Genomic DNA, 144,179 nt, shown 5'->3' on the forward strand with positions numbered 1-144,179 from the left:
GGAGGTAGGGATCAGGAGGAGGTTACATTAAAGTAACTGAAAATGATTGATGTTAATATAAAGTCCACAGTTTTCTGTGTTCCTTGCTCAAAAGAATTTACATGCTTACAGTTGAAAACTTACACTTACTGTATATAAGTATCTTGTGTTTTAAATTAATATTACAATAAATTGTAAAGATTTAAATTTATATTTTGGAAACTACATTCTTTTTAAAAAAATTTAAAAATCTATGCAGCACAGTTTGTCTTTGTACTACAGACAATTTCACGTTTGTCCTACCTGACATAAGATTAGAATATAAATACAACAGTGTAAAAAGCTCATCCTGTATAAAGCTTCTGACTGGAATAGACATTCAATGCCACAGCCTCTGAATCACGCAGAAATATAGCCTCCTTAGCACATTATTTGTGCTAAATTTCTCACTAGACGACACAATTAAGGAAGTTAACAGTAGATTTGTCTAAGTCTCAGTGTAAATATTGTTGCCTCGTGAAATGATTTGTTCCAACTGTGACAGCAACAAATTATAATCACACCACATGTTTTCATTACAAGACGTTGCTTACTTTAAGCAATGTTACATTATGGTTAAATAAAAAATGGACAGAGTGACAATACAGAAAAGGTTTTCAGAAGGAGATTTAAACAAAACAAACTACCGCATGTGAAAAAATAAAATTTATTTATATACTAAAATTCACCTAATTTTTAAACATGGTATTCTTATACATTGTACAAAATTGGGGACAATATCAGTGGAATGCTCTCAAGGTTGAGCAAATATTTTGTAAAGATAACTTTTTTTCTGCTGAATACTTGGTACTAATGATATATGCTGTCTGGATAGTTAATGTTACTACCGTCACCACCAATATCACTTCCACCATACAATATTTCCAGATAGATGGCACGTGTATATATAAATGCACAGAGGCTGTTCCTTTTCACGACAATTTTCACTAATCTTATTACCTTACCAGTAGTGTTACAATAGTCACAGTAAAAGATCAGTTTAGAATACTGTATACAAACTGTAAACAGGCCTAATAACGACCAATGCCACTAAAGCAATCAGCTCAATATATACACACAACACAATACATGCATTTTATAGTCTTTCACAACTTCAATAAGTCTTTATTTTTAGGAATATTTTTGTTTTATTTCAAAGTATTGCCACTGAGCACTGTGGACAACCCGAGTGGAAAAGAAACACACAAGACTATTTTCATACCACTAGCACACGTGTAAGTACGACAAACTCTCTTTCGTCTTGCTGGCGTTAACAAGACTGGATGGAACACAGAGCAGCAGAACATGGAATAATGGTAATAAGTAAACTTGATGTTTCTGAATATTGGTAAGGATGTCAACAGAATATCACATACAGGTATTGCACATTTAGATTTAGCAGCTGTTACTCTATCTGATACCGATGTCAGAAAGTTGGCTTAATTTGCATATTTCCATTCATTTGTCATGCAGAAAAATATTAAGAGACAATTCTACAATTAGAAATAAGATCAAATTTGTGGCAAAAGAAATAATTAGTTTGGCCCATTTGAAGACTTATTGCAGTTGCAAAGGTGTCACAACCATAAACTGTAAAAACAATACACAAAAAATAATTCTAGAAATACTTCAAATTTTTGGACTAATTCATCAACAAATATTTAAAATATGGCAAGATTAAGCAACCAAGTACATACAGCAACTTTGTGTAAAGTCAAGTTCTAGGCTTGGAAGACCATAAATACATTATCTGAAGATTCAGTACACACAAACACATGCATGCACACACACAAACATACAAAATTATTTTCTTGCTATTCCCCCACCCACCATTTCTTTACAAAAACTGTTTTTGCAGGGGGAAAACTGAGTTAATTGAGTACATGTTCCACTGTACCGTAAAGGGTGTGGTAGTAAATTGTGTTACTGATAATGTCTGACATATTCAAATTTGATAAACTACAACTTTTCTGAATATTTATTCACCGTAATTTTCCCTCATTTCTGAAACAGAGTCTGGGTAGTCCAGTTCCTGGAAAGTACATTATCATATGATTACTTTATTGTAATGTCAATGTAATAGGAAAAAATGAAACAGTAATGTATTTCCGGCATGTTAGTGTGAAAATAATAATCATTGCCTTCAGTCTGCTTTCAGTCAACTTAGTGAAAAAAGTAATGGTAGTAGTGGGTGTCAGCTAAGTGACCACAGTTCTCATGTTTGACATTTAATTTTTATATTTCTACGACATTCAATTGGAACAAATGTAACAGGAAGAGATGTAGTTAATACAGAAATTGGAGAGACAACTGATAAGACCTATAAAACGAAAGTGGTCCAGATGTTATGTGCAACATGGAACATGCTTGTCAGATTGATTGAAAATACAGTTATCTTTGACAAATTAGAATCTAAAAAGTATGTCAAATATATAAAAACAGGAAAGAGTACAATCACAAACATAAAATCAAAGCAATCAGTCTTCCATTAACATTGGTAACTTTTCCTGTTGCTAAAATTTGGCACACGCATTAGTTAACAAAGATGAAGTAACTGGAACCCACACGCAAGGATGAAAGGTGATTCCATAATTCATTAGAACAGTTGCGTACAATAGGTTCCAAGGACATATGACATTTCCATCATTTACATTCCCATTGTTCTTTTGTATTGGATTTGTACATTTACATATTACTTTTCAACTTTATTCACAACACTCTGCAAAGTACAACCTTAACCTTAGCTTGGTACTGGAAGGCCTTGGGTGGAGTACAAATTATGGAAGGTGTAAAACTCACCACTCACAATACAGTTATCTTACATTTGTTTGACACTTAACATGAGTGTTTCAAATAGCTCCGAGCACTATGGGACTTAACATCTGAGGTCATCAGCCCCCTAACATGAGGGTTTCACAATGCCTTCACTATATTATGAAAAGGATAGAGTGTTACTCAACATATATTGTAGCTGCGTTTGAGTTGTGCTTGTGTGTGTGAGTTTGTGTGTGTTGTCAATATTAGAAGAGGGCCTTATGGCCGAAACTCTTGTGTCTAGCAGTCCTTTTGTTGTGCCTGTCCACAACTTAACATCTCTCTATATGACGAGTGACAATATATCCTTTTCACAATACTATCATTATTCCATACTGGATTTTCCACTGTTTCATTTGGCAATGCCTTCACTAGTTGTCAACACAACAGACTCTGCTTTCAGCATGTGCCTCTGGCTAGTCGAAAAAATATAAAAATTAAAGACAGCAAAAGTTCCTGAGATTTTGGACAATGTCCTCCTTTTGAGTTAAAGTCATGTGTATCACAGGATATACTGGGTTTGGTGGTGGAGAGGCAGCTAGATAGGACAACTGTGTGGGCCCAGCCCAAGACTGCTTTGTTTCTTAGGTCAGCAACTTTTTCGATCTACTTTATGTTTGTCTACAGCTCAATTTTGCGGTCAATGATTACCTTCTATCACTTGCATTATCAGTCTGTAATAGCTTCACTCATTCTTGTAATACACAATGACAAGAGAAAATATATTAAGCACATCCTACAGTGACAACTGGATTTTAAAAAAGCAACAAGCTTACAACATACCTCTAACAGCAAATATGCTAACTTGTAATGATGAGCTGTGTTTCTGATTTACATCTATATGTAAATATTGCTTTTGAACTTTAAAAATCCAAAGCTGGTCACGGTGTGTATTTAAAGATTTAGAATGTATTTACAGCTGTGCAATACTTTTTAACTTAAAATTGCCAACCTAAATTGCCAATAGTATCTTGTGCATATTGATTTGAAAATTGCCATCATCTTTTTCCTTCTATTATTTACTTTAGACCATACCACTTGCCAACATTCCTTGTCTGCGTTTGAGAACTAAAACTGGAAGACAAGCTCAAAAAATGTTACATTTGTTGTAGACATATATAGACATTTTTGTACTATTCATATTTCTATAATATAGGAGATCTGTTGAGGATCAAAGGTTGGCTTATACAACATTCTACAAACAATACAGATTTAAGTTCTGGTATGCTGTCAACCCGCTTCTTCCATTTTTTACTAGTGTGGGGAAAGGGTTTGGTTTAAAGATCTACCTGCATGGTGTCTCTGGTGAGGCACATAGTTTGGAGGTATTGAGAATGCAAATATAACACCTAACAGTTGGACATTTGAGCCCAATTAAGCAACCTCAAAACCTCCAAATGACATGCCTACACCAGAGACACTGCACGGACAGGTCTTTAAACCAAACCCTTTGCTCACAACTAGGAAGAGCTGGATTGACAATTTACCAGAATTTGAGAGAGAATTGAATACACCATTACCCAAGATGAAGTAATACATATTTGAGAAATCTGGAGGCATAGAAATTCAAAGGAAGTTTAGAGAAGCAAAGAGCAAGAAGAAGTTAATACACTAGTTTCCAACAATACAGCAGCATGTCCTCTTCGCTTCAAATCTGTAGCTCGTGCCTCAAGGGGCAATTTGCTGCATCAAGGTAGTTCACAGACTGAAGATTGCTACAAATGTGCAGAGCTAGCACATGTTAATGTTTATCATCAACCTGTGTCATTTGCCCACAAGCTCCAAACCATTTAAACACAAAATTACCTTACACCAAGAACAGGTAGATGCATCTTTTAAAGGTATTTTAGCGCTATTTACATTCGTATAATACTAGGCAACCGCCAGTTATCGAGAGCAGGCGGCGCATCCAACACTTTTACTAAGACTAAAGATTTACGCTATGTATAACAGGCTGACGTTGTAGAGATCTGCAACAGTTGTTCTGTTTGCAGACGCTGCCCTATAGGAAACATCGGTTGAATGTGCTCAAGCCCTGTTGGCTCGGAATGATGTAACAGCCATGTAAAGACCGAGCAGAGATGACAGTGTTCCCACAGTGCCAACCTGAGGAAAGAAGAACATCAATATCACAAACACTCCACATGTTATACGATTTACAATTAATGAATATCATACATGCAGGGTTTGACTGAAAAGTTATGAGATTGGGTGTGGTACAAGTCATTTTCAGAAAGTTTATTAGATTTTTATATTTTTTTTAGAAAAAGTGTATTTGAAAAAAAAAAAATTATGGAATACAGTTGATATAAGACTCATGTTTTTTTTAAAGTAAGGTTCCATTTGAACATAAGTACACAACGAAAGGTTATTTCAAAAAAGTAAATTTATTTTCAGAAAGTACATACTTCACTCTATTTTTTGACATAGTTGCCAAGTTTCTTCAAACACTTATCACGCCTCTCAACCAATTTTAATATACCCTCTTCATAAAAACTTGCCACCTGCTCCAATAACCAAGAGTTCACTGCCATTTTAACATTGTCGTCGTCATTGTAACAGTTAACACTGAGGTGGTGTTTGAGGTGGAGGAACAGATGGTAATTGCTTGGCACAAGATCAGGACTGTAGGGTGGGTGGTCTAACACTTCCCAGCCAAAACTGTCCAATAAATCGCGGATGATTTTTAATTTTTAATCTATTTCAACTTTGAAACCTTGCTTATTGCCAAATTTCATGATTCTAGGTCAAGAGGGTGCATCCCACTGGCTTTAATGAGTGTGTTTGCGAGTATCGACATACATTATGTAAACGCCTGTATGTTTTGATTGAATTGACGTAGAAGCTCCAATCTTTTATACTGCAAGGGGACTGTAGACCTTAGTATACTGATTGAGGTACGACATACAGAGTCTTAAAAATAGTCAACAAGTACGAGGCGTGTTTTTTTTAAAGTAAGATGCGTCTTGTTGTAGACACTAGTAGTTCACGCGCAATGGCAACAAGCGCATGCGTTGTGTACTGGCATGCCTTGGGAAAAACTCTGCTCAGTTTCAGCTCTGTAGCTAACCTGTACGGTTCTGTTCTGTGCTTTCAAAATTTTGAAGACTATCAACTCGCCCGCCGCATGTGAGGTTCACTCAGTGATACGGTTTTTGTCAGCAAGGAACCCGTCTGCTGCAGAAATTCGACAGATTTGCGAAGTGTACAGTGATACTGTTATGAGTGAAAGCAAAGTGCGTAAGTGGGTACGAGAATTCAGAGATGGCTGTGACAACTCCATGATGAGGACCGCTCCGGTCACCCTTCTTTGATTACAGATGATTTGGTGGCTTCAGTTGAAGCGAGGATTCGTGAGAACAGGTGCGTCACAATAACAGGTCTCTCAAATTAATTTCCTGACGTGTCGAGATCAGTGTTTTACAACATTGTTTCTGAACACTTAAAGTTTAGGAAACGGTGCTCCCGTTGGGTCCCGAAACTCCTAACAGAGGACCACAAAAACCAAAGATTTGAGCGTACGATGAAGTTCTTGACTTGTTATCACGAAGGTAATGGCTTCTTGAATCAGATCGTAACTGGAGACCAAATATGGGTTTCGCATATCGTGCCCAAATCAAAGCAACAAAGCATGGAATAGAGACACACACACTTGCCTGAAAAGGTGAAGGCCAAAGAGACTCTGTCCCAGCGCAAAATCGTGGTGTCAGTGTTTTGGGATAAGCACGGTGTTTTGTTGGTCGACTTCATGCAATGAGGAACCACTATCAATGCAGAAGCATACTGCCAAACCCTGAGAAAGCTACGCAGAGCGATTCAAAACAAAAGATGCGGCATGCTGACAAAGGGAATTGTCCTTCTCCCTGACAATGCAAGACTTCACACATATTTTGATACTTGCAAACTCACTTATCAAAACTTACAGGGTATCTCCCATTGGCCTAGAATCATGAAATTTGGTATGAAGCGAGGATTGGCATTGCAAGTGAAGGAAAAAAAATCAAAAAATTGTGATGGTTGCTTGGTTGGATGCTTAAAGGGACCACAGTACTACGTCATCAGTCCCTTCATCCTCTTAACAGACACGACTATTTATGAATGTAGATCAGAGAAAGCCTACTACGCAAAACCCAGAGGTAGAAAACCCCTCGGTTCTGCCTATGTCAGTGAAGCTCAGGTAAGGGTCAAAAAGAAGAAAGGGAGACAGACGAAGAAAACCAAGCAAGTTGCCCCATCTAGGGAGCAGCTGGAAGACCCCAAAACAGTGTAATGAGGGGACATACATCCCACAGCCCCCACCACTTACCAGAGGTACTCTACTCCGCGAGTGCCTAGGAATCACTAGCAACACACACAAGCCAAGAAAAGCACAGAGAGACAAAAGACGAACAACTCTAACAGACCAAATGAGGTGGGGAGCGGGGGAGGGGGGGGGGAGGAGAAGAGCAAAGAGAAGGTAGGATGGTCCTGTGCTGGACCACCAACCCCAGACAGCTGCAGCATGGCCTGGGCAGAGGAGGCAATGAAGTCTTCTGCCAACCTCTCAATGAGCTGATAAAGTTAAGCAGCCCTCCCTTAAAAAGCCTGCTTCACAAATAAAATGTAAAACTAAGTTAGCCACTGAGGCATCATCTCCTAACATCAGGGGTAGCAAGTCAGGAAGACGACGAGTCTGCCGCAGGGTGACTAGGTTGGGACAGGCCAACAAAATCGTAACTATCATCAAACAGGCACCACATCGATAGTGAGGTGGGTACTCGCTACGAAGGAGATGACCACGAGTCAGCTATGTACGATCGATGCAGAGCTGGCAAAGGACAGTAGAGTCCTTGCGGGAGGCCTGCATGGAGGACCTCCACAAATTAATAGTCTCCTTTATCACTTGTAGTTAGTTTGGTGAAGATAGAGTGAGCCAATCCATATTCCAGGCACCTAAAACATGACAGTGTAATACAGATCGGAGGTTTGTTTCCGGAATACCGATCTCAAGAGTCAGTTTTCTGGTAGCCTGTCTAGCCAGGCTATCAGTAAGTTCACGCCTCAGGATTCTTATGTGGCCTGGGGAACAGATGAAGGTCACTGAGCATCCACACTGTTCAAGGGCATGCAGGGAATCCTGGATAGCAATGACCATGGGGTGGTGAAGGTAACAGAGTTAAGAGCTTGAAAACTGCTCAAGTTGTCACTCCAGATGACAAAGGACCCACCAGCTACCAACTCCGCAGTGAAAACACTGCAGTCATCCAACAAGAAGAGCAGTTCAGTATGAATACAAGCAAAGCCTACATGAACAGCAACCACTGAGCCATCAGAGTAGAGAACTACTGAACCCTGAGGATGAGCTAAGGATGGAGAAAAATTGGCATCGGAGGGCCTCGGGATGAACCGAGTTTATTGGGCCTAGTCGTAGGTGAAGACGAAGCTGTGGCCGAGGGATGCACCGTGCAGGCGTATGGAAGTTGGTCCACAGGAGAGGTGGAAGAGGAAACAAATGAAGTGCAGAGAGGATAGATTGGATGCAGATTGTGATGGTAATTCCTGATCAGGGCCGCCATTGTGGGAGATGGATAACAGGGTTTGGAAAGAGGAGATGGTAGTTCAGATGCTTAGGGGAGCTATGAATGTGGGTAGCATAATTGACAAGCTGTTGCTGGCACCTTACCAGCAATGGAGGGACCCCAGCCTCCACAAGTAAGCTGTTGTTCACAGGGCTAGTTCGAATGGCTCCTGTTGCAAGTTGAGCCCCACAGTGGTGTATCGGATCCAATATCCGCACTGCTGAGGGGGTGATGCTGAACCATATTCCAGATTCTCACAATCAAGGTGGAATTGTATCAGGGCTTTGTAAAGCTAGAGAAGGATCACTTTCGCTTAAGCTGGTGAAGATGGGGAACCCATGTGAACCGAGAATCTAAGACTAATCCTCAAAAGCGATACAAGACCAGCGCATTGAGTAACTGGTCACTGAGGTAAAGCTCAGGTAGTGGGTGAATGGTACGACATTGACAGAAGTGTATGAAACGAGTCTCGGATGTAGAAAATCGGAAGTCATGGGCGAGGGCCCATGCCTGCACCTTTTATATGGCACCTTGCAGTCAATGTTCAGCAACACCCACACTAGAAGAGAAATAGTAGGGACAAAAGTCATCAGCATACAAGAAGGGTGATACTGAGGACCCACAGCTGCTGCTAGACAATTGATGGCTACAAGGAATAGAGGGACACTCAGAACAGAGCCCTAAAGGACCCTATTCTCTTGAAAATTGGGGTACTGTGGACAGCACCATCTCAAACCTGGAAAATATGGTGCAACAGGAAGTTTTGGATGAAAACTGGGCCCAACTCTGGAGACCTCACTCACGTACAGTAGCAAGGATGGGGTGTCGCCATGCAGTGTCACAAGCCTTTTGCTGGTCGAACAAGACAGCTATAAGGTGCTAACGTCGGGCGAAAGCTGTTCAGATGGCAGACTCCAGGTACACCAGACTATCAGTTGTGGAGTGGCCTTGGCAAAAACCACTTTGGGACAGAGCAGGAAGACCCCTGGGACTCAAGGAGCCAACACAGCTGCCAGCTCCCTATGCATTTAAGCAACTTACAGAGAACACTGGTGAGACTTATTTGGGCAATAGCTGTTCATCTCTAGAGGGTACTTACCCACTTTCAGTATTGGAACAATGATGGTTTCTTGCCATTGCGATGGGAACTCCCCTCGCTCCAGATGCTGTAAAAGATGGCAAGGATATGACATTGACAATCCACTGGTACATGCTCATCCAATTGTTTGTGCGGTCTGGTCCTGGGGCAGTATCAGGAAGGTGGACTAGGACACTGACGCATTCCCACTCGCTGAACAGAGCATTATATGGTACCAGGCAGCAGGCAGTAAAAGATAACTGCTTTCACTCCACTGCTTTAGGACACGAAAGGCAGGTTGGTAATTTTCAAATGCTGATGCTTGAGAATAGTGCAGAGCAAAACATTTCGCTATGGTGCCTGCATCAATGCAGACAATGCCATTTAAGGTAATACCGGATACACCTGTAGATGTCTGGTATCCATACAGACATCTGAACTTAGCCCACACCTGTGAAGGGCAGGCACGTGGTCGGCTTGTTGAAACATACTGTTCCCATCATTCTCGCTTCCATTAGGTTGTGCACCTGGGCATGGAGCTGCTTAAAGGCAATGAGGTGCTCCATACATGGGTGCTGCTTATGGCATTGGAGAGCCCATCTGCGATCTCTAATGGCCTCTGCAATTTCCGAGGACCACCAAGGTGCTGTCCTCCAATGGGGCAGGCCAGCAGAACAGGGGATTGTTGAATCGGCTGCCGAAACGATGGCTGTAGTTTTATTCTAGACCACTCATTGGTATATGTTGAGAGCTAATCTGGGCATGCATCCAGGGGAGTTACACTAAAGGAGGAACAGGAAGATTGGGAAGTGGTCAGAACCACACAGGTCATCGTGGACCCTCCAGTGGATGGATGGGAGAAGACAAGGACTGCAAACAGAAAGATCTACAGCTGAGAAGGTTTCGTGCGCCGCACTGAATTGTGTAGGTGTAAGGGTACCCGCATTCAAGAGGCAAAGGTCAAGTTATGCCAGCAAATTTTCAAGGTCTTTACCACAACCAGTGACCATGGTTCTATTTTACAAAGCGTTATGGGTGTTGAAATCACTCAAGATTAGGAAAGGTGGGGGGAGCTGAGAAATCAATGCAAACACCAAGTTCTGAGACATTCACCCCAGCAGAAGAGGGCTAAACATTGCAGATGGTAAAATCCTAAAATGTCCTTGGCCAAACAGTCACAGCCTCTAAAGGTGTATTAAGAGGCCCAAGTTCACTATATGGTATCTAGAATATATGTGCAAACTCCATCTGACACCCTACAATAGAAAGCACAATTCAAATAACATCCGCACTATCCACAAAGCACTGGGGTCTGAGCTGCTGGAAACCAAGTCTCTGAAGGGCAAATCAAAAGGCAGGTGATGTGCTTGAAAGATGTAGGTTCCCAGGTGGTGGAAAAACTGCTACAATTCCACTGGAAAATAATGATGTTGATGTACTGTGATGCCATGAAGGGACCAAGGGGACACGTTATGCCTTAGAGTCACCTGCTGCCACTGGTTCAGGGGTTATGGCATCAATATACATAGGTTCTGGGTTCCATTGTGTTGTGCGAAACGAGACCTGAGGGGACACCGTAATCTCCACCTCAGTAACAGGAATGGAACAGGCAGGCTCTGGTGATGTGGAGGACACAGGGATGTTCTTCTTGGAGGACTTTTTCTCGTCTTTCCTCTCCTTAGAGGATTTCGATGATTGCGAGGGCTTCTCTGAATCAGTTTCAGGTAAGGATGATGATTACAAAGCCCTGCAGTGAGCAGCCTATGGCTCCTGCAGCCACTAGCTGGTGTACCATTGCAGCCTCGAAAGAACTTGTCCCGAGGGACCCCTTCCTGGCGAGAGTGCCTGGCTGAAGGTGATCTGTCTCTGGATGACAGATGGAGATTAATGTCCTTAGTGGGTGGGATGCCATCAATCCCAAAGTACATGTGGGGAAAGCAGCAAGCAAGGTGCCCCAGACCATCATGGGGCAGGCATGGTTGAGCAGGTCTCAGGGCCCACTGTAGGAAGTGTAATGGAACGAAGTATCATTGTCAAAGAGGGCGACGTTGTCATAGCTGTAGTGTATGACATTATTTGACACGCTGGGTGCAATTGCTTGTGCTTCTTCCTGACCTCTTGGTAACCGAGTTTGTCCAGTCTTGTATTTCTGTATTCTTGCATTTTCTTTTCTCTCTAGAAGATTGTGCAATCTGGTGGGCAGGGAGAATAGAGCTTTCCATGGTCGACACAGATGAGGGAGGTGTTTGTTTTGTGGTGTTTTAGGGCACAAAAACAACTAAAATCATATGCACCCACATCAGAACCTTAGAACACTAATAGGAAAAAGGAGTTCAAAGCGACTACACGTTAAGCCCAATCGCTGGAAGAAAAGAGGGTTAAGAACAAGACTTCCTTTTTGAAGAAGGTCCATAAAATATGCCACAGAGACAATGGAGGTACCGAACTTAAGATGAAATGTCCTTCGCCATATTGCCACAACAGATAAAAAGTAAAATACGGTCGACAGCCCGTATGTCACTCGCTAAAATGGCCGATAACTCAGATGGCAAACATAGATTGGAATGTAAGTGGTTTAAAAAAGGGCATTCAGTCAGCAAATGGCGAACAGTCGAAGGTTGATGACAATGAGCACAAAGTGGTGGGGATCAACACTTAACAAATGTTGATGGCTAAAACGACAGTGCCCAATATGCAACACAGCATGATCTCTCCTCACTGCGAGAGGGTTTAGAGGAGGTCAGCCAAGCAGCCGGGAGAGGTTTAATTCCCTGGAGTTTGTTCCCACAAAGGAAAGACCAGCGATGATGCCTGCTGACAGACGGTAACACAGAGATCATCAGGAGGAATGAGAGGAGGAGATGATGATGATGATGGATGATGATTAGTTTGTGGGGCAGTCAACTGTGCGGTCATCAGCACCCATACAAAGTCCCAATTTTTACACAGTCCAATTTTTTTTCACAGTCCAATCTAGCCACTGTCATGAATGATGATGATGATGAAATGATGAGGACAACACAAACACCCAGTGCCCGGGCAGAGAAAATCCCCAACCCAGCCAGGAATCGAACCTGGGACCCTGTGATGCAGAGGCAGCAATGCTAGCCACTAGACCACATCAGAAGGAATGGAAGAACTAGCGGGCTGAGGTAGGAGGACTGCAGCCTCGGCAGCCCTCATTTCCCATCAGACTGAGGTGACCAGGGACCCACATAAACATCACATTTCTTGGAGGCTCTGCGGTTGGCAGATGAAAACTCTGATGTCTGTCGGCCGGAGGGACGTACCGAGTCTTCGTGAGAGTATTCCTTCTGATCTGCCTGTTGTGTAGCAGGTGATTTTGACACTCTTGGTAAAAATTTGGGGGCTCGTTGCACAGCTGGAGGAGAATGAGATGAGAATGCAGCTGTGACAATGGGTGATTTTACAACCACGGTGCCAGTTTTGAGGTTGCAAGTCTGCGTGACAGGGTTCTTCGTGCAGCGAGGTTTATTGAGAACGGTACTGTGAGTGCCAGATGGTAAAATGCAGGGCTTTTGACTGGCCAACAACTTATGCAACTTGTGAGTGACAACAGGGTAAGACACTTTTTCCTTCACTCTGATCTCCTGGACAACCCACTCATCGTGATACACAGGAAATTCTTGCGATGTTGCTGCACGGTCACCATTGCAATTAATACAGTGGGGAGGAGGAGGCGGGCAATCGCCCTCACAAGCATCCCTAACACAATTGGCCAGGTTTCAACAGGACAGTCAAATGTGGTTATAACATTGGTAGCGGCATCGGGTTCAGAATGTACAGTTGGACTGTGATAATTTCACAGCCTGCTTCGATCTCTGATGGAAGCACTGCTCTATCAAATGTGAGAAAAACAGTGCGTGTACACACTAAGGATGCATCAACCTATTTCACGACCTGATGGACTACAGCGACACCCTGATCAGAGAGGTAAGTTTTGATTTCTCCCTCGGTCAGACCATCATGCAGTCTACTGTAAACAACACCAAGTGAAGAATTCAGCATTTGATGCACCTTGACACAAACAGGATAACCATGGGGGAGTGAAGTGCAAGCAGTTGTTGTGCTTGAGAATCACAATTAGTCTACAAATGCAAAGATTCACCCCACTCATTGTTGCCAACCCTCAAAAACCAAAAACTGCAGCCTGTTATGGTCACAGTACACTTACTTTTTAGCGTGCCTCTAAAATGAATTAATGATTTGATCAGTAAGTGTTGTTAAAACAGTTCAAAACAGTCTGCTCGGGCACTGATACACTGCTGCCAATGTGATTCCCATGCTGCAAAGGCTCCGTGGAAGTCAGCTGCTGTAACCTCTTTCAGAGACACCGTGGCAGCCCATCGGTTGGTGGGAAAAATCATAAAAAATGTGACTTTTCAGGCTTCTCTTAAGCTTTGGGAACAGATACGTTTGGTAGGTTCCTATCGGGGATGTGCGGTGGCTGTTGCAAGGTTGAAACCCCTATCCAGGCCGGGCAGGTGGTCACAACGAAGGTGGTGTACGCTGGAATGTTATGGTAGAGCACCTGCCAAAACAAAAGCTCAAGAACAGCTTTTGCACCATGCATGATCCTCACTGCTCAGAGCTCGGATGCGACTGCTCCCCAGGGCATTGCTTAGTTTAGATCCCCAGCACAAATCCCCTGCTGGGGAGTATCCTGCTATCAACTGGAGTGCTGCTTGGTGGTCAGACTCATTACTTTACGAACAAATCCTGTACACAGCTCTTTAAATAATCTGTCATACTGACAACAGACCAGTAGCACATTTACTCCCTCTTATGGACTTTCTAGTCAGTAATCAATCACAGTTTGAAAATATCCATAAATATAGGGTGTTTCAAAATGAATATATAGATTTTGAGGCTTTGTAGCATTTTTTTACATTCAACTCACAATTATAAATACATCAAATGAAAGAGCAAGTCAGACAGTTTTGTTTGTATAACTGTGCACAAATGGAAGAGTATGGAATGACAAAGAGTGAGGAACGTGTTAAACAAATGAGAGTCTTTCATGCACACTCCCAAGAAATCAATTTGGAAGGCAAGTCATGACTGAGCAATTCCGGTGATGTCTGTGTGGAGACTTAAGGAGACACTTACAACTGTTTCGTTATTGCCAACAGTTTTTACAAGCTCTAAAGCCCACATTTACATGCCAACTTTGCAAACAAAATGTTGCTGCATGACAATTTTATGGACTGTGCCGTCGTCGGTATCAACATTTCACATAAGTGGAAATGCAAACACACAAAATGTGTGCATCTGGGGTCATCAAATCCCCACAAGATGGTACTGATACCACGAAGCTTCCCTAAATTGAATGCTTTTAGTGATATTTTGGCAGAAAGTTTATGGGCCTTTCTTTTTCATTGAAACAACTGTAACTGTTGTTTCTTATGTTATGCACTAGAAATGTGGCTCTTCCCTGAATTTAAAGAAGCTGAAGCACAGAACTTTATTTGGCATCAAAATAGTGCACCACATCACTGGCATACCTCAGCACATCATTGGTTAAACAACATCGTACCTGACTGGAGATTGGCTGCAAGGAGCCAGATGACACGAGCGTGGTTTGCCTGACCTCCACATTCACACACGATCTGATGACATGTGAATTGTACCTTTGGCGGTTCATAAAGGATCATCTGTATGTGCCTCCACTACCAGCCAATCTACCCCAACTTAAGAAACAGCATTGTTGCAATGATTATTCCAGCTATACTGATCAAGGTTTGGGAAGAGCTCACCTATCAACTGGGTGTGACGAATGGTACCCACATTGAACATGTGTAGGGAAACTGTTTGATTTTCTCTTTCATTTGAGGTATTATCTATAATTGTAAGTTGACTGTAATACATGCTACACAGTCTTAATATCTTCATTTTGAAAGAACTTGTATAATACTAGAAGCAGCAACAATTTCCACTATTCATTACTCAGCCATAATATGGTACAGAAAGGAATGAGATACTTAGCCATAAAAATCTTAGACCAAATCAGCAGTGAGGAAATATTAATAGGTAATAAACTCCTAATACTCTATAGAAGAATTTCTGAACGGAACATACAAATATCAAACTAGCTAGATACACTGTTGAGCACAAGCAAAACACAGGTCAACTAGTAAAAGAAATGTCCCATCAAAATTCTTAAGAGCTGCAATTTGCCTCTCAACAGCAGAGAAAAAAAAGTAGAATATTTCTACCTCTACACCTGAACTCTGAAAGCTACCATAGTGTGTGGCAGAGGTTACATATTGCTCCAGTATCCTCTGTCACTAGTTTCAGTCACAAATGATGGCGGCCAAGTTCAGGCTTGTTCTGCACACCTACACCATGCATTCTTCGACAGCCTATGAACTTTTGGTAGTGTTTTGAGCACTCTGCTATCAATGTTGTATGCAGTGTTGTCGTTTAATGTAATTGTAGTGTGTTATTTAGTGAAATTTTATTCTACTTGTTGCAAGTTGTCATCACTGATGGCTGTGGTAAGCAACAAATTCTACTTATAAGCAAGTGTGAAATAATTTGCAGGACACACGCTTCTTCCAAGCGCAAAGCTTGTGAATGCACTTACAAAAACTGTCGCTTGAAACTGACAACAACACAGTCCCTGCCCGCGACTCGACCCGCGCGAACTGCCATCGTTCGTGGATTTATAAACTACGACAGGCCATTTGTGCCCTAACCTCAATAGTATGTCAGTAACACCTGTTGTGAGCTGTTGTGGCAAGTTATGATGACAGACCACCTAATTTTACAGCCCATGACCCAAAAATGTTTTCATTTTGATCGCAGGAGGACTATTAAGCATATGACACAATAGCCACCTTAATATACTAGGTACAAATATGTCATGAAACTGAATTATTGGAGAGAAAACAAGTTAGTTTGCAGGAGAAAATACAGACACGTAGAATAAATAAATGGACACTGAGTCCTCGTTTTCTGTTTTTCCATTGTTTTGGCACTTCTGTTGCCATGGGTGAACCCATCACTATAACCTGTATTTAATATTCACTTTCATTAGCTTTGCCAACTCATCCTAACTGTCTCCTTCCCAGCTAACCTAGATCTCAGGCTACAATACAGAAGTGAATATTCTGCCTTCGAGACAAAATAATTAATTCAAAAGTGCTGTTTAAATTAATAAAAGAATCACCTGCAACCAGTAAAAGCAGAAAATGAAGAAAGGGCTGCCGAAACAATGTGAATATTTGTATCTTTTGTCACCAAAACCTAGATTCTGAATTTAGATAAAATCATTATATTGTCAATAAGGGGCAAAAGCAGAATGTGAAGGAAAGGCTGTCCACAAAATGTTATTAATTCATATGTTAATGGCATAAAGGTGTATATCTATAGGCTGCCTCGCACTTGATATGGAGACACTGCCAACAATTGCATTTGCTCTGTACTGTGAACAAAAGTAAGCACGAACTTAAATAACGGCCAACAACACGTGGGCAGATGGTAACACCCTCCATGGTGACGAAAGGGAGTTACAGTGCTTAAGCAAGAAATCGTAAATTTTAAAGTTTGTTCCAGTTGTAATATAAAACAAAACAAATAATAATTATAACTAATTAAATCTCGAGAAATTTACAATTATTTAAAATTCAGGTAACTGTTGTCCCATTCATTTATTTAAGCTCATGCAGAGAACCAACCATGCGTAGTTACCAACCGTGCACAGGCATGGTGACGACTCCAGCGAGTGACCAAATGGGTATAAAAATCTGTTTATTTATGTAACTTTGACTAATTGTTTGTAGATTACGTACATTATTACTTACTAATATTATAGCTTTACAGTGTAAATTGATCTGAAGATGACCCCATCGCACGTTGAAACCGGTCGGCGGCAAAATAAAAAATGCGACTGTGGCTGTCATTTTGAATAACTGATTATAAGTAAATTAATTGCTGTTATCTCCACACAACTATGCTGTCTAAAAACTCGGACACAACTCAGGGACATGTACTCAGCTGTGTCTATGGTCTCTCCAAACAGACCACTCCTTACACCTCCCTGCCTCTCATTGGCAGCTGCTAGGCTAGCTGCAAGAAGTGACGGCAGCACTAATTACAAGCCGATGGGAGTGGTACGGAGGGCAGAAGCAGTAGGAATGAGGGAGTAGAGAAGCTGCAACCAGCCAGCAACAATGCATGACACCTCAGTAAACAAAGCATTTAATCTATTAAGACAAAAAATGAGATTTTTCCAATGTTTTTTTCAAACTTCCCTGATGTGTTTGAAATTCCCTGATTCCCAGAACCTGTGGCAACACTGAATGTGGTAAACTGTCTAATATCCTTCTGGAGTCTAGGAAGATGGAATCTATCTGTTCTATTGCTTCCATGTCATGTATAGGAAAACAAGCTGTGTTTTAGAATTTTTTTTTCACCCCTCCAGTTGATTCTTTGAGAAGCCTGCTTCCCTCTAGTTTCGTTGAAAGTGCATTGGAAATGGAAGCAGCAGAATAGTGCAGGGTCCTTCCAATGAGAGTGTCTCTGACACATCTACAAATAGATTTATGCAGTGATTTCATATTAAATTAGGTGTGGTGTGTATTCCTAATTGTTAGCCAAATGTGTCGGATTATACTTATAGCTCAGAAACAATATAATAAAAAACAATCAAATATTTATGCCTGCTGACATATTAAATTAAATTGTGGTATAGATTAGCTGCCACTATTTTCACCAAATTTTAAACAACACTTCCTGCATTTGAGAACAATCTTCTTCTTATATGTGTGCATCAAATATAAACAACAAGTGATACCTCTCATCTCATGTGCTATAATCACACATTTCGTTTTCTGATAGCACTGTGACACTTTATCGAAGGCTTCCCATAACTTAATAAATAACAAGTCTGGCATCACTAGGTACTCTCTTCTTAACCTGAAGAATTTTTTGTGCGTGACAAGTAACAAACTAAATAAAAAGTAGTAGTTAATCATACAAACTACAAAGTGATAACTAAAAGTGTTATGATAATGGAAATTCCAGGTTGGAAAAAAGCACACAAAAATGAGGAAAGCAAGTTACCAATGGCAACCCTGTTTATTAAAGCCCTTTTCTGTGAAGTATATAGTGGCTGACAGGGGAAAAAACACTAATATTTGCTGCTTTGTGTTCTCTTACCGCTTTGTGATGTATGTGTAAGTTTAATGGGGTCAACTGAAGCCACTAATACCAGACGTCAGTTTCAGCCTATTCTATAATGGTGTTGTGGCATGTGACAGCATACATGGGTAAAACTTTACAAAGGGCTGTTGGGGAAGTCTAAGATGGCGAAACAGATGAATTGTGAGTCAATGTTTCATTTTTTTCTTTTTCATGGGGCTAGGGAGGTGGGTGGCCGAAGATAAGTGATTAGTTTGTATTGTCAAAAGTAATAACACATTTGCTCTTAATCATACATGCATAGGTGTTGCCAACAACTGTGCATGGACAGCCCATTGTAAACTTTAGCCCACCATGTAAAAGAAAAGAAGAGTAGAACAATGACAATATTATTATGCATCTATATTATTTTTCTGAATCTGAGCTGTAGTGACAAATACATCTGTGACAAAGCCCAAAGTATTGGATAGGTTAAAAGCTGACAATCATCAGTTGACAAAGCCAAAAAATGTGAATAAGTAACCTTCGCTGTAGCGACATACTGGTCTGTAGCATTGGCCAAGTTTAGGTTAGGTTGAAAGGTGACAATGTGGTTTGGAATTTGCAAGCTGCATTGCAGATTTCAGTTAATCTGCTTCAAGTTCTTGGTATCCCAATTTTCTTAGACATTAAAATAAAGAACTAGCCCACCAAAAATAAGATAATGAGTTTATGAGTACAACTGTGATGACCAGGGTGGGATGGCATACTAACCTGCAACCTACTTAGGCGACTCGACCATAGGAAGCCAGGAGGAAGACAATGTATAGCATGGATCAGGTCTATCACATTCCGGACAGCACTCAGAACTTCACGTCGTCTCTTTGCTGCCATAACAACTGCATCCCTGTTGATTACATCATAGGCTGACATTTACTAGCAGTTGTGATGGAACAAAAGTGTTTCAATGTCAATGTCTTGTGCATACAGCACACATGCACAGCAACCAAAACAGTCTTCAAAAATAAAAGAAACCATGTTTCATGTTTCAAAGTCTTTCTGCATGTATGGATTCTCTATGAAGAAGAGAGATAATTAACTAGGTTTTCTAATTTGCTGAATACTTACTTGTGCTCGGAGTCTACTTCCTTCAGAGACTTTTTTCGCTTATTCATATTTTTGATGGTTCTAAGTGACCTGCATTGTTTAAAGAAAGGACAGGGTTAGTACAATTTTCTTCACAGGTAGAAGTACACTAACAGATGGAATGCATAGAGAAGACACTCTTCCACAAGACAAAACGTGCAACAGCTTGTACAAGTAAATAGTTTGATTTACACTACTACTGGCACAGGACTTCTCTTCTTGATTAAAACTTTTATTCGTGTTCCTTTTAGTACTTACTTCATCAGTGACAAGGCCAGTGAGATAACCCAGCACCAAGTGCTACATACAGCCCATGGTTCACTCCGAACATTAATGTAATTGTTATCTGCCAGCCACTCTATGTGTTCAATTGGAAAGAACGCTTGGTCTACCAAATTCCTGAGCACATTGAAAAATCTGAGATAGACATCACGTTCCTAAAATGCAGTGGTTATAGTTTCAGTCAGCATGTTTCCAAATAAATTTCATGAGAGTGGAATTAAATAATATATATACTAACCTGCGCACCAAGACCATACTCCAGTGTACAACTTAGTTGTGGGAAGTCATCGAACAGCCGTAATATAACACGACAGTTACTCAGTTGACTGCCGAAAGAATTTAATTTTTCCGATGCAGATTCCGATTTAACTAACGCAGATGTAAGTTTAGCGGCGTAACATAGCGTCCTTATCATTTTGTCTTTTCCAGTGGGAGTCTCCAAAAACTCTGCTATTTCGGACACGCTCATTGTAGCCTTTCGTCGCAGCACCGAATTCCTAAGCTGTAGACAGTTAACGGTACTCTTGAACACCTTGTGATATCGTTCACATTATTGGAATGCCTACGTAGGTAAGCACCAAGGTTAAATTCCGTAAAGACTTGGAAAAGCAAGGACGTATCATTGACAACAAAGACATCTTTGGAACACGCGTACTTCGCGTTACTATGGTAACGATGCGCAGATATCAGAGATATTACTGTGAAATCATGTGTCGAAAGGTGGGCGAATGGAAGATCTTCAGGTGCAAGATCGTTTATGTTATTTAATTTTGTGTTAGTAAATGTTCATTACTTTAGCACATAAACACGGTGGAAAATAAGACGTCATGCCATCTACTTACGACGTTTGGACATATAATTAAAGAAATCTCGTTCAGCGTGTGGAACGGAGGCAGTCGTCTTGATCCCATGAGAGTTAAATTATAAAAGGCTAGGATTCTGATTGAATCCTGAAAAAATAGTGAAGAAAATAATGTCATGGCACGCTAAATGTTGTGTGTAGAAGAAAATACTACGGGCTCTTCCTGCGTTTAGCAGTTGTGTATTTTGCGTTTAAGGTTATGTGGGATTTGAACTTTGAAGACGGAACATCTAGTTAAGTGATATGATTTTTCGCAGCATTATGCTGCGTTCAGTTTCTATGTCTAGTTGGCGCGGATTGCTAAGAGCAACTGCTCTGCCTTTGACGAGGCTTTCTAGTTCCTCGGCAACGGCAGCAACGGGCCCCGTTGCAGTCCCTTGCGAAGCCGAAGACACATCAGATAAGGTACGTTTCGTAAGACCGTAAAACATTTATTAGCTATCAAGAAATCAATCTCTCTTGTGTAATATTAATATAATAATATCAGTCCATGTTCACCACTACCTGTGCTGTATGTAGCAACCAGAACACCATTAGCTGTGTGTGTTAGTTTTATTTAATTGCAACCGGTTTCGGTGATGGGATCCACTATCTTCAGGCCGTTGTGAGATACACCTCTTGTTGAAGTTGATTGCCACCGTCACAAGATAAAGCTGATGAAGGTAGCAGTAGCAATCTACTTCAACAAGAGATGCATCCCCGAAGGGGCTTGAAGATGGTGGATTGCACCACTGAAACTTGATGCTAATACACTTGGTTGATGGTGTTGTTGTTGCTATGCTGAATGAAACAAGTGTTGTCCCATTTCTTATTACAAGATGGATGTACATAAATACCAATTCTAGTATACTGTTTTTCTACACATGTACTACATCAGATAACGTCCCATCTGTGAACACCATTCTTAGGTCTCTAGTGCCTTGTGTACCCTTTTTGAACACGTTCGTGTAAAAATCCTACAGACATTTAGCTGTAATTCCTTTTAAACCAACATATTCCTCTTCTGTGCCTATTTCCCATGTCTATTGGGATCAATTCTCCTAGTATTGTTACACTATTCTGAATTCACCATATATAAATGTTTTTACAGTTGTGTAATTTATTTCTGCAGTTAGTGTTTTATGTTTGCAACTATTGCATTCAGGATAGTCTAATAACAGGTATATTAGGGGATTCTGTGTAGTCTGGACATGTTATCAATATACCTAGTTTCGTACATTGTCCCAAGAATATTTTATGATGTACTGTACACCAGAGATTCTGAATGTAGAGTGTAGGTCTGTTTCTCTGTAGCGATTGGGCCTACTCATCAACTGCTCCCTGCCTGTTCATGCCATTTATATGCTCAAATAATTCACATAGTTAACTAGGTTATTTTCAAAACAAAACGAAAATCTGAGCTTGCAATTAATAATATCTGCCAAGTTAAAATGTTCGTATTTTGCCATCCAAACTCTGAAATTTCCTTTGTATCTGTATTTACTCTGTTCAGGATAACATGTTATGGTCTGCCTGCCAAAAACATTCTCAACCCAAACAAATTCTTTAGCTAGCTCATATCATTAATTGTCTTTTGTAGATGTTAGTGCCATTCATTACTCAACTGAGAAACTTGCAGAATACAAACAACATTGTGCATTTAGTGAAGTGGCCATGGTAATCCTCTGTTAGGACATTATGTGTGAAGTTCATGAGAGAAGTGTCACAGAACAAGAGGTAGTTATCACATTACACGTAATGTTTCAATCACAGGTCTAATGAACCACATGAGTCATTGGTATATTGTATGATATGTGACATCATATGTTATGTAGTGGTTTACACTGTTTGCATTTGTATGTTTCAGTTGTGGATATCATACACGCGTGTTGTTCACAATATGTCATTTAGTCCTTGTGGTTTAGATCATGTTATTTTCCAAACAGGTCTAGTGGAGACAGCGAGTGTATTGATATTTGTGATACTTCAAGAGGAACATTCAATAAATGTTAATGGCTACTGTGATGTCACATTTTGCTATGTATTTTCACAGTTTGGTTGCTAATTGGTGAAGCCAACGTATGTGAAAGCAAAAAATCCTGTTTTTGGTGGCAGACTGATCTGTAGCTTAGCCCAGTTGAAAAATCGCACTTATTAATGTTATAGTTACAGTGTTCTTTACGAGGTTCATTGCGCGTTTCGTATGTTACTGCTCAAGGCTGATGGGTGGCATCAAACATTTCTCTTTATCTTTCTATCTGCTTGGACCATTGACCATTTGCATTTTTGGTTTAAATGGAGGTTGTGGTGAAAGATGTGTATCCCAAAGTCTGGATTAGGTTTGGAAGGTGGTTTTTTACTTGTGAGTTGGCAAAGGCAACTAATGTGATAGGAGAATCGGAAATACGGAAGCATCCGATCCCGCCTGTCTGCTTTGACCCATGATGTCACAAATATGGCGGAAACGGCCATAAGCCACGATTCCAATATGGTGCATATAAAGTCGTTATGTACACATTATGAGGACGAAAATACATGGAAAAACAAGCACACACACGTTCCACAAAAAGCCTAATGACACTAACGGGACAAGTGCGGGAAATAGGGGGTTTTTGGGTGGGGACAAACTAAATATAAACAAATTTAGACACCCATTCCCATACAAAACCACACAAAAGACATAAAAAACCAACATCACAAAGCTCCCCAAATACCACTAAACACAATATCATCTGGAATCGGACACTTCTCTTGGTCTATATAGCTCTACAGCAGCTCCTGATCCCAAAAATTGGGACCGAACACTTCCTTTGACCTATATAGCTCAACAGCAGCTCCCGATCCCATCTCCCAATACAAATACCGCCACACATTGGGATCGAACACTTCCCATGACCTATATAGCTCTACAGCAGCTCCCGATCCCATAAACTGGGACCGAACACTTCCCTTTACCTATATGGCACTACAGCAGCTCCCCATAAATTGGGATCGACTACCCCTTGACCTATATAGCTCAACAGCAGCTCCCGATCCCATTTCCCAATACAAATACATTGGGATCGAACACTTCCCTTGACCTATATAGCTCAACAGCAGCTCCCGATCCCATCTCCCAATTCAAATACCAACATGCACCGCCACACATTGCGATTGAACACTTCCCTTGAGCTATATAGCTCAACAGCAGCTCCTGATCCCGTCTCCCAATACTCATACACCGCCACACATTGGAATCGAACACTTCCCTTGACCTATATAGCTCAACAGCAGCTCCCGATCCCATAAGTTGGGATTGAACACTTCCCTTGACCTATGTAACTCAAAAACATCTCCCAATACCAATACCAACCTTCACAGCCACACATTTCAATGAAACACTTCAATGAAACACTTCCCTAGACCTCAACACACAACACATACACTGAAAACAAAACACGAAAAACTTACCACAAAAAAGTTCCAGCGCCACAAACTAGGTTGGCCACCACAATCTCTCTCACACACACACACACACACACACACACACACACACACACACACACACACACACACACACACAAACCAATGAAAAAATACTCAACCAAAAGAAATACCCGACCCACTCACACTTCAAACAACCCCCCCCCCCCCCCCCCCAAACCAGCCCAACCTCCCCCCTCACCCCAAAATAAAAAACCCACAAACAAAACCCAAATGCAACATAAAAAAATCCCAATCACACACTACAACTCAACAAAAACTTCAACAAAATAGGTCCTCCACAACTAAAACACAAACCAACACCCCACCCCACCCCCCCCCACCCCCCCCCAGCTCACAAACACTTTAACACGAAGTGAACCACCCACCCCACCCTGAGCCGCAGCCACCCACCCACCTACCCAGACCACCCTAACCATACATTTTCGGCCTATACATTTTACTGACAGCCCTTAAGAAAACCTGAAAAACACAATAGCCCTCAGGGACACTCTTCCACCAACAGTACTCATCTAAATGAGACTGAAAGTTGGAAGGACGCCTCTTCCCCCTCCCAAGAACTGACTTAACAGCCCCCCACATCCCCTCTATTGTATTGGTGCAAGCCCCCGTCTCATAATTTTTGAACTCTAAGCTATGGTTAACTACTAAATGATGGAATCCCCTCTCACCCAACCCCCTATACGAAGAAAATGCATCTGAAACTACTGTGGACCCCGGTTCTATGTACTCCTCAATGAACCCCACTAATTCGGCCTTAGCCCTCCCTTCCACAACCCTAAAAACACATTCAGAACACCCACCCCCTGGAACAACAGTCCTCCACACCTAGGGACCAACCACAGACTTACCCCTCCCATACTTCCTTTTCCCAAATTGCGACTTGTCCACCTCCACAACAACCCCATGACCCCCCCCCCCCCCCCCCCCCAGCTTACCCCTGTACTTAATTAACTCGGAACACACTTCACGGCAAAAAGAAAACCAATCAAGCACACTCCTCTCACTCACACCAGTCTCATGCGCGAAAAAACTGTGTGAGGATCTATAACAAAAGTAATAAGTCGCCAGTACAATCTCGTGCATGCCCAAGCTAGACTTCCCGAACCAGGTACCGCGCCGTGTGGAACGCCAAATGTTGTCTTTCCGACAGCACCACATATAACCGTTCCTGCCCCGAGAGGCCAGAACTTTAGCCAACTTCATTTCTTTGCCGCAAACACAGCATTTGACAACCTCGGCAATTAAGCCGAAAAGCTGCAAAAACTTAATGACCTCTAAAGGGGTGTTCCCCATTATAGCCCTCAGACGCGCACTGTTAATTTTGTCTGTCATATCCATTCCTGAACAAAAAACAACAACCAGTTAAATTTAATAAAAATACCACACGACGTACAGCGAACAACACTAAATTAACCTTCGCACAAAATCGTTAACTCACTGAAACGAATTCCACTTCAAACACACTCGAACAATACTCGATAATGAGCAACAGCAAACTGAGCCCATTGCACCACACAAACGAAAACCCTGAACGTACCACCAGAGGGCACAACAAACCACAACACGACGACATCTACAAACACGCCACACTCACAAACCAAACTCTGCGCCGTCATGACGTCACACACCACAACACCCTTACATCACGGGTCAAAGCCGACGCGTGGGATTGGACACTTCTGCCAACCTGGAGAATCATTGTCTTTCATACATTAAGCACTCTATTACTTTATTTATGTCTCTGACAAATATTGCTATTTTCACACAGTAGTCTGATGTTTTCGAATTTTTAATATTTTTGAAGCGTTTGATACCAGAATATCACTACCCAAATTCCTGTGGGGGTTTTGTTAGTTTGTCAGTTTTTGGTTAGCCAATTTCTCGGGTTATTAGAGATGTCATCCATTGGTCATCTATTTCTGTTTGTATCTCTGCCTTGTTAATGACATCATTGATTTATTGGCACAGTGCTACTTTGTTTACCATCTCGTATTCACTACTTGCTGTCATTTTGTTTTAAAATTTAGTTGTTCAAAATGTAGAATTGCATTCATTGAAGAATCTAGGAGATCACAAATGTTCCTACATACCTCTCTTATGAGACCTCAATAATAGAATTATTGTAAATACTGAAGTTTTGAAGATAGATAAGGCAAAGTTTATTCCATCTTCTGCCCACATTATGGCTGTTATTTTCTGGTAGGCGAAAGGGATTATCCTTGTAGGCTGTTTCAAAGTTTGAAACATAACTCCTGAAAGCTATCCTAGTCTTGTGGTCCAAGTGGACAGAGAAATACAGGAGAAGGGCATCTTTAAATGTCAGTTATCTATCAGTTCTCAGTTGTTAGTAGTTACATGGTAACATTTTTGAAATCATGTTTCTGGGCCTCTGAATAAATGTGACATGTTTTGCCATAAGCACTTCACCTCAGTTTATTAGCAGTAGCTTCAGTGGCCTGAAATGTATACACATTTTCACTTACTGTATACCTCCGAATCTTGGACAACTCCGAATGTAAGATGGTCCCCTATTGTTCAATAAGGAATTACAGACAAACATGTATACACATACCAGGTTTATTCTGACTACTTACAAATGGTTACCTTATTACAGGGAACTCAAGGAGACAATAAGAGTATTGGTATACAGAAAATAAAATCAGATAAAGACCTCCATTAGTCAGATACCGATGCCACTTAGCCCCTCTCAGTGTAATGGTCCACAGAATCTGCAGTGTCACTGTTGTGGTTGTCTTGCATTTCTTTCCATGCTAGATTATCTTCACACCCATGCATTTGTTACACAGCACTTCTTAAAGACATTCACATTTGATGTACTAGATATTTGTGTGTCCAAGCTGTCTGGATCCATTACACAACTTCTGGTAGGGTTTGGACTTGACTATCATGAAGTAACCAGTTGCTATACAGCTGTGTCAGCTGGTCTTTAAATTGCTTATTCACCATGATGTCTAACACTTATAGTTGTGAAGTCGTACCTCCTGGAATGATGACAAGATCTGTGTTTAATTTCAAGATTTCTGTCTTCACTGCTGGTGTCAGATGCCCCATGAAAGCATCAAGGATCAACACCCCACAATTCTCTATAAGAGCACCTGGTCTCCTGTACAGAGGTTGTATGGAGCTAATCTATATCAAACTTATCAGTCATCCATCCTTTTCCGTTGCAACAAAATATACCAAGTGGCAGCTCTTTCTTTTGTCATAGTTTTACGATTGAGGATGACATAAGGTTGGATTTTATTCTGTCAGCAAGCGCACATATCATCACGGTGATTCGTGATTTCTCATTGCCTGTAGTGTCAACCAATACACTTTTGTCACTTTTCTTTTCAACTGTTGTACAGGATGCAATCACAAAGCAAACAGGTGCCTTGTCAGCATTTTCAGTTCGTGCTGAGAGGTAAGCACGTTCCTTTCTCTGTCTTATAATGTGTCACGAATACATGACAAACTTCTCACACATAGCAACAAGTCCAGTGTGTCGCATCATCCTTATACCCCACCCAAATCTAGCTTTAAATTGGACACCACATTCCTGTGCCAGTTCACATGCTTTATTTGATATGATATCGTACGAAACGGCTATTCCTTTTTTATGTTTCTCGCGCTCAAATGCCACTAGTTCAGTTTCAGTTTTTTCAAAATATCCACACTGTGGGCCACTGAGAGCTTTCCTAGTCAACTTCGCATTTTTCAAATGTACTTTGTCCTTTTGCCATCTTGAAATATGCATCATAGTAGCACCTGCATCCTGTTGAAAATTTCAATGTTTGATCGCATTGCTCCATGATATGATCCATTACATGCTTCACTATGCAGTTTGGAAGCGGGATCTCGAAAGTCAAACAACAACCAATTAAAAAAAATTGCCAGAATAAACACATCCTTCTATCATACAACAATGCTCAAAGCGCATGTGTACATTTGAGGTTGAAGCGGTAGGTGTGGCAGGAAGCAGAGGTACAGTTTAAGTTTGAGGTTCCATACAGTAAAGAAAAGAAAAGTTCTATATCATATGCCACAAATGTGAGACAACCCTCTTCTTCAGGGCATTAAATTTTGGGCAAAAACTTTGTCTTGGATCAGAGATATACAGTACATGCAGCTCTTAATTTACATATCCTGTTGTTTTTGCTTGGTTTGTTGCAGTCCTGCACACTACTCTACCCTGTGTGAACCTTCTATATTCGAGTAACTATTGCAACTTCCAGCCATTTGAAGGTACTTACCGTACTCTATTTGTCCCCAACATTCCCTATCATTATCATACTGTTTCTCCCTTTATGCCTCAGGGTGTGTCCTATCAACTGATTCTTTTCATTAGTCAAGTTATGCCACAGGTTTCTTTTCTCCCCAATGCTATTCAGTACCTCCTCATTGGTTACATGATCTGTCCATCTAATACCAAGCATTTATCTGTATCACCACGTTTCAAAAGCTTCTATTCTCTTCATGTCTGAATGGATGTTCCATGTTTCACTTTGGTACCAGGCGACAATCCATACAAGTACCTTCGTAAAAGACTTCCTAACACTTAAATTTGTATTAGTCATTAACAAATTCTTCTCTTTCAGAAATTATCTTCATGATACAGTCAGTATGCATTTTATGTCTTTTCTACTTTGGACCTCATCAATTATTTTACTGCCCAAAAAATGGAACTCATTTCCTAATATAATTCCCTCAGCATCGCCTGATTCTGTTTGACTACATTCCATTCCCTTGTTTTACTTTTGTTAATATTCATCTTATATCCTCCACTCCAGACACTGTTCATTTCATTCACGTGCTCTTCCAAGTCGTCCTCTATCTCTGACTGAATTACAGTGTTGTCAACAAACCTCAGCATTCTTATTTCTAGTCCCTGAACTTTAATTCCCTTTCCAAATTTCTCCTTGATTTTTTTTACTCCTTGCTTAGTGTGCAGACTGAATAACATTAAATATAGGCTACAACATAATCTCACTTCCTTCTCACTGCTTTCGTTTTATGTCCATCAGCTCTTTATAGCTGCACTCTAGTTTCTGCACAAGTCGTAAATAACCTTTCACTCCTTTTATTTATCCCTGTTACCTTTAGAATTTCAAAAAAGATAGTCTGCTCAATAACTGTCAAAAAGCTTTCTCTAAATCTGTAAATGCTATGGCCTTTCTTTAACCTGCCTTGTAAAATAACTCAGAGGGTCAGTGTTTCTTCATTCTGTCAGAACTTTCCTTACTATCTTCTCACAGTATCATATATTCCAATTCATCTTCATCTACTGTCCACCTCGATAGCTGAGTGGTCATTGCTACAGAATGCCACGCTAAGGGCAGGGTTGGAGATTTTCTCCACTCAGGGACTGGATATTGTGTTGTCTTCATCATCATCATCTCATCTCATCGCGTGCTCTATCATCTACAATGTGAGAACAACTGACACTAAATTATTGTTTCTGGAGGGCAACTTGAATTCGCATGCATAATGACCTGAGTGCCCATCTTCAGTGTTAATAAGCTCCAAAATGGTGAATCATATGGAATCTTTTTCTTAACAATTATCTCTCAGCACAACTTACACTGCAACATACTTAGAAACTTATCAGACTGTTTCTGGCCACCCTGTACATTGCTGTCACCTTTCAGCATCCCCTTCATTGCTTGCCACCTGAGCTCTTGATATTCATACAGTTCCTTTTTTGTTTTCCCTCCCTCCCTTCCTCCCTCCCTCCCTCCCTCCCTCCCTCCCTCCCTCCCTCCCTCCCTCCCTCCCTCCCCACTCACTCACTCACTCACTCACTCACTCATTCATTCACTCACTCACTCACTCACTCACTCACTCACTCCATCCTGCTGGTCCATTTTAGGCATTCTGTAAATTTCATTTTTTAGATGAACAAGAATGTGTCAGAGTCAGAACTTTTTATGGCAATGGAAAAACTGAGAGATTGTTGGATCATGTAGCTTTTCACCAGATTTGGCACCCTTTGACTTCTGCAACTGCAAATATACTTCACAGTTGACTGCATGGTATGTGACAAAGGGTACTTTGTACAACTATTTGTCATTTTCTGTCCTGTTCCAGTCATGTATTGAGGGGGGAGAAATGACTTTCTGTTTATGCTCTTTCCTCTTTTATCTTATGGCTGTGATCCCAATGCAAGATATACAAAAGCCACAGCAAAATTGTCTCAGTCCTTCGAATACCAATCCATTAAATTGGGTAACAGTGTTTCATAAGAACAATGTCACCTTCATTTCAGTGACTGCCATTTAAGATCTCTGAGCATCTATGTTAGACGTTCATGTAGGCTACACTGAACTGTGATCTTACCAGTTCTTCTTGAGATTAGTTTGTTGTCTGCTATCATACCTGGTTGATAAGTACCCCAAACATTGGAGCAGTACTCTAGAATTTGTCATACTAAAGTCTTGACTGCTTTTTCTATTTGCAGAACTCTGCCCACAAACCAAAGTTCGTTTTTCACCTTCCCTAATACTGATCTTGTGTGTTCATCCCACTTACTATTGCTTTTCAGTATTACTTGTAAGTATTTCAATGACGTGACATGCTCCTCCAGATGATTACTGCTAAACTACTAAGAAGAAAAACAAAGTACAGTGTCAAAAGGACGGTTCACCCCCCACCCCCCTCAGTTTCCCATGTTGCCCAGAATGTTTCTCCATGGTCTCATTTTATATAGACGCTTGAAATTTGCTCTGGCTATAGTGGATTTAAAACTGAAATGAATCCTCGGAGTCTTTGTGGTAGCACAACAAAATAAAATACTCTCAGCTATAAAGCTGCAACAATTGAGTGTTTAGGGGCTGATGACTGTGACAGCTGATGAAAGAGAGAACTATAACATGAGTGTTATGGGTTGGGTGGACAGAGGATTAAAAGAGAAATGCTTGTCTTTGTTCCAAGATTCTTTCTCAGGTAAATAGATTTGTAGAGAAGAGGGAAATATGTATTTATTTTCTGTGTCTGATTAAGTAAGTTGTCTTCAGAAAATTGTGGGCCAAACAGCTTTGCTATTAATTTTAAATTCATGCCTAAAACAGTCCCTTAGGCTGTGGCTAAGCTATTTCTTTGCAGTTTTTCCCTTCTTTCCTTCCTTATTCCCTTCCTCCCTTCCAAGAATGGTAGTCCACCAAACTTTTCAGGAGAGCTTCAGCTCTCCTCAATATTTTGAAAGCAGAAGAGAGGTACTGGCGGAAGTAAAGCTTCGAGTGTGGGTCGTAAGTCATATGCCATAATAGATAGCTCAGTTGATAAGAGAATCCTCTGTCAAAGTCAAGATTCTGGGCTTGACTCCCAGTTTGGAACATTGCTTTGATTTATCAGAAAGTATCATCTGTAAGCTTGTAGATTTCTCAGGTTTCTGCCCGGGTCTCGTCGTAAGTTCTTAATATTTCGTCAAACAAACTTGTTGCCATCTTCAAGTGGTTCCTGAGGGCTGCATCTCGGCTTGTGTCAGCTTCCCATATTCAGTGGCAGTTACCCCCCATCACTCTGCTCCTGTCAGTATCCATGCAGCTGCCATGGTTGTTAGGGTAGTGACACCCGTATGCAAACTGTGGTCTTCAGTGTCCACGTTATTACCATTGGATGCTAAACTTAGTGTGCGATAATGCGTTGCTTTTTCTGGACTCGGTGCACGGTTCCATACCTGACTTAGTTGTTGACCAATGTCTCTGTTAATTAGACCATCTTGGACTCTAATTTCAATGATAGTGTTAATCGTGCAATCCCGGAAGGAGGAAGATTGACGAACTATCTTGGTTTGTCATAATCTTACAGTATGGCTGTGGTCTGCCACGGCTAATTTGGTGGTCTGGCAAAATTCAGTGTGATATCTATGTTCACAGCACCTTTCTTTTTCTGAGTGTACATTTTGTTCAACCCTAGCCAAGTAGGCAGTCCTCTTCATTCTCCGGGTGTGTGGTAAAAGAGGCTATTGAAGTTAGGGTCCAAGATGATGTAAGTAACAAAGATTTTGGCCTACAACTAAGTCAGTTGTGCAGTGCTGCACTGATTCCAGAAAAATCAAAGCGTTCCTGTGCCCTGAGGTTTGGACCTGGCAGTGATAGCATGGACACAGAAGACAACAGTTTGTTGCTGGGTGAGTTTATTGATGCAGCAAGACGTTGGTTCCGACATAGACAGGTAGAATGGTACAGGCTCTCCCAGTAAGGTGATGTAAGACTATCACATTGAATGGAGATTATGTTAAAAATAGGGGTCTGTAGCCAAAAGAATGGAGAATAATATGGTGTATTGAATTCTTGATTAAAATCAGCCTGCTTTCAGAAAAATATTGTTGCATTACTTATTGACCACCCCTTCTATTTACAGTTAAAGTATGTGTTCCGTTGAGAGTTCTCATTTCTGTAATTCAGATAAACCGATATTGTGGGTGTAGGGATTACAGTACAGTTTAGACGAGACAGAGTGGCACCAACACAGCTGCCGCTTTTGTTTTGCAGACGTCAGAGGAGGCGTCGCAAGCAGTTGGTTCAGCGACCGCACCAGGTGGCTCGCAGCCTGCCCTCGGGACTGCCAGGAGGAAGGCTCTGGTTGCAGCCGCCATGGAGCTGAGCTCACCGGGGGCACCGCTGGCAGAGGAGGGTCCTGGTGGCACGGCACCGAAGGAGAAGAAAACAGCTGAGGTGGGTCCGGTGCACTCTTCCTCATTGTGTTTCCTCTGTGATATCTGAATACTGCGCAGTTAATTAAAACTTGTGAGCAAAACTTGCACAAATGAAAATTCAGTCGAGAAAAGTAATAAATGAGACTAAATTGCTGGTCGAAAGGTGAAATGTGTAGTACTGACAACACATTCATATAAAAATAAAAGGGACGCACTGCTAGTAGTTCCATCACCACAGAAGCTTTCTCAAGTCAAATCCTGAGATGAGATCCCCTCTCCTTAATTCAAAGGGGTAGCAAAAGTTTTGAGATTAGCATGAGGCTGCACGCTTGGGAAAAAGTATCACTGTCCTTCACAGGTCAGTGTGCTGATAGACGGCATCCTGCGTACAATGGAAGCTGTGCAGCTAGTGCTGTTCCGAGCACATTTCTTACCACATCTGTGATTTCAGTGCACACGACAAGATAGAACAATGAGCCAATGTGAAACTTTTGTGTGAAACTGTGGAAATCTGCCACGAGGGTGTTCAACACGATGTAGTGAGTGTGCGGTGATGCTACAATTAGTTGTGTGACATATTTTGAGTGGCATGTGCACTTCAAGACTGAAGGAATATCACTGGAAGACAGTGAGAGGAAAACACCCTGAAATGTCGAAACTGTGCAGCAACTTGCGCGCAAGCATCATTGAAGAACAATTCATAGCATTGCAGCCATTGTCAGTGTGTTGTACAGAACAGTGTAGAAATTGCCAGGTGTGACTGCAACTTATGTGTTGCTGCTGAATTCGTCCCTAGACTGCCAATCTGGGAGCAACAGGAACACCATCTCGCAATCTACCGAGAGCTGTGGGTGACCCATCCTCCGTGTCGAGGATCATTATGGGTGCCAAAGTTGGCTCTGAGACAAATTAACAGTCTTCTCAGTGGAAAAGACTGTCATCTCCACGACCAAAAACAATGAGTCAGGTCCACAGTCCTCCCGAGTGCATGTTTGTTGTCATTTTTGACATTTGCGGCGTTCTGCATCACAAATTTGTCCCCAAGTGCCAGACTGTCAGTAATGAGTTCTGCTGACAGGTTTTAAGGCACCTGAGGGAGAGGGCAATCAGTGAAAGCAAAGATGTATGTGGTGCAAGAAAGACTGGCTGCCCGTGTTGACAGTGCCTGCGGTCACCAGTCTCTTCAGATGTGAGTTTGTCACCAGTAACAAGATTATTGCGCTTTTGCATCCAACATAAGTGCCAGATATGGCTCCCGTACACTTTGCCATCTTTCTAAATCTGAATGTCCACCTCAAAAAGTTGCCATTTTGCCACAGTTGCAGAAATCCAGCCTGACGGTGCTCAACATACTTACAAACAAAACTTCTAGGACACATTTCAGCAGTGGCAGAAATGGTGGGAGCACTGTGCAGTTGTGTTTGAGGTGACTGTTTTGAAGGTGATCTTGTGTAAATGTAGATATACAAATAATCTACCACCTCATATCTCCTCCCCACTTCACCCATTGTCTCCTCCCTAACCTCCGCAACATCCTTATGACATTCACAAATCATCCTCTCTGTCGCAGAGTTGCTAGCAGTGTAGTTGTCCCCACCGTATAATCTGCCCTGTTCCTCCACAAGTATCACCCACCACAATCCTACAATATCAGAAGTGGAGCAACTTAACAAAACGATGCATCTTACTAATGAACTAACTTATGTCAGCCTCACTGTGTTTTAAGATTCGACTCCCACACTATTACCACATCTCCCCCTCTTTTTATTTGTCTTGTCCTAATGCTTAATTGCACTATTCACCTCTCTTCCCCCTACCCTGTCTTCACTTTTTACTCATCTTCAACATCTCTGGAATGAACATGGTGCATTTCCTACTTACCTATGTACCATCTTTCACTTACTGTCTGTGTCCCACTTCATCTTTGTTTACCCTATTCGTCGCAACATACGGGTCTCTCTCAGCCCGGTTCTGAGTGACCTGGCTTTCCTTTTTAACCTTCCCTGACCTATCCCCCTTTCCTCCCTGACAATGGAATATACCGAATGAGATGGCGCAGTGGGTAGCACAGTGGACTATTATTTGGGAGGATGGTGGTTCAAACCCGCGTCCGGCCATCCTGATTTAGCTTTCCACGATTTCACCTAAATCATTTCAGGTAAATGCTGGCATGGTGCCTTTGAAATGACATGGCCGACTTCCTTCTCCACCCTTCCCTAAACTGATGGGACTGATAACATTGCTGTTTCGTCTGCTTCCCCCAAATCAACCAACCAACCAAAGGAACTATTAGTTCCAAAAGCTACATAGGTAGTGTGTCACTTTTACATTCCTGTTTCATACACATTTCGGTTAACAGTTTAGTTTCATAATTTATTAATAAACTGTTAGAGTCGCCCAGAAAGTAAAGCACCACTTTTTTTTTTTTCCTTGGCCAACAATAGTGTTATAAATGTGAAATATTGGGCATGAGTTTTTTTAAGTTTTCCAAATGCGCATGCAAAATTTCTGTTTCCTCCAGCAGATAGTGTAGATGCAGCAGTGATAAAAAATTATGTCTGTAAGTTATGTATGTTACAAGCAGTGCATCATCACTGAATCCCTCACTGCAGAGAAAGAAGCTGTGGAAAATATTCACAGAAGTTAGTAAGTTGTCTATGGAACATTTGTAGTTGACAGGAATATATTTGGTTGCTGGGCACAGAGGGTGAGGCCATCAGAAGGTAATTCGGTGGAGCTCCACGATATGTTGCAAGCAGGGAGACAGTCCACAGTTATTAGATGTGACACTTTCCAGCGTGATGATTATCTAATTTCTGGCGATCGACACATTACAACTTGGCAGTGGGTGCTGCTTCTGTCACTTGGCAAACAAAATATGTGATGACTTCCTGTAAAAGGGCTTAAGTCCCTTGACTAAACTTTTGAGGGGGAGAAGACTGTTTGCCATCTAGTTCAGTTGTGTTAGTTCAATTCCAACGACTGTAACTGCTCCTGCTGTTATTCTTGGACATGTTTGTTACAACAGTTTTCATTTGAGAAGCAAAGTTAGACATTTTTTGAGGTGTTTATAGTGCACAGATGTAAGTCCATTTAACAATTAACTAGTAAAAAAATTTCAGAAATAGTATTTCATATTGTTTTGATATTGTTATTCTCAGCTAAAATCATACTTTTTAATCTGAAACACCTTTTTTTAAGTCAATAGTGGTATAACATATTTTCCTGGATGAGTGTTATCTTCTTGTTTAACAGTTTATTTCTTACATTTTTGCAGATATCTTACAGTATACTAGGAGTAATATTATTTTATACTTTTAGAACATCCAGACACAAAATAAATAAAACATAAACTGTGGTTTTTAAGCATTGCATAAAGTTAGTGATTTACCAATGCTCTTTCAATCTTCTTCACTATCATTACCTGCTCCAGCCGTGTTGTTCCAGTTAACACACACTTTGTAGAAAATCTCTTTGTCTCCTCCATGGGGAATGTATGACGGTGCTTGCTGAATGCCCGCTACCTTCTCGGTTTTGATGAGGACACTGCCTTCTGGGTATGCTATGATGCTGGGTAAAGCTATACCGTTTGTGTCTGTAGGGTGTGCAAGCTTAAATGTATGACCTATAGGGCTGTGTATGTAAGGTGAAGTCCTTACACATTGTTTCAGATCTGAAGAGTACATAAATTCCATATAGTCACAAGACTTAAATGTAACTTGCTTAGATGGCTCACAGACTGTTTCACGTTTTCCATTGATAGTGTTGCTTACTAATGCAGTTGTGGACGTCAGGTACTAACATTCAGTATGTCACACGATTCAATCATTTTCATAGTTGTGACACTTTTTGAACTCTGAAAAATTATTGATGTGTGTGTAAGATAGAGGTATACACTCTGTCCTCTTTGCTACATTTCTTCACTGTTCCAAATACCCTATCATAGGGTAAAAAGGAATGTCCCCAAATAGGAAATCTGTGAATAATGGTATTGAAACACTCTTTCTCTGTGAGTGATAGAAACATACATATAACTGTACAATTCTTGTTTTGACCCATGCATCTGTTAAAGTATACAAATCCACACAGAGTTCAGTGTTAAGTGGCCCTATGTCCTGCTGATACTACATGAAGAAATTGAAGCGTTGATGTTTGTTCAAGGATTGGTTGGAGTAAAGTTCTTTTAACACTAATTTATGTATTTTTGACCTAGCAAGGTGGTACAGTGGTTAGCACTCTGGACTCACATTCTGGAGGATGACAGTTCAAATGTGCATCCGACCAGCTCGATTTAGGTTTTCTGTGATTTCCCTAAATCGCTTCACCCAAATGCTGTGATGGTTCCTTTGAAAGGGCACGGCCAACTTCCTTCCTTATCCTTCCCTAATCCGATGAAACCGATGATCTTGCCGTTTGGTTTCCTCCCCCCAACCGACCAACCACCGACCAACCGACCTTACGTATTTTTGTGTCAAGATCCTGACAACATACTTTACTTAAAAAAAGTAAAACTAACCTAAGTCCTTTTAACAACACATGTTTCAAATTTGGATGCAATTATCTCGTGTATTCAAAAGTGCACACAAGATAGGTCCTGTGCTGTTTTACAGCGGAATACAAATCTCACAGAAAAACATTTGTTCTGAGTTGTTGCAAAGTTATGAAGTTGATGGGGAGGCCTTCTCGGTATGAAACTTGGGTTCATCATTTTGAGCCTGAAACGAAAAGACAGTTGATGGAATGGCTTCATCCTTACTTTCCACAGAAGAAAAAATTCAAATCAGTTGCTTCTGCTAAAGAACTTGCCCCCTTTCTATCAGCAATTTATCGTAGATCGCTGGAAGAACGTAAAGTACCTAGCGACTGGAAGAAAGCGCAGGTCGTTCCCATTTTCAAGAAGGGTCATAAATCAGATGCGAATAATTATAGGCCTATTTCGCTTACGTCAATCTGTTGTAGAATAATGGAACATGTTTTGTGTTCTCGTATTATGACGTTCTTAGATAATACAAATCTCCTTCATCATAACCAACATGGATTCCGCAAACAGAGATCATGTGAAACTCAGCTCGCCCTATTTGCCCAAGAAATTCACAGTGCCGTAGACACTGGCAAGCAGATTGATGCCGTATTCCTGGACTTCAGGAAGGCATTTGATACGGTTCCGCACTTACGTTTAGTGAAAAAAATACGAGCTTACGGAATATCGGACCAGGTTTGTGATTGGATTCAGGATTTCCTAGAAGAAAGAACACAACATGTCATTCTTAACGGTTCAAAATCTGCAGATGTAGAGGTAATTTCGGGAGTACTGCAAGGAAGCGTGATAGGACTTTTATTGTTTACAATATACATAAATGACTTAGTTGACAACATCGGTAGCTCCGTGAGGCTATTTGCAGATGACACGGTTGTCTACAAAAAAGTAGCAACATCAGAAGACTCGTACGTACTCCAGGAAGACCTGCAGAGGATTAAAGCATGGTGCGACAGCTGGCAGCTTTCCCTAAACGTAGATAAATGTAATATAATGCGCATACATAGGGGCAGAAATCCATTCCAGTACGATTATGCCATAGGTGGTAAATCATTGGAAGCGGTAACGACCATAAAATACTTAGGAGTTACTATCCGGAGCGATCTGAAGTGGAATGATCACATAAAACAAATAGTGGGAAAAGCAGGCGCCAGGTTGAGATTCATAGGAAGAATTCTAAGAAAATGTGACTCATCGACAAAAGAAGTAGCTTACAAAACGCTTGTTCGTCCGATTCTTGAGTATTGCTCATCAGTATGGGACCTTTACCAGGTTGGATTAATAGAAGAGATAGACATGATCCAGCGAAAAGCAGCGCGATTCGTCATGGGGACATTTAGTCAGCGCGAGAGCGTTACGGAGATGCTGAACAAGCTCCAGTGGCGGACACTTCAAGAAAGGCGTTACGCAATACGGAGAGGTTTATTATCGAAATTACGAGAGAGCACATTCCGGGAAGAGATGGGCAACATATTACTACCGCCCACATATATCTCGCGTAATGATCACAATGAAAAGATCCGAGAAATTAGAGCAAATACGGAGACTTACAAGCAGTTGTTCTTCCCACGCACAATTCGTGAATGGAACAGGGAAGGGGGGATCAGATAGTGGTACAATAAGTACCCTCCGCCACACACCGTAAGGTGGCTCGCGGAGTATAGATGTAGATGTAGATGTAGATCATGATGGCTGTGTAATGCCAGGATAGTATTCATGGAAGACATTTTAGGGATGTTGAGGAAGTAATTTGTGCAGTGAAGAAATGGTTTTGTGGCCAAAGGACAGTGGATGATGGGAAACGAGTGATTTGGGGTGACGAATTGTGCTTTACCTTGTGGAAATCCGATGAAAGGGTTTAGGTTTGGCAAATGTCTGCAGAATGTTACATGCTATCATCAGTAGTTCCAACGATGAAGTACAGAAGTAGTAGAGTTACAGTACGGAGTAGTTTTTCTTGGTTAGGGTACGCTCTCCTTATCATGCTTATGAAAATGCTAACTGTGGAAGAATATGAACACATTTTACAGCATTGTGTACTGCATACAGTAGAGTAACAGTCCAGAAATTGTGATTGATTGTATCACCATGACACAGCATATGGTCATAAATTAGCAATATGAGACAATTGTTTGTGGACAGTAACATTCCTGAAATTGAAATTGACTGACCTGCCTGAAGTTCTGAACTGAACAGTGGCACGTAAAGTGTCACCGCCACACCGCCACACACCGTTGGGTGGCTTGCGGAGTATAAATGTAGATGTAGATGTAGATCCCAATGGGGAACAGCTCTGGGATGAGTTAGAACATCACCTTCATTCCCAGACCCCAGTGTCTGACATCTCTATCTTCTCTGGTGTCTCCTTCTCAGGAAGAATAGGCTGCAGTTCCTATACAGACTTTCAGACACCTCATTGATAGTGTCCTCAGCAGAGTTCAAGCCATCGTATTGGTGAAGGGTGCACACACCTTATATTAATTCCCACTAATAGGTGTCCAAATACTTTTGATCAAATAGAGTATATGCTTTGTTCTACAGTTGGTGTACACAAATAATGAATGTATTCCAGTTGCGACAGCACTGATGTATTTAGTTGTGGTGTTGATGTAAGTGTCTTATATTCTGGTAACTGTGGTTGTGAAAAAATCACATATTCAGACTACCTGTGCCTCATTAGTTGTCATAAATTCACTTGATGGTGGAGGTATATGCGTAATGGAAAGGGTAATTATAAATGTGACTGACTACAGTAATTTGTCACTTGAACTGACTTTGTTAATGGTAACAGTCACAGTTGAACCCAATCTAAAATGTTCACATTCAAAGTATAAGGGGTGTTCAAAAAGAAATGAGCTGGAGACATAATTACAGAAACCCGTACCTGTATGTTAGAAGTATTGACCCTCGCTGTTGAGACACTTTTCCCACTGTGACACAAGGTGGTGAATGGTTGTCTTGTAAAATTCCTGGGGCTGCGATGTTAACCAGTTCGGCACGTGTAGCTGGATGTCGTACCTGTATGTTAGACGCTGTTGAGACACTTTTCCCACTGTGACACAAGGTGGTGAATGGCTGTCTTGTAAAATTCCCGGGGCTGCGATGTTAACCAGTTCGGCACGTGTAGCTGGATGTTCTCGTCTGAGGTGAATTGTTTTCCCCTCAGAACCTATTTAAGGGGACCAAAAATGGTGTAATCACAGGGAGAGATGTCCGGACTGTATGGAGGGTGGCCAAGAACCTCCACTTGAATTTCTGCACACGTGCCATGACTGTGTTGGCCGTATGAGGCTTTGCATTGTCATGGAGCAGAATGACCCCATAAGTGAGGTTGCCTGGTCATTTTTATTTGATCGCTTGGCGAAGGGTGGTCGAGGTTTGCGAGTAACGCTGGGCATTCACTGTTGTCCCGTTCTGCAGGAAGTGAATCAGAACGGGGCCATCTTGGTCAAAGAAGAACGTCAGCATAACCTTTCCTGCACTCGTGCGGACGACGACGTCCAGCTGTACATGCAGAACTGGTTAACATCGCAGCCCCAGGAATTTTATGAGACAGCCATTCACTGCCATGTATCACAGTGGGACAAGTGTCTCAACAGCCAGGGTTAATACTTCTAAATTACCGGTGTTGGTTTCTGTAATTATGCCTCCGGCTCGTTTCTTTTTGAACGCCCCTTATACCTTATTTGTTGTTCTGTACATACCATTTTCTGCTCATTGTAAAACTTGTAAAACAATGTGCTACATTTGTGTGTTGTATTAATTAGCAAGAAAACACCTTTTTACATGCTGCACATGAATTTTATATATACATCCGGACAGGTTTTGCTTTTTTAACAAGACATTGTCAGTAGGTGTAACATAACATTGTTACATTACTAAAGTACAGCAAGTACACGAAAAGTAGGACTTTTGACCTGTTTTCCACATGGCTGGAAAGTGAATGATCTTCAGTAGGAAATTAGAAATGTTACTAACATCCACTGAGGGAGGACCCCTTGTTAAGAAGGTAAAAGGCATGTGGGTGTATAAATAAAATTTGTGTGCAGCACGCAAAAACAAATTTTCTTTCTAACCACAATTTATGTATAGCTGCTGCAAAAATGTCCTCCATAAGAAACTTCGTGAGTATGTGTTTTGAGATACTATAATATACCAAAAGAAAAGTTGTGTACATGCATCATTTTTGTTTCCGTTGCAGCCGTCAAGTGCACCGACAAAACAACCTGCTACACCTGTCGACAAACGAGAAATTAAACGACCACGAAAAGGCCCCGCAATGGCTACGTTATCTGCGACTGGGGATTTGAGTGTCATTTTGGGCATCACCGGTGACGACGAAGCGGCACGAATGGTGCCCAGTCTTTCGACAGACCAGAAAATAAGGGTGAGTACTGCTTACAGCGTGTAGCGGTCGGGAATTAATTGGCAGCTTTGAACTACACTGGGGATCAGGGCTCAAATCCTTATCGAGCCTTTTATGAGCCTTTACCAAATAGGCTACCCTGATGTATCACGTAGCCCACGTCACATATCTTTATAGCCAATATTCCATCCACAGCTGCATCTACATATATACTCTGCAAGCCATCATACTGTGCATGGCAGAGGATACTTCGTACCCCTACTAGTCATTCCATTTTCTGATCCATGTGTTGATAGAGTGAGGGAAGAAACAATTGTCTATATGTCTTCTTACAAGTCCTAATTTCTCTTCTCTTGTCATTATGAGATAAGAGATACCTGTGACTTGATTGGAGTAGGTGATGTTGGTCGGAGGATAGTCTTACTTCTAGATCTATTTTAGAGATATGAATAATGAGGAAAGGTGTTGGGTGCAGGGGTGGAGTAGGAATGAACAAGGATATTGTGTGGGTTGATGGGAATATTGGGGTTGTGTGAGGATGTGGCTCAGAAAATCTGTCTGAGGACAAGGTTTTGGGGTGGTGCCTGTCTGTGAAGGCGTTTGTGAGATCTTCAGCGTACTGGGAAAGGGAGGCCTCGTCGCTGCAGAAACGTCGTCCATGGATGGCTAGACTGTATGAGAGGGATTTTTTGGTGTGGGAGGGGAGGCAGCTAGTGAAATGCAGGTACTGATGGTGGTTAGTGGGTTTATTTTGGACAAATGTGTGAATGGAGCCATCAGAGAGGTGGAGGTGGTATGTTGGGTTGAGGAGGTCTAGGTAAAGCAGATGGGAGAGAAGGTGTTAAGATTGTGACAGAATGAGGCTAGGGTGTCTGGGCAACACCTCTGTCCACAATAAACCCTCTAACCACCAACAGTACCTGCATTTAAACAGGCTCCATCCCTTCCACAGCAAAAAATCTCACCCGTACAGCCTAGCCATCTGTGGAGAATGCGACTGCAGTGATGAGGACTCCTTTACACAATATGCTGGAGGTATGATGAACGCCTTCACAAACAGGGACTATCCCCCAAACCTTGTCCACAAACAGATTCCCTGTGCCAAACCCTCATACACCCAGAATCAACTACAAATCAGCTCCCCCATCATCACCCAGTATCACACTGCAACGGAGCAACTGAACCATATACTTTGTCAGGGCTCTGATTATCTCTCATTGTGCCCTGAAATGAGGGACATACCCTGTGGAATCAAGTGAGGTGGCACAGTGGTTAGCACGCTGTACTCGGACTCAGGAGGATGGTGGTTTCAAATCCACATCCGGTCATTCTGATTTAGGTTTTCTGTGATATCTGTAAATCACTCCAGGTTCATGCTGGGTTGGTTCCTTTGAAAGTGCATGGCCAATTTCCTTCCCCGGCCTTGGATCAATCCAAGCTTTTGCTCCACCTCTAATGATGCTGATGCCGATGGGATGTTAAACCCTAATCTGCCTTCTTGTAACCAGCTGAAGATTAAGGTCCAAAACCTATCCAATTCACCCAACCAACACTACTCCTCCAGTCCTGTCATAGGGTTATCCTGCCTCGAGGCCGAGTCACCTGTGAAAGCAGCCGTGTTACACGCCTGCTCTCCTGCGGACAATGCACAGCTTTTTATGTTAGTATCGCTACCAACTGGCTGTTCACCAGGATGAATGGCCAGTGCCAAACTGTTTACAAGAACAGAGTTGATCACTCGATGGCACGACAGGCGGCTGAGCACAACATGCTCAATTTCAATGGCTGCTTCACAACCCGTGCCATTTGTATCCTTCCTTCCTTTGCCAGCTTTCCTGAACTACTCAGGTGAGAGTTATCCTCGCAACACATTCTTAGCTCCCGTAATCTCCCTGGCTTCTATCTCCAGTAACTCACTGTCATCACACCCTCCACCCAACAGTTTCCTCTTCCTCCTTCCTTTCACTCTCTCCCAAATTACATCACTGTCAGTGTGTGGCGCTCCCCACGAGCTCCGACAATTGTGCGTCACACGCCCAGCCTGTGCACCAGTCACCTCTCCCTCCCACATCCCAGCTGACAAACCAGCTGCCTCCTCCAAGCCGCTAGCTGGCACCCCTAACACCTCTCTCTGCTTCCCACTTCTCTCCCCCTCTACCTGACAGAAGCCCTAACACAACTTAGGCCACTCGCCAAATGCAGTACTGGCTCTATGCATCCAACTGGCACCATATAGGGATATAGGTGAGTGTGTTTTCTCTACCTCTGATGACAGACTTCGTGTGACAACTGATATCTAACAGTACTTTTTTCAGTCTGCCTGCCTACTACTTGGCACTTCCTCAGAATGGTATCAATCCATCCAGTTCACATTGCTGAAAAGTAGTAGTGGGATGGACTTGGATACAGGCTAGAAGAAATGCCTGAATGGGTGTAAGGCCCTTGTATTTGTTTGGTAGGAAAAAAGTGTGCAGCTGAGTAGAAATTTGCTCTGATTTGTTTTATTTCAGATGTGGCTAGCAAATTAGCTCAATTTTAAAGATTTTTTTTTTCCTCCAGCACCACGAATGTTTAGACTTTTCATAATAAATAACATGTTGTTCCATTATTATCGTGTGGTTGATTTGACTTACATTAGAAAAAGTAAATTTAATAATTAATATTAATTAATTGCTGGAAATCAGAGTGTGATTGTCGTATGTTGAGTCAGCTAACACTTATTAATAAATAAATCATGTTACACTAAAAAATAAGTAATACAGTTCTCTTTTAATTTTTCTACAATACTGCTGAGGCGAAGGTAATACAAGATCTCTTTGCACCTGGCATTTACTATAAATGATTAAATATAAGAACAAATTTAAAATTTCAAAATACACTCAGTGATTATCACTCATTTTTGAGGTTGATAATTCTGAAACATAAAATAAACCACAACTCATACTGACTACACACATTTTTGATCCTCTTAGCGTATCATATACCACATTTTAACATATGTAGTACAAAACATTATAAAAAGTGAATATTACATACACGATACACAGCTGCGAAAAAATTAGTACAACCTTTCAGAGATTTCCATTTCATTCAACATTTATTTTTGCAACAATATGTTTGTAGTACACGAAATGATTACATTTACATATCAGTAGTGCAGGCAGTTCTGAAATAACAGGTACTGACCCATGCTGAAACATCTGTGTTAGTACATGGTGTCGCTTCTGTGGCAGCAACGCAACTGCTGACTCCGGCATCCAGATCATTCTATAGATGGCGAATACTGTGTGGGGATAGGCTATGCCACTCCTGCTCAGCCTGTTCACATACTTCTGTAAGAGTTATCGGTTGACATGTCGCGTGAGTCATTCTCGTCCCGTGATATTCAACATTTGCTCCACTGGGGACAAATCTGGAGATCATGCTGGCCTGGGAAGTTGCTAAGTGTCTTGCTCAGCATGTTGAGTTTTCTGGGCAATGTGTGGGCAAACGCTATCCTGTTGGAACATCACCTTCCTGTTGCAAGAACAGCAAAAGAATGGGTATAACAACATTCTGCATGTATAGAGTGCTGGTTAGTATCCGCTCCGGAAACACCAAAGGTGAAAAAGAGTTGCAGCTTATCGCACCCCAGACAATAAGGCCTGGCGTTGCGTCACTGTGTCTCAGATGAATGCACTCACCAGGTCTACATCGTCTGTGCAAACGATTATCACTTGCGTGCACGAGAAACTACTTGCGTTACTGAAGACCACAACGTGCCAATTCATCTTCCGTGTGATCCTCTGATGGCATCAGTCAAGCCGTGTGTGTCGATGCTATGCCGTGACTGGAAGATGGGTTGGAGGTGTGCGTGCCCGTAGTCTCACTGTTAATAACTGGTTTTCAGCCATTTGAGTTGACACATCTGGACTTCCAAGCCCTATTATTTGTGCTGTGGTAGCTGCACAATCTGCCATTGTTGCCCTTACAATATTACGATCCCGGTGGGCATCTGTGGTGTGTGGACGTCGAGAACCTCATCTGTGAGTGTGAGAATGTTCACACGACCACTGATACCAGCACCATTGCGCAGCTGATGCGTCACGTCCAACTTGTGTGGCAGTTCTCTGAAAGGACCGTCCTGCCACTCGGAAGCCCACAATATGATCGCTTTGAAACGTGTTCAGTTGGTTGTAGGAAGCACAAGTGTACCCCTGTGGTATGGTTGCCTGCTTGCTTCACTGTTTGCATCTCACTGACCCATCTGGCTGTGAGCATTCCCTATTAAAGGGTAGCCACAGATGATGCTCTGGTAGCCGTGCCAGTACGCTATATGTTGGCAGACAATGTTGAAACCATTATCAGTATATCTACTACCCACAGGTGGCATATCAGGTAAGGGTGGTAGGACGTCAAACGGGCTGACTTGGAGCAGGAGAGGCACCATAGGACATTTTAATTTCCACTGTCTATACTTTTACAAGTAAATTCATAAAACTTTGTCAGCATGACCAGGAAGGATTCAGGATTCACATTCGTAACAGCTGAAGTTCAAAAACATAACAAAATAAATTTTCTTTGCATGTGAAATTTCCTCATTTTTTCACTTACTAATGGCTGCATTTGTTGCTATAGGTGCACTTTTCTTCATAAGTAAGAGAGACTCTAGAATGTATTTAATTTATGAAAAAATGAATGAGCTGTTATGTTTTGAACTTTATGTTTAGAAAAAAATAAAATTTTATATTAAATTATCTCAATTTTTACCACAGTTTTTAATAGATTTTGAAAATTCTAGAGTTTCATACACCTGTAAGTATGGTTTGTATGCTGTGCAAAATTCATCAAAGAATCTCTCTTACTTGTGAAGAAAAATGTACCTATAGCAACAAATGCAGCCAACAGTAAGTGAAAAAATGATGAAATTTCATATCTAAAAAAAATTTATTTTGTTATGTTTTTTGCACTTCCACTGCTATGGGTGTGAATCCTGAACCCTTCCTGGTCATGCTGACAAAGTTTTATGAATTGATTTGTAAAAGTATAGACAGTAGAAAATAAAATGTCCTGTGGTGCCTCTCGTGATCCAAGTCGGCCCGTTTGACGTCCTACCCCCCTTAAGTATGAAAGCATACCAGTATCCAATAGCAACCAATAGTCACCAAACCAGCACGCACATTATGTTACATTAAAATAGCTCAGCATTTCTCTTGTAATAAAAACATTGTTCAGCTCTGGTAATTTAGACTTGCATGTGGGTTGCACTTTTTGTTCTACTTGTAGAAGATATTGGCCCATTTGACACTGTTACATTGTGATGTAGGAGGGCTGTCCACAAAGTACATTATGTTTTGGAATTAAAAATAAAGAAAGTATTGGAAATTTTTTTTTATTGTATACAGATGAAAGCTACACTTAAACCTACTTTTCTACATAGTTGCCATTTAAATTAAGGCACTTATCGTAGCGATGAACGAGCTTGGAAATTCCTTCGTCGTAAAATTCGGCCGCCTGCGCCTTCAACCACGTAATGACTGTCTTTTGGGACAGAAAAGGTGTGATTTTTGTGGATTTCCTGGAAAGAGGCACTACAATAAACTCTCAAAGGTATTGCCAAACTCTGCACAACCTCAGAAGAGCAATACAAAACAAGCACAGGGGAAAGTTGGGCTCAAAAATCTTGCTGATTCACGACAACGCCCGGGCCCACACAGCAAATGCCGCTCGTGAAGTTCTCGAATCTTTTAAGTGGGAGTTGTTTCCTCATCCGCCGTACAATCCCGACCTGGCACCGAGAGACTTCCACTTATTCCCAGCAATGAAGAAATGGTTGGCTATGCAGCATTTTGATGATGACGCACAGCTTCAAGAAGAGGTAACCACGTGGTTGAAGGCGCAGGCGGCCGAATTTTATGACAAAGGAATTTCCAAGCTCGTCCATCGCTACGATAAATGCCTTAATTTAAATGGCAACTATGTAGAAAAGTAGTATTTAAGTGTGGCTTTCATCTGTATATAATAAAATAAATTTCCAATACTTTATTTATTTTTAATTCCAAAATGTAATGTACTTTGTGGATAGCCCTTGTATTTGTTGTACATTGGTATGCGGATTATTACTTGCTGGCAAATAAAAACATCCAATGTATATTTTATGTGATGTTGCTTGATAATACCAAACAGGACAGCATTAGCTAATCACAAATGAAATAAACTGTTTATTTCAAATAAAAAGGACACAATGCTGCAGCAAAATGACTTCTTTCCAGAAATTTATTTTTACCGTTATCTGTGAGAGTTCTCTCATTTTGAATTATAAAGAAAGGCTTCTTTTAACCTTCAAAATTCACACATGAAGGCTTCTCATTCTTAGTAAAATAACAGCTGTGGGTGAGTGAAAGCTAACAGCTTATTAACATCTACATCTACATCCATACTCCGCAAGCCACCTGACGGTGTATGGCAGAGGGTACCTTGAGTACCTCTATCAGTTCTCCCTTCTATTTCAGTCTTGTATTTTTCATGGGAAGAAGGATTGTCGGTATGCCTCCTTTGTGTGGGCTCTAATCTCTCTGATTTTATCGTCATGGTCTCTTCGCAAGATATACGTAGGAGGGAGCAATATACTGCTTGACTCCTTGGTGAAGGTATGTTCTCGAAACTTTAACAAAAGCCCCTACCGAGCTACTGAGCGTCTCTCCTGCAGAGTCTTCCATTGGAGTTTATGTATAATCTTCGTAACGCTTTCGTGATTACTGAATGATCCTTTAACGAAGGGTGCTGCTCTCCATTGGATCTTCTCTATCTCTTCTATCAACCCTATCTGGTACGGATCCCACACTGGTGAGCAGTATTCAAGCAGTGGACGAACAAGTGTACTGTAACCTATTTCCTTTGTTTTCGGATTCCATTTCCGTAGGATGAATCTCAGTCTGGCATCTGCTTTACCGACGATTAATTTTATATGGTCATTCCATTCTAAATCACTCCTAATGCGTACTCCCAGATAATTTATGGAATTAACTGCTTCCAGTTGCTGACCTGCTATATTGTAGCTGAATGATAAGGGATCTTTCTTTCTATGTATCGCAGCACATTACACTTGTCTACATTGAGATTCAATTACCATTCCCTGCACCGTCAATTCGCTGCAGATCCTCCTGCATTTCAGTATAATTTTCCATTGTTACAACCTCTCGATATACCACAGCATCATCCGCAAGAAGCCTCACTGAACTTCCGATGTTATCCACAAGGTCATGTATGTATATTGTGAATAGCAACGGTCCTAAGACACTCCACTATGGCACACCTGAAATCACTCTTACTGTTATCTAGGAACTCTTCAGTCCAATCACACAATTGATCTGATAGTCCATATGCTCTTACTTTGTTCATTAAACGACTGTGGGGAACTGCCTTGCGGAAGTCAAGGAACATGGCATCTACCTGGGAACCCTCGTCTATGGCCCTCTGAGTCTCGTGGACGAATAGCGCGAGCTGGGTTTCACACGATCGTCTTTTTCGAAACCCATGCTGATTCCTACAGAGTAGATTTCTAGTCTCCAGAAAAGTCATTATACTCGAACATAATACGTGTTCCAAAATTCTACAACTGATCGACGTTAGAGATATAGCTCTATAGTTCTGCACATCTGTTTGACGTCCCTTCTTGAAAACGGGGATGACCTGTGCCCTTTTCCAATCCTTTGGAAAGCTACACTCTTCTAGAGACCTACGGTACACTGCTACAAGAAGGGGGGCAAGTTCCTTCACATACTCTGTGTAAAATAGAACTGGTATCCCATCAGGTCCAGCGGCCTTTCCTCTTTTGAGCGATTTTAACTGTTTCTATATCCCTCTGTTGTCTATTTCGATATCTACCATTTTGTCATCTGTGCGACAATCTAGAGAAGTAACTATAGTGCAGTCTTCCTCTGTGAAACAGCGTTGGAAAAAGACATTTAGTATTTCGGCCTTTAGTCTGTCATCCTCTGTTTCAGTACCATTTTGGTCACAGAGTGTCTGGACATTTTGTTTTGATCCACCTACCGCTTTGACATAAGACCAAAATTTCTCAGGATTTTCTGCCAAGTCAGTACACAGAACTTTACTTTTGAATTCATTGCATGCCTGTCACATAGTCCTCCTCACACTACGTTTCGCTTCGTGTAATTTTTGTTTGTATGCAAGGCCTTGGCTATATTTATGTTTGCTGTGAAGTTCCCTTTGCTTCCACAGCAGTTTTCTAACTCAGTTGTTGTACCACGGTGGCTCTTTTCCATCTCTTACGATCTTGCTTGGCACATACTCATCTAATGCATATTGTAAGATGGTTTTGAACTTTGTCCACTGATCCTCAACACCATCTGTACTTGAGACAAAACTTTTGTGTTGGGCCATCAAGTACTCTGAAATCTGCTTTTTGTCACTTTTGCTAAACAGAAAAATCTTCCTACCTTTTTTAATATTTCTATTTATGGCTGAAATCATCGATGCAGTAACCGCTTTATGATCGCTGATACCCTGTTCTGCTTTAACTGTTTCAAATAGTTCGGGTCTGTTTGTCACCAGAAGGTCTAATATGTTATCGCCACAAGTTGGTTCTCTGTTTAACTGCTCAAGGTAGTTTTCGGATAAAGCACTTAAAAAAGTTTCACTGGATTCTTTGTCCCTGCCACCCGTTATAAACGTTTGAGTCTCCCAGTCTATATCCAGCAAATTAAAATCTCCACTCAGAACTATAACATAGTGGGGAAATCTACTCGAAATATTTTCCAAATTTTCCTTCAGGTGATCTGCCACAACAGCTGCTGAGCCAGGGGGCCTATAGAGACATCCAATTACCATGTTTGAGCCTGCTTTAACTGTGACCTTCACCCAAATTATTTCACATTTCGGATCTCCACATTTTTGTATGATTTTTGTACTTTAACAGACTTACTCATAGTACTTTAGTTTGCGTGTGGGTTACTACACTGCTTATTGCTTCCAAGTAACCAAAATTGTGTCATTTCCATTGATAAACACAACTTATGTCAAACTCTGCGTCTCACAGGTGTTGTCGAAGCTCTCCTCGCAGCGCCGTAGGTCGGTGACCCTACTGAGGTCACTGGCTGCGTCCATAACGGCTCAGAGCGAGCCACTTGGCCTCAAGCGGGCCGCCGACGTTCTCTACGCTGCTGCTACCCTTAATTTCCCAGACGGTCCGCTGCTGGAGAGAGCGGTCAGCGACGCCGGAACCGCTCTGTCGTCCGGTAGTGCTGGGGCAGAAGGCAAGGCTGCGGCAGTGAGGTCTGTCGCCACCAGTGTCGGCTTGCTGAGGTACAGGGACATAGGTGAGGGCTTAACTCATTTGATTCTCAGGTTTATAAAGAAATAAACACGATAAAACTGCCCTGCATATTGGTTTCCACATTACAGGCTTATTGGAGGTTCTGTGCCCTTGCTTTCATTTGACATTTGAACAGTCACTTTTTTCAAAGAAAATACGCTCCTATGTGATATCTTTCTGGGTTCATGAATGGACTGACAGTTTCCTAGCATTTGATAAGGAAAGAAGCTGAAGTAATGAATTAAAATTTGTGTCAAGGCCAGGAATGTAAGCCGGGTCTCCTGCTTGCTAGGCAGACGTGCTACCCACTATTGGAGAGTCTCAGAAATACTGATGACTGTGTGATAGCAACAGTGCGAGGATGGTGTTGTGTATAGCGCATCTGCCTAGGAAGCAGGAGACCCTTGTTCAAGTCCTGGGCTGGGCACAAATTTTAATTCGTTACTTCAGCTTCCATCCTTATCAAAGATAAAGTTGAGACTCAGTGTGTCCCCAGGAAAATGAGTTACATCAGATTAGTTTCCTGGCAATTTCACGGCCATCCATTATCCTGAATGGAGAGGCATCTACAGACATTGCGGTAGTATCTGACGAGCCTCAGGGGAGTGCGACAGGACCGTTGCTGACAGTGTTGCACATTTATGAGTTAGTGAATAATGTTAATTGTGATCTCTTCTTTTCTTTCTTTGCAGTTACAATGACTTCTAATTAGATATGGATGAAGGTAGCAGCAGTAAAATACAGGGAGTGGAACATTATATAGAACTTGTACAGAAACCAGACAGCTGAAGTTACAGGGCACGAAAGGGGGGCAATGGTTCAGAACATAGTGAGACATATTTGTAGCCTATCCCCGATGTTATTCAATCTGTATATTGAGAAAGCAGTAAAGGAAACTGAAGAAAAATATGAAAAAGAAATTAAAGAGCAGAGAAAGAAGTTAAAACTTTCAGGTTTGCTGATGACACTGTAACTCTGTCAGAGGAGGCAAATGATCTGGAAGAGCATTTGAACGGAATAGACAGTGTCTTGAAATGAGGATATAAGTTGAATACCGATCAAAGGAAAAAAAGGGTAGTGGAATGTAGTTTAATTAAATCAGGTGATGCTGAGGGAACTATAGTTGAATGAACTCAAGTGATGCTGAGGGAATTAGATCAGGAAATCGGACTCTAAAAGTAGTAGATGCATTTTACTATTTGGGTGGTGAAATGACTGATGATTGCCCAAGTAGAGAGGATATATAACAATATTATGAAAAGGAAAATTGCTGCTCACCATATACGGAGATGCTGAGTCGCAGAGCAACATGCACAATGTCACCTCAAAAAGGTCTCCACCCTGCTCACTTCCTACTCCTGACCCGGAGTGCCACTTTCCACCACCTCTACAACAACCTCCAAACCTCCTCTATGTCTCCTCCTAGCTGACAAACCCTGTCTCGCAGACCTACTACATTTACCCTACCGTTCAAAACTCCCTCCCACCACGACACAGAATCTAGAACTTGAACAGCCCCAATACACTGTCATGAACCGTTCCTCCAGAAGCTTTAGCTCCACAGAAATATCAGTTCTTTCCTAAGGCCTTTACTTCGGCCCCTTTCCCTTTGTCACTCAGTACGACCCAGGCCTGGAGCAACTAAATTACATTCTACACCAGGGTTTTGACTACCTCTCATTGTGCCCTGAAGTGAGAAATGTCCTGCCCACTATCCTTCCCACCCCTCCCACAGTGGTATTCCGCCGTCCACCGAACCTACAAAATATACTTGTCCATCCCTACACAGCCCCTGCTCCCAACTCCTTACCTCATGGCTCATACCCCTGCAATAGACCTAGATGCAAGACTTGTGCCATACATCCTCCCCCCACCACCTACTCCAGTGCAGTCACAGACATAATCTATCCCACCAAAGGCAGGCATGCCTGTGAAACCAGTCATGTGATCTACAAGCTAAGCTGCAACCACTGTGCTGCATTCTTTGTGGGCACGACAACCAACAAGGTGTCTGTCCACTGACAAACTGTGGCCAAGAAACAAGTGGACCGCCTGGTTGCTGAGTACACTGCCAAACAGAACATTCTCGATTTCAGTGGTTACTTCACAGCTTCATCAGTACATGTACAACTTGTGACAGGGAGTATCCTCCATGGTATGGGTCATTTGCCTATGTAGCTTCAAAATATATAGGATGTACAACTAATACTAATAAATGCTGTTGAGATAAAGGAAAAGAAAACACCTTTTATCTGTATGAGGCAGTTTAATGATTTCAAGGAGGTCCGAAATAAGGGTTGAACCATTAAAAATAATTATTGGCATCAGGAAGGCAGATCGTAACAGTGTGAAAGTGAGTAACAAGCCCTAAATGACATCTGTTACCTACATTTGTTAGCTTCAGTTTGTAGATGCTAAGCAGAAGTAAAACATCTTTTGATGTATTGTAGCAATCCTCATCAAAAACTCAATTAACTTGTACACGTAATGCATAGCTGTTACTAACTGTGTTTCAGTTATACACACTCCATTCCCAACACAAAAAATATTGATACTTACTCCTAGTTCCAACAGCCAAGAATTGTTGTCATTTGACAGGTAATGAGCTGCACAGCTCCCCCAAACAATACACAAATTGGAGCGTGGCTCTGTCGCCTTCCACTGTGTTGCCGTTTCCACTGTGTCGTGCTCCCTAAAGCACTGTGCCAGTCAATCCTCAACAAGTTGTTGTACTGAGTGATTTGGGGCGACTTCCAGCGACGCGTGCCTTTCGGTGTGTAATGAAAGTAGTCTAGAGAAGATCAGACTTGGGCTGCACTTTCCTAGGAAACTAACTATCAAAAAGTGTTGGACATGGCGAGATTATATGCAGTCAGTCGTGTGCTCCACGAGGGAGTATTTTGAGAGAGAGAGAGAGAGAGAGAGAGAGAGAGAGAGAGAGAGAGAGAGAGAGAGAGGGATGCAGGAGTGCCTCTACTTCCTTTGGATAAAGGGGTGGAGCGAACTGCAGCTGCTGTACAAATCAGCAAATCATCAGTGATAATCTGCCCTGAGAAATTTGTGAAAGGAGAGTCAGGGGAGTCATATATTGCAGCCTGGTGATGCTGCTTTCTTTGAGAATTAGTAGGGACAAATTTTGATGATATCGCTTGGCTTTATAAAACGTGGGTGAATGCAGGGGACAGTTTTAAAAAAAATCTGAACAGACAATTCCACTAGTGGTAGTATGGCAGCTCCGATTGGCAGAAGAGTAAGAATAATGTTAGCATTTGCAGGAAATTCAAAAGGTTTCATTTCTAATTAACTGCTGTTATTCATTTCAAACAAAACCTCAACTACCATGAAGAGATAAACCACAATACTTTTGTGAAACAGTTTGAAGACAGTGTGCTTCTGAACATAACGAAAACCTCTATAGCTGTCATGAATAATATTCCATATTATTCAGTTACACAAGTAAGCCGCCCACTAGGGCAACAAAGAGAAACGACATTGTTTGCTGGCTAGAGAAATGTAGGATATCGTTTGACAGTAACTTGACAAGGGCAGAATTATTAGAACTTGTCACAGCACTAGCCAAAGAAGCCAGTTCACATTCTGTATGAGGCAGCAAAAAAAGTACCAGCATAAAGCCCCTAGGTTGCCTCCCTGCCATTGCCACTTCAACACAGTGGAACTGATTTGGACTTAGGTTGAGCATCATATTGCTGCAGAAAATAAGATTTATGTCGACCAAAGTGAAACAGCTTTTGAAAGAGACAGTTGAAAAAGTGACACTATAAGACTGGCAAAAGTTAGTGAATCATGTGAAAGAAGTGATACAGGAAGCATGGGATAGCGAAGGTGTGTTACAGCAGTGCATTGAAGACTTGATAATATCTGTTGCTACAAGCAGTGACACTCACTCTGACTGTGACTCAAGCGGTGTCTTCCTGCTGTCTGGGTAGTATGTAGTGTATAGTGTACTTTAATGAATGTCTTACTTTTGTGGCTTTGTTTCGATTAATTACTCTTTCCTTTTGTGAGACTAAGGAATACTATTCAGCCAGCACCCATCATCTCCATATGGTAAATTAGGCTGCATTTTAAATATATGTCATTTTGTATAGACACCAAGATGGTTATTTCATGTGTGTAATAGTTTTTGACATATGCAATGATAAGAAGGAAACTTTTACAGATGCGAAAATTTCTCCTGTTTCACTAACCAGCATAACACTGACCCTAATTAAAATTCAGAAAAGATTTTTAATGTGCTTAGAGATCCCATGAGAGTGATAATATACATAAATTTCAGAATATCTATATTATTTTTGTAGCAGATAGAAACTAAACTTCATATTCGTTATGAGTTAAATACAGACACAATTGCATAAAAACGCAATGCCGAGTGAGATATTTTAGTAATAAAAGAGAGAAGAGTATTGCTCTGTTTGAGACTTGGCACGATAAGTTTGAAGCTGTTTATAAACAGAATAATTTAATCCATTTCAAAAAAAATTAACATAACTCTTTTGCTAATCAAAATTAAGAACATATTCTTGACATGCTGAGAAACACTGTAGAGGTCTACATCATGTTGTTGTGGTCTTCAGTCCTGAGATTGGTTTGATGCAGCTCTCCATGCTACTCTATCCTGTGCAAGCTGCTTCATCTCCTAACTACTGCAACCTAAATCCTTCTGAATCTGCTTAGTGTATTCATCTCTTGGTCTCCCTCTACGATTTTTACCCTCCACGCTGCCCTCCAATACTAAATTGGTGATCCCTTGATGCCTCAGAACATGTCCTACCAACCGATCCCTTCTACTAGTCAAGTTGTGCCACAAATTTATCTTCTCCCCAATTCTATTCAATACCTCCTCATTAGTTATGTGATCTACCCATCTAATCTTCAGCATTCTTCTATAGCACCAATTTCAAAAGCTTCTATTCTCTTCTTGTCCAAACTATTTATCGTCCATGTTTCACTTCCATACATGGCTACACTCCATACAAATACTTTCAGAAACGACTTCCTGATATTTAAATCTATACTCGATGTTAACAAATTACTCTTCTTCAGAAACGCTTTCCTTCCCATGCCAGTCTACATTTTATATCGTCTCTACTTCGAACATCATCAGTTATTTTGCTCCCCAAATAGCAAAACTCCTTTACTACTTTAAGTGTCTCATTTCCTAATCTAATTCCCTCAGCATCATCCGACTTAATTCGACTACATTCCATTATCCTCATTTTACTTTTGTTGATGTTCATCTTATATCCTCCTTTCAAGACACTATCCATTCCGTTCAACTGCTCTTCCAAGTCCTTTGCTGTCTCTGACAGAATTACAATGTCATCGGCAAACCTCAAAGTTTTTATTTCTTCTCCGTGGATTTTAATACCTACTCCGAATTATTCTTTGTTTCGTTCACTGCTTGCTCAATATACAGATTGAATAACATCGGGGAGAGGCTACAACCCTGTCTCACTCCCTTCCCAACCACTGCTTCCCTTTCATGTCCCTCGACTCTTATAACTGCCATCTGGTTTCTGTACAAGTTGTAAATAGCCTTTCGCACCCTGTATTTTACCCCTGCCACCTTCAGAATTTGCAAGAGAATATTCCAGTCAACATTGTCAAAATCTTTCTCTAAGTCTACAAATGCTAGAAACGTAGGTTTGCCTTTCCTTAATCTAGCTTCTAAGATAAGTCGTAAGGTCAGTATTGCCTCACGTGTTCCAATATTTGTACGGAATCCAAACTGATCTTCCCCGAGGTCGGCTTCTACTAGTTTTTCCATTCGTCTGTAAAGAATTCGTGTTAGTATTTTGCAGCCGTGACTTATTAAACCGATAGTTCGGTAATTTTCACATCTGTCAACACCTGCTTTCTTTGGGATTGGAATTATTATATTCTTCTTGAAGTCTGAGGGTATTTCACCTGTCTCATATATCTTGCTCACCAGATGGTAGAGTTTTGTCAGGACTGGCTCTCCCAAGGCTGTCAGTAGTTCTAGTGGAATGTTGTCTACTCCCGGGGCCTTGTTTCGACTCAGGTCTCTCAGTGCTCTGTCAAACTCATCAAGCAGTATCATATCTCCCATTTCATCTTCATCTACATCCTCTTCCATTTCCATAATATTGTCCTCAAGTACATCGCCCTTGTATAGAACCTCTATATACTCCTTCCACCTTTCTGCCTTACCTTCTTTGCTTAGAACTGGGTTTCCATCTGAGCTCTTGATATTCATACAAGTGGTTCTCTTTTCTCCAAAGGTCTCTTTAATTTTCCTGTAGGCAATATCTATCTTACCCCTGGTGAGACAAGCCTCTACATCCTTACATTTGTCCTCTAGCCATCCCTGCTTACCCATTTTGCACTTCCTGTCAATCTCATTTTTGAGACGTTTGTATTCCTTTTTGCCTGCTTCATTTACCGCATTTTTATATTTTCTCCTCTGATCAATTAAGTTCAATATTTCTTCTGTTACCCAAGGAGTTCTACTAGCCCTCATCTTTTTACCTACTTGATCCTCTGCTGCCTTCACTACTTCATCCCTCAAAGCTACCCATTCTTCTTCTACTGTACTTCTTTCCCCCATCATATAAAGTGATTTTCTATTGCTGCAGAGAGCAATGTGCTATGGTGGCTGTCCGCGGATTGTAGTTGATGCAACAATGCCGTAACTTTATAGCTTAAACATCAAGCGATATTTAGTTTAGATCAGACCATAGAAGCCTGTTTTTATCCGTTCCACAGAACTGATGGAGCACATGTCGGATTGGGTGCTGTCTCACCTGCACAGTTGTCGCCCACAAGACCTGACTGCCGTACTGTTGACCTTCGCTGCCGTCAACTATGTGCCATCAAATGCAGACGAGTTCTTTCAGGTGAGGCAGTTATTGTGGTATAACTGACTTTTTAAGAATAACAATGACAACACTCAACACTCAATAACTGTTCAAATTATCATAAAAATTACAACATTCAAAAAGTCAAGAGTGATGAGCTGTTTCATTCTTGACTTTTTAATTATTGTAAGCAGAATCGTACATCGAGTATAGATTTAAGTGTCAGGAAGTCGTTTCTGAAAGTATTTGTATGGAGTGTAGCCATGTATGGAAGTGAAACACGGACGATAAATAGTTTGGACAAGAAGAGAATAGAAGCTTTTGAAATGTGGTGCTACAGAAGTATGCTGAAGATTAGATGGGTGGATCACGTAACTAATGAGGAGGTATTGAATAGAATTGGGGAGAAGAGGAGTTTGTGGCACAACTTGACTAGAAGAAGCGACCGGTTGGTAGGACATGTTCTGAGGCATCAAGGGATCACAAATTTAGCATTGGAGGGCACCGTGGAGGGTAAAAATCGTAGAGGGAGACCAAGAGATGAATACACTAAGCAGATTCAGAAGGATGTAGGTTGCAGTAAGTACTGGGAGATGAAGAAGCTTGCACAGGATAGAGTAGCATGGAGAGCTGCATCAAACCAGTCTCAGGACTGAAGACGACAACAACAACGTGATTATTTGAATGGTTAATGAGTTTTGAATATTGCAGTTGTTATTCATAATGTCTCCGAGCTGTGATTGCTCTCCCCAGAAAGTTGACTTTTTAAGGTATTGCTGGATTTCTAGCTTTATGCTGTCTCCTGGCTGCAGCCAGTGTGTCTAGTATTTTCCCTGGAATTTATTGTTTGATGTATTCCCTACAATTTTGGCATTCTATGGCTCTCTGTATTACAATGGAAGCTATTCTCTGATCCTCGTCTTTTTCAACTATGTGAACATAGCGCAGTGGTTAAAGTTCATAGACAATATGCAGGCAGTATGGGTTCAGACCTTGCCCATATATATCCCCCTGCCCCCCCCTCTCTCCCTCTCCCTCCCTCCCCCCTCATCCCTCTCCTCCCTCCCCCTCTCTCTCCCTCTCCCTTCTTCATTGGACAGAATATCATTAAATAGTACATGGGGCACAAAAGTCTTCAAAAATAATATTAATTTTTGCCATAGAAAGCTAATTAATAAATCAGTCATTACAGGAAACTTTCTTCAAATGTGTACTCTGCTTGTTACAGAATAGAGTACAGAATCTTCTTACTATTGCTTGCTCTGCTGGAAGAGAATCCCAGATGATATTTGTTATAAAAGCAACTGACACACAGATATGTAGAGCACCACGCATATTTAATGGAAGCTTCTGCATTGCAGGCACATGGAGTTTTCAAAAGTGATATCGAAAAACACAGATCATTTAAATTCAAAAAGATTGTTCTTTCTTCAGTCAACTTTGATATGAACCACGTGAAGTAATGCAACACATTTTTTCCTCAATAATTCTTTATTGAACATAATGAGAATTACACATGCAAAAGAATAGTGTTTTATCCACGCACCCTATTTTTCCACATAATCTCTATCCTGTTCTGTGGGCTCCCTCCAGCGCAAAACAAGGGCTTGTATGGCCTGTCGGTATGAGTCCTTGTCCTGGTGTGGGAGCCAGAGCTTCACTGCATGAATCATCTCCTCATCGTCCTCAAAATGTCTTCCACGAATGGCATCCTTCAATGGCCCAAACAAGTGGAAGTCCAAGGGGGCTAGGTTTGGGTTGTAGGATGATAGCTGTGGATGGTCTCCTTGAACGCTGCAAATAGTGGAGCTCTGCAAAAGTGCCTTCTGATGACCTCACTTTCCAGGCCTAGTGACTAACTGTGCTTCTGTCGACAGCAGATGCTCCATAGATTCTGCACAAGTGTTTGTGAATATTCCCCACAGTTTCTGTCTCTACAGTTAGAAATTCGATGACGGCACATTGCTTGTAACATACATCACCTACAGACGTCATTTTCAAACTGTCCTGCAGCTACGCTGTCAGAAGTGACGGAAACTTGGTGCACTCACTCAGGAGACTTCAAATAATACATACATAACTTTTTCAGCTGAGAAAAAAAGTGCAGTGCATTACTTTCTGGGCAGGCCTCATAGAAAGATTTGATTGTAAAGTGTCTGATCAGTATGCCTTCCCCATGAATCAGTAATGTATAGAAATTTTTCTTTTCCCACATTTGGAAGAATGACAGATTTTAAAAACTCTTTGTACACACTTTTGTGAAGCTTTCTGATTTAGTGTAGGTCACAACATTTTTTAAATTCATGGTCAGCTCAAGAGCAGCTCGAATATATTTCCTGGATGGTTCTTGCACACATAAGAAAACATATGGCAATAACTTTCCTGAGAGTTTTATAGTGTATTGTGCTGTGAAGGAATGACTGATCTTTTTTAAATCAGTTTTTCCCCATCTCCGCAAGGGATCTGTTGTACATTGATTGGTGCTAGCAGCCGGTTTGATAAGTATTAAGTACATAATCGAGGTGGAGTACCGTCATCTGTACTGGGGATCTTCTTGTAGCTGCTTATACTTTGTCCTATAATTGTGAACTCTTTGGAGCTGTCCAGATATTTTGGAATTTTAACTATAAACCGCAAACAGACTATACTTTTGAAGAAAGTTTGCTGTAGTGATTGATTTATTAATGAAATTACTACAGAAAAAAATGACAATTTATGAAGAATTTTACTTGACATATTACTATTTAATGATGTTCTGTATGATGACACTGAAGAAAAAAAGTACATCTGCGGGATTTGAACCCATACCACTAGCATATATGAGCTATTCATAAAACTCTGACATTGATTTTCTCCAAAACTAGGGCTGTTGCATGAAAAGCTGCTACACGGGTACTTGAGACAGGTGCAACATAGTCAAGACTCACCAAAATCCATGATTGATGGGTCCTCTCGTAAGTATCTTTGACAGCCACCAGACACCATCCCTGTTTGGTTTCAGCTGTTCTCTGGCAGTAACATCTTGACTGTGATTGTAGCTTGAGCGATCTCTAGAATTTAAAATGGCAGAAGGTTGAAAGCATTGTTATGCAATCATGTTTTGCATTCTACTGAAAGAAGACTCCTTCAGAAATGCTTCAGTTTCTACGAAGTTGAAAGCATTGTTATGCAATCAAGTTTTGCATTCTACTGAAAGAAGATGCCATCAGAAATGCTTCAGTTGCTAAGTAGAGCTTATGGTGAGCCTACAGTGTCTAATGCTTCATGTGTCTGATGACATAAAGCTTTCAAAGATGGAAGAGTGAAGTGTGAGCTGAAAGGAGGGGAGGGAGCCCTCACCACTGTCCTTACTGACATGACAATGAATTCAGCGGCAGCTGTCATGTACGAGGGCTCTTGTCTGACTGTTAGACAACTAGCAGATATGCTGGAAATTTCAGTGGGAAATGCTCACACCATGTTAGAGGATAGTTTGACATACCAGACAACTGATTTCTGCTCAAAAACAGAATACAGTTGATGTGTGCATTTTATGGAAAGAACGTGTCCATCATGAAGGTGATGATTGCTGGAAAACCATCATCACTGCCAGTGAATTGTGAACCTCTCGTCATGACTGCGAAATGGAAAGTCAAAGTACAATGTGGGTTCAAAGGGAGAGCCTCACTTGAAGAACGTGTGTAGCCTGAAGTCAGCCAATAAGGCATTAGCGATCACATTTTTTTATTATCGTATCGTGGTGTACTTACATCATGTTTCCATAGGTCAGACAGTAAGTCCAGAATACTACAGGAATGCGCATCAGCAACTGATAAAAATTGTATGCCAAAGAAATGGAGGGGACTTTGTGGAAAGTGTAAACTGCTCCATGACAGTGCGCTCTCTTGTGTTGCAGAACCTGTTATGAAGGACGTTTGTATAGTCGTGATACCAGTAGATGACTGGCTTAGATAGTGAGTAAAAAAGAAAGTGAAGATAAAAATTAATGTAAACCATTCTCTATTGTTAATTTAATTTCTCATTAAGTCATCAAATTGTACACAATAAATTGCTTAAGTTTAGAATAGTTGTAATGTTAAATTTTTTTGCCAGATACTTCATATTAATAAAATAGTTTGTAATTTCCATGAGACGGAATATATTAAAAACAAAATTCTCTCAAGGAGCCTCTCAAAATAAAGGGAGGGGGGGTTCTTATATTCATGGTCATCTTATACTTGGATAAATGCAATATTTGTTTTGGAAATATTCATTCCAGAGCTGCACTCTGTTTTTATTTAATTGATTTGTATTGTTTGCATGTGACCAGTTGGGATTTTGGATTCCAGCCCAATGGCAGGAACAATTGTTTAAGAATGGGGCTTGTACCCAGAAATTAGTCACAGAGAACAAAAGAGAAATACATTAGGTAAAAACAGTCTATTTCAAAAGCAAACCTTTTTAAAGTTTTACCTTATTCTTGTTCATGTGGCTTAATCAGTAGCCCATAACGCACAAGAAAGATGCAGATTTGAAACTGGCACTGCACACAGGTTATAAATTGCTGCGTGTAATAAACTCACCATAATATTGTCTCCTATTATGACTTGTGTTATCTTTGTGCAGAAACTAATAATCATCATGCATCACATTTCTAAATCTTCGATGTGTTGACATGTCAGTCCTCAGTTACTACTTTTATGTAAAAGATTTTTAGTTTATGACTAGTGTTCAACTAAGTAAGTGCAATTTATGGATGTAATATGTAAATTGCATTTTGGGAAAATTACTCATTTGGCCATGAATAGGCTTTAGGCTTCTTAGTGTACTGTCAGGTGGAAACTGAATGTGGCAACCCCATGTGCAACTTACACAATATTACCGACACAGATGCAGAAGTTGCATACAATAATGAGGTAAAGAGGCTTACTAAGGAAAGTATTATCCTTTTTATGTTGTTTCAAAATCGTTACATTTAACAGAAGTTGAAAAGCAAAATGTTTTTGATCATTTAAAAGAGAGCTTGCAATCTGCATCATATGTTTATTGATTCCAACTATTTGCAGCATTGTCATCTTTCTGATTTTTTTACAGTATGTAACGTATCACATCCTGCATTTTACAGGTTGTTTTCTGTTGAAAGATGCCCTAAAAAGATCAAAAGCTGGTTTTTGGTCAAATAAATAATAACTTCTGTGTATCGAGAAAGTGTTTCCTTTGCAATATTATTCTCATGTTCTATCAGGCACCAATACTGAGTTTAGTCAGTGTTATAAATTGCATCAATTGTGCTACACACAGACATAACATCAAAAGTGCTAAGACAATGTTTCTAAATGTTTATATTGCAGACAAGCGCAATTAAAAGACCCTCACATGTAGCTTTCAGCCACAGGCTTCGTCAGTAACACACACACACACACACACACACACACACACACACACACACACACACACACGCGTGCAAAAGCAAGCACACCTCGTGCACGCATGGCCACCAACTCCAGAATCTCGGGCCGCACTTGTGTGTGTGTGTGTGTGTGTGTGTGTGTGTGTGTCTTTTAATTGTGCCTGTCTGTAACTTGATGCGTCTTCTTTACAATAAGTAGCAATCTTTCTTTTCCTACATTGTTGATATTCCTACCTGGAGTTCCCATTGTTTGATTCCTAAATATTTTGTTCCAAATGCTCTCCCTCACCGCAATTCTTGGCTTGCTGACAAGGCACAAATTATTATATGATGGTGAAAGTATCTTAGTCAGTTGGCAGATGCACACTGTGAACACGATTGCAGGCTGTGCTTCCCCTACTGAGAGAGGTGGACTTCCCCGGGCCATCCATGTGGTTGGACGCCGTGTGGTCACTGTGCGTCCTCGGAAGAGCTACCCCGGAGCAGACTGCGTCCGTCCTCTCCCCGGAATTCCTGCTGCGATTAGCGAGAACCTCAGGACGTGCAGGTATTTCCCGTATTACATCTCGTATTCTGCTGCAGTGTGTGGGGAAACCCAAATTTAACTATAAGTGCTCAAGTTTACATTTTGCCTTTCATGTCATTACCTTCAAAATAATTTCTATCAATGTAAACACCACTACTCGTTTTAAAGTAGACCTTACAGTAAACTGTTCCAGTGCCTCCCTGCGGGGCCTCAGCATCCATGACTTACCCACTGGGCAGGGATGCACCTCACTGGAAGGACCTACTGATTATCATGCATTCAAGAACAACTTCTATCTGTTGGAAACATGCTTTGGTAGAGAACACACAATTTTTTTAGGTTTCCATACCTCAGTCAGTAAAAATAGAACCCCTATAGGATCACTTTGTTGTCCATCTGTCTGTTGGTGCGACATATCAGGTTGAAATCTGTGTGACATACTAAGGTCTGTGGTGTCTCGGTGATGTAGAAAATTTGAGCTTTTATGTCAGTGGAATTAAAAGATACAGGCACTTTTGAGTTTTGAAACTTGCAAACTCACGCATCAAAACCTTCGGAGTACTTCCCATTCACCTGGAATGATGAAATTTGGCTGGAAGAAAAAACAAAAATTGTTAATTTGTAATGATACCACAGGCGGAAAGTACAGTTTTTGTCATGTTATTCAGCTGTCTGTCTGTCAATCTGTTAACCCTATCGCTGTTGTGGACGTATGTGCATGTCCTGTTACACCATTCCACAGGTGGTGCCGATGTATATATGCACACCACTTGGGTTTGTGGACGTCTATATGCGTCGCGACTCACCGATCTCTCAGTGGTGCAGACAAGCTACTTCCATATCTCGGTGAATAAAAATATTTCGAGTATTTATCATACAACATATGTGCCTTATTTGCAAAAAACCTCGTTTCAGTATCTAGAATTGTTTACGAGCAATGATGATTGTCATGACCACTTGATTCACGATGTTCAAGGATGTAAATGAGTGCATGACAAACAACAATCCATTGGATATGAAACTCAATAACTCGAGGATGAAATGAGATATGGTTCTACTCTCATTCCTACATAAAATTTCTATAACTGATGAACATTTCATTCACTGTAAGGTATGAGCTAAATTAGATCGTACACAAAGTTTACACATTATGTGTTTACCTCCGCAAAATCTTTAAACTCAGTAAGTATGATGGATATGAAAAGAAATTCAGTTCTTTATCGAGTGAAGGTATCAGACTAAAATGTGCAAAAATCAAATTGTTTCACCTAATAGTGTTTGAAAAATCAGATGATAAGTATTTCATATCGGCCAGAATGTCGTCTCTCAGCACAGATGCCACCATTTAGCAAGCAGTACAGCCATAATGAAAGCTGCCCCCAGTCTGGAATGCAAAGAACATGTCTGAGGCAGTGAAAGGGTTGAGATCCCTTTCTCTCAGGAATGGGTAGATATATCAATTTCAAATTTCTGTCACATACTAACGTCTACAGTCCTTTGGCAGTGCAAAAAATGTAAGCTCCAGTCAACAGTGCAGTAAGGTCATTTACGTCATATATTTTGATATCTTGCCAGTATTGATATCAATAACAAGGAAAAATTGTGGATATTCTCAATTCCTGATAATTATCTGTATTGGTAATTAAGTTAGTACAGAACTCACACCTACCTGGATCTTTCAAAATGGTCTTTCGTGTCTACAAAAAGATTGTTCAGCTTTGTCTGACAAGGTTTCAGAATACGTGTGCATTAGAAAGTGAATTGAAATTATTTACCACTTCAGTATGAGTTGCACTGATACTGTACCTTGCGAAATGCAATTAGAAGTCAATAGTTTTTTTTATGTACGGGTCAACACCTGCCATAAGGAAGTAATTTCCTGCAAAGGCTATTCTTTTATTTTGAAATAAGCACCATATTTTATTGAATGAAATGTTTTTGAGCTTCCAGTTGCATGAAATGGTTAAAATACCATGAACAGTTGACCAAGTACTCCTCGATGGTGGTCTTGGCCTGATTTTTCTGTGTAGCATAGGCAGAGGTTTCATAACCTACTTTACCCTGAAAAGTAGACTCTAGACAATGGTCAACAGATCAAATTTGACAAAGCCTCTGTCATGACTCACTCTAATGGCTTCTGTGACTGTGTAATTAAAAAAGTCTTCAAAATAAAAGTCACAGACAACACCTGTAATATGGACGGCAGCCTGCAGCACAGCACAGTGTGAGGTGCACCGATCACAAGGTCGAACTGGGTGCATAAATTCGGAGTCAACAGATGCCCATATATGTTGATGCTGTGAGGTCCAGTGACATCAGCTGGCAGCTGGAATATATAAGGGCATATCAGTAATCCATCAGCAATCACCCCACTTGACAACAGTGAAGGAGTAAAAGATGTAAGCTCCTTCCACAGGCCCATCGATACCGACCAGCTACCACGTAATCTTCTGCCGATACCATCGACAGATGCAGGACGGAGGAGTACGTGTTCAGCATGCTGCTATCTCAGCTGTTATCAGTTTTCGTGGCCTGGAGCTGCTGCTGCTACCTGGACGAGTAGCTCCTCAGTTGGCATCACAAGGGTGACTGCACCTCATTCCAGCCCTCCCACCAAGGAAAAATCCCCGGTGACTGTACCTCGTTCTAGTCCCCACCAGTACCGGGAATCGAACCCGTGCCATCTGCACGGCAGTCAGCAACACTGGCTAAGCAACAGAGACAGACGAGGAGTACGTGGTCAAAAGCTCACGGCATTTTAATCATTTGAACAGTTGAAACTTCATGAACATTACAGTCAGTGTTAATGCTGTGGGACTTTGCATCCTTGCGTTACTTTATTTTATTATTTAGCAGTTATCTAGTTTGGCCCCCTTGGCACCTGCCATGCTTGCAGCATGTTATGTACCACACGTGTGTGAGGAAAAAGCAACATGTCATGATGTCCCTAATATGGGCTTTACATCTGTAGTAGTTGTGCCCATACCTACTACAGTTGTGCGGAACTCTTATAAGGGGCACTATCACATGTTGTTTCTCCCCACACCGCTATGTAGTTCATAACATGCTGCAAGCACAGTGATTTTTATTGTGATAATTTCCAAGAGGGCAAAAATTATATAAGTGCTAAATAATGAAATAAACTGTTTCAGAATAAAATAACAGTCTACACTGGAAAATGACTTTAAGGCAATCAGAAGTAATTGTTTTACCAGACTGCTCTGTGCTCAAGGACAGGTATTACAGCAGCATGAACTTTTACAATACCACCATGACATAAAAAAGGGGGGAGGCAGCACTGAATGGTGCCAACTTTACAGTCAGACAATGAGGAGCGTTCTGCATCTTGTGGTAACAAGGGATCTGATGCCAAATATTTCATCACTTGTGCATAAATATAAGTCTCATGTTCCACAAATACAGTAAAGGTTGGTATTTTCAGAGCTCTGTTCCTCAGTCGGTAAAAGTGAAACCCTTAGAGAATCATTTTGTTGTCCATCTATCTGTCTGTCCGACTGATATGACCCATTTTCTCGGGAACGAGTAGACATATCAAGTTAACATTTATGTCACATACTATGGTCTATACTCTGTTGGTGATGTGAGAAAATTTAAGCTTCTAAGTGAATGCAATCAGAAGAAACAATCATTTATGCCACACATTTTTATAGTGACAAACTCACTCATCAAAATCTATAAGGTACTTCCCATTGACCTAGAATCATGAAATTTGACAACAAACAACATTTCACAGTACAAGTAAAGGAAAAAATCCAAAAATTGTTAATTAGGTATTATATCTGCCTGTCTGCCCATCTGTTACGATCCCCTTTTTCATGGAGACGGGTATAAGTATTAAGTTGAAATTTATGTCAGGTACTAAGGTCTATGGTCGCCTGGCAGTGTAATACATTTCAGGTTCTAAATCAATGCAATCAGAAGATATGGCCATTTAAGTCCCATATTTTTATAGTCAAGTCACTCATCAAAACCTGTAGGGTACTTCCACTGACACAGAATCACAAACTTTGCAAGAAGCAAGGTTTCGTAGAACAAGTAAAGGAAGAAGTTTGAAAATTGTTAATTTAGAATTATATCACATGAGGAAAAAATAGTTTTTGTTGTTGTCATTTTTTATCCATCTGACCCACTGTTAAGACCCCTTTCTCTGAGGAAATTTATATCAGGTACTAAGGTCTATGGTCTTTTGGTGATGTAAAATATTTAAGGTTCTAAATTAGTGTAATTAAAAGTTACAGCCGTTTATGTCTTAATATTTTGAAAAGGATAGTGCTACTCACCATAGGTGGAGACGCTGAGTTGCAGATAGGCACAACAAAAAGACTGTCACAAAATTAGCTTTCGGCCAGCAGGGCCTTTCTCAAAAATATTTGTGCATCTCTGCTGTATGGTGAGTAGCTACTATCGTTTTCATAATATTGTGACATTCCAACCAGGATTTTCCATTGATTTAGCCATTTATGTCACATATTTTGATACTTGCAAACTCGCTCCTCAAAAACAGTAGGATACTTCCCATTAATGTAGCATCATGAAATTTTGCAAGAAGCTGGGATTCACAGAACAAGTAAAGAGAAAAAACCTGAAAATTGTTAAACTGTAATTATATCACATAAAAATATCTTTTTACCATTAGAACTTACATTGCATTCATCATCCATCAAAATCATAGTAAAAATATCGCTTCATGCAAACATAAAATGTAAGTTGTAGCCATGTTTTAATAAGTAAATAAGAAATATTTTATTAAATCTTCTATCTCTACACATATAAACTGAAGTCAGCTGCTTGCTTTCTTTTGTATGTCTGGGCTAGTCACAGGAATTACTGTGAAGATTTTGATATACGATCTTGGAATTCCCAGGGCCAGTATCTTGCCATTATTGATATCAATCAAAAATTGTCGAGAGTCTCAATTCCTGTTTTGGGTGAGCTACAGTAGCTATAAATGTAATTAAGTTTGTACAGAATCCTCGGTGTATGAGTCCTGTTCGTACTTCGCCAGTTTTTTCCTTTTTCTATTTTTGTTGAACTTTTTGCAAAACTTGTACTTGTACCATTGTATCTGCTAAGTCATTGTTAACTAAGCAACCAGTATTGTTGTGGGCAAAATGTCAGCTGCCTATAAGCGAACCCTTTGTCTGTCCCTACCTGTGGGTAGCTCAAAAAGCAATTGTTTTAATACAAATTTTCCAAAAGCAACCACAGTGGACATTTATGTTTGTGTTGTATTGTACATCCTTGGTATGCTTTGTGGAATGTTATTGTGCACACTGTTTATCCACATCTCTTGACACTTTACTTTTACCTCGTAGCACAAGTTTTCAATAACAAAATAAATTTCAGAGTACTTACTGTGCTGTGCCCATCAAAATTAGCACAACACTGATAGCATTGTGAGCAGCAGCAGAAGCATAACTGTGGCATATTAAGTTTTTCTAAATTGAAAACTCGTGGTACCATGTAACAAGGAAGTAACGAAAGGTGTAGGTGTGAATGGACAGTATGTATAATTACACCCAACAGAACACAGAAAGGATGCACAATATGACTAAAAACTAAAGTACAGAATGTTTGCTACTGGTGCTCTTACAACATTTTAGATGAAAACAATTACGTTTTGAGTAAAGAAATATACTATTTCTGACCACTTCAGTGTGTAAATAAAAAAGTGAAACATTGTGTTTAGCAGAATCTGGATTTTTTTAAAACCTAGTCTTTCTTCTCATTTCTGCTAAGTGTTTATTAATTTCCCTCGTAATTTTTATTTTTATTTATTTATTTTTTTCACAACTATTTCTCCTATATTTCCAGATTCGCTTGGTGAAATTCCTCCAGGCAGCAAGCTCAAGCTGCTGAATGTGAATGCAGTTTCACAGTACTTACTCCCTAACTACAAAGGTGAGCCATACAGCACAAATATACATCCACAAAGCAAAAAGTTCCTGGTCCTGGAAAATTTTATTTCAAGTATTGGCACAAAATTTGGCACCTCTCCTATTCTAGAGCAGCCCATAAGCTAGGCAATGATCACGTGCTTATGCTCCCAGGATACTCTGCAAAAAGGCCAACTTATGTTGTGCGTATAGTACATGTGACGTAATTGTAGTGGAAGTAGAGTGAGTGTGATTAGCATAGTATACTAAAAGAGCCTGAAAAAAAATTAAGTAACTGTCACCATTGTAAGATACTAGAGTACTTGTGTATAAAGTTCTAGAGGAGAAGCAACTGGGGCAGGTGCCACACAAACAAATCCAAACTTATCTCCAACCTACAGCTTTTTAAACTCATAATTTGTTTCTTTGGAAAATAAACCATCTGGAGAGAAAGGTGACATAACAAGAGAGAAAAAAAAGTAATTTAGCACATAATCTTGCTCACATCCTATTCATTGCTGTTGCTATTGCATGCCATTATGATTACATGGAAACTATGAAATTATTGCGACCTCCTTTCTATGTTGGTCATGTTGTTTGTCGCATTCAACTCTACATGAATAAACATGCACATGTTCCCTCCCACCTCTTCTGCTGCCCCCCCCCCCCCCCCCCACACACACACACACAGAGAGAGAGAGAGAGAGAGAGAGAGAGAGAGAGAGAGAGAGAGAGAGAGAGAGAGAGAGAGATTGGGGGGGGGGGGGGGATATGACTTGCTGTAGCAGGATAGAGAAGAAAATGGTATCAAAATACTATAAGGCAACACAGCAAAAGTTCAGGGATTCATACATTTCTGCACCCTATCACTCATGGTCTACTAACACCCTGGACTGATAATTAAGAAAGAACAGGATTTGTAATACATAAGGATATGAAATTGTTTTGTGTTAAATGAAAATCACTTGACTTATATAACTCTACTCACTGTGATGATGTTGTATGCTACTTCCTGACAATGTTTCGAAAGACTCGTACGCAATTTAAGCAACTAGCATGCCATTTTCTTTGTGATAGCACAGTGCTCATATTATGTTACAATATTTATGTGGGCCAAACAGTGTAACAGTGTTCAGTAATATCTACGACTACAAACCAAAAAAATTCACATTTGTGATCAATACAAACATAGGAGCAAATTCTGCCTCATACACAAAAACGTGAAATTACCTTATAGATCTGTTTCAGAGTATATATATCCAGATGAACTATTTTATTAAATATAGTGTGTAATAGCTTTATTTTCTGAATAAATATCGAAAATGTAATAAATTTTCAGTTACTGGTACTGCACATCATACGGTGAGGCCCAATTTGAGAAGATACTGTGCGTAAGAACATATGTGAAAAATAAAAATGCACAATGCAATGATGTATGAGTGTGCTCGATGCTCTGGTGTCTTGCCAATTGTGTGAGGTTGAATGCTCTGAGTGAGATACATGCAGTGTAGGACTCAGCCAGGGAACGTAGCATCTTAGCTTCAGTGATTTTAAAGATGTGTTCTGAAGTTATTCCCTGCATATGTCAATTGTTTAATAATTAGATCTTTAGCATTATGAATAAATTGATCTTGGATCACACCGTATAAAAAAAAAAAAAAAAAAAAAAAAAAAAAAATCTGTGAAGAGTTTACAAACATGTGTATGCAAATATGCCTCTCAAGTGAAGTGATATGTATGAACAGGATAGAGAGAAGAATGTATGATGGTGCTAAAACATAAAAAAAAACTTTTCTTTGATTATGTGATAAGTTTACACTGTTCAACTTTTCCACTATTTTGCGCATATTTTACACATTTGATTTACAAAATTCATAATCTAACATCAAACCTTTTAATGACAGGAATATGCATTTCACTTCATTCAAGAGAAAAAATAAAACATGTATTAAGACAAATTACACCTGATGATGGACCCACAGGCTCATAAATGCATCGTGTACTAAATAAAAAATGAAGAGTTGTGGCCGAAGACATTTTTTAATTCATACTTCCAGTGTTAGAACAAAGACATGCATACATTTGTCTGTCAGCTAACATTGAGAAGTTGATAAAATGTGGACACTTTTTATGTGGCAGTTTTAGGTGGCAGTATGATTGTGTCAAATACTGCTACAGGTCAGGTCTGAGCTACCTCATTAACAATAGGCTGCCAACCTAGCTGTAGCCATTCTTGAATGTTTTGTGTTGTGTATTGCTTGTTGTTGTCTTTTCTTATTTTGAAGTGAGTGAAGAGACTACTGTCGGTACTTCAAAGATTTTGATTAGGAGTCTGCCTGCTTAGCCTACCACGCAGCATGCCCAGGTTCAATTCCCAGCTTGTTTGGAGAATTTTTCCGCTCTTGGACTGGGTGTCGTGTAGATCTCATCATCATTTCATCATCGTCACTGACACACGTTACCCAGTGAGGCATCACCTGAAACATGACTTGTAACACAGAGGGCAAACTTCCCCAGATGGGGCCTCCCGACCTTCTGTGCCACAAGACTATTTTTTGACTAGGACCCTCACAGCACAAGAATGTTCGGTGGTCTTGTGACAATGTGACAGTTCTGTTTTCACAGGCCACTGCACTGCGAGAGGGAGGCAGGGCTTGTTTCCCCGTCCATCTCCTCTCCCCTCTGGCAGTCAGAATTCCAGTTTGTTTATACTTGTGACTGCCTGCAAGTCCACACTCCACACTATAGCAATTAGAAAACAAAACCTGTCTTGTATTTCGAAATTTTTCCCCAAACGTTTGGACTCGCATTCGGGTGGACGATGGTTCAAAAGTGCACCCGGCCATCCTGATTTAGGTTTTTTTTGTGATTTTCCTAAATCGCTTCTGGCAAATACTAGGATGGTTCCTTTGAAAGGGCATGACCAACTTCCTTCCCCATCCTTCCCTATTCTAATGGGAGTGATGACCTTGCTGTTTGATCCCTTCCCCAGAATCAATAACAACAACAACTACTACTACTGCTACTACTACCCCTACCCTAATGTTTGGATAGAGTTATTTTCAGTTCTATTTCAATTCTAAGTGCCTTGTCAATTCTAGCTGTAGCATTGTCAAGTATGTGTCACACTGATGTGAATACCCAAAAAAAGTCAAAATTGATTTTCTGTAGATTTTGTAATCCTCATATTGGGCAGGAAATGTCAAAAAACACCTTAAATCAGTAACAAATTCGGTTCACTTGTAGCAAATGTGGCTGCTTCTTGGCAGAACAATCATTTGTAGAAAGTTTAAATATAGCCAGATGAAAAACAAATGCCATTTCAGAAAAAAATGTTGAAGTTTTTTGCAAAACCAAACAGACCACTCAAAATCTTCACCAGCCAACTGTTTTTTAACAGTCAATTACAAAACACTAAGGCTTGGTCTTCACTATAAAGTATGACAACATTTTATGTTTGTACATCTAACCATTTAAAAATAAATAAGTAAATGTGATTTACTACCGAAGACATACAAAAAATTTTGCCAAAAATACATGATAAGTTTTCTGGTCCCTATGAATGCTGACACAATACTGTGGCACAGCTTGACTAGAAGAAGGGATCGTTTGGTAGGACATGTTTTGAGGCATCAAGGGATCACAAATTTAGCATTGGAGGGCAGCGTGGAGGGTAAAAATCGTAGAGGGAGACCAAGAGATGAATACACTAAGCAGATTCAGAAGGATGTAGGTTGCAGTAGGTACTGGGAGATGAAGAAGCTTGCACAGGATAGAGTAGCATGGAGAGCTGCATCAAACCAGTCTCAGGACTGAAGACCACAACAACAACATGAATGCTGAACTCGGCTCAACTGCTGTGTTGGCTCTTGCCTCCTGCTATTTATAAAGCTACTGTTTGCTGAGATTTAACAGCCTTTGGCCTGTGGAATTCCAGTATTGTGTTTCATAAAGGACTGGCAACTGCGAGGGTAATCCCAAAAGTAAGGTCATCCATTTTCTTATAAGTACATAGACTTTCTACAATGGTTTACATCAGTTTACAGCTTGAACATTTAGCTATTTTTCAACATAATCACCATTTCTGTCAATGCATTTTTGTAGGCGCTGTGGCAGTTTTTGTATGCCCATGTCACACCAGCTCGCCGCTATGCTGTTCAGAAAGTTATGAACCTCTTCTTTCATCTCGTCATCGGAGCTGAATCGCTTTCCGGCCAAATGTTCTTTTAACCTAGGGAACAGGTGATAGTCACTGGGCGCCAAGTCATGACTATAGGGTGAGTGGGTGATTATGTTCCACTGAAACTGTTGCAGGAGGGCAACGGTTTGCCGAGTGATACGTGGGCGAGCGTTGTCATGGAGAATGTGTACGCCCTTGCTCAACATTCCTCTTTTCCAGTTCTGAATTGCCCGTTTGAGTATTTTCAGAGTCTCACAGTACTTGTCAGTGTTAATTGTGGACCCAGCGATTCAGCTCCGACGACGAGGTGAAAGAAGAGGTTCATAACTTTCTGAACAGCTTTGCGGTGAGCTGGTATGACATGGGCATACAAAAACTGCCACAGTGTTTACAAAAATGCATCGACAGAAATGGTGATTATGTCAAAAAATAGCTAAATGTTTAAGCTGTAAACTGATGTAAACCATTGTAGAAATAAACAGGTCTATGTACTTATAAAAAAATAGGAGACCTTACTTTTGGGATTGCCCTCATATATTTTCTCATTTAATTTCCTGTCACAGTTTCATGCATATTCCTTAATGGTGACTTGATCTAAATAAATCCATTCATTTTTGAACTATTGTTACACCAAAAAGTACAACAGCAACGAGAAACATAAATACAAAATACTGAAATATATAAAAATTCACAAACATACTGTATGTACAGATCACAGAAATTCATTACATCTGTGAGATACGTGCTTCTTTATCATGTGACTGTGAAATAAATCCAGTCCAATTTATAAATATTTTGTTGTCTTCTTATAGTATACATTCAAACTGTCTGTCATTACAACAATTGACTGCCATGCACTAGTTCAACTTAGCAAATGTCATTGAATACACATGACAGCCGCCATTAGTATTCAATATGTATTGTATGCACTGTCATCATGCCACAGTACTGGTTTGTATGCTTCCGTTTACTTCAAGTACTACCTCTCAGTGTGTGTGTGTGTGTGTGTGTGTGTGTGTGTGTGTGTGTGTGTGTCTCAATTTCGTAATTGCATTTGCGTACAAACATTATAGATTTTACAAATTCCCTTTTTAAAATCTTATAAAATTATCCAATCTTCATAAAAAGCCATTGTAAAAGTACCATAATTCTCTTAAACAGTTTTTGCAATATAAATTGTAAAATTTAGTTGTAGCACATGTGGCTGTTATTAATACATTAGTTTTTATGAGTACTGTTTTATTTTTAACCAAATGTGTAACATTACAACCACATTTTATGAAGACTGGAATGATTTTAAAAGTTTTTAAAATGGAAATTGGTAATGTTTCTATGTGGATTCATCAGTGAATTTGAGAGACAGACTCTGATTGTACTGAAACTTCCTGGCAGATTAAAACTGCGTGCCGGACCGAGACTCGAACTCGGGACCTTTGCTTTTCGTGGGCAAGTGCTCTAACAACTGAACTGCCCAAGCATGACTCACGCCCCGTCCTCACAGCTTTAATTCCGCCAGTACCTCGTCTCCTACCTTCCAAACTTCACAGAAGCTCTTCTGCAAACCTCGCAGAACTAGCACTCCTGGAAGGAGAGCTTCTATGAAGTTTGGAAGGTAGGAAACGAGGTACTGGCGGAATTAAAGCTGTGAGGACAGGGCGTGAGTCGTGCTTGGGTAGCTCAGTTGGAAGAGCACTTGCCTGTGAAAGGCAAAGGTCCCGAGTTCGAGTCTCGGTCCGGCACACAGTTTTAATCTGCCAGGAAGTTTCGTATCAGTGCACACTCCACTGTAGAGTGAAAATTTCATACTGATAGTACTGTTCGATAAATGGAGACGTACTGGTACTGCAGCATGGCGACAGTGTGCATGAACCCATATTGATAATTGATGGCACATGTCAAGTACACTCAATCACATTTGCTAAGATGACCTAGGATATCTAAGTCAATTGTGCCAAGGACAGATGGTTTGAATGTATACAGTAAGAACAGAATGAAACTGTCATGTATTGCATTGGAGTTATTTTACAGTAACATGATAAAGATGCAGGTATGCTGTAGCCATTGTAATGAATTTCTGTAATTGTACTTTCTTCCTGATGCTGTATTTTTTAGCATAGACAGTGGTTCAAAAATGAATGAACTCACTCAACTAGTACCTATTGACCCTTGTATGACAGTGCATGGTACCAATATGTTACAAAAAGCCCCACACAAGAATTGATTTTTCAGAGAGGCATGTCTCTAGTTCAGATAAGGGTCAAGTGTTTTGGAAAGCCCTGGGCCTAGTGAACATTTGTATACCTGTTAGAAGGATGGGCGTACAGTACAGGGTCAAAATAAAAAGATTACACACTTCCTCCACCCCAAGCAAATTGGGCAAATTGGTTGATTCTTTTGCAGTTGGTGTGGTCTAGGGTTTACCTTAGGCAGCTAATGAAAACTCCAGTTTTTCATGGGTGGTTCATGAGAAAGCCTAAAAATTGGCTTTTAGCGGTTTTTGTGCCATGAGCCGTGATTGTCTAAATAACTAATCAATCATAAGAAATGGCCCAAATTTAACTGTATATTCTTTAGGCATTTATCTAGAAATGTTAACTGTATACTCTTTAGATATTTATCTAGAAATGCCATTTTCTAAAAGTTTTATCCGTTACGTAGATACACTCGAAAAACCATGATTTTTGGGTAATACAAGTACCTGTTGTGGAGATACCATTTCTATAATTTTATTCTTAGCAAATCATTGAAATTTTTGCCATATGTTCTTAAGCTGATGATCTAGGGTAAACTTGAATTTTTTTCAATATTACTGTCCATTACTGATACACAGGCACTCGAAGGCATTTAAAATGTGCATATAATATCCAATTTGAGGTGTAAATGTAGTTTTGACTGACTTACTGAACACATGGTGGGGTTTCTAGGGTTATTATAAGCTTTCTGATGTCACCGAACTGTGTTTTTCAATCAGCATTTCTTTTTTACTAATAAAACTTTATAATGCTCTTTCCCAGTACAGTGAGCACGTCACAGTTATATAGGCTGTCTTGACCAGGGAATTATTCAGTGATGTAACCTGGCAGCATAAAGAAGCATCATACCAAAAATTATTTTGCCATGTGAAGTTCTTTGTACTTGCAAATCGAACGCCACGTTTTCTGGTATGGTGTAGGTGTACCCTTAAAGTGTTGTACATTTTTGTGTAAAGTAGTGTAAAGTGAACTTGTTTTGGATGGGAGTCCTGCGCTCACTTTAAACTAGAGGAAGCATGTACTTTGTGGTGTGGTCACATTACAGCATACATTTGTAGTATAGTTTTAAAACCATTTGTTTTTATTCCACGCAAAGCAGTTTCAATTTTTTTTAAATTTAACATTTTTTTTTTTTTTTTTTTTTTTTTTTTTTTTTTTTTTTTTTTTTTTAGGTACAGATTATAAGCGAGGCATTTTTGATGAATTGCAATCAGTGAGCAAAGTATCTAGAAAAAATGTTAAGTAAATGATTTTGTGTTAACCTTGTGTTTAGCATGTGTGTGTCAAAGTGTATAAATGTGTTGAAGTATGTAAATAAACTGTCAAAACTTTGGTGGCCTATAGAATTTGTTTTGTATAAGCAACACACCCTGCTGTAACAGGGAAATAGAAGGGAACCAGCTGAAAAATGCTCCTGTCAGGGCATAAAAAAGACGAATGTGCTCTTCTTTGGAAGACCGTGACAGGGAAGTGGGGAATCTGCTGCTTCAATCCTCATTCCGTCTTTCTCCCCAAAAATTTTGGCCTGCAGACATATTCATGCCTTTTTGTGCTGAAATAAAGTAGGGGACAGACAGTGAGCGTGGAAGGGAGGGGAAACAGTGTCAATGATGGTGGGAGAGAGGAAGTGGGAGTGAAAGAGAGATGGAGATAATAGCAGTGGGAGCAAAAGAGGAAGGAGACAGTGGAAATGAAAGAGAGATATGAATGGCCACCATACATAGGCTTGGGAGAAGGGGGGGGGGATACTGGAGCCACCCCAGACCACCAGTGAACTTGAACACGAAATGGGCATAGGGGGATGTCACTCCCACCTACCCCCCCCCCCCCCCCCTTTTCTGTTCAAGAATTTTTGACCTGCCAAAGTGTGGTGGAGACAATGGTAATGGGAAAGAAAGACAAACTGAGATAGTGTAAGTGAGTGAGAAGGCCGTGGCATTGGGATATACTGAAAATAGAGACTGTGCTAATGAAAGATAGGACACCGCCACAGTGGAAGAGAGAGACAGAAGGAACCAATGTAAGTGAGAGAGGAGGCAGTGTCAGTGGGAGAGAAAGAAACAAGTACAGACAGGAGCCTACATGTCCAGCAGTTGTCATTTTTTTTTTCTTGGGGCGGGGGGGGGGGGTCAACTTTTAACAATTTTCCTCCCGTTCCATACCCAACTGAAAATGGTCTACTCTATGCAAGGACGTCTGTAGAGAAGGCAGTCATGGTTGAAGACAATGAAAGCAGACTGTAATCAAGAAAGAGAGAGACAGTGGCAGTGGGAGAGAAAAGGAATGGGACAAAGTCAATGGCAGTGGGACAAAGAGACAGTGAAAGTGGCAGAGGAGACAGTGGTGAGGAGAGCAAGAGAAAGAGGCGGAGACAGTGACAGTGGGAGACACACACAAGAAAAAGTGCCAGTAGGAGAAAAAGGAGACAGTGGAAGTAGCCATAAATAGACAGTTGTGGTGGAAGGAAGATGCTGAGTACGAAGGCTTCACTACAAAGAGAAAATGGGTAAAAGGATTTAGAATGTTCTGTTTTAAAAGAATGAGAACATGTCTGCATTGCAAAAGTTTTGGTGAGCAAGGCAGAATGAGGTTTGAGGCAGCTGATCCTTCCTTTTCTATCAGACTCTTTTTAAAGAGGTGCATATCCACCTTTCTTGTGACCTAACAGGAGCATTTTTCTTCTGGTTAAAGAATGTGTATGCACCTGTGACAGGAAACTAAATAAATAACATTGTGTTTTTCTTTAATTATAGGTAAATGGTACTTTCAGGTACTTTCAATGGTAATACAAAAAAGTGTATATTGTAAAGTCAATCAAACTGGATTTTGTAAACTCATAATATCAGGTATGAAAGCACTTGTATTTTCCTATAAAACAAGGCACAGCTTCCAGATTTGGGAAATTATGCTCAGAAACTGGAATACAATATTATCAAAACAGGTTTCAGATATATATCACGGTGTAAGAACAGGTGGTGTCTCAAAGTTGGAGTGTAACAGCGCAACAAAATTATAGGGTCACTTTTTGAAACACTGTCATTTTCCTCCATTGTGATGCAGAAGTTCAAAATTTGGCTCAAAGATGCCTTTAACCTTCATCTGTAATGGTACAAAAACGTGGCACTGTGTGCTATGACAATTGGTCTCTGAGATGCTTCAAACAGCATGCAACGAAATGTGCATAAAAAGGCCAGAACTCAGAAGTTCATGTGAGATGTAAGGTGGATTAATGATGCCACAATGGCATCACAATCCAGACTGAGCTATTGTGGACGTGTCACACTATGAGAAAGTTGTCGCACTTCCCCTTACCCTCATATCACTTCTTGTGTTGATGCCTCATGACAGAGGTCAGAACCAGGAATCCCAGTATTGAAGTCGTGCAGTTTTCTCTTACAGGTGGCCAAGGGAAACAATTCAGACACACCATTGCTCAAAATTGACAGGAAAAGGCTTTATGAGCTGTCATAAATGGCGTTGATGAAAACACTCATTCCCTTTGGCACTCGTTTTCACACATTTTGTGGTGAAAAACAATAGTCAACAATATTATTTGCAGCAGGACAATGTTCTTGACAATTTTTGCCACAACTGGCACCCAACCTCCACCTTCCCCTCCCTCAGATGATTCAGTCTTTATTTAAACAATGGAAAATCCAGGAAGGAATGTAACAGTGTTCGAGAAGGAAAGTTGCTATTCACCATATAGAGGCAGTGTGTTTTCAGTTGCCTGAAACTGCATTCATTTGTGTGAGCTGCATGTGTGTGTGTGTATGTGTGTGTGTGTGTGTGTGTGTGTGTGTATTGTTGACAAAGACTTAATGGCCGAAAGATATAATTGTGAGAATCTTTTTGTTGTGCCTATCAGCGACTCAGCATCTGTGCTATATGGTGAGTAGCAACTTTCCTTGTCGAATATCAGTCTATATTTAAGAATATCTTGGGGATGGAACTGTGTTGAACATTATCTCACTATTTGGAGTGTAGCCTGACCACAATTTATGCTCTGCTATACAGTATGGAACCATCTGGGACCATTCAGAACCATTTGATGATATTTGAACATGATCCAAAGGAGAAAATGGTGTTAATGCATTCCAATCCTTCCTTCTACATATCCTCCTGCTGCATGTGCGCTGGGGGTGTGCAACATTGACATGCACCTGAATAAAACAGCAAAGGGGACCTTCTAAGACCCCACAGTTCAGCAACACCGTTTGTGCCACATGCTCACCTTTGTTGGGCTTTTTAAAATCGTCTCTATACAGTGCGGTGACATGACATTCGTTCACCAGTTCCTAGTTACCAGCCAAGATAGGCAACCCTTTTGACACACATCAGCTGAATGGTGCTACGCTGGTGCAGTAGCACTTGCTGGCTGAATGTGAAAACTGATGGGTGTCGGAAGGGTGGCCTATTCGTGGAGAGGAGGGGGTGTCCGTAGTAGGACCATTTGCTTTATTCACATGTGTGTGTCAATGTCACACACTTCCCCTCTCCCCTCCCACAAGGCTCCCTAGTAGTTGCACAAAGCACAGGAGAGTGTGAGAAAGGAGGGTTTGGAAAGCATAAACACACTTTTCTGCTTCAGATCATGTTCATATCTCGTTGAATGGTTTTGAATGGTCACTAGTGGTTCCACCCTGTATGCAACAGCAAACATTGTGGCTATGCTACACTCCAAAGGAGTGAGCTCTCATTTAGTGAGGTTGCAGCCCCACGATGTCGTTAAAGGATGACTGAATCGTCCAGTTGGTGTCAACACTTTTTGGAACTAACCTTCCAATGTGCCTAAAAATGGAAGCTAGCTTACAAGTAGTGTGTATTGCCAGTGTTGACGTCCAGCAGTGAGATATAGACTTTTAGTACAAAAACCGTTTGAAACTGGAAGATTGCACTGTGAGTAAGGACGAAGCTAGTAAGATAGGGAACTAGTAAGATAGACAGGAAAACAAATAAATGGTTCGAGCAGTGGAAGAGGTAATTATGACTATTATTTAAATCCAGACCAAGGGGGTGAGACATGGAGGCAGGCGAATGGATGGCAGAAGGACCGAGGAAGTTCTCTGCTGGATTCTGTGAGATGAGAAAAAGACTGATGCAAAAACGTGATAAGAGGTGGGAAAATGATGTCAGAAAACTCGCAGGAGCATCTGTTCATTAACACGTCGTCTTCCGTAAATCCCACGTGATGGAGAGTACTCGGCAATGTGTAACAAGTTAAATTACACACTACCTGATCAAAAGTATCCGGACACCGATCAGTGGACATTAATAAAGGTTTGAATTTTGCAGGCAACACCTTTGGTGAGGTGTCTGTGGAGTAATGGCAGCCAATTCTTCCGTATGAGACAAAACCTGCACTTTAGGCAGGCCAGTCCATTCTAGGAATTTTCACAAACCAGCAGATGCTGCTTTATGACAGGATGCATTGTCATCCTCATATACAAGCAGTCATCATCTCTGAACTCTCCTCTCTTGTACACAGTACATAATACTGTAAATGCATTAGAATGACAGGAGATCACTCACCGAAAAGCAGAGTGTCGAGTTGCCGATCGGCACATTGACAACTCACCATTTCTACTTTTTGGTGAGTGGCCTCCTCTAATCCAAAAATATTTATGTTCTACAATAACTTTTCAACAACACTGTACGTAATACTGTAAAATGTGTTCATATAATTCTGTATTTAACATTTTCTTAAGTGCAATAATGTGATCACACCCTAACCGCGAAAAATGCCACATACTGTAATACCACTTCCTCAGTACTCCACTATTGGCACTACACGTGATGGTAGGTAATGTTCTCCAGGCATTCCCCAAACCCAAACATCAGCCTGCCATGGGCTATAGTGTGATTCATCACTTCAAATCACGCATTTCCAGTGCTCGTCTGTCCATTGGCATCACTCTTTACAGCACCTCAAAAGTCACTTAGCACTGACTGTAGAAATGTGTGGTGTACAAGAAGCTGCTCGAGCATTGCGCCCTATGCACACTCATTGTGCTAGTTAGCACTTTGTAACTCACAAGTGATTCCTTCTGTTGATTTTGTGCAATTTTGTTTGCAACCACCCTCTGCAATTCTTTGCCACCTTCCCCGTCCCTCAATACATTATGCCTCCCATTAGTGATGCAGTCCTGTGTGTGCGTGTGTGTGTGTGTGTGTGTGTGTGTGTGTGTGTGTGTGTGTGTGTGTGTGTGTGTTGGCGACGGCGGCGGCAGTGTTGGGGAGGGTGGGGCCATGATGAATGATTGTGGCAAAAACCTCAGAATGCTCACTTATGAAACACCTGCTTGTCTGCTATTTAACAAATATTTCATATCACAACAAAACACACCAGTAAAAATCTGTAGCAGTACAAAAATAAAGGACAGACAAAAATGTGGCTGCAGCAGGAGGCAGCTGACACAATGGAGAGAGCATTCATTGACTGCTGTAACTACATTTTATTGTGAAGTTTTCAGTGAAAGTTTGTAGTTATTATATTAATTTAAGTCAAAGGCATTTTTGTCTTGTTTTCTTTTTAACTTCACTTTTGAATTTATGGTAACTTGCTGCACATGTACACTATTAAATATTAGTGTGCTTCTCATTAGTGAGCTACACAGTTTTTTCGATACTGCCATTTTCATTGACAGGGCCGCTGTTGTCACCCACGTCCGATGTGGCAGCAGTTCCCATCGCGCGCACCAAGGCGAGGCAGGCACTTGTCGCATCCGTGCTCGATGCGCTCACCAACCTCCTGCCATCGGCGACTTACTTGCGCTCCAATGTCAACACTGGCATGGGATTCCTGCTGGGTGAGTCACCTCTGCTAATGTACTGTGTAGAAAAATGTGCACCTGAACATATATATGCAAACAAACACACACACACACACACACACACAGGATAGTCAGAAGCAGTCTGAAAAACTTGTAATGGTGTTGCAGGGTGGCTTGTGCTGAGAATTGTTAAGAGAAAAATTCAGTACATTGTGCCAATTCCAAGTTAATTGACATTGAAGTTAGCCATCAGCCCATTGTGCATGCAAATTCAAGTGACCCTGTAGACACTGCATCGCCAAATGTGTTCTTCCTTTTGTTTCCTAAAACTAAACAAGAGAGAGATTTAACCCAAGCCAAAGGCTGAGCAGTCTCAGCAATCAGTGTGCTATCATCTACTCTATGAGAACAATTGAGACTTATTGTATCTGGCGGGCCACTTGAATTTGTGAGTGCAACAGCCTGATTGGCTAACTGCAATGCTAATAACTCAGAAATGGCTAACATATCAAATTTTTTTCTTATCAGTTATTTCTACCCTGCAACACAAAAACCTTTTCGTACTGCTTGTGACTGCCTTGTATATAAGAAGGTCATTCCACAAGTCATGGCAACTATTGTATACTGGAGATAATGCGACAATACGCAAATTCCGTTGTGGCGTTATGTGCATTGAACCAATACAGCAGTACGTATCTAGGAGGGAGGGGGGGGAACTCCATCCAAACAGACCATGAAGGCCCAACAGTACCGATCGGTCGCCATTTCTTCCTCAGACCACACATATCACTGGATACGTGTATGGAAGCACATGTGGTCAGCACACTACTCTCGCAGCCGTTATCAGTTTTTGTGACTGGAGCCACTTCTTCCCTGTCAACTCGCTCCTCAATTGGCCCCACAAGGACTGAGTGCTCCACACTTGCCAGAAGCGCTCGGCAGCAGGACAGTTACCCATCCGAGTGCTAGCCCAGCCCCATAGCACTCGACTTCGGTAATCTGACAGGAACCGGTGTTACCACTGTGGCAAGCCCATTGGCATGTATCTGAGTGCCAACGTAAAATAGGTTTCTAGTACATGAGGTCATAGTAAAGATTGAAATGAAACACACTGATTGGAACTCTGTATAAATTTATTGTACGCAAGTGCAAATGGAATGGAAATGAATCAAAATCAATACTGTGCTTCACTATAGTTCCCCAGTGCATACCCACAGTGTTGCCAGGGATAATGAAGACGTTGAATGCCATTGGCATAACCATCAGTGAGAGTCACCTGTCGCCAAAATCTTGTGAGGACATTTGCCCTGTTTGCAAAGCATCTCCCATGTAGCACTTTCCTCAGTTGTGGAATCAGGTTGAAGTTGCACGGACTGAGGTCTAGTGAGTAGGATGGGTGAGGAGAATCAATCTTGTCGCACAGCCAACCTCAGACTGGACTTTCGAGCACTGGTACCAAACCGTCCTCACATGCGGTCGCAATCTGTCAGTTGATTTCAGTAATGTTTGCCGCAGACTTTCAAATATATTTACTGTGATGCCACACATTTTCATAATGTACCATAGTTGCTATGAGGTATGTAGCAATGAAATTCAGGTTGTGATATCAACTATGTTATGAAAAGTGTAGATTGCTGCTCACTGTAGAGATGACATGTTGAGCTGCAGGCAGGTAGAATGAAAAGGCAGTTACACTTTTATTGAAAGCCTGCTTCAGAAAAGAAAATACACACACACACACACACACACACACACACACACACACACAGAGAGAGAGAGAGAGAGAGAGAGAGAGAGAGAGAGAGAGAGAATGGGGGAGACTCAGGGGACACAATATAGATTTTGTGAGTGAATTAACTGCTCTTTCAACTCTAATGTATCAGAATCTTTGAGCACAGATATGTTTACTGTTCTTGGAAATAGACGAAAGTCTCCTCTATTTACAAGAGGACCACATAACTATTTACTTGTATCACTGTTATTATATTTATAGCAGAATCCTAGAAAATATTCAGAGTTATTATGACCTACCAGGAGCGAAACAGCTTCCTCCATAGATTCTGAAGTAATTGATCCTGTGAAACTAGATCTCCGCTTTTCAGATGTTATATGGACAGTGTCACGGATAGGGGAAACCAAGTTCTATTGTGATTCTAAACTTTTGGAAAACTTTTAATTCATTATTACATCAAAGACTTCTAAAGAAGGAAATACAAGACAGCACTTCAGCTTTGGAAAAGAGTACAATATGCAAAATCACTTGTAATTGTGGCAAATTCTGTATAGGTCAAGTTGGGCAGGGCAATATGCACCTGCTTGATAGGACACCATAAAAGTTGGAAACTTAGAAAAGGAGATTCTACTTTTGCGGACCACATGCTTAAAGACGACCATAGTTACAAAGTGCAACATGAATTGTTGGGTCACATCAATAAGGGGAGGAAGATGAACTGCCTTGAAGTAATGGAAATTAACCCTCAAATGGGCACGCCGATTTTTGTAACGTGAGTGGACATGCAGTGCACTTTGTACACAATTAAAGAATAGCTGTCTTAATGTTACCATGGTAAACATGAATGAGGAAAATCACAGTTTAATCTTAGTTTAATTAAACAATGATAAGATAAGCTTACATTATATGAGCCAAATCACTGCTTAGGTAAAAATAATAAAGAAACTTTTATTTCATCACTCTGATGCCATGCACAAGTCTTACCCCACAGTTATGACACACTCTAAACATTAAACAGTGCAGTTGCAACAAATCACAACCAGCCACTCATTATATTGCTAATTATCTCATATATAATTGCCCCATTGTGGGATTCTGCCGCTAGCTCAGCATCTGTCTCATTTTCTGGCATGGATCATACATTTTCTCACCTAGCTCACAGTTTATTTTATATTATTGCTCCTCACTTAGACGTATGACAGCACAACTTAGCACTGGGTTAGTTTAAGCAATAATAAAGGAATACCAGGTGTACAAGTAGGAAATGAATATTTTTTGTCTAAAAAAACCTGTTAAATGCAGAAGAATGATAGATAGTGCTTTATTCAAAGTATGCTCCATCATTTGTTATATATATGCCCATATTTCGGGCAATTTATGTATACCATAGCAGTAAAAAATTTCCCCTTTAGCTGTGAATCATTGATCGAGCCATTTTTCCACATCTTTAAATGCACCAAAGTCACATCAACTCTTAGCAAGTGCATGACCCATCAGTGCAAACAAGTGGTAATCAAAACGAACCAAGTCTGGTGAGTAAGCCGCATGGGTTGGAACTCCCCAGCCAAGTACTTATAACATATCATGAACTGGTTTTGCCATATCTGAAGGAGCATTGTTATGAAGAAGAATGACTTTGTGTTGACTCATTCAGTATTGTGGCCTTTTTCAAGTAGCAAATGGATCAGGTCAGTCAATTGTTGTTGGTAATGTTCAGTATTAACCATTTCCGCAGGTTTTAACAGCCCTAATAGACCACACTCCTCTGGTCGCACCAAACACAGATCATTGTCTTTTTGTCAAAGCAGTTCGGTCTTGCAGTCAATGTGGATGGTGTGCCTGGGTCTATCCATGAGGCTTGTTGACTAATGCCCAATTGCTCAGCAAGTTGTTTTTCTGTTTGCAAATCACCTTCATTCAACAATGCTTCCAGTTCCACATCTTCATATTTTTTGACGGCTTTCCACATTCCTTTTCTGTAACATCGAAGTCACCATTTTTGAAATGCCGAAACCATCATTCACACACATCTTCTGAGGGAGCACGTTCACCGTAAGCTTCTCGAAGTAATCAGTACGATTCAGCAGCAGTTTTCTTCAAATGAAAACAAAACAAAAAATAATGCTGTCTGCAGATGCTCTCTGTTCGGTATAAATTTCAACACATTGAAGACAACAACACTATGCTATGCACACACTTTTCCAATTTATCACTTGTGCACGTCTCACGTTTGTTTATGACATGACAAAACGGCACTGTGTCAAATATTTATAACACAAACTGCATTGGAACGACATCTGTTGTTTGAAATCCACATTTCATTTTTGCACATGTGCTAAGTATGAGCTCACAGTTGTACAGCAACACTAGAATGGTACAAGACAATGTTGTTTGTGGTTGATGCACTTTATACCAAGGCACGCCCACTGGAGGGTTAATAAACACATATCCATCTGTGCGAGCTTAACAGTGAATGATCTGACAGTTTCCTTACTTGCCACTTCCGACTGCAGGCACTGTTCGTAATCCTACCCAGGCCATATCGCTTATTATCCATTTTACTTGCATGTCCCATCTTTTCCATTATTTTGGTCACTGTAATTTCACTTAGCCCGTTGAGAAAGACTACTTTGTATGATCACAGCTGCTTCACTTACCTGCCTAATCTCACTGATGTATCTTATCTGTTTGTAATATAGGTCCTGTTAAAGATAATATTATTTTGTTCAGCCATTCCCTTGGAACATGTTACAAAAATTTATTGTTCAATTTATTTTTTTCTATCTGCGTCTACATCTACATCTGCGTATATACTCTGCAAACCACCGTGAGGTTGTAGTTGTTATAATTTGTTATATAGTTCATTTGTTGACATGCCACATATTTCATCTAAGTTAAATAATCTTACTTCACATTTTCAACTAAATAATTTCTCTCATTTTAGTCATAAATCAAATGTGAACAATTAAACAGTAGATTATCAAAAATTATGAAAAGGAGAGATTGCTGCTATTCACTGTAAAGATTGCACATTGAGCTGCAGCCAAATGATAAGCACAAGAAAAAGACTGCTACACATTAACCTTTTGACCAAAGCCTTCATACACATTCCCACAAGCAGGTGCATCTCACGCACATATGACCGCAGTCTCCAGCTGCTCTGGACAATTTGTCTGCAACTCAATGTGTAATCTTTGCAGTGAGTAATAGTCTATCCTTTTCATAACTGTTACGCGTGAAAAGTTAGTTGTCTTTGAAAATGGATATACTGACACTACACATTTCATGTCTTGAATATTTGAGTTAACAGGTAATTTTTAACTGCCTTTTTAAATGAGTTTCTTTAATCTCCTTATACAATTTTATTCCTTGGTAGAAAATGCTATTTTGAGTTTTATGTTTATTTTACATAATTTTGATTATTATAATAGCTTTTTATACTAATGTTTCTTTCCCTCCCCACCTTCTACAGTGCCTTTTATCCACCCTTTATCTTTTATTTCCATTTGTGCATTTTTCTCCCTTCTTCTCCAGTTGTAACATCTGTCTTTGATGTACCTGTTACCAGTATTTCATAATAGAAATAAACATAACACTAACCTCAGCTCTTAAGGTGGTAGGACTAAAGAAACATTGTTCTGTACTGTTTCTCTGTATGCCCTTTCTTTACACACATAATTATATAATGCATGTTTTGAAAGCATTTGGTTTCGAGAAAGGTATATTTTGATCCAAATCATTGCATAGTTCCACACATTTTTTGCAGCTATTATCAGCGTTCGATTCACTGGTGATTACATGCCTTGTGTCTTTCTTCCAAACAAATGATTTGTTTACAACATTTTATTTCCAGGTAAACTGAATACTCTTAGCCAGCACTGACACAAAATTTCCAGCAATGCTGATTACACTCTTTCAGATGCCGAGTGTCTCATTGACTCGAAGTGCAATCCTTTACCGCTGCCTCAGCCAGACAACAAGTCCTCTCCACCTCGGAGTTTTGACAGAAAGGGATCAAAGTAAGTACAGTAAGTCTGGATTTCTTTTTTGAAGTTAATGAACAGAGTGCTAGTGCTCACATAAAATGTGATTAAAAGTGTTTGCATTTTAGGTAATAACAGTTGTATGTTTGCTTGTTCCCAAATCTGTTTCTCCAGATTTGTGGCACTATCATTGGGCATTTATTTATTTCTTCTGGAAACAAACAATACAAAATTGTGTATTTGGACTATGTGAACACTATGTTATTGTTACTGTTTACATTATGTTTATATCTAATTGTCAATTTATGAGGGTCATCCAGAAAGTAAGAACAATTGTGCGCCACACCTGGCCCTGAACCCCCATCACTCCTGTCACAAGTGTGTCAGTTAGCTCCTCTCACTATGAGCGGAGGTTTTATGCTGAGCGGTCACATCTCTTTGTTCTGTAACCCTTCAAAATGGAGGCACCAATCGAAAATTCTGCCAGATGTGAAGTGTGTATTGTCACTCGTTTTCTGAGTTTTTGCCAAGGGGAGACACAATCAGTTCAGAGGCCTATTGTGAAACTCTTCAAAGACTTTGGTGCACCATTCAAAACATGAGATGTGTAGTGTTGTTGGCAAAGATCTTTTTGATTCACGATAATGTGTGGAGTCATGTGTCAGCAGGAACACAGCAAAAAATTCAGTGTCTTAAGTGGGAAAATTTGGGTGTGCTTCTTACAGCCCTTGCTTGGCACCAAGTGATTTTCCTTTGTTCCCAAAATGAAAGGAATTTTTGGGTGGAAAAAGTTCACAAATGAAGAAGACCTCAAAGCAGTGAGATACTAGGTCAAATCTTTGGCAGTAGTGGAGTAAAACATGAGAACTGAAAAACTAGTTCTACATAGCAATAAGTTCCTGGACAGCTGTGGTGACTATAATGAAAAATAGAGTAAGGTTCTGTAGCTTTGTAAATATAGTTTCGTGTTGATATCTTTCGTTTTTATGTATTTAGGTCAAAAGGTTCTTAAGTTTCTGGGTGACTCCCATGTATATTACCTTAAGAATACATGCCATTTTTCAGCAGATCTATTGTTAATGCAATATGCCACTTGTGCACATGTATAGACAGATGATTAGCTACAGCTGTGATGTTTGTGTTATTCAGATGTCCAAGAACCCTGTTGGTTGTCATTCACTGCCTTCTATTACTTATGCAAATATTTTACCACCCAAAAATTGTTGTCCAAGGCATTGCTGCCTCACTGTACCTCTGAAAAATCGATTACACACACACACACACACACACACACACACACGACATCCTTGCACTTCAGCAGTGGCTTGACTGATGCCTTGAACATGATGTTTTGTAAGGTTCAAATTGAGTAGTTCAACAGCTGTCTCTTAGTTCACAATTACTGACAATTTGATGCAATAATACTGACACTCTGATCTGTCAGGGCTTCACTGCCCAGCCATTTCTGCTTCTGGTCAGCAGTCAAACAGTAAGGGATTCACTGTAAAGAAAGTTTTCTAATATTTAAATAATGTGTCAGAATTCAGGATACTTATGTCAGTGGAATCCCTTAAGTCTCAAAAGTTCTTCAGATGTTGCATGAGGATGTTTACAAAGAGAGCCTGTTACAAGTTTTGCAGTTTGTTCGTCTGTTGCCGTTTTGTCCCTTCTAATGTGTGATAATCATTATGGTCACACAGCCAACATGAAAATGATTAGACCGGTAGTATAGGGTAGTAACTCACCACCAACTCCACCTAAAGCACTCTTGATTTCTGTTAAATTTTTGCCATGGAAAGTTTATTTCAGTGTATGACCTTATACTTTAAGTACCTGAGACGCATTCAGGTTTAATTTCAGGTTCAATGCATACAGACAGAGAGTGCTATGAAGAAACAAAGTTCTCGTTTCTGCTTCAATTCTACAATTTTCATCACTGTTGCAGTGTTAAACTTTCAGTGTTGTCTACCTGTATTTTGCTTGCAAAATGATCCTCATGTTTGTTCTAGCTTCAAGCCGAGCTCGATGTGCTTGTGAATCCTTGGAAGTATGCGGAGAAGTCATTCTACTGGCATAGGCATCTAAGTGCACCGTACGCTCCTTGGTGGTTCTGAAGTATGCAGGGAGTTGTCTCTTGTGGTTTCCACCTGTATTTGTTGTCATTCTTTTACACAATTACTGTTTTTGTTAAAACAATGCCCTGTGTTGTTTGCTGCAAGTATTAGTTATCAAATTGTTATGTTGCTGCAGTGTATGTATTTGGAAAATGATAAAAGTACTACAAAACAATTCATTTTAGTGGAAATAATAAATAAATTGGCAAATGTTATAGATTTTAAATGTGTCAGTCATTGAAAAATAAGATGATCAAAACGAGTGCAAACTTAGAAATTTAATGTAAAAAAGAAAAGATAATTTTACAACCAAGCTGGAAGCTATCAAAGTTCATTTAGTAGGAAGACTGCAAAAAAAGCAGTGCAGGAAGTTGTGGACCATCTGAGGAATGTTTCTGTGGCAATGTTTTGTGTCCTTGTGCACAAGACATCTTCATAAGCTTTATAAAGATGTAGTTGGTTAATTTTTAGAATAAACTTGTTTAGTGAGACAAGTCATTTCTCTGTAATTTGCAACAGTTATGTAACTTCATCTGAACACTGCTAAAGAGTGTGAAGTCATGCCAACATGTTATAAACTTATATGGTGGATGAATTGACACTGTTTGCTTTAACAGCAACAAAGGATTGAAAGTAGACCAGTTTGAGCCTTAGTGCTATACAAACTGTGTTAAATCTTGTGCACCATGTTACATGTGATATGTAAGTTCCCCATCCCTTTTCTTATATTTTTCAGAATAACAATGTTCACTCAAGTTTGTGACTGTCAGATGAGTCAAAGGGTTTTTTGTATGAGTTATGCAGACAACTATTGAATTGAACTGTGTGCAGTAAACCAACCTGTCCTCTGCATCCTATTCTTATAGCAAACTATATTTAATGGATGTTCTGCAATGACAATTCACTAAATTTAAACACAGTTTTATTTTGCACTGATAAAAGTTTATGGGCTATGGTCAGTCTCTCTCAGTCCAACATCACTACATCTACATCTATGTGATTACTCTGCTATTCACAATAAAATGCCTGGCAGAGGGTTCATTGAATCACCTTCAAGCTGTCTCTCTACCTTTCCACTCTTGAACGCCGCACAGGCAAAATGAGCACATAAATTTTTCCATGCGATCCCTAATTTCTCTTACTTTATTGTGATGATCATTTCTCCCTGCATCGTTGGGTGTCAGCAGAATGTTTTCGCAAACGGAGGAGAAAACTAGTGATTGAAATTTCATGAGAAGATCCCGTTGCAACGAAAAATGCCTTTGTTTTAATGATTGCCACTCCAATTCACATGTCATGTCTGTGGCACTGTGATAATACAAAACGAGGTGCCCTTCTTTGAACTTTTTCGATGTCATCAATCAGTCCCACCAGATGCGGATCCCACATTGCATAGCAATACTCCAAAATGGGGCGGACAAGCGTAGTTTAAGCAGTATCTTTAGTAGACCTGTGTTCTGCCAGTGAATTGCAGTCTTTGGTTTGCTCTACCCACAACATTATCTATGTGAAATTCCAGTTTAGTTTATTTGTAATTGTAATCCTCAAGTATTTAGTTGAATCTTCAGCCTTCAGATGTGTGACTTATCGTGTGATCAAAATTTAGCGGATTTCTTTTAGTACTATGTAAGTAACATCACACTTTTCGTTTTTCAGGGTCAATTGCCACTTTTCGCACCATACAGATATCTTATCTAAATCATTTTGCAATTCGTTTTGGTCATCTGATGACTTTACAAGACAGTAAATGGCAGCACCATCTGCAAACAATCTAAGATGGCTACTCTGATTGTCTCCTATGTTGTTAACATAGATCAGCAGCAATGGAGGGCCTATAACATTTCCTTGGGGAATGCCGGATATTACTTCTGTTTTACTCGAGGACTTGCCATCTGTTACTATGAACTGTGACCTTTCTGACAGGAAATGATGAATCCATTCGCACAACTGAGGCGATATTCCATAGGCACGCAGTTTGGTTAGAAGACGCTTGTGAGGAATGGTGTCGAAGGCCTTCTGGAAATCTAGAAACATGGAATCAATTTGACATCCCCTGTCGATAGCACTCATTATTTCATGAGTATAAAGAGCTAATTGTGTTTCACAAGAACAATATTTTCTGAATCTGTGCTAACTGTATCTCAATAAATTGTTTTCTTTGAGGTACTTTATTATGTTCAAACACAGTATATGTTCCAAAACCCTACTGCAAATCGACATTAGTGATATGGACCTGTAATTCAGCAGATTACTTCTACTTCCCTCCTCTTTGGGTATTGGTGTGACTTGAACAATTTTCCAGTCTTTAGGTATGGATCTATCTGTGAGTGAGCAGTTGTATATAATTGATAAATATGGAGCTATTGTATCAGCATACTCTGAAAGGAACCTGACTGGCATACAATCTGGACTGGAGGCCTTACTTTTATTAAGGGATTTAAGCTGCTTTGCTACACTGAGGATATCTACTTCTATCTTTCTCATCTTGGCAGTTGTTCTTGATTGGAATTCAGGAATATTTACTTTGTCTTCTTTGGTGTGAAGGAGTTTCTGAAAACTGTGTTTAATAACTCTGCTTCAGTGGCACTGTCATCAGTGACTTCATCATTATCATCACACAGTGAAGGTATTGATTGTATCTTCCCACTGGTGTGCTTTATGTACAACAAGAATCTGCCATATTCTGAGACAGAGTTTCATTGTGGAAATTATTAAAAGCATCTCTCATTGAAGTATGTGCTATATTTTGAACTTCTGCAAAACTTTGCCAATCTTGGGGATTTTTACATTATTTTAAATGTGGCATGCTTTTTCATTGCTTCTGCAACAGTGATCTGACCTGTGTGTAACATGGGGCGGGCATCAGTACCATCTCTTATTAATTTACGTGGTATATATCTCTCAGTTGTCATCAATACTACATCTTTGAAATCACTTCACATCTTTTCCACACTTACATGATCAGATTGAAAGGAGTCTCTTAAAAAGATGTTTAGAACATTTTTATCAGCTTTTTCAAATAGATATACTTTGCATTTCTTTTTTATGGTTGTAGCTGTTACGGTATTCAGCTTAGCAGCAACTGCCTTGTGGTCACTAATCCCTGTATTTGTCACGGTACTCCCTATTTGTCCAGGATTATTTGTTGCTAAGAGGTCAAGTATGCTTTTGCAACCATTTACTCTGTGAGTGGGCTCATGAACTAATTGTTCAAAATAATTTTCTGAGAAAGCATTCAGTACAGTTTCGGGTGACGTTCTATGCCTGCCGCCGGCTTTAAACATATAATTTTTCCAGCTTATCAAAGGTAGATTGAAGTCACTGCCGACTATAATTGTATGCGTGGGGTACCTATTTGAAATGAGACTCAAATTTTCCTTGAACTGTTCAGCAACTATATCTTCTGAGTCAGGAGGGCGGTAAAACGATCCAATTAATAGTTTAGTCTGATTGTCAAGTCTAACCTCTACCCATACTATTTCGCAGGAACTATCAGCTTCAGTTTCACTACAAGGTAGACTACTTTTGACAGCAATAAATGCTCCGCTAGCTGCCCTGAACCAAAGAGAATCTCCTTCGATCCAAAGCGACACACGTCATTGGTACCGACATAAGCCACCACCTGCAGTTGGCTGCACCCTGCATCCGGAAGCACCCTTTTCACATCCCCAATGACTCTCCCCGGTATGCCCACAGAGTGCACACTGGCTTCCTTCTCCTCCTCGGCAGCCGTGTTCCTAAAGGGCCCCTTCACACGCCCAACGTTGGAGCTCCCAACTACCAGCAAACCCACCCTTTATGAATGCCAGACCTTGTGTGACGAGAAGCTTCCTCTGGAACAGAGTGGGCGACTGCATCTGGCTTATAGACTTCGTCAGCCACAGTTAACGGCCAAAACCTGTTCGTCAAATGAACCAGGGAGGCCCTACGATTGATCCCTCGGAAAGTCTTTCGCTGCCTGCCAGACTTTGGAACGATCTCCCACTCAACCGTGGGTGAGGGGTCAACCTCAGTGCAGGCAGCACCAGTGGCGGCCACAGGAGTGGACCAATCGGGGGACACGTATGACATGCTCGACGTCCCTCACATCCCTGCATCTGACACCCCACAGTGATGCCTTTGGCAGCTGCTTCAAGCTGTTTGACGGAAGCCAACACAGCCTGGAACAGTGAGCGAAGAGTCACCAACTCGGCTCACATCTGTACACAGCAATCACAGTTCCTATCCATTACTGCAGTAAAAGTATGTAACGAATCAATGGTGTATTCAGCTTATTAGCAGCAGGAATTCGAAGTGTTTTCTCACTGACAGTCTGTCCAACATCGAACTACACTAATCAAAACAAACAAAAGCCTGTTCAATACGAGGGTTGATAACAATGGTGATACTGTACACTACACTGTTATTAAAATAAAAGGTTGTGCCTGGTAAGCACTCAAACATGCAACAAATTACAAAAATAAACTAGTAAGTACACAGGTATCTGTAAATAAGTAACTCCTGTTGGAAGCTCGTAAAAATATATAACAAACGAACTGTGTACTCACCTTATTAGCAGCGGTCTATCCGACTCATTCTGCTTTGCCACACAAGTCACTTTCTTTCATTTAGTTCATGTTTTAACAATACCACCACTCGCAAAGTAGGTTAGAAATCAGATTAATAATGTTGCTCACACAGCATATGTTCGCTTTATCGGTCAACAACAAAGTTATTGACTGTGGATGGTATCGTCAGAATGGAAATAATGAAGTCACTGTAAAGAAAGTCATTAATTTTGGCACTTATCTTGAATGGATTCCCACGTAGATTTCGTTGAAGTTGTTATGGCTCATCTTGTTGATTCTAGGGTGATTCCACTTTGGCTGCTAGAAGGGCCAGATCTGTATTTTAGCAATATTTGAAGACGTAACAAATGCATTTTTCAGGAAATTCTTAATGATCAAACAATCCCAGATCTGAACAATGGTATGGTAGAAATTATTTTTGACTTGGTGTTCACGATCCACATTTTTATTAAACTTTTTGTAAATTCACATATACTACTTCTTAATTGTCACATCATCAAGAAAACAGTTTTGTATCAATCTTCATGTATTTAATTTCCACTTTAACCAAACACAAGACTTGACTGTTTTTTACAAAGAGAAATAACAACTTCTGCAAAGTGAAACAAAGACTGCTCTGTGCGCATTCGCACCAAAATGGTTACAAGTAAGTCAAAGATTATGACGGTCTCACAGAGATAAATACACACAAAACCATATCACTGTAATATATCGATACATCGGAGTACCTATACATTAATAAAACCAAATGTGAATATTGTCACAAAAATATGTCTGTTACTTCGCAGAAAAGTAGTACGATATTACTGGTATCTAGAACTGGGGTTGGAGTGCCGTAATGGTGACGTAAATAAAGAACCATTACAATGTGAAGGAATTATTTCAGTGTTTACTTACTTTATCTGAAGTTGTTTAAAACTTCCAATATCCAGCTTTTGTATACGGCCACCTAGGAAATTAGATTGCCGTGTGCTAGCCAGTCACACCATGATCTTCAGACTGCTTGTAACTCACAGTTACCTTCACAGAATTATTTCCCATGAAAACTGAATTTCTATCATAACTCAAATAATTCTGCATATCACTTTCAAACTGTCCAATCTTCAAAATTAATCCCTCGTGTGCACATCTGGGTTACAGCTCGACCGTCATCCTCGACTGCTAGTCACCAACTGAGTCATTCCAACATCTCAAAAGCACATTTAGTTGACCTGGGATTCTCCCACTATTGGTGCAAAACTGATACAGCAAGATATGGAAGCTATTGGAAATGAGTTGTTACTAGCGATCTTTAGTAATGGATTGATCGTGATACATTTATGGGACTGTGTGTTCTTTGGCAGGGGTCGGACGACATCACGACTTGACTATTGTTCAGTTACCTATAAACAGTTTGGCAGCTTTAGGAAGCTAAACACGTTTATGAATGAACATTAACTATCTTTGTTTTTATAACCTCTGAGGATGTCTCCTGCAGAAAGAGTGCAGAGGGAGAGGGAGGGAAGGGGGGGGGGGGGGGATACTGGACACAGAAACATACCTGAGATCACATTCTAATTCACATAAAACCGTCACCACCAAGGTGACTGCACTTTGTTCAGAGCTGTAATGTATCCTCAAATACTTTACATGTACATCTTCCACAGGGTAGCATTGCTGGTGTGGAGCTACGCAGAGGTGTGCCGCGGGCGTGGTTCCCCGCCCCCTCCTGCGGGCCCTGCCGCACTCGCGGAGAGGTTACTGACTGCCCGCGGCTACCGCATTCTTCGCGTACACCACGCCGAGTTTGCAGGTGTCGGTGACAGCCTGGTGAAGAGGGTGCAGTTCCTGGAGAGGCGTCTCAAACAGCTGGCCACTGCACCGTCCCCTAACGGCTAGCTCTAGTCTCAGGTCAGTAGATGGACAGTGTCATTCAGAATTGATATTATTGTTTGTTTAAAATGCTTGCTTATTACTCTAGCTTGCATTGTATGCTTTCTGTCATATGTGCATAAGGAACAGAAACAATACTGTGTAACTGGCTTTTGTAGATTTCAGTCAGTTGGCAAACTTGACTTGGTGCACCTGCAGAAATTTTCAGTTCTTTACAGTGGAAGTTAAACTGGGAAAGACACAAGGGGAAAAAAGGTGTAACTCCCAGAGAACGACATACAGTGTGGCTGGAGCAGTGGAAGATCTCTGAGACTATTTGTGGATGATGCTGTTGTCTTCAGGGAGGTTACGACACTAGATGAATGTAGCAAAATGCAGCTATCTGTCACCCTCAGAAACGAATCTCCACTTTCATACACTACATATAAATGAGTTCTCAGTGAAAAGATTATCTTATAAAGGGCTGTCCATTTCCATCAACTAGTGCCCGTAATATCCGCTGCGTCATGTGGCTGCGACGTAATGTAGTCCGTTTAACTTCGTGGTTATGAAGTAATATTTGTCTTTTTATCTTTTCATTTCTTCTTTGAACACCAATTTCGTGGTCATTTAAGCAAATGTGTCTCTGCTGATGACCCTTTTTCATTTGATGCCAAAAACAGAAGTGGTTACCGTCAGTGAATACAAGCTGAAGTGTGCTCACATTTGTATAAGACTTTCCTCGTTATAATGGAGATTTGACCATAAATTTTGTATTGTCTACATTATTTTAAATATCACCTACAACTTTACAATATTATATGTTAATGAGGAGTAACAGCAACTAGAAAGCTGAAACGATTGTGGGAGATGCAAATCTTGAAAGAAGGGTACATGACGTTATTCGAGTGATTGCAGGGTTGAGGCAAATTTACAAAGAACTTGGCAGTATGACTCCCCCTTATTAGTAGTACTGCACCCCCTCTGGCTGAGGTGCGTGAACTGATCGGGTTGGGAAAGGTGTCGTGAAGCCACTGCATCCTCTCCAGAGACAAACTGGCACACAACTGTTGCAACTGGTTCTCGATATCCTGTGTACTGGCACTCGGACAAGGAAGGTTCCGAAGCCGGTTCCACACTTGCCCAATTGGGAAAACATGTCGGTATCTTGTGGGCCACAGAGGTACCTGAGCATCGTGCGGCATTTCCTAGAGACACGTGCTGTGTGTGGATGACTGTTGCAAAATGGCATCACGATACTGCAGCATGTGAGGCAACACACGAGGAGGCAGGATATCCGAGAGGTACGGTTGTACTATCAGAGTTCCCTCAGTCGCTACCAGCCGTAACTGGAAGTAATACCCGATGGCTCCACACATCTCGACGTGAGGTGTAACACTGCCATGCTGCTCCAAAACATTGCACGAATGGAGACACCCTCCCCTCCGGCCACTGCTGACCCCCTCCCCTCCGGTCACTGCCGTGGAATGGAAATTATAACATTCTTCAGAAAAGTTAAAATTAAAAATCATCTTGTATCATGTTATTTTAAAACACATTTATTGTACCGTAAGACAAAATTAAAGTATTATTACAATGGCAAACAATACTTACAATACAAAAGGAGCAGCTACATGCTCACTGCTCAGAAACTAATACCAGACTGACCCCTCTGCCAACACAGCAGCCAACCTTTATACTTTCTTAACAATCCTGAACAATCCTCCGGCATTGTTTAAGATGAACATTTGATTAAGTAACAATTAAAATTGTTACAAAATATCTGAAAATACACATATAAACGTATGTCTGCTCAGTACAGTAAGTACTCTACGATATTAGTACATGTCTGTAAATTCTTTTGAGAATAAACTCTCAAATAAGAAATTACAATAATACATTTATATTTTCTATTAATTACTGGAGACTCCCTTCACGGGAATTATTCCCTTCATTTACAGAGCTTCTAGACTTTGAACTGAAATAAATTAAACAGTTATTTTCTCAATTAGAAGTTTTTCTGGATGAGTTACATATTTTGTTTACATGTGGAATCCTGAATTAGACTGGGAATTGTTCATTTAAATAGGCCTCAATGGGCTGTTACGTTTCAAAATGACGTCCCGTGCTTCTCGACAGAGTGTAGGGGAACGATGCGGGAGACCCGCACCGCTGTACTAGGCGAGGTCCTAATGGAAGTGGTTTGCCATTACCTTCCTCGGACCGTAATGGAAATGAATGATGACGATGAAGACGACACAACAACACCCAGTCATTTTGGGGCAGGTTAAAATCTCTGACCCCACTGGGAATTGAACCCGGGACCCCGTGCTCGGGAAGCGAAAACGCTACCACGAGACCACGAGCTGACTCGCCAGTATCGATCATCTGGGATAGCCGTACATTGCTGAGCACAGTGTAATGCCATTAGACAGCAGCCCATTCCGTACGCAGCCATTTCTGTTGTGGTGTTAACAGCAGCGTACGCAGGAAATGTTAATAGTGATAGTCACCGACCTATGTTGTAGGGTGCTACTGAATGTTGTTCTCAGCTGGTAGGCACAGACTTGGAGGGGTTGCGATGTGCTCGGTACCCAATATGGTGACCGTCACTTTTGGTGGTCAGACGTGGTCGACTGGAAACTGCCGAGGGGTATGCCTGCCCTCACGTTCCCGTGTAGTCCCACATCAGAGGACTGTCACATCTGAATGCCCGACGAATCTGGGTACTGTACAATTTGATCCGCCCCTTTCGAACTCTGTCAGGTGCTGAGAATGCTCTCTAATACGAGTGTGCCGCATACCTGTGTCCTTAATAGTGATCACTCAACATCTGATGCTGTTTGTGCCAGTTATATACGCTGTCAGATCTGGTAACAGTGCTAACTGTGAACAACATTCTTGTGGCTGTTCTAACTGTCACAGAGGATAGTGGGATTTAGCCCATTAAGTCCCAAATTAATTTTTTTTTAAACTGAATATTCTATTCGTTGATTGTAATGTACATAGTGTATGAACCACAATAAGTACAAAAAGAGCCAAAGAATATTTATACATGCTGATATAATGGCCATCCTCAAAATAGGACGCTGGGATCTAACAGTATTGTATAGCATACTAAACTGTATTCAAGTCTTAACTATTTATTTCTTGTGAAACGGTACAAAACACTTCACACACATTGTTACATGGCATTTAACACAATATGGTTTTGGTTTCCCGGTTGCATTTAGCTCTTACACATCTTCTTTGCTTGCTTGTTTTGTCAATCATATGACCAATTCCATCAAACCTGATGTCCAGGATCACTCTCAACTGACGTGATGGGTATTCCATTGGACGTCCAATATTCGGTCTTCCAGTGTCAAATTTCCGGTGTGTAACTGTAACAGCACGTCTGAAATCCAGTAAATCCAGTGCGTTCTTCATATTTACTCCATATCTCACAGTTTCTTTCACTATGAACTCGTATATGTTTTTGTTCATCAGTTCTTCAAACATCTCCTTCGGAGTCAAGGAAGAAAGTTGTTCCGTCAATTCCTCTCTCTTTGTGCTGATGCCATGCTCACTAGTTTGAGACAGCTTTGTATAAACTGCAGGTGTCTTTTTCCAATTGCTTTTCTCATCAATAAGACGTCTCTTCTTCGATTTACTTCTGGAAACTTACGATGTACTTGGCATTGAAGTTTTACATACAGTTTCTTCATTATTCTCTGATGCAACCTAACGTAACTCAATAGCCCCCGTTCCACATCTGAGACTTCCACGGTTCCAGTAACATCGTCTGGACCTTTTTCTTCGTCGGTCATACAGTCTCTACCTTAGGAGGACATACGGTGATATCAATTTGGTCCTGATCATCTGACACTGCATTATAGAATGCGTCACTGTTTATTATTTCTTCGTTAGTGAAGTATCTATCTTGTCTGAAGGCCATTATAATCTATATAAAATAAAACGAAATAAAATGTAATAAAATAAAGTGAAATGAAAGAATAATACATTAGCACAATCTACAGAAAAGGGAATGTGTAAATACCTCTGTCCATCTGGAACTGTATTATTTACTAATGGGTAACATATTCATAAATATACTAACATGATATGCTGTAAATTTCAAAGTAATATCATATTCTGTAATATATATAAAAGAGGGGTCGTTACTTACCTCAGCAACAAAATCTGGTAAAATTACCATGTTCTCAAAAGAAAAAATATCAGCAATAGCAAAGTTGTATATTTCAACATGCAGCAATACAAATAACTGAAATGATAACACCAAGTCCCAGTGTCCTATTTCGAGTACACTAAATTTTATAACAATGGAAAACAATGAATATAACTCCAATTGAGCTAACAATGCAAGTAATTTAAAATACACGTTGTTGACTATAAATAATCACAAAATGATCTTTGCCACATATTTCAAATATTACTAAATTGTCGATAAAGTAAATACGTGTAATAATGAAAAGTGTGCCTTAGTATTCAATAATGGTAGGATTTATTGCTTTTAATTTCCTGTAAGCACACATTTGTTTTAAAAAGCATCAACAAATGACGTAGAACAGTAATAGTTGCAAATTAATAATTTATTGTGTATTTATAAATAAATATGTGCTCTGTCCTCAAAATAGGACACTGGTACTTAATGGGTTAATCATTTACATAGCATTTGATGGTGAGTATGTACACAAAGTTACATTGACATCCCTCTGTGTATTGTAGGTACTTTACTTTTTTGGTTAGGCTATGTACTTTCGAACATAAAGATATACATAACAAGCAGTAATAATGTGCTGTGGGTGCACACTTTTTTCCATTTTTTTAGCAAACTGACACAGAGTCGGTTATATCGTAGTGTTTCTTCGACAATGTTATATGTAATTGGTGTGACTCTATTGTCACTGTTAAATCTACAACCATTTTTAGGTTGGAAACATCTTTGGCATAGTGTTGAGTCCAAAGACAGGCTTGATGTAGATCTCAACACTAATCTATTCTGTGTAAGTGTCTTAATCTCTGCAAAACTATTACAACACACATTCATTTGAGCATTTTCCCTATAGTCAAACCTGGTGGGAAGTCTTTCTTCGTTAATTATCCAAACTGCTGACTTGATCATTCCTCTGTAGCACCACATTCATGCTGCTCTTCTCTTCGTGTGTGGACTACTTATCATCCATGTTTCATATAAGGCTACACCAACGAGAAATAGGAATGGGAAAAACCGCCCAGTTAAAACTGGTACTGATATTTTAGTTCTAAATAACAGGTATTTTTTGGCATTTGTTTAGTCATGGTTATAACAGGTATTTTTATTTTTTACTGACAATCAGGCATAAAACTGATGTACCAGTTTACCATATGAGTGGTCCTGAAATTTTTGGTTTTCAAATAAAACTTTTTTAAAAACAGGTGTAGTAGGGTGTTCTGCTTGGTTTCATCTTTGAACAGTTGTTTCTTATGAAAGGGCTCAACTTAGATACAAATATATTACAGAACTATTATTTATGAACACATTAAAAAATAAATTTTGGCCAATGGATTAATTCATTATTGAAATTTTAACAATTGACATGTAATCATTCCTGGTAAATGTTATATTTTGCCTGCTATCTAAATTGTTCATTTTAATTTTTTGTAAGAGCATTTTGTCAGTAAAAATCAGTTGTATTCGAATTCCCATTAAAAAGAAAACATCTGTATATATTTGATCAAAACAGACTTTTAATTCAAAATAATTAAAAAGAGAGAATTCTACAAATTTTACACAAAGTCTTATAAATTAAAAACTTAACAATTCATTTGTAGTTTACAGCAAGAATAGAAAGTAGCTGATCTGCTTCCTGTGTGTACATAAGGTGTCGTTATCTGCTTTTAGCACTTTGAAATGCGCAACTTAGCACGAAAGATAGAGTACTCTAACCTAAGTTTTCACCTTTTCGCACCGACTATTCGTGATGCCCAAATAGTGTACGATCCTCGATTACAACATAATTTTCGAGCAGAGATTTTTAATAATTAGAATCAGGAGGAGAATAATGGTGAATTTTTTAGTATTCAACCAATCATTACTTTTCAAGAAAAGCAGCAAATGATCGACAGACTATAAACTTTCATTTGTTTACCTACTTTGTTTAATATTTTGATTCTACATATCTTGAAAAGTGTAATGCAGAAACCTGAGTGAGTCCTAGAATATTTTGACCATTGTTCAGTGTCTACCTATTTTGACGGAAATAATAGCAATAAAAAACAAAAAAAATTATTTCAGAGGATGGTTATTTTAAGCAATAAGGCTAAACTGGAGATGAAAAAAAAATCAGAAACCAGTTGTTTCAGCAATAACCGCCTTCCCTACTGACAAATAGTTGTAAAAGTAAAACTTCCATACACTTAAATTTGTGTTTGAAGTTAACATTATCATTTAAAGCTGTTCTTGCTATTTTTGCCTGTCTGCATTTCATATCCTCCCTACTGCTGCCACCATCAGTTCATTTTCTGCCCAAATAGCAAAACTTATCTACTACTTTCCCCATTTTGTAATCTAATTTGAGAAGCAGTTGTTGTAATTGAGTTGCATTCCCCACCACCCTTGCTTTTCTCTTCTCAGTGTATGTGTTGTAACTAAAAAATAAAACAATGGAAAGTTCAGGATGGGATTAACAACAATATAAAGAATGTAGATTGGTGCTCACCACATTGATGCAGGCAGCCACAATGTAAAAGACTGATAAACTTTTCAGCTCTCAGACAGAAAGGTCCTTCTTTGGAACAGAAATTTGTGTGTGTGTTTTCTATTTCCAAAGGAGGCCTTCTCTGCCCAAAAGTTCAAATATTTAGCAGTCTTTTTCATTGTTCCGCCTCCTCTGTTTGGTGAGTAGCAATCTGTTTTCTTCTTACTGTAATGTCTCTTTAAGACTCTGTTCATTCCATTCAGCTGTTATTTCAAGTCCTTTTCCATCTCTGACAGAACGATATGTGTTAAATTACAGTTATTTACAATAGAAATTAATGTATGTAATGATATGATAGTAAAAAAAAAATCTGGCTGGTACACAAAAAGACATGTGCTGGGAGAGTTTCGAGTGTACGTAGGATTGAATGTAGGTATTACTTCTTTAAGGTAGGCAGTGGAATGCCTTTTGGTGGGATGTGGGAAGGAGTTTGGGAAGAATAGTTCTCGAGTCTGTGCATAAGCAAAGTGAACTCAGTGCAGGTAATATACGTTGTCTAGTCCCAGTCATATGTGATAGCAAGTAATGTGGAATGATGAGAGAGCTGCTAGAAGGATGTGTAGCAATCTTACTCAAGAGCTTATTCATTGTGGGAAAGGGACTGCTTATCACAACTGATAGGCCGTTTGTGAATGGCAATGCAGTGAGGGTGGCAAACTTTGGGAAGGAAGCTGTCAAAGGGACAGGACTTGTTGGTGTCAATACCTAGTAAGGTGGCAATCCGACCACAAGGTGAAATGAAACAAATTGGGTGTCTGCTGTCTTACACACAAACTTTCACGTACACTCATGTTGTAATTGAATACTACGATTCAGATTGCTGTGCCCATTCAAAATCTGTAATCTTCTTCCTCATAACTGTGACTGGACTGCTTTGGTCCCCAAATAACTTTTAATCTAAAGCCAGATGTACGAAGTTGAGCTACATTGTTGCAGCCTGCGTCAAGTTCTTGTGTCACAGGCCCATAATTTTTATGTATCATATACAAGATACGCTGCAAAGTAATATAAAGTATGGCCAAAATAAAAACGGCCCCACACCATAAGCAACACATTGTCATTTTCTTATTTCCGTCCATCTTTCTATAGTGTGCCAGGCGTTGTTAATTGTCACAGACTCCGCTGTTATTTGTTGTAACCTTTTAAAAGTACATTCTACTTGTAAATGAAATTGTTTTCCTATGGTTTAATATGCATGTTATTGACGCAGGGCCGCATTTATCTCGGACATAGCGTATTATGCGAGTGAGAAAAATTAACAGAGGAGATTCTTATTTTGAATGTTTTTGCCGTCTTTTAGATTTATTAGCTGTGTCTAAGTCTTCAAAGTTGGGTTGAGTTCTACACTTCATTTTGTGTGTAGATTTTAAAGTTTGAAGACAAATTAATTTATTATTTTTGTTTTTGCAGGTTGCACAGAAGAAGGCACAGTGACATTGTAGCAATGGACAGGAACTGGACAGTGTGAGCAAAGGCAGAAACAGGAATATCTGGACAAGAGAACTGCTCTCTCCATAATTTATTGTTTTGTCTTTACGTGTGGAGTTAATGTGGTGGTGTGTAGTGCTGCTGATGTCAAACTAACAATGTGACCATTATTTATAAATATTACTATTTAGTTGCAGTTCAGAGTAATGTTTTTATTTGCTGTGGCAACCGATAAATTGACTTTCACACCATCAGTCTGCACTGTAGAGTGGATGGTTAGTGTGCTTGTAGTATTGGTACTTGGCACTTGCAGCATCCACTGTGACAGTTATGTTATAACTGTCTAAAGAACACAACATTTGCAAGCTCTTAAAAATTGGTATGGTGGATACCAATTTATGTGGTACTTGTACCTCCTCTCTACAGCAATTTGCAATCACCAACACTACAATACAAAACTAAACAACGTAACACAAACATAAATTTTGGAAATAATCGGATTATCCTTGATTTGTAAAAAAATTATATTTCTTTTAGAAAGCATTTTAAAAATCTGTTTTTATCATTTTGGCAGTGCTTTCCTCGAGAGTTCAGCCAAATGTTTTCAAAGATCTAAAAGTAGTATCCCAAATTCCATTTACTTTGGTGGTCCTCTGTTGCATCTGGAGGTTCTAAGTACTATTCAGTGAACTTACTTATTTATGTTGGCTGTAACATGTTTGAATGCAGTAACTCTGTAACTGAATGAGAAGCTATTTCTTGTGTTTCAGGTAAGTTTAATTTGCTGAGTACTGTTATAGCAATAGAAAGAAGAAATCCTCATCTCGGAAAGAACTGTTTGAAGTTTCAAACATTTAACAGAGTTCTTTTTAGTCATCTACATAACCACACTGATGCTTGCATGAGGAACAACGTAATGGGGTGTACTTGTGTTTCATTAAATTACTCGCATACTGCTCAAAATGAAACTAGTTCAAGAAAGAAAGAAAACACTCAGTCTTATTTTGGACAGAGACCACATTTCATCATTTCAAGTTGACGATGATACAGAAACTAAGAATACAAAAAAATTAGGTCAAGGATTCCAAAACTTCTTTAGATGTTTGTATAATCGAAGGTGGGAATTTAAGAAGATAGGACCTGGATAATCTGAAAGAACCAGAGGTTGTACAGAGTTTCAGGGAGAGCATAAGGGAACAATTGACAGGAATGGGGGAAAGAAGTACAGTAGAAGAAGAATGGGTAGCTTTGAGGGATGAAGTAGTGAAGGCAGCAGAGGATCAAGTAGGTAAAAAGACGAGGGCTAGCAGAACTCTGTGGGTAACAGAAGAAATATTGAACTTAATTGACGAAAGGAGAAAATATAAAAATGCAGTAAATGAAGCAGGCAAAAAGGAATACAGACATCTCAAAAATGAGATCGACAGGAAGTGCAAAATGGCTAAGCAGGGATGGCTAGAGGACAAATGTAAGGATGTAGAGGCTTATCTCACTAGGGGTAAGATAGATACTGCCTACAGGAAAATTAAAGACACCTTTGGAGAAAAGAGAGCCACTTGTATGAATATCAAGAGCTCAGATGGAAACCCAGTTCTAAGCAAAGAAGGGAAAGCAGAAAGGTGGAAGGAGTATATAGAGGGTATATACAAGGGCGATGTACTTGAGGACAATATTATGGAAATGGAAGAGGATGTAGATGAAGATGAAATGGGAGATACGATACTGCATGAAGAGTTTGACAGAGCACTGAAAGACCTGAGTCGAAACAAGGCCCCGGGAGTAGACAACATTCCATTAGAACTACTGACAGCCTTGGGAGAGCCAACACTGACAAAACTCTACCATCTGATGAGCAAGATGTATGAGACAGGCGAAATACCCTCAGACTTCAAGAAGAATATAATAATTCCAATCCCAAAGAAAGCAGGTGTTGACAGATGTGAAAATTACTGAACTATAAGTTTAATAAGTCACAGCTGCAAAATACTAACGCGAATTCCTTACAGACGAATGGAAAAACTGGTAGAACCTGACCTCGGGGAAGATCAGTTTGGATTCCGTAGAAATATTGGAACACGTGAGGCAATACTGACCTTACGACTTATCTTAGAAGAAAGATTAAGGAAAGGCAAACCTACGTTTCTAGCATTTGTGGGCTTAGTGAAAGCTTTTGGCAATGTTGACTGGAATATTCTCTTTCAAATTCTAAAGGTGGCAGGGGTAAAATACAGGGAGCGAAAGACTATTTACAACTTGTACAGAAACCAGATGGCAGTTATAAGAGTCGAGGGACATGAAAGGGAAGCAGTGGTTGGGAAGGGAGTGAGACAGGGTTGTAGCCTCTCCCTGATGTTATTCAATCTGTATATTGAGCAAGCAGTAAAGGAAACAAAAGAAAAATTCGGAGTAGGTATTAAAATTCATGGAGAAGAAATAAAAACTTTGAGGTTCGCCGATGACATTGTAATTCTGTCAGATTCAGCAAAGGACTTGGAAGAGGAGTTGAATGGAATAGACAGTGTCTTGAAAGGAGGATATAAGATGAACATCAACAAAAGCAAAATGAGGATAATGGAATGTAGTGGAATTAAATCGGGTGATGCTGAGCGAATTAGATTAGGAAACGAGACAATTAAAGTAGTAAAGGAGATTTGCTATTTGGGGAGCAAAATAACTGATGATGGTCTAGAGAAGATATAAAATGTAGACTGGCAATGGCAAGGAAAGCGTTTCTCAAGAAGAGAAATTTGTTAACATCGAGTATAGATTTAAGTGTCAGGAAGTCGTTTGTGAAAGTATTTGTATGGAGTGTAGCCATGTATGGAAGTGAAACATGGACGATAAATAGTTTGGACAAGAAGAGAATAGAAGCTTTCGAAATGTGGTGCTACAGAAGAATGCTGAAGATTAGGTGGGTAGATCACATAACTAATGATGAAGTATTGAATAGAATTGGGGAGAAGAGGAGTATGTGGCACAACTTGACAAAAAGAAGGGACTGGGTAGTAGGACATGTTCTGAGGCATCAAGGGATCACAAATTTAGCATTGGAGGGCAGCGTGGAGGGTAAAAATCGTAGAGGGAGACCAAGAGATGAATACACTAAGCAGATTCAGAAGGATGTGGGTTGCAGTAAGTACTGGGAGATGAAGAAGCTTGCACAGGATAGGGTAGCATGGAGAGCTGCATCAAACCAGTCTCAGGACTGAAGACCACAACAACAACAATCGAAGTGATAATTCAGAGACATAGACAGTGGTAATTTCACTCATTTACTGTCCCATATGGGATTACAGGAACCAACCTTTTCCCCTCACCATTTTTCCATTATGATTTGGTATACAATATTTATTTTTCATACACACAACAGCACATAGTTTGATCTCAAGTTGCATTTTGTGTGGTAGTCATTGGTGGTCCCTGCCAGTCAGATGTTCCTTATTTGAGAACGTTGTTTAATCAAAAAGGAGTCAACAAACACACCTAGACGTGACCAGAATTGGTGCTCCATATCGAACCAAGTGCAATGAGAAGTACTGTATTTATCTGAGTATAAGATGACCCTGACTACAATATGACCCCATTTTTTTAAGAAGCTCCATGAAAAAAGAAATTATTTTTAACATATTCTGACTAATCAAAATTACAAACTGTTTTATTGGTGTAAAGTACGTGCCAAAATGTTAAAATGATACCTATTCTGAACTTATGCTGTTTATTGATTGTCTGCATTTTGATAAAGGTGAAGTATGAGGTCTATTCAAAAAATTCTACAACTTTGTCCACAAAATTTTTCTGTGCTTACTTTTTACGTATTGTGCTTGGTCTCTTTCAAAATACTCTCTTCCACAATTGACACACAACTCTCAGTACCATTTCCACTTCTGGAAGCAGTCTTGGTATGCCTCATGTTGGATTGCGCAAAGCGTCATCTGTGAGTTGTCTTTTATCTCACCTGTCATAGCAAATCGTTGTCCTTTCAATGGCATTTTTCATTTTGGAAATAAGAAAAGGTCCGCAGGGGCCAGGTACGGAGAGTATGGAGGATGAGGCAGCACAGTGATTTTGTTTTTAATGCAATAGTCATGCATCAACATGGATGAATGTTCATGTGCGTAATCAGTATGCAAGAGACTTGAATTGTCTCACCAAGTTTCAGGCCATTTCCTTCTCAAGTTTTCTCACAGGCATCACAGCATCTCCTGATAGTACCACTGATTAACGGTTTCTCCTTTTGGCATGAATCAACAATGAACTAATCCTTTAAAGTCAAAGAAAACTATAAGCATGGCTTTTACATTTTATCTGATCTGACAAACTTTCTTTAGTCTTGGAAAGTGTTTCCCAGTCCTTTGTTAAGATTGAACCTCAGTATCCAAAAGCTCGTCACAGATTGAGAGGCAAAGGTCTTTCTGGTCTTGACTCATGAGCCATGGGATGAACTTGGTAGCAACACAATGCATTCCAAGATGCTGTTCAGGATTTCATGGTGATCCAACTGAAATGTTACATTCTTCTGCAATCTCTTGGACAGTCAGTCTTTGGTTGGCATGCACAGTTTTGTTGATGCTGCCAGTATGGAGTAGTTTATAGACATCAAAGGGTGTCCTGAATGAGGGCCATCTTTAATTTCTGCCTGGCCATTTTTTAAACCGTGTGAACCATTTGTAACACCGAGTATGGCTTAAACACTCATCACCATAGGCTTCCTGCATCATTTAGTGAGCCTCTGTAAAGATTTCCTTGAGTTTCATGCAAAATTTAATGTAGATGCATTGGTTATGTAAATTTGCCATCTCAAAATTCGCAAACTGTATGACACAACATTGTACTCAATACAGCACTGTAGGATGACTAGCAGCCATACAATGAAACTTTTGGCAGTTACACATTAAACACAGGGATGTGCAGGGTTACCAGCTGCATTTCGCTCCAACACACCATCTGCGCGAAATTATGTATGTTCCAGAATTTTTTGAACAGACCTCATAAAATAAACAAAAAGGAATGGTTTACAGCAATTTTTTTCTTCTCTACCTTTTTTGCTTATTAAACCTGTTGCTTGTGGTATCACTATATTTAATCATCGTCATCATCCTAGTAGCACAGCAGTAAAATTTATCTCTTTGTTGTCACAAATAGTTGGATGTTTCTTTCAAATATGGTGCTATTTGTGTAGTTTCCATTATGGCAAGACCTGAGAACATGGCTGTCCCCCCCCCTCCAAATACATATCGGATTTTGCTTTTATACCGAATTGAGAATGTTACAGCATTACCTGCCCACTGCTCTCTCTTTGGCTTTGAAGAACTAGCTGGCACACCCCGTTTAGTTCCCATCATATGTCACTATGAGTGTCGACACCATCGCAGCAAGAAACATGCAGTACGCCACTGGTCCCTATCTAGACTTTTACCCTCTCCTGCGGAAATGGATACTGTTGTTGAACAATTGTCCAGTTTTAAAGTTGGTTTGATTCCTACAAAGGGATTCAAGCAAATTGCAGTTTAAATGTAATAGATGTTCATAAAAAGTCAGAGTAGTTGGTATAGATCCCTATGGTTGATGGGATGATGTAATTTGCTGCCCACTCATTTTCTTTGTCAAACATTTCATTCTGGATTAATTTTCCTTTGTGTTTCAACAATGTCACCATTATGTTCTAAAGCTAATAAAAAGATGGTAACATTTTTACCTCGTATTCTAATGTGTGAATGGTGACCGAATTTCTCATTTGCAATCTACTTAGTAAATCATTACAGTCTCTCATAACCAAATAAAATATTGGTCTGTGTTCTCAATCAACTGATGGTTTTTGACTGACAGCATTTCCAATGTAGAATGATATCTTTTCTTTAAAAGTGGCATTAGTGTTTGTATATAGTATCCATGCATGTAGGATAACGTTTATATCAGACATGTTCAAATACAACAAAAGTTTGTAAGATGATAGAATTTAATGTTATTTCCTACTGTGTTTCAGAAAATTGTCAAATTTTATCAGAGCACTAGACTGCGGTAATGGCTAGTTCATAGTTTCTTGCATATCTCTTGCATTAACACCACACGAGTCAGTGTCACATGAGTGATTGAGCAACGTCAATTCCATATCAAGTGCTTCAGCGTATTGGGATATCTCGAGCTTGTTGGAACGTATCATTTGCCAAGTGCTGCCCTTGCAAATTCTTCAAAATAAATTTGCACATGACCTTAGGCCAAAGCTAAGTAAGACAACACTTATAAATTTAAGACTACCCCTATATGACCTACTAAGCAATGTAAAAATACTTACTTCAGCAGCAATAGTTTAAACTGTGAATAAAAGATGACACTGTATTTTTCGAATGACGAATATGAGAAAAAATCTCATCTTATGATATATGGCATGTGGAGAGTTCCTAAAAAGACAGTGTTAACTACCATTATTGCTGCAATTGCCGGCCGTGGTGGCCAAGCGGTTAAAGGCGCTACAGTCTGCAACCGCGCGGCCGCTACGGTCGCAGGTTCGAATCCTGCCTCGGGCATGGATATGTGTGATGTCCTTAGGTTAGTTAGGTTTAAGCAGTTCTAAGTTCTAGGGGACTGATGACCTTAGAAGTTAAGTCCCATAGTGCTCAGAGCCATTTGAACCATTTTGCTGCAATTATCAATCATCCTTCCAAGTTAGTAGCAGTTTTCTAATGATTTTACATCATCAGGACATATCTAATCATTTTATAAAAAGTAGCGCAAGAAACAATCTCGAATACACAACAGACATAATTGTGGCATAATTAATAAAACAATGACGTGGAAGTAATTGCAGATGTGGTGGTACGTACAGGAAAGTACTGGGTGATAATGGTGTGTCAGTTGAAGTAACTGAAGGTGGAGAAAAATAATACAAAAGGAAATGGGAACATTATGTACAGCAGGACTGTGAAGGAAGACAGTTAGTAGACATTGCCTACCAATAGATTCTTCAAACTCCTTTTTAACTGCAATTAATTTGTAGCAAAATTTTTGGTATCATTGGTATGCTGTTGAAAATATTTGATTATGAATAATGGATGAATTTTTGAACCAAAATTTGCTAAGTAATGAATATACTGAGCAGGAATAAATAGTATACACCATTATTCAAAGAGGCTTCTACCTGACATTATTGAATTCACATCACAAATAATTATTGGTATTAAATGCTTCTGAACTTTGGACACTTGAGTATTGCTTGATCAACTATCCTAAAACCTTATATCATCTGACATAACAAAATGAAAGTATATCAGATTTATTTATCCATTACATCAGTTCTTTTAAAAGCTCCTGCTCTTGTTATCAGGTTGTAATCCCAATAGTATAATGTCATACAATAGAAAGCAGTCTTCATACTTTATGTGCTGGGTGAGAACTTTTTACAGATTGTCAAATGTCTATATGAGTCTTTATGACAGTGAATCAGATGTAGATCATTTACTGGTGCCCATTATAATTTTGTTAGTAGTCGTTTCTAGTACTACACTCTATTTGATATTTATCACAATACCTGCAAATATAATTCGTAATATGTGACAATGCAACTGATAAAACAATATTCGTACTGGGTGGTTGTAATTAAAGTGCAGCTACTCACAGAGGTCCAGTGTGGGCTGTAATTATCATATGGCAGCGAAACTTAGCAGATAACCTAATGTGTTAACTTGAAACCCATTTATGCTGGCAAAAATTAGTTCCAGTTTTGGTGACCAGGTGCATATCTGGCACTGTACACCATTCGTATGACGGAATGATATCCGAGCTGTCATCTGACAATCTGTAATGTGAGTGAACAGTATGGCTATCTAGAAGAGAGACAGCACACTGTTAGTGAAACTGTTTTATGCAATCGGCAGCAATTGTAGTGCTGCATTAGGACAGTATCACTGACCGAAAGGTCTGAGGAGAGGCCCAGTGTCATTACTTGGTTTAAAGAAGATGATAGCGAAATTCAAAACAGGATTTAGGTAGGTGTGGCACCTAGAAGAGAAAGGCATCCTATCCCGGAGTAAGTTATCGAAGAGAGTGCTGTTGCTGTAAAAGACCACGCAGCACGCAGTGCTTGCACATTGTTGTGAGATTTGTCCATCCTGTGGTCAACAGTACGGTAAGTTTTGTGGCCTATTTTACACTGGTACCTGTACAAGATCCAGATGTTGCAGTAATTGAAACCTCATGATCTGCTGCAGCATTCTGAATTTACTCTTCAATTTCTGGTACGGATCGAATTTGATGACATGTGGCCAGGAAATATTCTAAGGAGTGACGAGGCACATTTTACACTACAGGATGCATTGAATACACAGAACTGGCTGAATTTTGCATGTTGTGGACGTAGAGCCATTGCACTTGCCGTATGTGACTTGAGGTGTGGATTCACAAGTGGCTTTATTCTTGGTCCAATATTATTAGAAGATAAGTTGCTACTTACCATATAGCGGAGATGCTGAGTCGCAGATAGGCACAACAAAAAGCTGAGTTGCAGATAGGCACCCAAAAAAAAAAGACGACTTTCACACTTAAAGCTTTCGGCCAGTGGCTTTCGTAAACAACAGACACAGATACGCACACACACCTCACACACACCACTGGTTTCAGTTGTGTGTGTGAGTTGCATTTGCATGGGTATGTGTATGTGCGTATCCGTGTCTGTTGTTGACGAAAGCCACTGGCTGAAAGCTTTAGGTGTGATAGTCTTTTTGTAGTGCCTATCTGTGACTCGGCATCTCTGCTATATGGTGGTTAGCAACTATCCTTATCATAATATTGTTACATTCCATCCTGGATATTCCATTGTTCAATGGTGTGTTTACTATTCTACTTTTCTTGTGTTTTTTTCACCATTTTACTCCTCTCTCTCTCTCTCTCTCTCTCTCTCTGTTTTAGTATTTCTTGTAGGCTAACATATCACACATTTCTGGTTCAAATTTCATGTTAATTTACTTGCCTGCCTCCATTGTTAACTAAATCTATTTCAACTATTATCAGCAAAATATGAAGAAAAGTTTGCATTGCCAAATAACAACACCTCACAGTGTAGGGCAATGGCCGTGTGTTCCAAGAAATTGACCTGTATTTCTGCATCTAATAGATTTTCAGTTGCACAGCAAACTCACCTGCAAATGCCAGCCAATTTAGTTAATACACTGCTTTTTTATTCCCAGTTTTATTGGTGGTGATACTTGATATTTTATAGATTTTTTTATTCCATATATTAAATTGCAGCAGTGTGACAATGCAATTTAAACGTCATTCGTAGAACAAATTGGGCCATTGTTTGCCATTCTTCTCTAAGTTGAATATCTCACCTCCAGAATACCGGGAATAATTGCTTATCATTCTTAACATTTCAATACATTTTGCCTTAAAGCAATGTCCAACTGACATTTGGGCTGTTTCAGGAAGAATATATTAAAAGAAAATCGATGTGGTAGATAACAATGAAAGTTCAAAGTTCACAGTACAAAAAGAAATAAATAATAACTTATAAAATTATTATTTGTTGTGTGCATGAGTTTTGAATTCTTTACAGAAGAAGGCTTTGGATGAAAACTTAGTGTGTAACAGCCTTTTCGTTGCGCCTGTCTGCAACTAAACGTCTCATCTTTATGGCAAGTAGCAATCGATCCTTTTCATAATTGTTGATATCCCAAAATGGACTTTACACTATTTTATTCTTTACCACTATTATTATAAAACAGACAAGACAACCTGTACCTACCAACAGGACGTGCAGTTCCCAGCACTACTGATGGGAGCACACAAAAATAGGTGCCAACACTTCTAGCTTTCAGAAGAATACATTCCTACTCCAGAGTGGGAAGTGAAATTGTTTGGGAGAGATTACTCAGAACCCAGGATGATTATATGTAATAGCAATAGAAAACAAGGTGGATGTTAATAATTTCCCTGCAAGGTAAGTTTCTGTGTAAATAAAATGATTTGTTGTCATTTGGAAACTTCATGCATTCAGTCATAGCACTGTCTTGTGCTTGTATAATTAGCTGACACTCATTACTCATGAAGTTTGCGTGATGTCGGTGGCTTTATGCTGTTTGTATTATCCAATAAGATAACATGAGTACTAAAAAAGTCTGACCGGAGTGGCCACAGGTAGCAGTCATGTATTGAAGTGTGCTTGCTTTTTGTAAATGTGAGCGTGTTTCTCTTTTCTGAAGAAGGCTTTAGGCAGAAGTTTATGTATAGCAATCTTTTCATCGTGCCTGTCTGCAACCCAACGTGTCATCTGTACCGTGAGTAGCAGTCTATCCTTTTCCTAATATTATTGATATTCCAACCTGGATCTTGGTAAACATGTTCCGCTTCAGCCCCCTTTGTACCAGCTGGTAATTCCTCTTGTGTTCAACCAGACAGGAGTTACTTCTTTTCATGGTACAAATATAAACTAGTCCACAAATACAAGGAATTTTATGTACATCTGGTGTAGCCAAAGGATGTAGCACATCTTTAGCCGATCTAAACTTTCTTTCATCTTCCTGGTGGGTCTGTAGACAGTTTCCACACCATACTTGCTCAACATTTTCCCAATGCCATCTGTAATCTTACTGATGAACAGAAGTAAATCTTTCCCATTGGGCGGCCATTGTTCCTCGTCGATCCTAATTCTCCCTAGGGTGAAGTGGTCGATCTGTCTCCTTTTTAGAATAATCATTCTTCTTGAATGTCGACCTTAGAGGTTCGACCTCATCTTTTAAGTAAATCAGTTCACAAATTTTGTACACCATATCTACCAAGGTTGTAATGACGCCTCTTTTTTGTCTGAGGTCGTGGTTATATTCTTTATAAAGGTAATGGTCACTATTTGTGGCTTTTCTGTATTCCCTATGGCCCAACTTCCCATCCCCTTACTTGATAAGAGACACATCCAAACAATTCAGTTGGCCATTATTCTGTTTCCATTTTAAATTATATTTTCAGATTGATACTGTTGAAATGTATCAGGAAGGCATCCCACCCCTCTGCACTGCGAGTCCATACCACAAAAGTATCACCAACATAACAGTAACACCTTACTGGTTTTTTTTTACTGGCAATCTATACAACACCTGTTGTTCAAAAATCTCCAGAAATATATTGGCCACGATCGACTAAAAGGGTTGCCCATAGCCACTCTGTCAATCTGCTCATAAAAATCATTATTGTGTTGAAGACAGATTGTGGTGAGGCAGTGTCTGAATAAACCCACAATATCTGCTGGAAAAATATCTGGTATACATGAGATGGCTTCTTCCACCTGAATCATGGTAAGCAACAAGAGATAGTTTTGAGTGTCATTATTGAACACGTACTGCTGATTACTGTAACTGTTGCTTCAGGTACATGCACACCTAGCTTTAATTCTTGCTTTGGGATGACAGCTTCTGAGATTCCCATTACATCTGGCATTATCTGAAAAATTCCTTCTTTCCTTTTATCTTTTCTTCTTTTTCTATTTTCTTTTTTCCCTGTATATCTCTTCTGATCCCTGTTTCTGTCGAACTGTTTGCTACTGCAATTCATAGAACAGCATTCAAACCAGTACTCGCAGTGTTCACTCTATAATTATTTCTTCTCATGCCATTTACTACCCTCAAATAGGTATCTGCCTTGTTTGTCTGCCTGTCTTCTGGCTTTGCAGCTTTTTTCGTGGCTGACATAACATTCGTATGTCTTGCAGCACTCGTTGCTACCGAACCGGATCCTACTGAGTTCGAACTATTATCTGCTTCTAACACGACCTTCACTGTGTTCGATCCTACAATTTTCAGGATTATGGATCTCAGCGTGTCTCTCTTCTTTTCTGCAGTTCGTCCTGCAGGAACTTCAGACTTCTGAAATAAAACACTGTTGCTGTACTCCCCGCTGGAGCGATCATTCTTTTGCTGTTCTCAAGGTAATATGCTTTCCACATATCCACACACTTTTCGTTCGGTAAAATTGTGACCTAAGAGGCCAGTATACAACACATCTACCTCTGCTCCAATTACTTGGAACTCATGTAACAAGTTCCAAATCTTACCCACTTGCAGTTCCTGCGTATCCTAATACTTTCTCTCAGGTCACATACATCTGTTTCCTAACAAATATCTTTCTTTATTCAACTTACTTGAGCACCAGTATCCATCAGGAATTTCACAGGGTTTTGTTTTGCATGTTTACAGATTAAGTTTACATTATATTCATTTTCATTTGTGCCATCTACTGTTAATATGATATCTGGTGAGGTGTAATGTGACTGCATCATTATACCAGCCTGTAGTTTCCCTGACACCGACATTTTCTCTAACTGTGGCCAATTGGGACACTCTTTGGGATAATGTTCACATCAATTGCAGCATACAGCATACACCATACCAGTTTCATCCCATCTGCTCTTGAGTCACTTCCCCTTATCCAGCAATTCTTTGTGCACTGCCCCAAGTGTCCTTTTGCACTTTTCTGTTCAGCAGTCATTCACTGTAGGTCCTCTTTCACCACAGTTGTAACATATTCACTCAGTTTTCTTCAGTGTCCCAGAAGTACTTGAAGTACGCCCATAGGGTTTCTTTAGCAGAAGTTATGGCATTCTTCTGCAGCATCCAAATCGATGGTTTCAGAGACTGTTATAGTTTCTGCTCATGATCAAACTGTTGTTTTAATTTGGTCATCATACAACTGCTGTATGAAGACTGCTCTATGCAATTTGCCTATGAGAGTATTACTGCCAGAAATTTCAGAGGTCTCCATGAATTTTATTATGGTTTCCCTGAAATGCTGCAGCACATTTACTCAGGATCCCCATTGGACTACCGTTTCCCTATGTTCTTGTCTACTAGCAAACATTTTACATCCACAGAAATCAGTGGTGGGTCTGCATTAATAATTTTCAACCAGAATTGTGCGAACAGGAGTCTGACAGGTCCGTTACAAGTTTACCTCTAGCTGGACCTATGTTTCTAGCTTCAACAAATTTTAGTAATACTGAATGTTGAGTAAGCCCCCTACCAATTGAAAAGCACTGTCACAATTGTCGAGGAATTCATTTAGCTGATGTTTCCTTCATTCAGAACTCTGGGGCAACAGTTTAAGAGAGTATGTCAAACTAATATACTGCCTGCTTTGAGACGATTACAATACCCTACAATTGTAAGCACTACTAAGACGCTGCCCAGTTGTCATTTTTACTGTTTGTTAACCTTTTACTTTATGTGCTAAATCTTTTTCTTGCACTATCCTGCAGTGTCTTCTTTCATGCTGGGGTGCATTTCCTCACTGTCGCCTCTCCTGTCGCTGGATGTCTCCCGTGCACCACCTCGTTGTTCGTTTATGCGTGGCTGGCTTCCTGCAAAATCAAACCTGCACCACTCTACATTGTCCTGCACTATCCTGTGCTGCTACTTGTTATAGGCAGACTACTACTTGTTTCTTGCTCTCCTCTGCTTGCTTCTGGGGTCAGGTCATTTTTTTCCCCTTTCAAAGCCTCTAGTCACTACACTAGCCTGCAGCTACTATGTGCCACAGTGTTATGGTTAGGGAGCCTAAGCTCAGCCAACTAAATGGTGAACCTGATGTAGCAACGTACTTAACAGTAATTGATGCCAGACTCGCACAGAGTTGGGCTGAGTGGTTTTATGCCGAATCGCACACCTGGCGCCATAAAATATGGCTCACTGTCACGTCCTGGAGTGTGAGTTAAGGAGGACGATTGCAGTTTGACAGCAAATCTGAATGAGCAGGTGATCTCGGGGCCCTTTCAGTGCATTGCTCGTAGTTCTGTGATAAATCTCGGAGTTGAAGAGCTGAAAGTTTTTTGCAGGCTAGAAAATTAGGTAAGAAGCCACAAATGTAGGAAGGTTGAATGAAGACTCAGATGCCTGGATATACTGATATATATATAACCATTTGCAATTGTTCTGTCAGGCAAGATCTGGCCCGAATTCTAAGTCATGACCCTGCAGTTGAGTGTCACAGAGTCTGTGTCGGAAGCCGGTCACTGAAGAAGATCCTCTGGACTTCTCTGTCGCTTGTATTTATACCCTTTGACAGCATACTAGCTGCCGCTCTTATCTCCCCTCTCGCACAGCTGTTTATTGTCAGCTATGCCGCTGGGCACCGTGACGACTGATGCGATCCCCCGCCCCCCCCCCCCCCCCCCCACTTAATGTGGTGCAACTTTGTAACAATGGTACAACTCACACAGCTAGTTAGTTAATGTGATGCAGCTTTGTAGCAACAGTACTGTACCCTTTTTCACTATATTTGCAACTGCCAACTGAATTGTATCTGTTATCAAGCCACACATACTGATCATTACCTTCATAAAGAGTCTAACACCATCTGAGACAAAAATGAGGTTCAATTAAAACCTTAGTAGACAGGGAGTACAAAATTTGTGAACCGATTTATTTAAAAGGTAAGGTTGAACATCTACGGTCAACTTTCAAAAAGAATGGTGATCTAACAAGGAGATAGATCAAGCACTTTGCCCTAGGTAGAAAATCAGGATCGATGAGTTACAATGGCCGCTCAAGGGAAAAGTTTTCCTTCCGTTCATCAGTATGATTACACATGGCACTGGGAAAGTGTTGAGCTGTGAAAACTACCTTCAGACCCACCAGGAAGATAAAAGAATAATTAAGATGTCCTTTGGCTATGCCGTGTGTACATAACATTTCTTGTAGTGGGGTACTGTTTTATATTGGTAACACGAATAGAAGTGTTAACGCACTTCTGGTTGAACACAGAAGGAATGGCTGCCAAGGACATACGGATAAATTGGCTGCAGAGGAATGTGTTTATCCAGAAAGTGATCATGAAATAAAATTCAGTTTGATGAGTATCATATTTAAAACATCGCATTATCATATGTGCAAGACTAGGGAGGCTGTTGCGATTTATAAACACCATAATAATTTTAACAGGAAAGAGGAAATTTCAAATTATATAAAATTTTGACGTCAGCATTGCAACGTAAGAACGATTACTTTCAGTCCAAAACTTTGGCATTACCAGAGATAATCTCTTATCTGACATCAATTGATGGACTGTGGTGCTCTCCACACTGCCTACAGATTCAGCACTCCCTCGCATTCTAGTTGCAGTTTGCCACTTTACGTCCAAAGTGTCTCCCGCAGTCGGAAAGGAAACGTTAGGAGAAAGCCGTATACATAGACCAGAGCCTATTAGCCTGGAAGCTTTTTGTGATGTCAGTACTGGCCATGAAAGCTTACATTGTATGATAATGGATGGTTCAAAGAGTTGACAAAGGAAATTTGGTTCTCAGTACCAATCCCAAGTGAAAACCGAGCGAGGCGGCACAGTGGTTAGCACACTGGACTCGCATTCGGGAGGACGACGGTTCAATCCCGTCTCCAGCCCTCCTGATTTAGGTTTTCCGTGATTTCCCTAAATCGCTTCAGGCAAATGCTGGGACGGTTCCTTTGAAAGGGCACGGCCGATTTCCTTCCCAATCCTTCCCTAACCCGAGCTTGTGCTCCGTCTCTAATGACCTCGTTGTCAACGAGACGTTAAACACTAACCACCACCACCACCCAGGTGAAAGTGAAGATGAAAGTGGTCGTGAAGATGAAATTTCAGACATTAGCAATAAATTCAAGAAAACCCATATTGGAAACGTCAATCTTATTGTTTCTGAAGTGGATGCTTCCCATCTAGGTGTGAATTCAAATGAATCTGGTTGTGTTGGCCAGTCAATGAATTCAGGCACCCCAGTAGTTACAGCAGAAGTAACAGCATGTACTAGTGGATATTCTCCTGGAATATCTGTGAAGGGCACACATTAAAACAGTACAGATAAAGAAAATATGAAAGGTGTTGTCAAAGGAGGAGAGGTGAAGCATGTAGAGCAGCCATTTTGTTGAACAGAAGCTTTATCAGATGAGATATTGCCCAAAGAAACCGCTATATGACTTCTTTTCATATTTTTTTACTCAGGATATCTTGGAGTTTCTTTCACAAGAATCTATACTTCATAGTACTCGGATGACTTTGTCTAAGCCCGTAAATGGTACTATAGAAAATATTCAGAAGTTTTTAAATGCCTGTATTCTTTTTTAGATGTCTGTATTGTTACATTGAAGTACATGAGGATCTACTGAAATAGTGTAGTGGATCCATCAGTTGTACAAGACTGTCTATCAACAGATTTGACCAAATGAGCCACTTCTTACACTTTCCAGACTATTTATCAATTATGCTGACTTCCAAGATAAGCTAAGATAGTAGAGACCTGCTTTTACATATATGAATGAAAAATTTAGTTTAATTCCAGTGGAGGAATCATTACCTGAAGATGAACAGATGCGTGCTGCTAAAGCCAGATACAATCTGAAAATGTATGTGCCAAAAAAAAAAAAAAAGAAAAAAAATCTGGTTATAAATTGTTTTTACTTGCTGGTGTATCTGCCTACAAAATGGAAATGTATAAAGAACCTGAACATGAATAGGTAAGAGTGATGCAGAGCCTGATATTGCAGCCAGATTATGCCGTAATGTACCCGAAAATGTAAATCACTATGTTTACTATGATAATTATTACACATCAATACCAGTGAGACATTATTTGAAGGGAAGGGGTATTTTATCTTCAGGAACTGTTAGAAGAAATAGAGTTGACAATCAGAAACTCCCAGATGAAAAGTCCTTGAATAAAGAAGAAAGATGTACAATACCTGAGTACATTAGAAATCATGAAGGGCCAAAGATATCAAATGTATTCTGGAAGAACAACAAGACAGTCATGTTCTCCACATTTGTAGGAAGTGAGCCTGTAAGCAGTGTAGGAAGGAACATATTTTTGTACCTTTTCCAAAGATTGTAGGAATTTATAATACACATACAGGAGTAGAAGACTCCTGGACAGTCTCACTGGCAGCAGAATCATAATGCAGAGTGCAAAGTGTCACTTCAGATTATTTTACCATCTTGTTGATATAGCTATAATCAACAGCTAGATTCCATACTGCAGAGTTAACAGCACCCACATTCCAGTGTCTACAGTAAAGGAGCTTAAATAAACAAATTTTATAATTGAATTGGCTGAGAATTTTCTCAAAATTGGTTTTGATACTCCACCAAAGAGGGGTAGACAAAGTTATCTATATAAACCACCTGAAAAGATGCAGAAGACAAGTTCACACAACCCAAGTAAAAATGTCGGATTAAATCAGGTCGGACAGTGACTTGTTCATTTAGATAACAGATAGGTGCAAAAAATAAAATTACAAAGGTTATACCATTGTAAAGTGCAAAAATGTAATGTGGAACTGTCCTGTAACAAAAACAGTAACTGTTTCACTAAATATCATTTAGAGCAATTTAAGTCTTCAGATTTATTTCAAAGAAATATCTGGCTTTAAAAGTCATTGCAGATCAGTAATACTAAATTTAAATTTATAACTAAACCTTCACAAAATATTTACAAAGTAGGAAAAGGTAAGATTGCTACTTACTTCGGTTGCTCCAGCATCTCGAGCCGGAATGTTTGAGTCATAAAATGTATTTGTTCAAAGATTTCCTTGTTTGACATGCACAAAAGTGTTGTTTGTTGAAGAGTGAGTCCTGTCCGAATGCATGATGTTGCCAAATGGAAACAGGAAATAATGAATTTCACACAGTTAAATGAGTGAGATAATTTTTTCAATATATTTCACTGTCACTGGTGAACCTTTTCGACCCCATGTATTTTTTTGGGGCATTGTGTGGTTAAGGATCTCTTCACAGACAACTAAATTTATTACCAACACAAAAAATGCACCAAAGTTTTTAGTTTGACATTGGTCAAACAGAAAAGATCAAAAAGTTGAAGTATCCAGAGAATGGGTCAATCATATTAATTAATGTATCTTAATTTTCTTGTCTAATGACCTTGTTGTTGATGAGAAGTTGAACACTAACCTTCCTTCCTTCCTTTTTAGACCACTGACTTAATTTAGGATTGAATTAATGTAACAGATAATTGTATTTTAATGGTTCAGACTGCTACACATTTAAATGTTAAGAAATCATTCTGAGGTTAGCTATACGGATGAAGTCCAAAAGCCATTTTAAAAAAAAGGATGCAAAAATGGAAAGGGCCTATTGAACAATACAGAACAGATGCAGTAAGGAGTGCATAGGATGCAAATATGGTAGTGAATTCAGAATTCATCTATGCAAGTGAATGTCTAGCACTAAATTATAAATTAGACAAACTAAAAATATTAGGAATAAGAATTTAAAAAAATTAGATCCAATAAAAAGCAAATATCAGCATTCAGAAGAAAAAGAAAAGAAGACTGGACAACACGCTCTCCAGGAATCTATTTGGAGGGGGGGGGGGGGGGGGAATATCTAACGAACTAGGCCGACGAAGTTAAAAAAGATTCAGAAATACACAACATAAAAGCAGAAGAGACAGTAGAAAGGAGAATTTCCAGAGGAATTTAGGATTTCAAGCCAGAAGCAGTAAGATCCAGATGTGAAGTGGCCTGAAGAAAGAAAAAAAAGGGGAAATGATGAAAAGATGAAAGAATACTGGAGGAGAGTAAAAGAGTAAATGACAAGGAATTATGGAAACAGAGAGTGGAGGGGAATTGTAATAACCTTAGAAATAAGCTAACAGACGTTGGGTCCCAGGGTGACGGAACGAGGTGCAGTTTTAATCTAACATTACCTAGTTTCCTGTATTGGTATGTGTTATAGTTTTAACACTTTTTTTTTTTTACTCACTCTCCACCTCATTTTTTCAGCACCTCATGACAGTTGGTCATTCTTACTCTCTTAATGACCTGTCCCCGTCCCCCAGATCCATATATCTGCTCTCTCTGAAGAAGAAACCTGTTGTTCGAAATCCGTAGAGTGCTGTATGTATTTGGAATTTCTGCAGAAGTATGCTATATTTTGAGACAAAGGCGTAAGCTGATTTCGTTTAGCATTAGAAAGCGGGTGTGGGAAATCATTGTCACGTAATACATAGACAAGAAAAATTACTTTCAAATTTCCATTTCATTTATTTAAGAAACATCAATTCCTAATACAAAGAACACCCCACATTTACAATTTCACTTGTCTACAGTGAAAGATCTGTTTTTATCTGTTCCAGTGATTTATTCTTCACACATACTGGATGTTAACATTTTATCTGATGTTTCAGGAAGACAGGTTGGCACTTGCTAAAACAGAAAATTCTTTTTCATACTTAGCCTTTTTATGCTAACAGCTCTAATTCAGGTGTTGAGACCACAGCAGAAGAAACATTCTTATCTGCACAGAAATCTGGCGATTCATTCATTATTACGTATAATTGGTTTATAATTCACCAGGTCAGATCAACAGAGAAGGTTCAATATAAAGTGTTGTTGCTGTGTCACAACATAAGTTCGTTTAACAAATGGCATCGTCATCTCAATGTGTACTCTCCACTTTGTGAGCCATAACAAACCTTCCAATAGAATATGGAGCAGTGAAATTTTATTTTATCTCTAGCTGCTGTAATCAAGTGCATAAACTTTATTCAAATCTGTTTCATTTGCAAAGTAACAGACCACGACACTGCCAAAAAACAGTGCAAGAAGAAGGAGACTAAGAAACAATACAAAGCAAAATTAAACATTTGTATTATTTAAACTGTTAGCTACAATACAACATTATCAAAAAATAAAATTGTAATTTTGATGAGTTATACATCAGTTAAATGCTTCAACATTAATAGTTAAAATACACATTTGATTTGCACTATAATTCAGCGTAAAAAAATGAAATTCTTCAGAACAACTTAATCATGCACTTTTTTACTAACACAAATAGTGCAGTATTTTTAGGTATCAAATATAGACATCCAGAAAAAAGTGACTAGAAGTATAGATTGTGGCTCTCATGCTGTACACTAAATATGAACTTAGCCCATAACAAAAATATTCATCCCACTGAAAACTTGGAAATTGCTATTACAGGGGGCACTAACAGCATCAACATACACAAACCACCCAATGTTCAACTGCTGGAGGATTGCAGGAAGGGAAGACTGAATCTGCTGTTCTTGTCAAATACAAAGCGCCATGTCTAAAGAAAGAGTGGAAAGGGTTAATAGCAGCCACAAAAATGTATAAATAAGTACAACATTGGTCCCCAGACTGCTGCAAATGTTCTAGATAAATGGTTAAAATAAATTATCCAAAATTTCAAACAGTTTCCATTATCACCTGTAAATAAATGCTTTTTATTCAGTTGCCGAGAAACAGCTTTGGGAGGGGGAATAAGAAATTTAAGTTTGGCATTTCCAGTTCTGCTGCCAATATCAATGAAATTGCTGCCAATATCAATGAAATAGCCTGCAGAAAAAAAATCTGGAAACAACAAGAAAATGAAGGATAAGAAGTAACATCATTTGAAGAAAAAGTCCTTTTAACAATTTAACTAATAGAAAAAAGAGGTATCAAAGTTCACCCAACACACCATTTTGTTAAGCCTCTTTTTCTGTATTAAATGCACAACACAGTATACTGATAAAAATCAAGTAGGAACTACTATTGTCGGATGCTTTCCACTGCACCAACGGCTTGACACAAGTTCGGAGATTCTGACTGTTGAACATGTACATTAGTTCTTTCATTAGTCTATCAACACAGTAACACAAATAACCTGCCACCAATGAGGTAAATCACTTAATTTCCACAGTTATCTTCTATGTGTATTTTGCATTCATCTTGTTTTACGCGAGTCACACAAGATCAATCTCTCTCTCTCCTTCACACACGCACATAAATGTGTTGGGAAGATCTGGGGGAGGGGGCAACTGACAGTGTCAGTCTTTCGGGCAAGACAAGTCAATTGCTGCTGTGCCACTTGAAAGTGACCTCACTTCGGAAACTGGCACTCCACTCGTAGGGTCCGCAGTGGCGAGGTCCCTGTCAGCGCCAGCCGGAGATGACACGCGATCCTGCCCATAAGAGGAGGTGGCGGGCCGAGGTCGACCCACGTACGTTTTAGGGAATGGCGGACGTCAGCGGGCATCGGGCCACGTCCGTGCCTGTGGTCACTGAGACTGCTGTGCTATCGACTGCAGCTGCTGGCGGTAGAGCTCCGCCTCGCGCTCCTTCTTGCTCAGCAGCAGTTTGTACGCCTCTGCCTCCCGGCGTGCCTCCTCCAGCTGCCGTGTGATTGTGGCGAGGTCCGTCAACTGTGCCTCACTGCTACTTCCGTTGACCTGTTTGGTAGACCAGAATTAGTAACGAGTTCATTTGTGTAAACTTACGTTACAGCCAGAATTTTGAAAGAGAATGCCATCGCACCTCTCAGAGAACTTGACGGAACATTTCCCAAATACTGCAACGTGATGGTAGGGTATGAGGGAAAGCACTCGGTGATGCGCAGCTTCTGCCCCGATGACACACAAATCGCAGGTATTGTACTTGATGACCCTAAAGTGGTACTGGTACAAACAACGACTACTCTCACACAGGTTTATTACAATTGTTTTGTGTTAAAACATTACCGGTACTTGAAAAAATTGAATCTGTGGCACGATATGCACAAAGGTGAGTTGAAAACATAAACAGTTTGCACTAACGCCGATTGGCTGGCTGATGAAGCTCTGTCAACATCTGAACTGAGAATATTGTCCAACCATCAATACTTGGCCTCACATGTTCAGTATGTTGACAATATGGGGAATATTTTGAGGGCCTTCTATACTGTTCGTCGATATTTCTAGCACTGACAAGACGTCAATACGCACCCTCGGACTGTCAGTATCTTAACGGTTTGACAATATTATTGAATGTGTCTGTGTCCCTTAAGCAAAGGAGGGAAAGGTGAAAGGAGTGTATAGATGGTCTACACAAGGGAAATGAACTTCACAGCAATATTATAGAAGTGGAAGAGGACATAGATGAACATGAGATGGAAGATATGACACTGTGAGAAGAATCTGACAGAGCACTGAAAGACTGTGTCGGAACAAGGCCCCGGGAGTAGACATTTCTTCAGAACTACGGTTAGAGTTGGGAAAACCGACATGACAAAACTCTTCAAAGGACTTAGAAGAGCAGTTGAATGGAATGGACAGTGTCTTGAAATGAGTATACAAGATGAACATCAACAAAAGAGAAACAAAGATAACAAAATATAGTCAAATTAAATCAAGTGATGCTGAGGGAATTATATTAGATGAGACACTGAAAGTAGTACATGAGTTTTCCTATATGGACAGCAAAATAACTGATGATGGCCAATGTAGAGAGAGATATAAAAAACAGATTGGCAATGACAAAGAAAGTGTTTCTGAACAAGAAAAATTTGTTACCTTCGAATATTGATTTAAGTGTCAGGAAATGTTGTCTGAAAGTATTTGTATGTAGTGTAGTCATGTACAGATGTGAAACATCGACAGTAAATAGTTTATACAAGAGGATAGAATCTTTCAAAATTTGGTGCTACAGAAGAATATTGAAGATTAGGTGAATATATGACATAACTAATGAGGAGGAAGTGAACAGAATTTGGGTAACAAGAAATTTGTGGCACAATATGATCAAAAGAAGGGGTAGGAGAAAGTAGCATTCTGGGACATCAAGGGATCACCAATTTGGTATTGGAAGGAAGAATGTGTGTGGGAGGGGGGAATAAAAACTGTAGAGGGACACCAACAGACGAATACAGTAAGCAGATTCAGAAGGATGTAGTTTGCAGTAGTTATTTGGAGATGATGAGGCTCACACTGGGTCGAGTAACATGGTGAGCTTTGAACTGGGGACCACAACAAAATCACACTTCTGAGAGTTAAAACTTTTAAATGCCTGGGATCAATATCACAGAAAAGATCAACTGACATAATTTACACAATTTGAACAAAAGGCATATGCGAGTCAGTGTAATACAAAAATGGCCACAAAAACCAGAGACAAAATTTATAAAACAGGTATAAGATTGGAACTATTGTATGGCGGTGAAGTCTGGACATAAAAATAATAAAAAAAATACCCTCAGGAACAGAAACTCCATATAATAAAGATGCAGAGGTTAGGATAGGTGATTAGGGGTAACATTGAAAGATAAAGTGCATGATGAATTTGTAGGAGTTAGTTTTAAAATTGTGCCTATAGATGAAAAAAAAATCAGAATCCACGCTCAGATAGTATGCTAATGTAACATGAAGTCTGCTGACCATGTCATGAAAAACTGTGTTTCCATGGCTGCAAAGGAGAGGGAAGGATGGGACGGCTGAAAGCTTAATGTGTGGCAGTCTTTTTATTGTGCCTGTGGCCACTCAACATGTCATCTTTAAGGTGTGTAGCACTCAGTCCTTCCCATAACTAACGTGGTTCCTCTCTGATCGGTGAAAGTCAACTGAGCTCGTGCCACTCCAGAATGTTTATGCTTGTTGCTAACCATAGCTCTGTAACAGACTTGTTTGGCATGGCAATAAATAGCCTTTGTAAATCCTAGTGTCAATTCCTGTGTGGTTTTCATCTCTAGAAATCATCAATATTTACAAAAATGAGTGAAGATGTTGTACCAAGTTCTTCTAGTGACCCCATCAAGTTTCATGTCACTACTGTGAAACATGTTCATTTCTTTTATAATTTGTAATCCAGCTGCCCCGATAGGAGGAGGTGGGGCTTGCCATACTGCAAATGCGCTATGAGTTGATTGTGAGCTTCCACTCTCGGCATTTTCCGCTCGGGATCCAAGTTAAAGTGTGCGACCTATACAAATTTATGGGGGATCCAGTAAATGTTAAGATTAAACAGTGAGAATGGTACAAAACAGAAGGACACTTCCCAGGAGAAGAGAGAGATTAGTGAGGCATGTGCTAAAATTAGTCTGGTTCTGCCAGTAGCATGGGTGAGCTACTACCCGGAACCCAGTACCAGTTGCAGGTCGCCTATCTAATGGCTTCCAAAGCCGACAAGTTGTTTTTCAGTATTTCATGTAATTATTGACCAAATGTAAAATGCTGTCATAACCTACTCATTAACATGTATAATCTTATGTGAAAAGCTTAACACAATAGGGTAAGTATTACAGTTAGAAACTGTGTTTGTCTAGCAACAGTTCAAGTGACAGCACACTAATACCTGGACTTTATTTGTACAATATTTGAGAATGAGAGCACTTAGTGAATTCCAACAAACTTTACACGTAATTTCAAACCTTTATGAAATCTTTTGTTAGTGATGAAAGTAAAAAGGTTTATCCCTTACTAAATTTTCTCTGCTCTTGCAGTCTAACTTCAACATCAGGCATGACATTTGAATTAATAACTTATTTCCTACTGACTATTCACAACACAGTTTCCGGACAGTACCCACATATACCACTGAATGTACCTCCAAAATTACACTACCTGTGAAGTAAACAAACACTTGAAGCTGTTTTACATGTGGGAGTTTGGTTCTTTAAAGAATTGGAGGTTTATTGGCATTTACTAATCATCATCATCATCATCATCATCATCATCGTCATCCACTAAATGTCTCTTGCCATCTGCAACCCATATCTGTAGTTTTTCTCAATTCATTCCACTGATCACACTTTGCATTACTGATATTCTGAGTCTGACCTTCAATTTTCTTCTCAGGATTTTTGCCATTATGATTAAAGTGATCAATTTTTTTTTATGTAACATCTTGAATCAGATACCAAACTAGCTTGATTTTTCTTTTTGTAACATGTTAATCAGTGACATTATTTATTTATTTCGTTATTCTCTTTCATACTCACATCTCTACTTCTTCTAATAATTGCAGAGATGTTGATATTAGAAAATTAACATTAGTGGGGAAGAGTCACTGTCAGATGATGGTATGATGGTTAGTTCTGGTTAATCATTGAAGAACCACTCACAGCACACAAACATTGAGCAAAATGTGTGTAAAGTAGCTGTTTGGCATACCACATGGGAACGGCAGAAGCTGAGACCAACAACATGGCTTCAACTGTTGTATGACAAATATTTTTAACCATTTTGTATGATACTGGAAAGTTCAGTGTGGAATACAAATATATACTCGCCTTACATCATCAGTGTGGGGGTAATCTGAAGTACTATGAACAATGAATAAATTTTGAATTGCGAAGATGCCTAAAATCATTTATTCATATAGATTAATGGTTTCAGCAATTATCTGTTTCCATATTTGGGTCTATGTCTACATCATGACAATCTTCTCCTGTAGTACAGTAAGTGGTGCTGTACAATGTATGTCCATGTTCATATCATGAGCTACACTAGAAGTCAGCATGTCAATTTACTTTGTAAAGTGGTGACGAATGTGAGCAACTGTAGTCGGCACACGTTTGTGTACATAACTGTCATTTTGAAATTGATTCTACTCTAGCTCACGATACCAACACGGACATACAATGTATAGCACCACTTACTGCACTAAAGGAGAAGATTGTGTCATGATGTAACATAGACCCGAAGATGGTAACAGAGAATTGTCAAAACCAGTAATCTATACTAAAGGTAACAACTCATGTTATAGTTGAGGTGTAAAAAAGTCATTCTTGTTTCCATGACTTTCAACTGCACAACAATATGGTGACTGGTTGTCATAATTCATCATGTAATTTGTGTGAAAGGAAGATTCAATTGACAAAACTAACATATTGTGAGGTAGAATTGCTAGAGAGAGAGAGAGAGAGAGAGAGAGAGAGAGAGAGAGAGAGAGAGAGAAATAAAATAAAAACAACCCCGACACCCAGAGGAGAGAGACTCACTCTTAGTGAGGACAAAAGTAAAAAAAAAAAAAAAAAATCTGTGCAAATACTCAGTAAGATCTTGATCTTAATTAAATTTCAAAGTGGTACAAAGATAGTCAACTTGCCTTCAAGGTAAATAAATTGAGCACTTCAAAATATGCAAAAATCGGTATCCTAAGAATAAAATATCTATGAGTCACAACTGAAAAATTCAACTCATACAAATACCTCGCTATAACAGTTTGAAATGGTACAAAACGGAATGATCACACAGGCTGTGTTGTAGGTAAAGCAGTTGGTAGAAATGGGGGAAATTTTGTCAATCTACTAAGGAATCCACTTACAGAAACCGATCCCAAAATATCATTCAGATGTGTGTCATATGTACTAAATAGGACTACTGGTAGAGATTGAACAACAAAAGGAACAGCAGCATGAATGGTCAGCGGCTTGTCAAACTAATGGGAGAGTGGCACAGCTATGCCAAAAAAAGTAGAATTGGCAGACACATGAAGAAACATGTAAATAACTAATCTGAAAAATCCTACTTACAGAAGACTAGTATTAAATGAGGAATCTAGGCATATACTACATTTCTCGGCATCCACATCACATATGGACTGCAAACACAAAATTATATTGTACACGTAGACATTTGACATGTCAACTGCCACAAGGCTGCCTCCAGACACAGCAGACTCCAAAGCATGTTGCTGTGTGCCCGTTGGAAACCACACACTCCGCTCTGTTTAGAACTGTATATACTGCAGTATTGTGCATAAATTTGTATTTTTGACTGAAATGATACTGGTATATAGTAAATCACCTACACTACTAGCCCATCAGCTATAATTTTGTGTTTTGTAACTTTACCTTCAACAGAGTTTTTATTATTAATTCTTACAAAATTTCAACATCCCTCTACATATACAAGGGTTGTCCAGAAAGTAAGTTCCAGTCGGTTGCGAAATGGAAACCACAGTGAAAACCAGGAACGTTTCATCTGCAACAGTTAGGTACACCTTCTACCTACTGCTCTACATAGTCGCCGCTCCAAATTCGAGTGTTGTCATAGTGTTGTATCAACCTTCCAATATCCTCATCATAGAAAGCAGCCGCCTGTGCTTACGGCCAGTTATCTTCACTGCTCTGCAACTCGTTGTCTGTGGAAAAATTTTGTCTTCATAGACAGCAGTTCTTGTGAGCAGAGATGAGACTCAGGTGGGAGCCAATGATGGACTGTATTGTGGGTGATCAAACATTTCTCATCGTAAACCCTGCAAGGAGTGTCTTCATTGCCCCTGCAGTGTGCGGCTGAGAATTGGCACGAAGAAGGAACTGCTCGACGGTTGTGTTATATGGGCTGCATGATGCAGGCGACATCTCTAACCAGGCCCTCATACTTGGCGGGAGACGCTATTCCCTATGCATCTTTATGTGCTCAATGTTCACTCAAAACTGAAAAGAGTGACCCGACACGACCAACAGGCATACTAGAGACACTGCCCAACACATCTGCGCAAAGCTTTACCGGATTTTTGCAGTGGTTTCCATTTCACAGCCGATCGGAACTTAGTTTCTGCACAACCCTCATATTATAAAGTTGACTGCTAATTTATATTTTGGTGCAAACAGTGGGATTTACTTTATCATATATGCAAACTTAAGTGGTTTTAGCTAAAATGGACCTTGAACTATCAACAAATGGGCAGCATGACATTGTAAATGCCATAAAATGTCTTGTTCCACTGATGAACTACTGAGAATGTTTGAAATATCGAATTTTCCAGCTTAATGGAAGTTCTTGGTGAAGAAGATGCACAAGTAATAGCAACAGTAGCGGCAATGCAAACAACTCTGTTGGTAATGGTGATGGCGATGCACTGCAAGAAATCTACAGCAAGTAGGAAACATAAGAATCCACAACTGTGAAAAAGGCTTAACTGATAACAACACAAGAAACCACTTACAGATAACGTTCATCAATTCACATATGACAGTGATAGTATTAAAAAGATGCCACCAAAAGGAATGAGGGTGGACACTGATCCCTACAAGCAATCCGGCAAGGCTGTGTTGTTCTACTTGTGTAGACTGGGGTGTTCATTGCTTCCAGATGCTCTGAGTTTCAGCTCCATTCAGCCATAACGGGACTTTTGAGAGCACCATTGATAAAGTTGTGTATTTTTACTGCATATTACGAAAATGGAATAGCAGTATTGAGAGAAATGTTAGACAATCAAGTTTTGTGTTAAACTTGGGGTATCCACACCTGTGGCCTTTGAAAAGCTGAAACATTTCTAGCAAGAGCACACGGGAACATTTCTAGCAAGAGCATAAATTTTTCACTGGCACAAATCTTTTTGGAAGGTCAAGAACACACTGAAGATGAACCTCACTCAGGGAGACCTCAAACCTAAAATACTGATGAAAACTCAAACTTGTGCATGCTCTTGTAATATTAGACCAACATTTAACAATAAGGATGATGAATGACCCGTTAAACACTTTCACCATACATCAAATTTTGACTGAAGATTTGCACGTGCGAGAAGTTTGTGTCAAAATGGTGCCAAAAAACCTCACAGATGAGCAGTAGGACAATTGAAGAAACATGTCCATTGATCTTCTCAAGAGGATTGGCAATGACCACAAATGATTCAGTCGTGTGATCAGAGGTGATTGATCCTGGAGTTTTGAGTACAGTCTTTGGACGAAGTGGCAAAATGAGGAGTGGCACATTGAGACATCTCCTCGGCCGAAAAAAACTGAAATGAGCAAATCGAAGATCTAAAGAATGCCAATTTGCTTTTTTGACAGTAAGGGTATCGTGCATAAAGAATTTGTTCCTCCAGCACAAACTGCCAATCAGGTGTTTTACAAAGATGTTCTAGAAAGGCTCAGGAAAAGGGTGAAGTGAGAGAGACTGGACATTTCAGACCAGTTGTTGTAACCACAACCAACAGCCGGAATGCCTTGGGCTGCGGATCGGAGCCGCCAGGCGGGGAAGCCACCGGCGGTGGAGCACGCACCACCGGGTAAACACAAGACAAGTCGGATGACAGACCAACGACAACTGACAACAACCGACCACGACCGACTATGAGCAACACAACAAGGAAGAGATAAACAATGGAGGCTTGTGGAAAACACAACACCGAACACCAAACGTAAATCCACTCCGAACCAGAGCCAGGCAAATGTCAACAATGAGCAACGACCAGAACGCAGTACCGCCGAGATAGAAACAAAATCCAGAGCGAGTACCAGACTGGTTGGACTAGGGCAGAACCAGTCCCTATATATGAAACCGGAGGGAGCGGCTGTTGGCCGCTGTCTGCACGTGGCTTAGCGATGGCGCCCTCGCTGCGCGAGAGCTGCTGCGCGGAATAGCCGCCGCGGAGGCGGAGCCCTCTATGGGCTGCCCACGTCCATTTGTTCTGCCATGTGTTCGACTTCCGCGGCGGAAGGTACTAGACCAGTGGATGCTGCATCATGACAATGCCCCCTGTCATACGGCCACTTCCATCACCAAAGATTTTACCTAAAAAGACATATGTATTGTCCCACTCTATTCACCCGATCTGGGTCCTTGTGAATTTTTTGATTTCCTGAAACTGAAAAATGTCTCAAAAGGACATCACGTTGAAACTCTGGAGAACATTCAAAAGAATGTGACTGATGTAAACAGTCCTACTAACTGAAGCCTCTCAGTGCTGCTACTGAGGCTGGGAATGATTCTGCCGTTGTATAGCTGCTAAAGGGAACTACTTTAGAGGGGACAATATTGTTTGAAAACAAAAACAAAAAAATAAAAGCTTTGGTGGATAACAAATCAGTCTCATGACTTGTCTCACACAAAATGTATACTGTATTACAGAGAGTGCAGCTTATGGCCACTGGCGGGTACACAGTGTCAGAGGAGAGGCTCTGCTGCATCTGCCAGCCCCTCCCCCACCACTTCAGATGCAAATGGAAAGGGAATACATGATCTGGACTTACTGAGCTATATCCAAATACACAATCTGCTCGCTGCATCCTGTGACACAGTCAGCTATTCCGCATGACACTGGTTCACATTTCATAGCATACTTCTGAAATCTATCAGGACGTACCAAGCATTCCAGCATGCGAGCTCCCAAAATGTCACGTCAAAAAACTTGTCCTGCTCCACATCCACATCCACATCCCATACGAGGACAGTTAAAAAGTCATTAACACTCTTTGCCCAGTGATAATACATAAAGAGTGACTGAACTTACCACGACCTTTGTCACAGGTGGTGACCTGACCAAAACCTTCGCCGCAGGGGGATTCGAACTCGAACTTGAAGCCGTGACCACGGTAGGCGAGACGACGGCAACCCCGACACTCGACGCGACGGACGAAACCACGACGGGGGCCGCCGTGCGCTTGAGGATGTTGGGAGCGTAGCTGACGGCAGCTACGGTCGAAGTCGGCGGTCGGCCACGCCGGGGCAGCAAGGCGACGGAGGCACGGGGCTGTTGTGGCTGTTCGGGCAGGGCGCGCTTCTCCACATTGCTCCTGTACAGTTTCTGCTGCAGTGGCGATGTGGGTGTCGCCCGGATAGTTATCACTTTCTTCCTGCCCTGCGGGATGCTCGCAGTACCGGCTGTGCCGTCTGCCTGCACTGTCCCCGTCAAATTCAGCGCCAGCTTACCCGCCTCTGAAATGGAGTTTTGTTTCACAAATGACTGGTTTGAATCTTGCTTAAGAAAACAAAGTAAGACAAAATAATCCACACCATGCTAGAAGAGAGAGAATTTTAACAACTGGGAAGACACTGTGAAAGCCACAGGGATCAGTTTTGCATCCACTCTAATTCCTTCTGCTTAACATTCATCGTGCAGAGTTGGTATGTTCTGCAGATGTAACAAGCATTATAATTCAATTTAAGTAATATAATTCAGTTTAAGTAATGTCTGCCATATGTTAATCAGTTATTAAGATCTTGTTTGCCACTTCATTCATCACAGTCAAAAGTACAATGTACATTTCACGCACTGGCAGTGAGAGCCCCAGAACAAAATAGGAGTAATTCACAAACAGTTCTTAAATTCAGTCTGGTTGGATTTCAGTCAGGGAGCAAATTTAAGGTCATTATTTCTAGTGCTTGACAGGTGAAAAAAAGGTATCATCAACCCAGCTGCACACTTTAAAATGTTACCAAAATATGCGCTGCTATTTCTGATTGTCTAATCTTAGAAGATATGTGAAGGAAACGCAAACCTCAGTTTGCAAACTTAGAGAAAACTTTCGACAATGTTGACTGGAATACCGAAGATATCAGGGGTAAAATACAGAGAGCGACAGTCTATTACAACCTGTGCAGAAACCAGACGGCAGCTACAAGAGTTGAAGGACATGAAAGGAAAGCAATGGTTGAGAATGGAGTGGCACAGGGTAGTTGCCTATCCACAATGTTTATGAACCTGTACACTGAGCAAACAGTTAAGGACACCAAAGAAAAATTTCAAGTAGAAGAAGAAAAATTTGAGGTTCGCCAGTGACATTGTTATTCTGTCAGAGACAGCAAAGGCCTTGGAAGAGCAGTTAAATGGAATGGACAGTGTCTTAAAAGGAAGATATAAGATGAATATCAACAAAAGCAAAATAAGGATAATGGAATGTCATCATATTAAATCAGGTGCTGCTGAGGAAATCAGATTAGGAGACGACACTGAAAGCAGTACATGATTTTGCTATTTTTCCAGCAACTGATGGCCGAAATGGAGAGGATATAACATGCAGATTGGCAATTGCAAGGAAAGCGTTTCTGAAGAAGAGAAATTTATTACCTTCGATTAGGAGGATAGATCATTTAATTAATGTGGTGGTACTGAATAGAATTGTGGCACAACTTGATCAAAAGTTAGGACACATTCTGAGACATCAAGGGGTCACTAATTTAGTGGATGAGGGAAGTGGGGGCGGTGGGGGCGGGGGGGGGGGGGGGCGGCAAAAATCATAGAGTGAGACCAAGAGATCTATACGGTCAGCAGGTTCAGAAGGATGTAGGATGCAGTAGTTAATCGAAGAAGAAGAAGAAGAAGAAGAAGAAGAAGAGGATGCATAGTATAGAGTAGCATGGACTGTGTGTGTGTGTGTGTGTGTGTGTGTGTGTGTGTGTGTGTGTGTGTGTGTGGGTGGGTATGAAATAGCTAAAAGTATGGGGGATACACCATGGAGTTGAAGGGCAATGGACAGATTCAATAGTCATAGATTTCCAGAAAGCATTTGACATGGTGCCCCACTGGAGACTGTTAACAAAGACCCGAGCATGCAGATTAGGTAGAGACAAGGGTATCACAATTCCCCAAGGAAGTGTGAAAGGACCGCCACATTGTACGGGAATGTGTTGTCAATGAGTGACTGTAGGTGGATGCAGTATGACTTAGACAAAAGTTCTAATTAGTGTGACAACTGGTCACTTACTCCAAATGCAGAAAGATGTAAATTAATGAAGATGAGTAGGAAAAATACTCCCATAAATTCAAATACAGCATTAGTAGTGTGCGCCTTGAAACAGTCACTTCAATTTAACATTTAGGTGTAACATTGCAAGGCGATACGGAATGGAATAACCATGTAAGGACAGTGCTAGGGAAGGTGAATGGTCAGCTTCAGTTTATTGGATGAATTTTAAGAAAGTGTGGCTGACATGTAAACAGCATGTAGACTACTAGTGTGTCCCATTCTTGAGTACTGTTCGAGTGTTTGGGATCTCCACCAGGTCAGACTGAAACAACCAATTTAAGTAATTCAGAGCACGGTGCTGGATTTGTTACTAGTAGGCATGATCAAGATGCAAGTACTACATGCTTCATGAATTCAAATGGGAATCTCTGGAGGAAAGACAATGTCTTTTCATTAAACACTATTGAGAAAATTTAGAGACTTGGCATTTGAAGGTGACTTCAGATGTTTCTACTGCTGCCAGCATATGTTTCGTGTAAGGATCATGAAGAATGCAAATCCATAACAAATAATATTAAAAATAGTTACTGGAAGAAACTAGAATAATCTTGGAAATCAGCAAGTAGTTTTCTCGAGATACACAAACCAAAACTATGATACTTCAAGCTCTTGAGTTTCTTGAATACTCATGATGTCCCATGAAACTCATATTCATGAACAAAACGTGATGATAATGATACGAGAATTGGAACTGAGGCAAGCAAAATAATTTCTTGTGGTAAAGTGCCATCTAACTATCCCCCACCTTTTTCTTAAGTCGTTCCTTGGACTACATAACACTTTCCTTTCTGTGTTTAAAACAGTCATGGCTTGCCAAAAACTAAACAGCATCTCACTACAGGGTCATCTGTCAAGGATTTGATAAACTGATGGGTAACCTGAATCCTGTGTGTCAACAACAGGCACCAGTTAGACATGACAGGTAACCTTTTTTTCGTTAATTTTAAAAAGTTTTCAAATTATTTTGAGCAAAATGTATTATAAATATCACAATCATTGTGAATGAAATTTCCAGTTTTATTCCTTATAAGTTGGCCCCCACACTTTTTATTTCATATGTTGGTATTGGAAACAAGAAGCAGCACTCGGTTCACTTGCTTTCCAAGTGTTTCTTGTTCATTGGTGTTTTAATTGTTACAAGATGATGGTTGGGAGCTGTTCACATCTATTTTGAGTAAGTCTACCTTAAATCAGTGCAATCACTCTTCAAAATGAGTAAAATAAGTAGTTTCTTTACGCCAATTAGAAAAAGTAGGAAGGCTGAAGAAGCAAAAATTGTCCACATTATTGAAGAAAGAATTGAAACTCCAGTTCCATACTACAGCACCTCTCTTCAGAGTAAGGAGACAATGAAATTTTGAAGGACTGAAATCCAAAAAAAAAAATGAAACACATGCTCCTGCAATTCGTTCACCTGATTTTCATAAAAATGTCTGCCCCAGGTGGCAATTACAGAGGGCACCAGATCCATATTCTTGAAGGAAAAAAAACCTTGTTTCACAAAGCGTCTAGCACCCAGCGCACATTGATCTGTGAATTATTAATATGATTTTGAAATGCATCCCTATTGGTTTTTGAACATTTTTGAACACATTCTAAGTTGATTTCTGAAAGAATAATAAGTTGATTTTTGAATGCATGCATAGTGAATGTGATGTCTCTGCCAGGGAAATTTCCATTGAATCAAGAAATAAATAACTTTCCCACAGACAAAAGGAGGCAGGGCTAAACGAGCTGAGTCAAATAAAACCAAATGGTGAATACCAATCGCTGTTTGTTTATGTGGTTCATTGGGTGTGTGACTGATAAGCATTGTTTTAATTATTAGCAGAATCCATAGACTCGAATTACCAGAGTGGAAATAAATGACTAACAGGAATAACAGGTAAGCAAGATTACATATTATCTTCTTGGTGTGCCCAAGAAAATGAAATTTTGATAGAACATTTTTGTCAGATTGCTACACTACTAAGGGCCAGTTTTACAGTCCCGGTTAGCAGCCTTTGAAGTTCTATTCTCAGAATAGCACAGAAAACACATTGTACGAACACATAATAAATGAGGGATAACTGAATTGGTGATTCTGGTAAAGTTTGTGAAGTTAACCAGAGAATAAGTTTTGACAATGGCAGGAATAGCTACAGAATTAGTGATGACAAGATTTTTTGTCAGGACAGGGAAGGAGAAGAAACAGGGACATCTCACAAATTATATGGAAGAATATGACGATTCCAAATTTTGTACTACTCCTACTTTTTGATCTCATGCTTGAAAACTGGAGCGTATGAATGAAATGTGAAACAATTTGCTAACATAAAACTTTTTGCTTATAATAGGCCTAACAGGCATTTGATTTGGTACTTCGTTAATTATATTCCGTTGTGTTATTTATGTAAATGAGGTAGATGAAAATGATCATTTGTGACAAAACAGTCCGCTTATTTGACACGTGTTACAACTGCTGCAGTAATAGAAAGTTCTACTTCATTTTATCTAGCAGACAGTGACGAAACATACATAATCAAATTGAGAAACCACACCACTCTCGGGTACCATTCATATTAACAGTGGTTAATATGAAAGTGGTATGACACTTTGATTTTTCAGGTAACAAAATGTTTGACGAACTCTGATGAGGTAAAAGATTCTTTTGCAGAAAGGAAAGCATGCCGCGTACAGCTGTAGCAATATTAGAGAGAGAAAAACGCTGGGACCTAAGGATTAAAGAAATATGTACTGTCTTGCTTGTCTCTTGTCTTTACAGGTTTTATGTTTTCTGTATTTAATTATTTAATTTTATGTCAGACAAAGATGAAAGTTATTAGCTAGTTGGCAATAAAGAGTGCAAATTTTCTGAAGAGTTCTTATCCTCCTGGTCACAAATACTCCCAGCCAATATATTTTATTTATTTTTTATTTATTTATTTATTTTTTAAGAGGGGTAGGATGTCAAACTGGCTGACTGGGACTAGGCGAGGCACCACAGGACATTGTAATTTCCACTGTCCTGAATATGGGTTTGGTGGCTTCTGTTACAAAGCATGCACATTTGAATGCCACAAAGCAAAATACAGTGATGTGTGACAGACAAATGCTGTGTGAAGATGCGTGGCACTGCACTTCAGCACATTTAAGACCAGATAACATATCTTACATTTTGTCAAACATATACATTTTATATATCAAACTCCTCACAAAGAGGTGCAGTACAAAATGAACATTTTTCTTGAAAAATCTATTTTTCCTATCTCAAATGCTCGAGTGGGAAGGGGTGGGGGATGGGGGGTGCCAAAAATCAAGTTTTTGCCCTGTTTCGAATATGTCATAGATCTGGGGGCTATTAGATGCATATGTCTGTGTCATAAATATACGTCAGCAATGGCAGAATATTAAAAGCAGCCATCTTGATGGAAGCCCAAGTAGTATATGCTGAAGAAGTCTATATTCACAACAGTACAAACACACCAATTTAGTATTGGAGGGCAGTGTGGAGGCTAAAAATTGTAGAGGGAGACCAAGAGATGAATACACTACACAGATTCAGAAGGATGTAGGCTGCAGTAGGTACTGGGAGATGAAGAAGCTTGCACAGGATAGAGTAGCACGGAGAGCTGCATCAAACCAGTCTCAGGACTGAAGACCACAACAACAACAACATAAACAAACTGATAGAAAAAAAATTGTAACACTAAGAAATAGTAGTGCAACATAAATGAAAGTTAGTAGGTGTGTTTCTACATCTGAAAGATGATGTCTATTCAAATTTTGCACCAGCCACATAAGAGTGGCACTAGTTGTGCCTCTAAGGTGACAAAGATGCCATTATTTACTCCTCACTGAGTTTGGAAGAGGTCACGTAAAAGGCCTCCAAGAAGCCATGCAGCCACTGTACATGATCACTGGCAGCAGTGGTCATGAGAATGTGCAGTTGCGAGAAGACTGGGCTCCAGACAGCCACGTGGCATTACCGAGAGGAAAGACCGTAATGTTCAGAGTATGGATCTGACAGATCGTACTGCAGCTGCAGCAGCAATTTGAGTAGCAGTTGTCACCAAAATGACAGAATGAACTCTACAAATAGCTCGGAGCCAGAGGCCTGCAGTGTGCATTCCACTGACCCCAAGCTACTGACATTTGCTATTTCAGTGGAGTCAAGTATCAGCTCACAGGAGGGCATGGTGAAGGTCTGTTGTGTTTTCTGATGAAAAATGGTTCTGCCTCAGTGCCAGTGATGGCCATATGTTGGTTAGAAGGAAGTCAGTTGAAGGCCTGCAAACAACTTGTCTGCACGCTAGACAAACTGGTCATATACCAGGAGTTATGGTCTGGGGTTACTGTTTCATGTTACAGTGGGACCACTCTTGTGGTTATCCTATGCACCCTGACTGCAAATTTGTACACCAATCTAGTGATTCGAGACATTTGTGAACCGGATTCCAATGGATGTTTTCCAATAGGATAATGCGCGTCACATACCACTGTTGTAACCCAACTTGCTCTACAGATTGTCGACATCTTGTCTTAGCATACTTGATCACCAGATCTGTCTCCAATTGAGCACATTAGGGGCATAATTGGAGGGCAACTTCAGTATCATTCACAGACTGCATTAACTGTCCCTGTATAGACTGGCCAAATGCAACAGGTGTGGAATTCCACCCCAGAAATTGACATCTGGCACCTGTACAACACAAAGCATGCACATCTGCATGCTAGCATCCAACATTCTGGTGGTTACACTGGTTATGAAGGTAACAGGATTTCATATTGCTGATGGCTTATCTCGCAATTACGTTAACTAGTGATCTTGCAATTTTAATCAGTTAAGTAGGTTACCAGGATGAATATATTCATGAAATTTCATTACTCTACATTAATTATTTTTTGGTGTTGTGATTTTTCCCTCATCAGTGTAATACACATAGCAAAATTTCATTTGAAAAAGTATTCACAATTTATGGTTTATGAAAACCACATGCTCTTCAAATTTGACCCTGCTAATAGCCTGTTTTATGACTGATGGAGCTTATCTGAAATTGCTAAGTTCCTTGTTTCTAAATATTATTTTGTCTGTTTCTGAAAACAATAAAATTCAAAAGTTGTCTTTATTCAAAATTGTTCTATAAGGCCCCAGACTTAAAATGTAATCCTTTAAAAAAGTTCAGTGTCATAATAATGTAACCCAATTTGGCTGTTTCCAAAAATGTATAATTTTTTCCCTGACTAATTTGTTGGTTAATGAAATATTTCAATTAGAAAATTTGAGTTTCTAAAAACTCTTGGCAGACTTTAGTAAATCTCAATGCACATTCAAACTTCTGCATCATAAAATAGTAGCACCATTTAAGTCAGTTTAAGGGCAGTGATCCAGTTGTCAATCAAAATAATTTCTCTTCCTGATGTGCGTATGTGTATTCTACTCCATCTATCTTTTATGTTGTTGTTTAAAAAGTAATAACTTCATATTTTAACAGTTTGAGATTATTGTCCTATATGCAGCTTTAAATAGGAATCATTCACACCACAGCCAGAACACACTTAATCATCATTCAGTCACGTTCACAGGTCTAATATTCAGTAGATGGCAAGCATTCATTATGTTATTCATCAGTCAGTTTCTTCAGTCAGCATCCAGCATTCGTCGAGCAAAGTTCCACGTTACGTAGTCAGTTTTGAAAGTCAGCTTGTGTACAGTAGTCAGTCATTTAAAGTTCCTTGTCAGCAGGCAGTGCTGAAATATGATTTAGTTATGTACAAGGGCTATTTGGAAAGTAAGTTCCAATCGGTCATGAAATAGAAACTACAGTGAAAATCAAAAATGTTTTATTTGCAACAGTTTGCTACATCTTCCACTCACTTCTCTACATGGTCATCGCTCTGACTTAGAAATTTGTTAGAGTGTTGTACCAACTTTCCAACACCTTTTTTCATAAAAGGCTTTCCACAAATTCTCTGCACTGGTCTGCAGTTCACTGTCTGTGCCAAAATGTTGTCTGCATACCTGGTGGTTCATGTGAGCAGAGAGGAATATCAGAAGGCTGTATGGTGGGTGATCAAACACTTCCCATCAAAAATACAGCAGGGGTGTCCTCATTGCCCCTGCAGAGTGCGACTGAGAACTGTCATGAAGAAGGAAATGCCTCAGAACTACGTTATGTGAGGTTGTATGAAATCGGGTGAAACCTCACAATGGGCACCCACGCTTGGAGGAATAAACTAATGTTCTAGGCACCTTTACATGCTCACTAGGTGCTAAGAACTGAAAAGAGGAATGTGACGCCATTGACAGGCATACTAAAGACACTGCCCAACACATTTGTGCAAAGTTTCATGGATTTTCACTGTCATTACCACTCTGTGATCTATCAGAGCTTCCTTTCTGAATAGCCCTCATACATACAGTCACTTTTATTGAATAGTTATTGTGTGTGAACAATGTGCTATTCCCATTTGTTAGCATAGTTTA

General features: G+C 40.1%; 3 protein-coding genes across 9 annotated transcripts in view; 1 reads left to right on the forward strand and 2 right to left on the reverse strand.

The window, feature by feature from the left end:
• Window positions 1-667: 667 nt before the first annotated feature.
• On the reverse strand, window positions 668-20,651 carry LOC124718984 (peroxisomal membrane protein 11C). Of its 2 annotated transcripts, none has more exons than XM_047244655.1 (5): window positions 20,279-20,651; window positions 20,017-20,195; window positions 19,741-19,809; window positions 19,387-19,519; window positions 668-4,938 (listed from the first exon to the last, which is right to left on the reverse strand). In XM_047244655.1, exons 1-5 carry the CDS (start codon window positions 20,507-20,509, stop codon window positions 4,861-4,863), a joined length of 690 nt encoding a protein of 229 aa, XP_047100611.1. In that variant the 5' UTR covers window positions 20,510-20,651; the 3' UTR covers window positions 668-4,860. The 2 variants fall into 2 exon arrangements, with proteins under 2 accessions (XP_047100611.1, XP_047100612.1); XM_047244656.1 differs by having other exon boundaries at window positions 20,017-20,157; window positions 20,279-20,435.
• A 95-nt stretch (window positions 20,652-20,746) lies between these two features.
• LOC124718987 (FAST kinase domain-containing protein 4) lies at window positions 20,747-105,715 on the forward strand. Its single transcript, XM_047244657.1, has 11 exons — window positions 20,747-21,307; window positions 32,860-33,042; window positions 41,762-41,947; window positions 50,967-51,246; window positions 57,990-58,120; window positions 63,855-64,017; window positions 69,832-69,918; window positions 82,973-83,134; window positions 88,750-88,849; window positions 97,142-97,385; window positions 105,497-105,715. Exons 1-10 carry the CDS (start codon window positions 21,146-21,148, stop codon window positions 97,371-97,373), a joined length of 1,686 nt encoding a protein of 561 aa, XP_047100613.1. The 5' UTR covers window positions 20,747-21,145; the 3' UTR covers window positions 97,374-97,385; window positions 105,497-105,715.
• Window positions 105,716-124,494: 18,779 nt separating this feature from the next.
• Window positions 124,495-144,179, reverse strand: part of LOC124718910 (GA-binding protein subunit beta-1-like) — a 93,985-nt gene continuing 74,300 nt past the window's right edge. For all 6 annotated transcript variants that reach the window (XM_047244563.1, XM_047244560.1, XM_047244565.1 and 3 more), the window contains 2 exons: window positions 135,478-135,902; window positions 124,495-126,713 (listed from right to left, as the gene is read on the reverse strand). In XM_047244563.1, coding sequence (XP_047100519.1) covers window positions 126,543-126,713; window positions 135,478-135,902 — 596 coding nt within the window. In that variant the 3' untranslated portion in view covers window positions 124,495-126,542. The remainder of the gene's footprint in view (window positions 126,714-135,477; window positions 135,903-144,179) is intronic.

Source organism: Schistocerca piceifrons, chromosome 10 (genome assembly GCF_021461385.2).
Source record: "Schistocerca piceifrons isolate TAMUIC-IGC-003096 chromosome 10, iqSchPice1.1, whole genome shotgun sequence".
NCBI classification, from domain to species: Eukaryota; Metazoa; Arthropoda; class Insecta; order Orthoptera; family Acrididae; genus Schistocerca; species Schistocerca piceifrons.

What these genes read in the sequence shown, in the direction of transcription:
- LOC124718987 (XM_047244657.1), top strand. Translation starts at nt 21,146, where the DNA reads ATGATTTTTCGCAGCATTATGCTGCGTTCAGTTTCTATGTCTAGTTGG. An exon ending in AGGAGAAGAAAACAGCTGAG is followed by an intron (nt 33,043 to 41,761) that starts GTGGGTCCGGTG and finishes TTTCCGTTGCAG; the next exon opens with CCGTCAAGTGCACCGACAAA. An exon ending in GCTGAGGTACAGGGACATAG is followed by an intron (nt 51,247 to 57,989) that starts GTGAGGGCTTAA and finishes TCCGTTCCACAG; the next exon opens with AACTGATGGAGCACATGTCG.
- LOC124718984 (XM_047244655.1), bottom strand. Translation starts at nt 20,509, where the DNA reads ATGAGCGTGTCCGAAATAGCAGAGTTTTTGGAGACTCCCACTGGAAAA. An exon ending in GAAGTAGACTCCGAGCACAA is followed by an intron (nt 19,520 to 19,740) that starts GTAAGTATTCAG and finishes TGTAATCAACAG; the next exon opens with GGATGCAGTTGTTATGGCAG. An exon ending in GTCGCCTAAGTAGGTTGCAG is followed by an intron (nt 4,939 to 19,386) that starts GTTAGTATGCCA and finishes TTCTTTCCTCAG; the next exon opens with GTTGGCACTGTGGGAACACT.